This window comes from Brachyistius frenatus, unplaced genomic scaffold (genome assembly GCF_029030835.1).
Source record: "Brachyistius frenatus isolate BFR_SWC_R1_liver_20210118 unplaced genomic scaffold, ASM2903083v1 Contig_25, whole genome shotgun sequence".
Classification (NCBI taxonomy): Eukaryota; Metazoa; Chordata; class Actinopteri; family Embiotocidae; genus Brachyistius; species Brachyistius frenatus.
In genome coordinates, this window is record NW_027210624.1 from 3,575,343 (window position 1) to 3,719,521 (window position 144,179).

Consider the following 144,179-nt stretch of genomic DNA (forward strand, 5'->3'; position numbering starts at 1 on the left):
CTTTATGAAGTTTAATAAATTCTCACATTTTCAAAATCAGTGATTGATTTCCAAAGGCACAAATATTATAAACATGTAGGCATCACTCTATATGTTTTTGGAGCGCTTTTATTTTGGTATTCTCACTTGTAGCACGTTCTTGTAAGTCCCCCTTTTCATGTTTTATGATCAGAATATACACTTTGAATCAATGATTCATAAAATGCCATAATGAGGTTGTCAGCAGATAGAAAGACATTTTAAGTCACTTTTGTTTTACATGAAAAATGACAACTACATAGGAAAATGTTTATATCACTACAAATGGGTTTTACTATTGCCAACCATTATCTTAATTCATCTTTTAATAATGCATATAATAACACAATAAAATAGAAATGTCTGCTGCTGGGTAGGAAAATTAGTATCTGTCTGACATTGTTTTACTTCATGAATTTGAACAGAATTGTTGTAATAAATCGACGCACTCCTTCCTGCAGTCTTCCTCTCTGCCCTTGCTCCCTCTCTCTTTAACTTAAAGCTGGGCTGCAGAATTACAATGACTGATAGGTGCCGAGGCCTCTCAGCTACTCTTCTGTCAGCTGCTTCTCGCGCCACTGCATATTCCATGGTGGAAGACGCCACACACACTCACTCACACACACACACACAGCCGTGTTGATGTGATACTGACCAAACGACCCTCCACTGTAAAACACACTCCCTGGAACGCCCAGGATCCAACACACACTTACAGCCACACAGATCCCATGGCGCTCTTTTGGTTACATATGGAGTCCAAATACTCCAGGCTTTATTTACTAACTGAAGAGGTAATGAAGGAAAATCACACAAAACCAGAGGTGGTGATGACGGAGGCGAGGGGGGGGAGGCGCTGCTGAGGGATGGAGAGGGAGGTTTACTGATCCAGATGAGGGGAAATGGGACTGGGATTTGTTCTTGTGAAATGTGAAATAAAATAGTGGCTCCTTTTGCTCGGCCCCATTGAGGGTTTTTTGTTAGCGGATATGTGGGACTGAGCATTTGTTTGTTTGTGCGGGCGGGAGGGTGTGGCATGCGAGGAGGCCACGAGGACGCAGAGGTCCAGTGGAGTTTTGGGGAGGCGGTGAGCACTGAGGCGGTGGTTAGTAGCTGTGTTTGGTTTGAACGCCCGGAGCACAGCAGTGCGTCATCAGCATTTTACTGGACCCTCTCCACTCGCGCCGTTAAGAACAAAGGCAACAACCAAACTCAGTGATGAATCACAAATGTCCCGGCTGAGCTCCAAAAAGCCTTCCCGGCCGTGGAGCCAGAGAATCAGGAACACACACACACCACAGATTACCGCAGCCGAGGAGGAAAGAGAGACAGAGAGAGGAGAGAGTGTTCCTATGTGTAGGGAAATGAGGATTTGTGGGAGGCTGGAGTACTCATCCGCATGCCTGATGAGTGTGTGTGGGACGGACAGGGAGGAAGCACGGATGGATAGGAGGATGGGTAGAGCTCCAGAGAGCTGTAGTCTTTTCATGTCCATTGCTATCAATGTGCTGGCTCATTCATCTTCATAGAGCGAGGCCTCGCTGCTCACCACAGGAACCGCAGAAAACAAAGGCTGGCCTTTTAACGATGGAAATTGCAGTTTAATGTGGATAACACTTTTCTATTTCAACCATTATTCAGAGTAAAATGCAGGGTCATTTCAGCACTGCAGTCAGACATATTTGAAAGTATACACATATTTATATAAACTCGTACCGTGGCCACTTGGGTACACTTTCAGCACTTTGCGGGTTTTGGACACATGGAAACACACAGGAAACATCAAATTCCATCATGGAGTGTCACGGCTACTTCACTGCTTGCGCAAAAATTTGTCCATGAGAAGAAAATATAATGTTCGTAACCCTCTGTAGAGAAGGAGTCATATGTGAAAACCCACATGTGAATTCAAAGCACATGTGGTTTGCTGGTTTTCATGCATCATATGGAATTTCTTAGTTCCCTCATGGAAATGCTATTTTCTCTGTGAATTATCACCATGAAGGGATTTTCTTGTAAAATCTTTACATTCAGTCTTCTTTTTTTTTTTGTACCATAATGTCTGTGTGTATCCATGAGCTCTAATGGGCATAATAAGTACACTTGTTTCCCCACATAATATTTCTGAAAGCCAGTGTTTTATTGTTTTAAAAACCTGCAATGCTCACAACTATATGCTCCAAGCTGTCCTCTTGTTCTCTGCTTTTATTGCTGCATTGCTGCATTTCTTTGTATATTACTGCCTCCAGCTATCTATCAGTGGCATGGCATGAAATTGCATCACCAGCGCGCCCATACAGTATATGTATGTACATGTGTCCTTTTGTGTTCTACAGATCAATTGGTGTAAATTAGCCACCCTAAGTTTGGGGTTAAACTATATTAGTTTGCATTGTGTGGCTTTTTTTTTTTTGCTTTAGTAGCCAGTCTGAATTGCAGGCCACTGGACACCCTCTGGCCTAAAAAGGCATATTCTCAAAAACAAATGTTACCAAAGAAGCAATGTAAGACAATATTTAAAATCTTCCAATTATCACCAACACTCAGAACTGACTCTTTGTGGTGCATTTCTATCTATGAAAATGAAAAAAGTCACAAAGGTTCAGTCAACATATTTCCATGTAACTTGTGCAGGAACTCAGACAGCTGAGTCAGAGATAGACTCTCCATCTAAACTCGAAAGATGTTTTTGGTAACAACATGGAACCGTAAAAGAATGGGATGTCATATAAGCATGGTATCCAGTTTACTTTATACAGTAATACAGTTGTTGTCCCATTGTGTTCTTTAATAATCCAACTGGATCCAAGTGACTCACTGCCAGTTTTCATGTGCTACATCATAATGATCACAGAGTAAAAATGTCTTTTAAGACTAGATAAAGAACGTAAACAGAAAGTAAATGGTCATCTCACAATGTTTGCCTCCCATTCACACAGGGATTGAGATGAGGTATTGAACCATCAACTTGGTAATTAGCAGCAAACACTCTACCATGTGAGCCACAGCCACCTCACAAAAAAAAGTATATCTAGCTGATGGCGCTCTCTTAATTTGTATGGTGGGGTGTGTTAGAGTGCTAGCATTTGCTAATTAGCAACAAGTATTAAGTACAGCTGTGGTGGATGGGAATACGTTTGTCATATGTCACTTTTTAAGTATTGGACAAATTAAAATTGACCTGATGATGGTGCTACAAAAAAAAAGTTAAGGGGTCACTACATGATGGGACTAGCAAAACCGCATTTTTCATTTGGTGGAGTTTTTCCTTTGTCTTCCGGATTTTTGAATTTTGGGGAAACTTATGCCGGTCATTGTCGGGTACGTTGTACGTTGAGTCAGGCTCAAAATCTGGGACCTGTGAAGACCTCTGGTTTGCACGTTAGTGGACGACAAGATGAAAACAAAAAGTTGACTTATTAGTGCATCGCTCTTTAGCACCAGCAGTGGTCAAAAAGTCCACACAGCACCTTTAACTTTCACCTGAGAGAGACAGTTTTTAAATATAAAACAAATATTTTCACTTTTTTAGAAATGACATCAAGTTTTATAAAATGATGGCCTTTTCCAGCTCATGCAAGATATTATCCCACCCCTCTACCCTTATAAACACAGCTTCCACAGCAAAGGCGAGCTCAGGAATGACAAGACAGGCAATTTACTCATTTTACAAATTGGTTGGGGCTACTGTGATCTTGCAGCTACTGTGTCCAATTAATGCCGTGTTCTGCTGCTGGGGCCGACGAGGGCTGAACTAATGGCCCTGAGGTATGCCCTGGCTCTGCATCTTCATTCCCAACACACAGTTACACCCCCTTCCACACACACACAGGCAGAGGCACGCAGACATACACCACATGCGCCCTCGCCACCGCGACCCGGCAGTTTGGCACCACTGTCCGCTGGGGGGAGCGGGGAAGAAAGGGAGGAGGGAGGAGAGGGCAGAAATCAGCTCAACATAAGTGGAGTTGTTCTAACACGGTGCCCCCTCTCTCTCTCTCTCTCTCTCTCTATCTCTCGTTCTTTCTGTCTCTATCTCTTCTCTCCCTACCAGCTCTCCCCATTTGTCCCCGTGGAATTGAGGCGAACTGAAGCTGCCTCGTCTGCTCAGTTGCTACTTATAGAGTCAGTCCGATAGTGATGGGGAAGTTTGTGGTGGTAAACACTGGCCATTACCCGTCTCACTCCAGTCTCAGAGACGTCAGTATGGCTTGGAAAGCTTCTCCGAAATGCAGGGAATTATAGTCCTTTGTGTCATTCACTCGACCCGGCTGAAGACTCGCAGCATTGTCTCTAATTCAATTTTTTTTTACTGGTATCGGTTAGTCTGTGTGTGTCTGTGGTGAAGTGACTGAGTTCATCTCATATGAATTACTTGTATGTGTGTCTTTGCTGCTGCATGCATTTCATCCCATGAGTGTTTACTGTTTGTGGTGAACTGAGCACTTACAGCATCCATGTGTGTTTGTCTGTGTGTGTGTAACAGTGTGAGTGTGGAGCTGTACCAAAGAGCTTCTGTTTTATGTTTGAGTTTCCATTGCCTATTTCCCGATCTCGTAAATGAGGTTTATTCACAGAAAAAAAGGGCATCGTAAAAGCACATCCTATTTTCCCTCACAAACACTTGAAGGGGCGAGTTTGCCGTCAACACCGACAGCTCCTGTTGTATCGATAGATGTTCATCCAACCAGAAACGCTGAGCTGGCTGACATATGTGTGTCCTTTAATTGGCCGCCCTGCCAGGTGGGAGGGATAATAGATATCCTGAGATTTACCAAAGCAATTGTACCACTGAAAGACATGGCTCGCCATCTGTGTGTGTGTGTGTGTGTGTGTGTGTGTGTGTGTGTGTGTGTGTGTGTGTGTGTGTGTGTGTGTGTGTGTGTGTGTGTGTGTGTGTGTGTGTGTGTGTGTGTGTGTGTGTGTGTGTGTGTGTGTGCCTGCGTAGCAGCCAAAGCAAACAGTGTTCTGATAATGTCTTTGTGACTGCTCGGTAGAAAGAGTCCAGATCTTGTGGCTAACAAGACCATTCCCTGAACCAAAAACTTCCTGCGTTATGAAATGTGTACAAATGCACACTCACTATGTTTATCTTTGTTTCTCTTTAACTGAAATAAATGGGGAGAAAGAGTTGAAACAGACAACATACATCATTTTTGAAGTTGAACAAACAGAACATAAGTTCACAGTCTGTGAAAGTTCACTTCCACTAATTGTTTCAGGACAGTTTCACGCTCAGTTTGACCTGATCTGCCCAAATACGATAATGAAGAGCATGAGTTTTTTGAGGAAAAAAAAAAAGGGCACCGCTTGTACATCATTGAGGTCCATACATGGGCCCAGCCTTTCTGAAACAGGACTGTCTTATTGTCAGTCGCCAAACATGACGGCCGATGTGACGGTGCACAGACTGGCACATGAAGCATGCTGAAGCCTGAAAAACTGAAGAACTCTTTACTGGTACTTTCTACTTTTGCGAACAACTCCAGATGCTGTAAGTTTGCTCACAACAACTGTTTATAATAATTATAGTTATGCCTAAATCATTGATTAATTACAGCTGATGTTGAAGTGCATCATTTTTTTTTAAACTGTAGAATTAAGCAATATTACAGGGTGTTAGAGGTTGTGCTCTATCATCATTATGGGCATGACAGTGATGCTGTCAGGACCGAGGCGCCTGCAAAGAGGTCTGTAGGCATTACTTGATTATTTACAAGTACTCAATTATACAAGTTGCCAACTAAATAAACTATGTAATCAGTATGCATTTTTCTTGCAGAGCATTTTTTTTCTCAAAACATATATTTTTTTTGTGAGTTTGGTCTGAGTATGACTAACAACTAGAAAACAGACAGTCACATCAGTAAACTCTTATACTATGTGTGCAATGTTTAGTACTCCAGCAAGTAGGCCGACTCTTAGCAACAGAGATGAACTTTTTCTAGAGGTGGTGGGATTTCTCAAACTGAATAAATACAGCACAACACAAAACTCCTTAGCTTGATCAGTCTTGATATCTGCTGAAAAATGATATCGATGAACTCTTGTATTATTAAGATATTAGCACAGTGTCAATCCGCTAGGATTTTAAGTGCGTAACTACCTGTGGTGTTACGGTACAGGTGCTCGAAGCGATACAAAAGGACCAAAAAAGACCCGATTTAGCCAAATGGGTCACATTTAATAGACCTATAATAAGTAAAACCAACATTATATGGCATATTTTATGAAATTCAATGGGTTGGCACAGTGGCACAGTGGTTAGCACTGTCCCCTCACAGCAAGAAGGTTCTGGGTTCAAACCTCCACTGGATCCTTTCTGTGTGGAGTTTGTATGTTCTCCTGCGTGGGTTCTCTCCGGGTTCTCCGGCTCCCTCCCACTATCCAAAAACATGCATGTCAGGTTAATTGGTGATTCTGCCCTGAGGTGTGAATGGTCTTTGTTTCTGTCTGTCTCTTTGTGTTGGCCCTGTGATGGACTGGCGACGTGTCCAGGGTGTACCCCACCTTTGCCCAAAGTGAGCTGGGATAGGCTACAGCCCCCCTGCGACCCTGTTGAGGATACAGTGGGTATAGATAATGGATGAAATTCAATTCCAGTTATATATTGCCATTGAGATGGCGGAGTGACATTTCTAGTGATGAGCAGGGTGTGCTGTTGTGCTGATTTGAGCACGTTGCAAATGTTCTGTTGACCAATCAGATTTCTGGGTTGAAACAATTTGTGGTATAATGTTGTTTTTCCCCTTTTTTTATTCCAGTACAGTATCCATCCACACAATGGCAGGGCCTTTTTTCTTATGAATGAAGTGTGATACTGTCATTACAGAGAGGGAGAGGTACCCCAGAGGAGACAGGGCAGGGGGGCTGAAGGTGGACTTTATCATGAAGAACAGGGTGCTGTCTGATGATAAGACCATGTGCCTAATGCCATAACAAATGCTCTGGCTTACACAATATTTAATTTCATGCGGGTGGCTGTGTGGGACAGGAAGTGCACATCTCTTTTGGGTGATCCTGTGCACTATTAAAAGCCTGTGCTGTTGTCAGGCTGTGGATCGCTCTCCTGTTGATAGGCTGCTGTGTATTCCTCAGCCAGGACAGACTGGGGCTTGTGTTGGCTAATGTAAAACATTAGCAATATCCTGAGTCAACAGTCCCCTGCTTCGTTTGTTTGGATATCCCATTTCCCTGGCAACTGGATATATTGTCAAGGGTACACTGGATCCCAGTGGAAGCTAAAAAGCAGCGCACTTCCTTGCAAATTGGTTAACGAAAAGAGGCCACCAGTGTAGCCTGAAAGTTCATTTGACATGAATGTAAACGGAGTTACAGGGACGGGAAGAAGGCCAGGCTGTTATTGTTTGCACAGTGGGATGGAAGGTGGTGCCATGACAGAGAGAAGAAACGGACATCGTCCCACGCTGATGACTTTAAGTTGTTCCTGCAACGGCTATACATTGCCCTTTTATCTTTACAGGTTGCAGAAATAAAGAGCAACATTTGACTGTCGCATGCTTGAGGCTTAAACAAGACTTGAGCAGCTGTGCCCACTGACTCATTTGGAGCAATATTCTACCAACAGAAAACAGGAGCCAAGAACTTCACTAGACAGGAATGCAGAGTGTAATGCTGTCATTGAGTTCCCAGTGAGTGTGGTGATGGTTGGGGATATTTTCATTAGAGTGGGGCTGGAGGAAGTGAGAGAGAAGAAAATGGGTCTTGGTTTACAAGGCTGGGTTGTTTATCCAACCGTTTCTCTTGTATAATCATCCATCCACAGCATTAGCTCGTGATGTGATACATTTTGTGTGAAGTCTTTTGGAAAGTGTATCCCAAACTCATTACCGGTAATCAGAAGCACTTATTTAAGTTGTGCTGGGCAATCCAAGAAAAGCAACATGAGCCATTTACTTTTGGATTAAATACTCTGTAATTCTAAATTTGAAATCAGAGCCAATTATGTCCACATTTCTCCTCTAATGGAAGTTAAACATTGAAGTTACATTTTACTGCAGAGCCTCTCTGATGCCGTAACTCTGCCAGTGTTTGTCTCTTAATTTCATGCTATATGCAGCATAAAACTCACATATACAGTTTATGTTCATTTCCATCGCACACATTCCAATGCTTTTTTCAACACTTAAACTCTCATAACTTGCGTCAGTGTCCATTTGTGCAGCTCAAACATATTATGTGACAATGTTTTCTCTTGGAGTTGCCCTTTTATATTTGATTACCAGCCAAGTTGCACTAGCAACATCCTAATTTAACACAGGCCAAATGGCCACAATTTGTTGAAAATATTAGCCGGTGGTGCTTTAAAATCAAATATCTAAAGCTCTATGATGTTTAAACATTTCTTCCCATAAGCTTTATATTCCTATGGGATCTTTATCTGCTCCATACAAACTCATGTTTTCATGCACTGTTCAAATGCGTAGAACATTAAGTTGTGAATGGGAGCTTGCCAACATTACATTTAAGTAACATTTAAAAACATAATAACATATGTATGTGCTTGTTTCAATACTTCATTAAACTTCAAAGGTATGTATTGCTATAGTTAGTGCTTTTGGTGAATTAAAATATACAAAAAAACAATCATGTGATGAGGAATTCTTTCATCTTTAGTTAATTATTGAAGTCATTTATCACCAAAAACTACCAAACATTCACTGGTTCCACCTTCTCACATGAGTATTAATGTTTATATATTAACTTTATGTCAGGGGTTTGGCCCCTTTAGTTGCAGCCATTGGAATTGGTTAAATAATTTCCGAAAAGAAAAAAAAAAAAAAATCCAGGATGTTTTATGACTGCACTGTTTTATCAAAAGGAAATAGTTGAGATCACTTTTAATGAACTTTCTGAAAATTCAACCCTGGCTTTTTGCTATGTGAATATACTTTAAGATGTCGTTTCAAATGAGAAGAGTTTGAACTTTTTTCTGAATTCTGTAGCAGCTCATGTATTACTCAACCACAGAGAGAACGTCTTACAGCTGGAGAGGTGCTATGAACTGAACCAAATTTCTGAATTTCCAACACATTGATTACTCAGATGGATTTGAGGCATATGTATGGTTTTATGATGATCTTTGATTTTAATTGTGGGTAATCTTTAATTGTGTTGTTTTTGTTTTGTTTATTTTTTTTATCGTAGTATTTTAGTTTTTGTTGACAGCGGTAGTCTTGACTTACACTGTGCTGTTACAGAAATTGAATTGAATTTTGCTGCAAAGTAGACAGACCATGTTGCATGCACTCAGACTACTGCTCACAAAGTCTTGTGTATCTCAGGCGCTGATTGTGATTAAGCGATGAAATGCGGAGTACTTACTCATGAAGGGTGTAGCTTCCCTGTGCTCCATGCACGTCATGGTGCTGCTTACACACAACAAGAGAACTTTTTGATCCACCCATGTAGAAAAACTCAACAAAGACAGACTGCCATCCTCCTTTTTTTTTTACCTTCTTCTGTCCACATTTCTGGGATGTAAGTAAAAAATGTTGAGGCCTTTATGTGAGCACCCATGTTGTAGCCGGTCGATTGAACTGTACAGTGTGACCAGAAAAGTTGTTGTTTTGGCTGTGCAGAAAATGTAATGAAATCTAAGCAGAGTTTAAAATGCTCTAGTATGTATCAGAGTATGTCACTATCTATGGCATACAGGGTTTCCCCAATTTCCCCTTCTCTAAACTTTACCACATTTACCACTTTTCAATGAAATTCTGCTGTGAAAACAACACAGACCCTGTTTTTCTGAAATAGAGATAAAAATGTGTTGTGAACTGAAAGAGTTGAAATGTTTTAGTTTTGTGATGTGGTTAATGCAGTGAACATTTCCCTGCCTCCACTTTTGTAAAATGAGGTGGTCAAAGTCAACTTTATTGTCAATTCACCATATGCACAAGACATAAAGAGAGATTGAAATATTGTTTCTGAGCAGGTTTTAATGCAACTGCACTTTCTATGCCAAAACATTCACCAAAACTTCACCGCACTGCCTAATCTGCATAAACAATGTAGAAGTCCATGCTCCCATGTCAGCGCATACACACACATAAGGAGCCAGAAAATTACCATTTGCATTGATGCAAAAAATTTGCGCCATGGGAAAGTTGCATAAAGGCTGTGATCGGCTGTCTTTGCAGCAGCAGGAAAGTAGGGCTCCTTGTACGATAAGGAATCTTGTAATGTAAAACCTCATACAGTAAAATGTTATGAAATACAGGTCTCATGTCGATTCGTGCTGTTCTCCCCTCAGTCTTCAGAGACCAGAGATAATCTGTCTGATCTGCTGGCTGTCCAACTGACTTGGCTGTTAGTAATGCTGCTGGCTGCAGTCGTGACAAGTCTGATATCTCAATATCTTTCAGACCACCAAAAAAAACATCCCTCAATATTTGCATCAATAAGGAAAAACAGCTGCTCTGTACTTAACACATAACTTGAGGGAGTATCATAGTTTTTGTTTTTCTGTAATCTGTTTTTCCAGTGTTTTTCTTCCCATTTGCATGCATCAGAAACGTCTTGTCTTAATCATGGAAACAGTGTAATCAGTTTGTTCAAAGTCCAACCAGGAAATCGAAGGAGTTTTATTGGGAGCAGGACAAAATCCGTCAACAATGATGGTGTGTTTTACTCTCTTGTGCATCCGACTGTCCTCAGTGCAGTAATGCTGTCTCAGTTCGTGCAGAATGGATCTATAAATGCAGTCTTAACTGCCGTGAACACGCTGCGTGACTGAGTCCACTCAGCGCTGACGCAGCATCCGAGTGATGGAAAAGACAAGTGGACAGGCGCCATAAACAACGAGAAGCGGTGGCCTCAATCAGAAGCCATTCATTTTCAACCACTGCACTGCGTTTATTTCATTTCCTGTCTCACTTTGTCTTCACTGTGGGAATAATGGGCTGGGTAATAAGAAGGGACTCGGATAATGGGAAACTCTGGCCCCTGCCTCTGTAATGAGACTGTGGGATCTAAACTGGGGAGACGGAGAGAGGTATGCCAAACGCTGGAAAAAACAGAACTATGGAGATATTGAGAAGTGTTGAATGCTGGTGTTTGCTTGTTTTTGTTACACAGATGGAGAAAATGAGGATTAATCGTGTACTCAGATTACTGTGTTGTGTATACCAAAACAATGATGTAGATATATCCCTTTCATATTTGTGTGTGAAGTGTATGAGCAGGATTAAGAGGGAAAAACCAGAATGAAAAAAAATACTTATCTGATCTCATGTAAGTTTGACCTTTTGCAAGAATGTTTGTCATGTGTTTGAGCACATGAGCAACTCCCTTAATAGATGCAAAACACACACACACACACACACACACACACACACACACACACACACACACACACACACACACACACACACACACACACACACACACACACACACAGAAGTGAAACAGTTTCCAGGCAGGACTATTCATCTTCATGAATAAAATGAGTGAGCCTAGCACAGAATTATTTTTATGAATGGACCTCAGCAATTGGACAACTGTGAAATGGATTTTTCATTTAATTTAATTAAATAGCTGCCTGCTATGAGAGTTTTATTAGCTCTCCGAGCTTACAGCAAAAACACACCACATGGCACACTGACTCTTTGTTCAGCAAACAAGGCTGAGAAAAAGGATATTTTCTCCACCTTGAAGTCACTTTAATAAATCAGCTCTCTTCCTAGTGGGGACCGGTGGCCTGGCAGTGCTGTATCCAGTTTCACTGCTTGTTATTGTAAAGACCTACTTTTTTCTTTTTTCAGCAAAAGTGCACACACAAGCATTTATCCAGATCCAACCATTTTCATCAAAACCAGGGTGTTTGGATGTGTTGGTTATAAATGTATATGTTTGCAAAACTACCCCTGTGCAATTACAGTGGTATGGCCTGTTTCCTGACAGGGACAGAGTATATATGAGGTGACCTTGAGTTGCCTGACTGCAGTATGCGGATCCTTACGGTAGGTGTGTGTGTATAAATGAGAAGCTGTGGCCCAAAATTGTCTCCATGTGGTTCTGATTAATGACTGAGAGGGGAGAAGCAAAGACCCAGTGTCCCGTGGCAAGTGTCCCACAGCGGGTCCCCACCCAGACACCACAGGCCTCAGGGAGCAAGGAACACCCAAGATGGCACCTATAAGTGAGGGGGGGGCTTCTTCACTTTTTTTTATTAGTTGCATACATATAGTTTGTGAACGCCCTGATCAAGTCCTGAACAAGTCAGGTACAACAAATCCTACAGAAGGTCCCAGGTTACAACCATGAAGTCCTGAGTCAAGTCTAAAGTCAAGACCAAGAAATGCAACGTTAAGTTGAGAGTAAAGACCAACAGGAATAGGTCAGATCCTAAAGCAAGACCATTAAGTCCCGAGTAAGGTGTCAAATCAACACAAACAAGTCCTACATAAAGATAACAGCTCCCAAGACAACAGGTCTGAAAATCAACAGGTCCCAAGACCAACAGCTCCAAAGACAACTGGTCTCAAGACAACAGGTCTGAAAATCAACAGGTCCCAAGACCAACAGCTCCAAAGACAACTGGTCTCAAGACAACAGGTCTCAAGACAACTGGTCCCAAGACAACAGGTCTCAAGACAACAGGTCTCAAGACTAACAGTTCCAAAGACAACTGGTCTCAAGGCAACAGGTCTCAAGACCAAGAGGTCCCAAAACAACAGTCTCAAGACAACAAGTCCAAAGACAACAGGTCTCAAGACAACAGGTCTCAAGACTAACAGTTCCAAAGACAACTGGTCTCAAGACAACAGGTCTCAAGACAACAGGTCTCAAGACCAACAGTTCCAAAGACAACTGGTCCCAAAACAACTGGTCTCAAGACCAAGAGGTCCTAAAACAACAGTCTCAAGACAACAGGTCCAAAGACAACAAGTCTCAAGACAACAGGTCCCAAGAAAAGTCCAAATTCATTACTAACAGCTCCAAGTCAAGGCCAACAAGTCCCAAATCCTAAACATATCATTAATGCACCAATACATTTAGTTCACAAAGAAAAAAGGTAAGTAGGTTATTGCTCTGACTTGCAGCGAGGTTTGATAAAATCTAAAAACTCCTTTGAATCTAATTTTTAATCTTGATTTCATTTGATTTACATCAAGTAGCCTTTGTTACACTTCTCACAAACATTTAACTCTGAGACTCCAACAACTAAAATCAACATGAAGATTGTGGACTTGCTGCACCGTTTTTGAAATAATGTAAATATTATTATGTTAAAAACAAATCTATTTGGACTTCAGAAAATGATCAATTCAAAAGACTAAACTCAAATCACAAGTCTTTATTTCAAAGTCAATCTCCAGGTCAGATTTATGGCTCACGTCCACTTTCATTTCACTGAAGTCTGCACTGCGGTGTCCCACAGACACAATACTCACAAACAAATCTCCCATGTCCAACCCGGCCTCCCACTATGTTCACATCACCTAATCAGGAAGCTTAAATAGTCTGCCAAGTAGCCAGCACAACTGAAATACCAGCACATGTTATAATCCTTCAAGAATTCCAGCTACTCTGACTAATCCTTTTGTGTTTGTGGGGACAAACGAAGCCTGGCTGGCACGTCTGGAGACAGACTCATATCTGTCGATTTGTCCTCTGCCTTTTTTTTTCCCCAGAAAATGTCACTTCCAGTGAACATGCAGTCGTGTTCCACGGCAGGATTAGACACATTTGTTCTACTTTTATGTTCATCTTGGTTCACAGACATCAGGCTGTGGGATCTCGTTGATAAAAATGTTTCCGTCTGTCGCCGTGTGTTTTGTGTTGGTCGTGAGAGTCCTGTGATCTTTAGAGGATCCAGGGAAGAGGAAGGGACCGATGGACAGGAGGTGCTGAAGGTGGAGGGAAGGGGGGTGATGTGAGGAGGAAGCCAGGAAAGAATGAAAAAAATAACGTGTGAAGGCAAAATGTTTTGACAAATATTGTGTGCTGGTGTGTTTCGTGCCAGATATAATCAGGGGACTTGAGCGCCTGCCAAGTTGCTGTACCACAGAGATAGTAAATCAGCCACGTATGAGCCTCTCTAGATTAGAAGAGAGAAGATATCCCGTAAATTCCAGACCAGGATGACACCATGAGTGTGGAAGGAAAAAATATGGATGTTCCATTTCTGCATTAATCTGACAGCTCATTACACTGAGTCGTGTCTTCCTTTACTTGTAATCTACAAATCGGAAATCGGGAGGTCTCGGAAAGATGGAAACTGCAGACTAATAATTTGCATAAGTCAAGCAAGACCTTGGCTGAAAGAGAAGAAGGAGCAAGAAAAAAAAAGCAGCAGAAGGAAAAATGAATAATAAAAAAAAAAAAGTCCAGTGCTGTGTGAGGAGAGGGTGGCTGGAGGTGGTTTCCAGGGAAATGAGGCCATATCTGATTCTCTGTGCTGACAAACATGCTGCCAGGTTGAGGCCTGTTCTTATGCAAGACCCACAGAAGCCACATCTCTCTCGCTCTCTCTCCGTTGTTATTTGAGGGTTTTCTTGGCAGTGTTCAGGCACAGGATGCAGGCCATTTGCTGCAGGAAAGTATAACCGCATTGTCTGAGCTCGGACGGCCTAATTGCCCCACAACAAACAAAGTGTAAACTGAGGCTGATTATAATTTGAGCCCTGGGCCTCCGTCTGCTGATTGTAGAGGGGGGCCTCCAGCATCTATTTCATTAAGTCCCCGGGGCCAGCAGACTAAAGGGTAGGAGCTCTTACAGATATATATTTACCCACATTTCTTGTGGTGTGCGGTCAAGCGAGGTCAGATCCAAAATGAAGGTCTCTTTTCATTCCTCGCAGCACGGCAGTAAATAAGTATGTAACACAAGCACATGCTCGCAGACTGTAATAAGCTGCTGTGCAATGAGCCGCTGCGTGTCCAAATGCAGAGGTGACACAGTGGAAGAGAACAGTTCCAGCCTCAGCTGTTTGACTTCACTACTTCCTCGTGTCCTCTTTTATTAATGAACATCATCTCGAACGTTAAGAAATCACTTCACACAACTTTTCTTATTTTCAACAAAGCTGCTTTAATGCTTTAATGGTGTCCTGAAGTGTTTGTTTAAGGTCCCCAAAATGCAACCCCCCCCTCCCTTCGTAGTTTTCAGCTGATCGGGATCCGACTCTGAGCCTCAAACTGTAGCAGTTAACAGTGAAAATAAACAGGATGTCCCATACGTTTGTGCATCTAAGATTTGTTTGCGGAAGACTCTGTGAAGAATCTTTACCGAACTCTCATCACAAACTTACATTAGTTTTTGAAGTTAAATTCAAGTACAAGTTTCTCAAATTTCTGCCAAAAATATCTAATTGGTGAGTTGTACATTATATATTTATTATGTATATATATATATATATATATATGTTTGTTTGTTTTTTCTCTTTGATGGTCTTTTTCTCAAATTCGGAGAATAGTGAAACACAAATCAGGCTATTTTTTTCTTTAATTAAACACAAAGTACGGAGTGTTCTCAAAACTCCTAAATAAAACCGTAAAAATCACATGGAAACAGAAAATGCTGCAACAAAAACAGCTCCTCACTCAAGAGTTACAACAGTTAGCTGATGAATTAAATAGTTACTCGACAGGAAATCATCAGCAACTATTTTAATAATTATTTTTTAAAATATAGAAACGTTTACCGGCTTCAGGTTCTTAATTATTACAATTTCCCAATTTCCTTAGATTTTGGTGTGTTGGTTACCAGTCGATGATCTCAGGCTCTTCGAAGTCGTGATATCCATTTCTGCTCTTTTCTGATGATTTGTTGACAATTTACCAATGTTTTACTCTGTTCAATCAATGAATGAAGAAAATAATATATAAATTAATTGATAACTTGATAATTGATAGATGCAATAATTGTTACAGTATTTTCAGCCCTTCTCAAGACTTAAAAAACAACAAAGAGCATCAATTAAGAAGTTGACCCCAGAAGACATTTAGTACAAAGAACAATTTACCTACTATTGTTCAGACGCCGCTGACCTGCAGTAAAACAGCTGTGTAAGGCTGCAGCGATCTCATGCAGCCTAAGACAGACGAGTGTGACTTGAACCTGAGATTAATGTAAATGTTCTAATGCCACCCTCAAAACCATCTCACTTTGATTGAGGACAAGAGACCGTTTCATGTTTTTGGTGTCTTTGAAGTGACTCCTGCACTACAGAGCCTCATATTGTCCAACATGACACTACAACAATGTTAGTAGATTTCCCCGCCTTTCATTTACAGACTTCTACAAATTGAACGGCAGTAAAGTAACAGAAACAATATTCTCTTGATTAAAAACAAGAACGAGGGAACAGTGTGAAAAGAACCAGCATTCATTAAAAGTTTTAGAAAAGTGTTTTGGTCTCTGAATGTCGATCTCTTGTGTGAGTGTATCAAACCACTGCACAGTTTGAGGATTTCTGCTCTTAATGGCAACTCTGCAACTCGTCTATGGTAAATGATGTATTGTATGTATACGAGATATAATAATACATTGCGATGAAGTAGCAGAGTCTGCACTCCTGACCTGCGGAGGACACGTACCAGTCGGTGAGGTCCTCTTGTGCGAGGGAGGGATGATGTTTGCCAATTGTGTCACACAAACTGTCACATTTGGATGAAATGCAGAGAGAGAATTTTAAGTGGGATGACAGAGGGAGAAGAGAAGAGAAGAAAAGAAAAGAGGAGGCTGCAGAAGAGCAAACGCAGCATTTCAAAGTACCCTTCACTCAGAAGCTCGTCTCCGTCCACCCCCACCCTCCCATTCTCTCGGGGGGTTATTATTGTTAATCATCTTATTACTGAAGCCAGAGTGAATCCCAGGTTCTGGGCCAGATGAAAGGTCAGCCGCTGAGCAGCGCAGACACTGAGCCGTCAACAGATCAAAGCCGATGCTCTCTGATGATCCTACACCATGTCGCTTTGATACAGTAGCACACAAAGAAGCGTAGGCCTTGGCCGGATGACAAAGTTTGATCGTATTTTTCAACCGATACCTTTACCCTTTCCTTTCAAAGTCATGCAGCGGGCTGCCTTGATAATACATGCCTTTATGAGTGGATGTTTTGTGGTGTGTGGGCAGGTCCGTGCGTCTCACTCACCTTGTTGCCATGAGATCCTGAAAAACAATTCTGAAAGAGCTGGATTGTAACGCACTGTGTTTGTAGCTTTTGAAGTCTTTGTTGTAATGACATGTGGATTACTGCCACTAATACTTTTGCCTGTTTGTTTTTTTGTTTTTAAGTTTTGGGATGTGCACAGTTTCAGCTGATACCTGCATTCATTTGTCCTTTTTTGGCTTTTAGTTGCAGTATGACCTGTTGCGAGATAAATTCTTAGACAGCAAACCTGTCTTGTTCTTGAAATTCCATTGAAGTGCAACATAACAAACTCAGATACAATGTTTATTCAAAAGATTGAAGCGCCACATTTATGAACTGCACAAGAGTGTGGAAGAGGAGGTTTGGGTGCATGGTGGGTTTACAAAACATAGACTCTGATACCAGAAACTGGGAGTTCACACCCAGACAACTGTCAGTTGTTGGGTTTAGGTAACAAAGGCACTTTACTAGAGAAGTAAAAAGATTGTGCTGTGTTCTTTATTAAACCTAGCCACCATCTTTCTCTGACCGATAATTGATTGCTGTCAGTGCCTATAGTTAATTACCAAAAAAGTTGAATAAAGCTGTAGGCACTGCAAATAAACAATTAACTGTAAGATCTGATCATTTGGTTTGGAAAATACACTCACATTTCCTCACTGACAAAAAAAATTAAATGCAGTTACAATTATATGTATGTTTTCTATAAATTCTACAAAACTGTTCTTCTGCAAAACTGTTGCATTGCAATAGGCTTGAGGAATGATAATGTAGTGGCAATGTTCACCTGTCAGTCCACAGTTTGGGTCCAGATGAATTCGCGTACCTTTCATCAAGTGCCACCTTTCAGTCTTTCAATTTATTAAGCAACACTTGGCAGGTATTTTGTCATAACTTTCTACTGAAGTGTCGTAGTCTTGTTTTACTTCTAAAGAAATGTCCTTCCCACTCCAAATAAAAACGGGCACATATTTATACAGTAATTTATGAACCTTTTAGAATGGCTGTCTTTGTTTTATTAATTAGGTCCCAATTACAGATTATCAAACATAAAGAAAACAAACCCAACAATGATTATTAACATCAGTGACTTGTTACAGTCAATTTCAAAAAGGGAAAATACTCCCTGGACCCAGCTCCTTTGAAAGTAAAGACATGTTATGCTTCCACTCATCCATATGATCATGATCAGATTATCTTAAGGTGCCAGTATACTCAGAACTATTTTCCAAAATTGATGACCTGTCTGATTGTCTAAAAATGTGCACTTGTGGAAAAGTGGTGGGAGTAATAGTGTATAAGTTGTGAAATAAACACCAAGGGCAATTTCACCCTAAGGACTCAAAGTCTGAGTTGTCTCACTTAACAAAAGGGCACACAGGTTCGAAAATCACAGGACAGGAGATTCTAAAAACATATAACAATAGTTTGTTTTATGTTTTTAATATAGTTATTAACAATACATGGGAGAGAAAGACAACGGCTGCAACTGCTACAGCACCTTAAGTTATCAGAGGGGAACGTCACCATGTAACAGGACTGCTAGGAGCAGGGCTTGGGCTTACCATACAGAAATGTCCCTGTACTATACACCCGTTGGGAACCCACCACCATCCGGACAACATCCTAAGCGCTCTTAGGCCACATCAAGAGATGAAACCCCAGTTGGCAGCCCCACAGCACCTGTCCAGCAAGAGAAAATCACAATTAGTCACTGAGCAGGGTAGAGTACAATGGTCATATCTTACTTGCACATATACACTCATGCATGAACAAAAACAAATAAACCGAAACACAGCAAACCAACATATAAGTATAAACCAAAAGAAAATGACAATTCACAACAAAAAGAAGAAATGCACAAGTGCTATGGCCCTACCAATTCAGTGAGCAATAGGATGTCGGAGCCACACTGGTATCAGTTCAGCTGGGCCAGGAAGACATGGCCGCACAGCCCAATAGTGGCAATATACAGCGGTAATGCACAATAAAATAAAACCTAAAAAAAACAGGCTCCTCAGGGCCATGCAGCATTGAGAGAGAGCGGGGCCAAACACCTGGTACAACTGAGAGGTACACGAAGAGACAGGACACGAAGACCACGCAGAGACAGAACAACAGTGGCCGCCGCATGGAGGCTGGAAGCTCCGACACTGGCCACCACTGGGATGTAGCCTAGCCGGCGCCTAAATATAAAAACACTGGGGTTATTAAAAACAACTATCAATCAATGAGTGACGGCAGAAAGCCCGTATACATACCGAGATTTTTGTGCGCAACGTTCACACAGCGGGAGGAGGGAAGACTGCCGGACCGCGGCACGATCACTTCAGACAAGTACAGCCGCCAAACAAACAGCTCAAAGCGTGGCAGTGGCTTCGATCTGCAGCCAGCGACTAGCCAGCGACTAGCCAGTTGCGCTTTGGAGACCGAACACCGGGAAAGCACGACGCACAGCTCAGCCACGGCCACTGACACCGGCCAGGCACTGAATCCAGCCGCGACGCTTCCACACTCAGAAGGGGATGCACGGCCGACTTCAATACACACTCATCTCCATTTTTAAACAATATAACGTCTTCTCTCTACAGTGGCCAGTTTTTCACTCACACCTTTGAATGTGGCCGTTTGGACCGCTGAGGTATAAACAGTTTTGATTTCTGCATACAAACCATGTCTTTCCACCACCCGTGTCCTGGGCTGTCGGTCGTACTAAACAAGTCACATGAAAATGCCATATCAAGACATAAGTACAGCGGTAGGTGAGGTTTGTAACTTGTCACAATACGTTATGAAAGGCTGTCATTTTGCAGAAACAAGACTTAAATCGAATTTCATGAAAAGTTATTCCCGACCAACTGAGAGGAAGTGGGAGGCCAAAGAATTCCATAACGTGAAGCCTTTCAGTCTTCTTGTTTTAACGTGAACTTGAACAACTTTTGTTAAACAAGTTCTGAGAAAGCAGAGTTTCATTTTTTTGATGTACAGGATACAAACATGGTTGATGAGTTGTGGAACTGGCCGCATTACATACGATATTGAACCTTAGAGGACTTGAGAGGGTGCAGGAAGTCGATCATCCCCTCCATCCTTTCTACACTCTGGGGTCAAAGTCACATCGCTACTTTACAAAAATCCGTTCTTATGAGCTCAGTTGCCCAAATAGTCTTCACAATAAACATTAGCATTACTAGATAACACATCAAGGTAGATCGAGTTCTCCGAGGCACATACTTCACTGTCTAGACTCCCGACAAACTTGATATCTGCTATGATACCGCTGCCCGGACTCTGTCTGGTGTCTCAGCGGCTGTTTAGCTACCGGAGGCTCACAGACACCCGGCAGGAGCCCGCCTCCCCCCTGTGGTGCAGCGCTGTGAGGTGTGAATGAGTTTCTGTTACGACCCCCTGACCTTTTCCTGTCTCAGGACCTGCAGTCAGTACGGGGTCAGGAGGCATCTCTTCCCTGATAAACCCCCTGAGCGCTGGCTGTTTCACAGTGGACAAGGAGCGAGGATTAGCCTGCCTTTGATCGATTAGCCTCCCAACTCATGCAGGAAGTGGAGATGTAGGCCCGATGCTGATTGGATAAAATTCACTGTAACTTGCTTTTCATTTCTGTTGACATTCCCAGAATCTGCAAAGATAAAGCAGCAGTTTCAGTTTGTGCATGATTGACAGTTAAGCGAGGAATGGCTGTGAAAATGAAGTAATTACAAGCCAGTTAAATGAGCACAGAACAAGAATAGATTTTGATGCAAGCTCTCAGCCTCTCCAAATAAAATCTGAGCAGCAGTCGTCAGCCAAAGAGATGTCTGGCCTGTCAAATCAAACTGTAAAGCTGCTGGCGCTCTGTTTCGTACACGTTCTCCAGAACTGATATGGAGCCTGTGTGAAAGCCCCTTTCCTCTCACCCAGGCTCAGTGATGCAGGATCCACTCATGACTGCCACCGTCAGGACAGACAGCTGAACCGCAGGTTTGATGAGGAAAGATCTCCTCTGTGTGAAGGAAACGTTGAGCCTGGTTGTAATTATCCTTTCACCAGTAAGATAAGTTTGTATCCTTATGATTTTAGGGGTGAGCAGGTTTATTTGGCCAGCTCATGCACTGTCAAATGGTGACACGCATGCTAGAAGCTGTTTTAGTGAAAGGCAACAGAGCACGAATTAAACAGATTTTGTTGAACAAATACATATCAGAGTTTTGTCAACAAAATCTTCTATTGCTTCATTAAATAAATTAACTCCACACGTACATAAACTGTGAACTCAGCCTTTGGCTTGCTGACCTGTTATCTTTTTAACCACAGAGATGACCGAGGCTTTTAGGTCCATTATGACCAGACAGAACTGGCCGTCTCTGTCCACTTCCTAAACTGGAAGGAACAAAGCCAAAGCTTGACAACCATGACATCAGTGATGCTGACTGCAGGGGCCTGTGTTTATGAGTTTCCCAGACACATCGGCAGCTTGGAGGGAAGAGACAGGATTACTGACAAACAAACAGTGAGGGAGACTACGAGTATTTGACTTTGTAAAGTCAATAATAATTTCAAATAGAATTCATGCCTGAAAGCACATAAGAGGACACAGGCTGTGTAAACACAGATAACCAGACAGATTAATAGTTAGGTGGAAAAAATAATAAAGTATCAGAGCTCCTTCATAAGTTGTCCACTTGTTGCCTCTATGTGATAATTAGTTTGGTCCCTGCATAGAAACACTCCTATAAAACTGCATTTATCTATATGTTTATATTTATATTGGATTATGTGTGATGTGGACAGGATCAATTACAACCCGAAGAGAATTTTCTCCCAACTCTTTCAGCTAATGTTTTTGGTTTCACAGTCCACACAAATGTTTTGACTTCTCTCAACAACTTGGTTGTCCACAGTTCTGCCGACTGCTGGGCGGGTTGAGTTAACATGAGAAACTAAGAGTATGCTATGGCACCAAATCACAGAACAACAATGTCAGCAATTTACTAAGAGGGAAGAGATGTTTTATTAAGGCGTTAGTAGAGACCAAAACAGATAATAATATTTGATTTTGACTTGTTCCACTTCCCCAAGGCAGACAAGAAAAAAAAGACAAAAAACAACACCAACAACTAAACAATGTACACATCTTTTATAAGAGTTAAATCCTCAAAACTGCAGCGGATCTGCTTCATCAGGATTGTTTCCATGTGTTTTGATCAGATTTACCTGGGACCATAAGCAAACAACCCATCAGCTGATATCAGATTCAGAGGTTTTATATTGCTGGTTTCTGAGTGTGGGAGAAGAGCTTTGCGAGAGCACAAGTACCTGCTTTATATACACACAGCATGGGGGCTTGTACGATTCCGAGGAAATGCAGAAATCTCTCATTAAATAACCATCGTTAGAATAATCATTTTAATTCTGCTGCATCTATGACAGAAAGAACTCTGCCTCCATTTTTAGTATAAAATTAAATTTCAGGATGTCTGCTTTATTTTGCTAAGTCATTAAATACTACTCCCACTGAAAATGAATGGGAAGCCAAGGGGGGATTTAGAATTACTCAGCCAAACCAAAAAATTGGCTGTACATACTTTTCTCCCAGAGAAGCCTCTCTGGACTCCTAACTACTCTGTGAGAAGAGGAAAACCCTTGTCTGTTTACATGGAGGGAGAAGCAGGAAGCCCAAACACATGTAGGTGCATCACTTTTTATGGACTTTTAAAGATCTTTACCACCACAGCTGGATGTGAAAGTTCAGTGTCTGTCAGCAGCAGCAATTAAAAAAAAAATTCTGCTCATAATGTTTACAGCAAATGCTTTTACTTTAAACTGAATACTTTCTTCATTGTGATGTTTCTAATTTTGCTTTCGACCGTGATTTCAATGTATTTTCTGACACTAAAAACTATAAACCTTGTAAATATGGTGCCATTCGGTATTAGATCATCACACCCTGAGGTAGCAGGATGAGCAGGGCCCCCTCATCAGCTAACTTTAATCATCTGAAGCTCCCTCTCCCCTCACAGCCGGACCCCCCTGCCATCCTCAGCCTCCCCTGCAGCTCCCTGACCCAGACCAGAGAGGCTTTTAGCAGGCACACATTGGGAGTTTATCTGTGTCCTCGTGGCTGACGTCGACTCACGACCTCATCAAAGAGCACTAATGTCTTCAGTGGGGGACACTTGCTTTAATGAGCTGACCCTTGTGGCCTGAGGATGTGGAGACACTCTGTCCCTCTTCACATGAGGCACACATTAGCCCTTAACTGTAACATCTTATTAAACATTGCTATCTGGCCACAGACTGCAGGAGTGTTGAGATGGCCATCTCAGGCCTGCCGCTCAACCACTTGCTTTTTCTGTTGTCTGTAATGTGCTTTCAGTCCTACTTCTTTTTATGTATGGCTCTTTTGTTCCTTTACCACTCTTTCTTTTCATCTTTCTTCGTCCTTCTTACCACACAGCAGCTGCAGACGTGACGGTATCCCGCGCCGTGTCACCATGACGCCTGACCTCCTGCCACTGCTCTCCGCCCGCCGCCTCTAAGACATGACGTTACTATAGCAGCAGCAGCAGCACTCAGACGCATATCTCGTCTCCTGATGGTCAAGGACAACACATTCCACACACTCTCAGCTGATGTGACCTTTATGCTCCAGTTATGGCAGCTTCAGACCACTAGTTCGGAGGTCCGTCTTGTCTTCACTAGTGTGGTTTGATTTAAGACACCAGGGCCAGAATTATGCAGCTCTATCTTGGACAGCCTCCCTTAGATCAGTGTGCTACAGGCATCCATCTTCCACACAAACCTCAGCAGCAGCCCTGGACCTCCTCACCCCTTCTCAAGCCTTCCTGCTGACATGTTTACACCAAGTGGTCATGTGATTTATCTTCTCTACCTCAGAGGCACAACAGTCACAGAGTGTCACCATGAAGACTTTGTGACTTTGGGGCGTCACTGACTGGACAAGGTGGATTTATTTCTAATGGTAGATGAAGGGAATTAGAGCACGGAGCTAATGCACAGCATTCAAGATGGCAGTTTGTTGTGAACGGGACAGAGCCGCACAGCAGGCCGTGTGTGGCACAGCTGAAAAATGGGCCGGGATAAAGACAAACTCAGGTGGCCATGTGGCAATTTATACACGCAGACAGGCACAAATGCACATTCATACACATACGTATCGCACACACAAGGGAGTCGACGGTGTGGGTTGCATAGGTTGAGGCGCCCCAGCTGCCGAGGCCCCCGGTGGGGTGAGGAGGTCAGGAACATTACCCACCATTTGTAAAGGAGAGAGTAGGCATGTCCAACAAGTCCCACCTGCCACTATATTTATGAAATTACTCATTCCAGCATTTGGCTTCCATCAGGCTTGACAGTGGGAACCCCAGCCGCCTATTAGTTTGGGCACAAATCTATGGTGTTGTTGGCCATTTAGAAACCCCAGAAGTATTACCCCTCCCCCCATCAACTCTATACCCGTCCAGACATGCTGTGGTATCAACAAAATACCTCACTACTGAGGGGGGTAACTAAACTCACTGCCTAATCCTCAAAAAATATAATGAAATTTCTAGCGAAAAACCTTGTTTGTTTTATTAAAGTTGCATGTGTGTATTTAAACTGGCAGTAGAAGATTTTTTTTTTTTTTTGCCATGTGAGGGAAAGCAGAACTAACACTCAAAGTTTATTCACACTCTTTTAGCTCTGCTTCCGTTTCCAGTCTCAGTTTTTTAGCTGCTACAAGCAAGTTCCTAACTTTGTGTGCTGTTTGGTGCTAGAAGTGTAGATTTTTAGGCCATTTTGGCTGACGACAGCTACCTGTTGCTAGAGACAATGCAGATGAGACTGGCAGTGATGAGACTGTACCAACAGCTGCGTCCGTAAAACCAAAACAACAAGCTAAAAGATGCTAAAACTCTCCATAGAGCGCAGAAGATTTGTAGAGTCGAAACAATTCTCTGTGGGTTTGTTACTACGAGAGACACCTTTCACCTTACATGCAATCATCTGTCCGCATTCTATGTGGATAGTTTGGATATGTGGACTATGTGAATACAATTACAAATGTATTAAAAGATAAGGGAGGTTGACAGCGTAACAATAAATAAATACAATAAAGCAGAAAATTAAGCAAACAAGCACACTTTGTCAAATGCTCATTGCTCCTTAGAAATAACCATTGTTATTTTCACATACTTATCAAGATTGGCAAAATTAGCAAACATGAGATAAAAACGTATTTGTTCAACCATGTCATCATCAAATAGGTCCCAGCTGTGACCTCAGTGTTAAACTCTGATCATGTGAAAACACCTGAACAAGTTCCAAATTCAGAGGCTTGGTATCTTCATGATAACATGCTAAATTTCAGTATAGAAACGTATTGGTTACTTCCATAAAGGAGAACATGTCCCCTAGAGAGAAAAATCAAGATAAAAATGCAAACAAGACCGTTGCTGAACTGTTGGAGGATGTATATCTTTTGCTAAATACTTCCTGGACCACTGTGTCTGTGGAACTCACAGATGAACCTGATACAAATCTTCCCGTCTCCCTTTCAGCAAGATAGCAAACAAAGACAAAACGTTGGGAACATTCCCTTAAAAGAACTTTAAAAAACAAAAATAAAGAAAGAGAAACCTTTATCTTAGTGTATAACCTTGGTTTTCTGGAAACAATATGGCTGAAGTTATCACAGTAGGTGCACAGTAGGATCACTGGTAAATTCCCACTAATGCAAGAGCAGCCAGTGTGAGGTGGGCCCTTCAACGTCCTGATCCTCTTCAGCTCTGGTTAATTTAACAGAATCACTAAACGCCTCTCACACATGGTCAAACACACACACTGTCACACACACTCATGCAGCAGTGGCTCTTCTCACACCATATATTTAGATATGTAATCCTGTGGGAAGCTCACAGTGAATGGCTCGGCTCAAAGACCCCTGACTGTGTGTACAATAAGGGAGACTTATTGAAACAAGGCTGGCACTGAGAGCCCAGCGGTGGGGGGGGGGTTTGTTTGGAGAGCAGCAGGGCCCAGGCTAAACTTTGATCAGTACTCGTGCTCTGCCTCCCCTTTCTCTTTCTCCCAACCACAGACTGGCCAATGAACACTGTCACCAACAGGGGGTGACCCTGGTATCCAGGCAACAGGACCAAGCCTGACTCCAACTCCCAGTTGTGTGCTGGCAAGTGGGGCCCTCTCTCGCATTACTCTTTCATTATTTCATTAACCATGAAATACCTACACATGGACAGTGATTATTTTCCTACTCTACTAATGGAGGGCGTAGTATTTGGAAAATAAAAGGCAGGCAGCTGAACACTGGGTCCAGGTTTGTTAGCCTTTGGTAGTGATCAGAGAGAGTCTGCACTTTGTCGGGCTATCAACTCAACCAGTGGTCTTAACCAGAGATGTCTTGATTATTAACACTTTAAACCCAATTAGAGCTCCAGTTAGGTTGTTGTAAAGTTTTAAAAACATTATTTTCACACTTCATTAGGTTATTCAATTAAGTGAAACATCCAAACCAAAGTCAGTGTTTTTTTGTTATGTTTATGGAATGGACATCACTTCTCAGTCTGACAATTGTGTATCTTTGGGAACTTTTGGGGCTCAATTAGACATTTCAGCAGCCAGTTATTACAAACAATAGGAGTTTGTAATAACTAACCCCTCTGAGGGATCTGTACAGTTGAATTGGTAAGAGCCCATAGTTTGATTGGAGCAGAGCTGATCCGTTGATGCAGTAGAAGTCTCTAACGTTGGGACTCCAACAAAGATAAGTCTGGCAAAATAGTTAAATCCGATCCAACTTTTGCTGCAATACAAAGTCATCCACATTCTACCAATCATCTATGCACATTCCTGGTAGATTACCTCTTTAACATGAATGCTGTATTTCTACTGCCCACATCTTTGTGAGAAAAGATAGTAGTTGCGGCTGTGATAACTCTTTCATGTCTGTAAGCATAAAAGACTGTTGTACTGTGTTTGGGCATCTAATAAGCATGTGAATGCATCAATCTGTTACTAAATCTGTTACTCCTTGACTATATTACATTGTTTCACCAATGTTTTAACGGACTGTTTTCAGACTGAATCCTCAATAAGGCACCAGTAGCTACGTGTCAAAGAAGAATTCTTAACAGATGGTTTACATGCGTCTGAAACACTTGCCTTAATGAACGTTGCTTTTACACTGATGCAGCTAAACTTTTTTTCTCATTTGTTTATGTCACCTCACCAGTCAGTGAACCGAACATACACTTTTCAGGGAATACAGATGTAAAAAAAAAAATAAGATGGTGCGCAGTGCAATGACCACTACTACAAATAAAGCCCAAGAAAAGCCCTAACTATCTGTCACTATATTAATTATAAATTATCTGCAAACATGCTTTCATTATACTTTCCAAAAAATATAAAACATAAAAACATCAGAAATGGTTCCAGAAATGTGACTGAGACGCATCTTCACTGGAACACAGCCGCATTCAGTGGACATCCCAGCAGCATCCTATATGTACTTTAGAGCACTTCCATGACCCCTCCATTTCTGATCTTCAGCTTCGTACGAAGCCGAGACGAGGGCAGCCCTGACCTGACCACTCTGGCTCCTTTGGCCTTAGTGCCTCCCTTGGCTTGGACCCTCAGGAGCCTCCCACCAGCCATCATCTTCCCACACCAGCTCAATATCTGATACGCATGCTGAAAGGCCCAGTCAAAATACAATTACATTCCTTCATAAGGACGTAAGCGGTAGGAGACTTGGGTGAAAGGGCTGCATGCCGATCTCCAACATGAACCCAGGTCAGGAGGTGATTCTGCCTCGCCACGGGCATCAGGGAACATTTCATACCAAGTTGCACTTTAATGAACGGACACTTACAATGCATTTATTGCATTGAGTGTATTGGTTGTTTGGAGTTCATTGTATTATGTATGTTTTAGTTGTTCAGCCATGTTAACCCTGACTTGAATACATCCATATGTCAACAAGTTAAGGCAGCATTTACACTGTTTTTATGAAGTCCATCATTTTGCACATTCAAGTCCTGCAGAGGAAATTATCCGAAGAATTTATGAAGGAATTAATGACTAGCAATCATCAGCCATAATGCTCCATAGAGAGACACACCTCCAGCTCTGGAGGGGCTCCTCTTAACCTCGCTGAATCAGACCATTGTGCAAACTTGACCTTGCAGGTTCTTACTCCAGTAATGACACCCCGTCTTTTGGCTGCGGGGCAAAGCTGGATGTGAGCTTAGCCAGAATGATACTTATGAGACTGCAGTTAGTAGAGACACTTCACATGCTGGAATTTTCCTTTCAAAGAGAGAGAGAAACAGAGGCGGAGGTCAGGGGGTCAGAGCACTCTGCAAGCTCCTATAGCCCCAGCAACAGAGATGAAAGTTAGCTCAAATAATCCTGTAAAGTGCTCAGACGGAGCAGAAATTCCCCTGAGGGGGGTCTCCAGTCTGACCTTCACCCCTCTACTCTGTTTCTCCTTCCAGGCCCAGATAGATACAGACACTTGAGTTCACATCCATTAGGCAAATTAGCAATTAGAGGACTAGTGAACGTAACTGGCCAATGTTTGTAGAGATTGGAGCTGATGAGAGGGGTGGAGGGGGAGGGTGGGTGGGTGTGTCACAGCCAGAAGGCTTACTCTGACATTTCCAGACTGGATGGCTTGTCACTGATGAGGGTGCTGACTGACTAGTTTTGGCATGCAATGTTTCATCTGCCCTCTCTGCCTGCTCTTCCTACCGTCCCAGTCAACATAGTTAGATAAACACCCTCAGACTTATAAAGGGGCAACTTAAGAGACTAATGGAGCTAAAAGCCCCAATGAAAAGGAACACCGAGCTAATAAATGTCATGTTTTAACGAGTTGAACAAACAAAGACCCGAAGGCAGTTCTGTTATGTTTATGCACTAGTACTTAGAGGACATGAGGATCCACGACACAACATGGAGTCCCTTAAAAAACTCCTCATAAAATTTCCTCAAAGGTTCACTTTGAGGATACGTGTGTATTTTGTCTCTGCAATGTTTGGTTTCCCATCCAGAAAAGTCAGTGACATGAGTGCTGTTTAGCTGACTGTATCCTGTAACTTCCCATTCTGACATCACTGTTTTTGTTAGGCTTTTACTTTGAGTCATCACTTCAGATGTTTGAGTGTTACACTGTGGCCCAAAAAAGGTCCCTGGGATTTTAACAGCACCAGTTTCCCGGAATTTGATTAGAATGTATGCAACAAAAATGTGTTTTTGGTCCTGTAAGACTAAATCTTTTGACAAATATGAGATCAAATATGGACACTATAATTTATCAGTCTGTGCAAAGTATGAATTTAGCTTTCCTCCACACAACTTCCTTCCTCTCATCTTTCCATCCGACACTGAGCCCAGGCGCTGTTCATCTGTAGCAAGGCCCTCCCCACAAAAGGAAGTTCAAACCCGACATGGCCTTTGACCCCAGCAGCACGTCTGTAGCCCAAACAACTCACCTCTGTTGCAGCCTGTCTGGTTTTAATTATAAGCTCAGAAGTAGTTGAGGTTTGATGTGGATGGGTGGTTGAGAGGTACAGAAAAAGAGACAGGGGCCACGGGGGAAAGTTCCTGAAACGTCACCGTCAGAACTGGGTGACCTGTCTATTTGATGTCTGCCAGGCGGGCGGGCGCTGTCATTCAGGCCGAGGCGGGGCTCCTTTCAGAAGCGCTCAACTTCAAAGAGAGGAACTCATCTCGCTCCTGCAGTGGTCGTCTCCCAGCCCAGACCACCAGGAAGAAAACGCAGAGCGAGGAAAGAGGAAAAGATGGGATCCCAGATTGGATGATGTGGGACAAGGAAAGAACTCTACTCAGAAGTCATGAATAGAAAATAAAGCAGAGAGCACTACTTAAAAGAGGGACGGTGTTGGGATCATGGAAACCTGGCAAGTCGACACCCTGACAACATCAGCTGAGAACACATGGCTCAGTTGGACCCTGATGGGACCTGATCCATCCTGTTGTGGGCTAAGATGCTGCAGGCAGTGTTTCCTACAGTACAGTAAGCTCTTGGGCATTGGTGTGTTCACACACACTGTAAATATTATGCCAGCACCTCAGTGGCCATTATAATGACTTTCCATTCTGAATGTGTGACGTGGAGCGCCTCGGTATTCCACCCTCCCGCAGCTTCCTTCCCCCTTCCTTGTGAAGACAGGCTTTGTGTGTCCTGCTGAAGAGGATTTTCCAGAGGCAAAGGAAAAAGGGGAAAAATAAGTGAGGCTCTCGCTGTGAAGAATCAACTCTTGTAAAGAAGTGCTCTTGATAGTCTTGTAAAACGGTTTTATGAGTCGAATCCCTAGGTGTAAATAAATACAGACGTATGTGTTTTATCTAAGAATAGTGTCAGGAAGTTTGAGAGTTGTGCTGACTTTTATTCATGCAAGTCAGACCTCTAAATATATAAACCCTTTGAGTTTGTAGTACCATTTAGGCAACAGGAGATCAAGGCATTGAGTTAAATTGAAATAATTTATGCTTTTCTTTGCTTGAACACTTTGTTACTATTAAACTATTGAAATCATGACATTTTACTGACTGTGTTGATTCTCCTGGAATTATATTTACAGAAATATGTGTGTTGTTTTCTGTCTTTAGGACATGGGAGATGTATCAGGGTGCTTCACTTCTTTTTGCAATAAAGCACATTGTAATGCTCTCGTTTTGATCACTGGCTCACAGAAAACTTTATTAGTAACACCTGCATAACATCCTGCAGACACCGGTCAATATCTCAGGAATGAACAACACATCAAACAAAAGGACCATGTCAGCTTTCCCTCCTGTCAGCCAAGAACAGAAATCTGAGGCCGCACCAGAAGTGAGCAGTTTAAGATGGGAAAACTTCTTAATAAATCAGACTCCAGATGGTAGCTACCAATTTGGCATCAACAGCATGTGTCCATCGACCCAACCTTCCCTGTGTTAACAGTCCAGCCGACTTGTGGTGTCACTGTGCGGAAAATGTCGTCTTGGTACCAATCAGTACTTTTATTGCTGACCATGTGCATCCCTTTATGACCACAATTTACAGTCTACTATTGGCTCTTTCAAGTATAATGATGCAACATGTCACAAAGCAAAGATAGTCTCAGATGTTGCCATCATGTCAACATTGAGCAGAGTGTCAAAGGAAAGTTGCAACTTGTGGAAACAATGACACCAAGAACTGATGAAAGCAAAGAGAGGCCCGACCTAGTATGAATATGGTGCTCCTGAAGTGCTCGCTGAGTGTATGAAAGCCATGTTGGAGTGCAAGACTGCGGTTTTACACTACAAGCAGTTCTATTAGTGCAGACACAGCACTTACCAAACTTGGAAAAGACATGTTTGCTCATGTTCATACAAGCAATATCTTAAAAAGGCTTGTTGTCCACTCCACTCTACAGCCGAGGCCGCTCCGAGATTACTTCAATAACATCCTTGGAGTCCTGGACTAAAGTCAGTGATGTCTTCCCTTCCGAGACGGAAACTCAGCAGCCGCCAACGGGGCACAGCTACACCCCTCTTTTACAACAAACTACCCACACAATGGGCACTTTCTTCAGATGAAAGGACAGGCGGGGTTGGGTGGCGGTGCTGGGGGAGGGCGGGTCTTAAGGGTTGGGGGGTGAGAGCGGGACAAGGGGATGACAGTGTTGCTTCTGAGCGTGTGTCATTTTCTGGAGTCGGGTGGGAGGGCACCGCTGAGGGGACAGAGCCGAGGCCTGTGCGTCCGACACTTTGAATTCAGATTATGTTTCACTGTACACGGCTCCCCCAGAGTTCAGAGGGAGTGGGTCATTTATTTTGTGGATATTATGAATGTTGGGTTTGTTTTCGGGTCGAGCAGAACGCGGATGTTTTTGCTTATTTCCCCACACAGGGTTCGAGAGGTGGGCTTTTATTTTGCTCGTATGGAAACCGTGGGATTAATCACTGTGTAATGTAAATCCCTCCGCAGTAGGAGTATTTACTCTAACGGAAAGCGTTTACAAGAAAAGTTGCAGTGTCAAAAACTTGTCGGGTCCCTTGCTAGTAATGATCATAACTTAAACCCAGGATAAACTAGTATGTGTACACAGTTAAAGCTCGATGTACACAATCTGGAAATTTTAGAAGGGTTAAAAGCTTTGCCTCCGCTGGCTAAAGGACCCATAGGTCAGCAATAATAACCCAAAGCAGACTCCGCCTGATGAGGGAAGAAGATAAAGCCTCACATGGCAAAAGCGAGACCTGGGCCATCACAACACCAACATTATTGGCCCTCTTCTCCCTCTTTCACTCTCCCTCTGCTAAACAATGTCTGCATTCAGGTTGTTGTTTTTGTTTTTTTAAGTAATATCGGTCACATATGAGAGATGCAAACGCGGAGAGACATTCCATGAAGAGAAGGCATTTTTCCACGAGAGGCATCGCAGGAAAATCAAAAGCCGGGATTTATCGGGGAGATATGGTTGCATTCCTCAGCGTCTGTGTGTGTTGTTTTAAAGTGCAGGCAGTGAGGGAGGCTGAGAGGCGGCTTGTTGGTTTTGCGCTGATGGTGCATATTAAATATTTTTAGAGTGACTACTTAGATTTAGAGGGCGAACGGAGGGGTTTGATCACTTTAGTGCGGCGGCTATTTTAATAAACTGAGCAAACACGACTGGGACAAACCGGCCTTTGTGTGGCGACGTGGCGGTTGTGAAAAATGTTTAATAATAACTCCTACAACAGACTGAGAAAAGAAATGTGTGTGTGCATTTTGGGTGTGTGTTCATGCTCGTGTGGGAAAGTTATGTCCCCAAAATGCTCACTGTTTTTTTTGTTTTTTTGTTTTACCTTAATCCTTGACATTTGCCTACACTGACATTTTTTTAACCTTCTTTTTAGTATTATAATCCTTTTTCCATCTCAGTTTGACTTCCTCCCTCAACAGTATTCTTAATTAAAGTGGCCCTGAGTCTAAGGAATTAGCACATATCACTTTTAATACGCTGCTCTCAGAGAGCCAGCTAAACTAATGGCTGCCATTAACCACATCACGACGCCTCCCCGACATGTCCTGCCCCGCTTCAAAGAGACAGTTGTCATCTACTTTTTCTCTACATGTTAATAACTTGACCTTTGTGCTGAAACTGCTCACACCCTAAACGACTCTTTTTGCTATTTAATCACAGGTAGGAATTTGGAAAGGTCATTGCTCCCCAAATGTGACGGATGCCTCTCAACTAATAAAACAGTGCAAATTCAACAACCCCTCGGAGCTGGAGGCCTGAGAGAGCGGTGTGTGTGCATGTGTGTGAAGACGGACAGCAATGCATTTTCCCGTTTTAATATGTAACACTTTAAGGATCAAGTCAGCTTCAATTACACATGACTCATCATTGCTAAACTTTACACCACAAAAGACTTTAAAAGTGTCCAAATGTTCAGTGTACTTTCTTTTGTTTGTGACCCTGACCTCCCTTTAGGGGCCCCTCTCCCTTCTCCTTTTGACACCGAGAGAAAGGCCTTATTAAAAGACTGGGAGGGCTCAGAGTGAAATGGGGGGACCCCCACCAGCTCGCCTGGGAAGGCGCTTTTCCCCCTATGAGACAGCCCAGCTGACTCCATCACTCAGGAACATGACTTTCACAGGGAGGTGTGTGTGTGTGTGTGTGTGTGTGTGTGTGTGTGTGTGTGTGTGTGTGTGTGTGTGTGTGTGTGTGTGTGTGTGTGTGTGTGTGTGTGTGTGTGTGTGTGTGTGTGTGTGTGTGTGTGTGTGTGTGTGTGTGTGAGGTGGATAATAAGAGAGATGGAGTGTCAGCTGTACAAGCCCATATTGAAGCCGGGACGCCCCTCTAGAGGCAATGGACAGACACGCTCAGCAGCATGATCACCGAGGCCCCCAGAGTCCAACAGCAGACAGGAGGTGGTGGGAGCAGGGAGGGGAGGTGGAGAAAAGGTCAAAGGTCATGAGGACCCCCAAGTTTAAGGGGATAGAAGGCCACAGTATCAGTGGTGGAAGAAATACTCAGATCCAAGTAAGTAAAAATATCAATACAGAAATTAAAAAGTACTTAAGCAAAAGTCCTGTATAAAAAAAAATATTAAGTCGAAAAGAAGTCTAAGCAGCAAAATGTACTTAAAGTAATAAAGTAAAAGTACTTCTTTCTTTTTTTTTACCTCTGATTGATATTTTATTATAAATGATATGACATCATTAGAGTATTCTGATGCATCAATGTCTGAGCAGTATTTTACCTTTGTAGCTGCTCGAGGTGGAGCTATAGGATCAACAACTACTTTATAGACAGTTAGCTAGTTTAATCCAGTGGCTACCAACCTCGGGGTCGGGCCCCTCCAAAGGGTCACAAGATAAATCTGAGGGGTCGCCAGATGATTACTGAGAGAAAAGGTAGAACAAAAATCTGTTCATTAAATTATGCATGGATGTTTTTTCTGCTTTTTCTCTAAGTCCTTGTTTTTTTGCTGAGTTTTCAGATCATTTGAACATTAATTGAAATGAAACCATGTGAGAGGTTGAGAAGTGTATAGGTAAAAAAAAAAAAAAAAAAAAATCACTTTTGTGGAGCTAATAAATAATTAATAGACATCTGAAATGTGACCCTGGCTACACACTGCTGTTTGTAAGATGTCAGTGGTTTAATCTTTAATCTTCAACAATTCGCTGGAGTTTGCATTCTGTCAAATCTTCATGTGAAAAGTAACAAAAGCTGTCAGATAAATGTTATGGAGTAGGAAGTATTGTACTGTAATTGTGCTTCAGCACATTTTGTATGTGTTCGTTTAATGAGAGCTGTCAGTAGACAGTATAAACTTGTCTGGTTAAAGTAAATCCATGGAGTTCTTGATAAAAAGCATTTTTTTCACAAACCTTTTGAACAATATTATCATTTTAGGATCATACGTGCAGATTAGTATGTTCCCATAGTGAGTAATATCAAAACAGCTGTTATTTAAATTAGTCTACCTGGAACTCATTTTTTTTATGTCATTTAATCTAGAAAATAAATGAATTCGGGAATAAAGTTTGTGAAACTGAGTAAAATCATTTTAACTATTATTAATGATTATAGTTAAATTTTAATCAGCAATTTCTTTAATATTTACCAGGAACTTTTCTTTAACTACCCAAGCGCTATCAGATCTTAATCAGAACCATTAAATGTCAACTAATACGCAGATATTTTATTGCAAGAGCAGATATTCTAGAAAATGTTTGGTGCTTGAACTTGTATATTCTGTGTGACTATTGTGCAACTTTTCCAGTGCTTTCATTGAAACTTTTTCTCCTGTCATTATTTAAATTTAACTCAGTTTTCACATTGCATTCAATTGCAAATTAATAGTAAAAGTTCCTGGTTGTTTTTTCCAGATATTCTGCAAACCTTGGCACGACATCCTGTCTATAGCAGGCAGTTGCTCGCCCACATCAATATCCATCACACAAAGCCAGGATGTTATTTTCATTTTTTTTTTTTACATAACACCTTGTGGTCCTTTAACGATAATTCATCTTTCTTAGTTTTGCCATTTGGCATCTGATCCTCTTCCTCCCAAACGCTGCTGTATCCCCTGGTGCACCTTTTCCTGTCCAATATGTTCTTTCCTCTCTCATGTCTTACAATAACAGCCACTGTCTTCCCAAATATATCAGTGCGGAGGTCATCGTTCTGTGATTAACGCCTCAGTTTCTGTTGTGTCAGGCTAATGAAGCAAAATCCTGGAGCTCAAATTTAAAATAAGAGTTGAAAATGAAATAAATAAAATATTGTTTGATACCCAAGGACCCTTTTAAGACAAAGAAGCCACGGAGAAAAAGTTATTTGTAATGGTGAGCCAATTTAAACAGTTTGTGGACCCTCTAAGTACAGAATCTCCTTCAATTTCTTGCTGAATCCCTGACACTTGAACAGCTTTCTGTGCAGTGTAACGCAACTCCACTCTTTTGGTTTGATATTGTCAGAACAGGCCTTGAATATCAGCACATCTGCAGCAGCTGAGGACTGAGGGTGTATCAGCAAGCAGCCACACATGTGATTCTCCTCAACGAGCATAAAATCAACCCTGATCTGCACTTGCACTCCGACACAGATACACACTGTTTCTCACTGGAACCAAACAGCAGTCTCAGTGTCCCAACCAGCATAAATCTACTCTTTTCAACTGTTTTATGTGCAAACAGGTCAACCAATTATGAGAGCAGGAATTTATCAGCTGTCAGTGGACAGCAACTGGAGGTGTCAAACCAGGGAACTACCACTGTGTTTTATTCCTCGTCAACCGGAGAACCAACCTGGGAGCTGCAGATCCAAGGCTGCACAGATGATATCGTAGAGCCCATTTGTTGTTGGGGTTGCATTTGTTTTCCTGAGCTTTGCAGACATGCTTAATGTCTCTTAATTAAAGAGTAAAACAACAAAACAGCCACTATGACCAGTTACAACCTCAAACCACTATTGGAAACAATTCTGGCAATATTAGATATCATTAGATGTGAAGAGACTAAAGATCTAGACCTGAGGTCTATGACATTGCATGTCACTCCCCTACTCCCTTCCCCTGTCAATCAACACTGTCAAATAAAGGGATGAAATGCAAAAAAAATAACGTTGAAGAAAAAGGGCATCTTCATAAGTGCTTATTCTATAATATGTAATTTGTTTGGGGGAAATCAAAACCTCTCCCTTCAGTAAATTATTTACCAAGATGGAAATGTCAGAACATTGTACATAGACAACAGCAAATTCAAGATAAAGTCCCTTTACTTTATCTCAAACGTCTGTGTGTGCCCAGTTGTGTGAAAAATGCAGTGTCGTGTTCAAACTACACACACAGATAACTCAACCCGCAAGACATAGGGACTGAAAATAGGCATTGGCAACAACAGTTGATCTTTTTACTCCATGTAGTGTAGAATGCAGAGGGAAGTGCAGCCTCATGGACGCCTTGTGATTTCGAGACAAATACTTTATTTTATTTTTTTACCTTACCTCATCAAACGACAGCTTCCACAACGTGATGCATGATGTTGACCAACGAGAGCACAGAGCGTCCTGGCGCACAACACTGTGATGCCCTATCGTCCTCTTTGTGTGACCCAAGGACATTTTTTAAGGTTTCTATAAACATAAGACAGACTATTTTTATTTCCATTCTTGCCTCTAGAAGTCAGTTCAAAGCACCTCCTTGCTGATGACATCATGCAGGTTGTGGAAGAGGGCAACATTTGATTGGTCAGGGACAAACTTATAAACTGTCAAATCTCTTGGGCAAGTCATGGCAAGAATGTATGACTCTGTGATCACCTGATCTAAAATCTGACAAAAAGTATTGTGAAATCTAAACCTAGCATACGGAGACAAAAGGTTGTATGTTAGTAAAGACACACCTCCCAAGACTTTTACTGTAAAAGACTTACATTGTCTGTTCAGGGCCTGAGGGCTGAACCAGAGTCTCTCTAATATGCATGTGTGTTTTTTAAAGTAACAAGCCCACCATTACTATTTAGCTTCATCCTATACTTATCCCATCCTTTAAAAGGTCAGTTCTTGTGCAATAGTCTAACCTCAACACTTTAAATATCCTTGCCGCCACCTTGCTGAATCAGCACCGTCCATGATGCCTTACAAACAAAGAGTCTTTATCTTCAAATAGCAACCCACTCTTTGGGTTTAAACATGTTTCCCAAGAGCCCAAACTTGTTTCCTCCTTGGTGTTAATAAAATCCATTACCGGGCCAAACATCCTCCTCAAATCACACACACACCCAAATCACACACAGTCCTGAGCTTTAATGCCCCTTGGTTGAAAGGAAACAGGAAGCGAGGGGACTCTGGGATGGGATGGCTCTCTTGTCTCTGGCCGTGTTTTGGTTGGACCCCCGTTCAGTTTCTAAAATAAGCTCCACTTACTTTCATCAACACCCCGACTGAAGCCCTGATTCCACAGAAGATCACCGGACATTGAGATGTCCAAAGATACAACACAATGGTCCAGCCTTCGGGATGTGAGTGAGTTCCTGACTGCCATGTTTTTAGTAACCCCCCTCCCCCCATTTCCTCACAAGTTGCAGCTTGACTTGTTTCTGTGTATCCCCAAGACTCTGCTTCATGAATCTGACCCCTTTTTTTTGTCCCCTGCCACTCTTTCTGCTTCCTCTGTGAGGTGTATAAACCAGCCTTTATGAAAGAAACCTCTGCTGTGCTATTGGAACTCACAGTGGTTGAATAATGGTATACACACGGCAGTGATTTCCGCCTCTATTCATGCGGATCAAATGCAACATTAATCCTGTGTTTTCCTCTCGTCCCGGGCCTTCTCAGCTGATTTTTATCACCTCAATGAGGACCACTGTGTCTGTCTCTGACCTGACCCCCACATCCTGTCCAACTGTAAAGGTTGTGCAAAATATAGTGTACACTGTGTTGGCTCCGGTGCCCAGGATGTGTTGAACAAGTATACCAATGACGAAAACAAACCCCCCGAGATAGTTTGAACTGGGCAGGATAACATGTGCCAGCGGTGGTCAACGCAGCACAGAAAATACTGCAAAATATGTCAATTTTTAATACTCTCACTCAAAAACTCCATGATTCTTTCCATGACTATTTCACCTTTACTGAAGAAGGGTGAGTTTGCTGAGAATACATTTTGAAAATTACAGAAAAGATGGTCAAAGATAATTCAGTAAGATTTATTTGACAAGTGGGCGCTTCCACATCCATACCATGCCTGAGTACAATGGAGCTGCTGGCCAGCATTCATGTTCGATATATGCCGGAGTCATGTGACATTTTCATTTACATTTTACATTACATAGTAGGTGTGTCAAATCCAACTGATACAGTTTTCACAGCTACCTTTATGATGGAGTAGGACATCACTTTTGCAGCTCATTTTGTTTTCAATATCAATACTGAAGTCATTTACAAATCAAAAGACAGCTCTCTTCAAATCACCAGACTTCTTTGATAAAAAAAAAAAAAACAAAACTGAATTCGCTCGTCTACCGCACTCAATAGTTTTTTTTGTGTTTCTGTGTGAGTTTAGAGTGGATCCAAACTAATGTGTTAAAACCATAGACCGTACTTAAAAATGGACATAACTGGCGTGGCTGAAAAAACTAGGCCGATGCGAAATTGACTTGATGTGTAATACCACCGAGGACCGCTAGGGGTGGGCTCCAAAAGGCTCTGGCTCCATAGACTCACATTTTCTCTCATGAAATACAAATTATGCCTTTTTTTTTTTCACGAATTCATGTTGTCATTCGCTAAAGTCACTCCTTCTTATTTTTTTTATTTAACCTTTATTTAACCAGGAGAGTCCCATTGAGATTAAAAATCTCTTTTTCAAGGGAGACCTGGAAATACATTTTCTGGGGGTCCATCTGAAAATAATCCCATCATTAATTAGATATTAGGCCTATTAAATGGTATGGGGATAGTCAAAATGTTAACTGTTAAATGTTAAATGTAGGCTTCAGTACGTCAGTACACAAACCAGTGAGTGACATCACGGTTGGTTGCCGCTTGGTAAAAACACCACCAATTATGGCACTAAACTAAACTAACTAACTAAACTAAAACAGTGTAACAGTTGCACAATTAGAGAATAATCAAGAACTGGTTACACAGCATTAATGCAAATTAATATTTGTATTTGTATGATACATGTGAAATTTATTTTTTTCAAAACTTATACATATAGTTTTGCTTTAAACAAGCCTGGTACATTTAAAAATGTATCACCGCAACTTCTGATGTAATTTAGTAAACACATTCATGTTCCGCTCTGGATTTTAAATTACAATTTTGAAACATTACAGCTGCCATTTCCCCTGGGAAGGTTTGCATGCTGATGATAGCAGTTAGCTCAAAGCACCACAGTCACAAAGTGCTGCTAGAGTACCTGCAGTCTTATTGTTTTTAGTAAAGGAAAAAAAGTGAAATAATATGTTAAGGGAACAATTTCAAATACAAATCAAACTCACGCAGTCATTCAAAAAACAAGATTTAACACTCAAAATAAAATGAATAATGTTGAAATATTTCTGGATCTGATGGAGAGAATGTCTGACGTTTCTGTTTTTTCTTGGGAAGGCACACACTATAAATCTATCTCACTGGGATACAAGCAGCATGAACAGCCTCACATAGACCCCAGTTGTTTGCACGTATAAATGAGACAAACAGTTCTGTGTGTTTTCATGTGTGTGAGCATGTATGTCCCCATAGAGTGTGAATAGAAGACAGCCCTCGCTGTTAGAGCGTTATGACCCTCCTCGCGCCTTAAGAAAAGGCAGAGCGCAGCATTGTTAAGAGAGGTCATGACCCCGGGCACAGAAAAGACACAGTGGTGAATGTGGCGCACTGTTAGCTAAAGCCAATCTAAGACTGAGTGTGAGCCTGAAGGAGGAGGGATACGCTGGTGAGGAGAGAGCGAAGAGGAGATGGAGGACCAGGGAATATCTGTGGTCTCTCCCTGAGCTGCATGCCAAACCTTACTCCGGATACCAACCCGCCCAGGATGCCGTGTTTCTTCTCTCTCCCTTTTTTTTTCAGAACAAACAGACCTATGGAAAAAACGGAATGTATTAATTAAAAAGGTCCACATGCAGGTGGGCGAGAGGTCAGCCAAAGTTCCTTCCCATTTGAAAAACATGGATTCGAGGCCAGCTCTCTAACGAATTTATGCCTTCATTTTGTGTGTTTATGGCTGCAGCTAGTGAAAAAATACAAAATGGAGCTCCAAAACATGGGGATGAATACATCCAGAACATTGATGATATGACAGTATCCTATTGCTGTCCAGCTCACAACATTTACTTCAATTACTCACCCAGCTCCAAATTGAAAGTGACAGCACTGATCCTAAGTCATAAACTTGAAAGCTAGGATTCTGATTTGAGTTGCATTTCTCATATACTGTAATTGCTTCATATGTTTATCATTTCCTCTTGGAAAGTTATTATTCAGCAGGACCAAAAAAAAAGCCTGGAAAAACAATCCTTTTTTCCCCTCTCTTCTCTTAGCTATTATCGTTGCTGCAGAAGCAGAGGAGGAAGAGGATGATGCCATTTTCTGTTGTGATTGTTGAAAAGCTTCGGCGGTCTGCATGCTGTGTAGTTCTTCTGTGACGGAGGCTCAGACATGTAATTAAGAAAGATCTGAGGAGTTGTGGTTTGACTGGGGCAGAGACACAGGACAGGGACGGCACTACAAGGGATAGGTGTAAAGACAGAAACAAATGCAAAGGCTTAGGAAATATCAATATAGAGATTTTAATAATATTGTGTTACAATGTAAATCTGTACCCTCTGTTCAAAATATGCCGGTGTTGGGAGTTTAGTAGTAAAGGTTTGTACGAGGCTTGGAAAGTGCATCTTTCTTTGACTTTTTTTAATTACTTTACTACTTGTATTGTCTATCAAGCAAAGAGACACTTTAGAAAAGGGAGGTCAACAGAAAACATAAAATATGTTGTTGCTATAATATAATTATTACCAGAGATTGAGACATTTATTTATATCTCTAAGAGTGATTTTAACTTTGAAGCATTGATAAGTTAATACATGACACATTGCGGCATTCATTTATGTCTTCATATTTGATAAATATGAGAAATGGGATTTTACAGGTGCATAGAAAACATTAAATCAAAGCTTGGTTCAGTTATTGAATGATGTGAACAACCTCTCTTCCATATTGCACCACCCAGTGGCCGTTGACCTCGCCTGTCTGTTTGTTAATAGGGTGTTGAGTTCTGTTAAGTGAAAAAAGTGGGTGAAGCCAAAGCCAGCTCTGGTAGCAGCACGGTTGAGAGCTTGACCCGCTGTTCATTCCACCGCTTCGGGAACGAATTAGAACATATTTTTCCTACAAATAGTTTAGTAAATCACACATTTTCGGTGTGCTTAAAGTAAGCCGTGTGGCCCAAGCAGGCAGTAATAATTTATAACAGCGGGGTGGTGGAAAAGCGTTTGCCGTGTTTATACGTTTCAGCTAAAGGAATAACATAAATCCTTAAGTAAACCTAATCTGTCAGTGATTGTAAACAGTCTGTCACAGTAATGGCCCCAGGAACAAATGAGGACCTCATGGCGGGCTTCGACTAAACCTCCCATACACTGCACCCCTCACCCATCCGTCCCCGTCTTGTATCTTACCCCTTTCCATTTACAACCATCATCATCACGCAGTGGCTCCAGTGTCTCAGTGTGGTCTGAGAGGAAGGAGCTGGTAGGAACTTCCTGCCTTTGCTCTAAACTCACAGGGAGCTGAATATGAAAAAAAAAAAAAGGGGGGGGGGGGCACGACAGACCAACCCCCACTCTGTCTATCTCCACAGAGGGGGAGCAAGCAGACGCCTGACACCACAGCAGGCCAGGCCAGGATCTGTGCACAAGATAAGACAGGCAGCAGGAAGGAGACAACCCAGAACCCCGCACTCCCTGAAGTGACAGAGCCACTATTCATTTTTCAGGAAGAAAGAAAGAAAAACAACATCAACAATATCAGATGCAGCATAGGAGATGAGAAGGGGGGTAAAAGGAGTCGGGCAGTGGGCAACTTGACTTCATTAAGCGATGCCTGTCTCTTCTCACGTAATTTCTGGCTCTCTAGATGTAGAAAATAACTTATTTGATTAGTAAAATCTGTTTTCTCAAATATGGGGATCTAAGTGAGTAAAAAAAAAATTAAAAATTAAAAAAAAAATCACCTTATAAACAGCTTCCATTGATCTGAATTGTGTAAAAGTTTCCACAAACACACCGTTGTGGAGGCAGTGCCTCTGGGCTTCAGCCGATTCCACAGGATAAAGAAGCGCATTGGCGCCACTGCAGCCCAAACACTTGTTGTTGTCACTACACACATAAATCATTCCTTTCTCTTCATCTCCATACAGAAGCTGTGAACAATAGCAGGTAAACAGAGATGACGCTGGAAGAAGAGTCTGTTAGCTCAGCGCTGTCCTCTCCCACACACATTCCTAACAGCCTGTGTGTCTAGTAAAGGTGCAGATAAATGGCCACGGCACCATATGTCAGCGCAAAGCAAACACACCGGACAGACGAGAGCAGGAGAGGCGATTAGGATCACTCACATGCAAATACAAAAAAGACACAACATGCGTGTGTGTGTGTGTGTGTGTGTGTGTGTGTGTGTGTGTGTGTGTGTGTGTGTGTGTGTGTGTGTGTGTGTGTGTGTGTGTGTGTGTGTGTGTGTGTGTGTGTGTGTGTGTGCGCATAGAAAAAAAACTAAAGCAACACCTTCAAGCAAAGCCAGAACCGCACTGTACCGTCTGAACCACTGGTCAGCCTCACCTCTCACGGCCTCACGCATTTTTCTACTGAGCCAATAAATGATTGACTTTGCCCTTTAAACACAAGGAAGCAAAGGGAAGTGTGATTTAGCCTGCAGGACAACGTCAGGTGTGTTTAAGCTCCTGGGTGACATTTTAAAGGAGTACTCCACCAAAAATCGTTCCTGTTAAATACTGCCTGCCTGCCTCATGGCAGGTGTCAACTTGGTCCCAATGCAAGCTACAAACAGATGTCCAACCCGAGTCATGGGGGAAGAAGTCTGAAAATGTCCACAGCCACGCCTGCGACATATTCCACTTTACCGTCATTGATCAGTTGTAAAGCATTGTAAAGTATATATTTGTTATACATATATTACAATGTCATTTATTACTATTAAATGTGGCTTCAACTAATTGAGTAATTGCAGGTAAAGAAAAGCCACAGGTTTCAGACTTCTCTGAACACTTGGTTCACAACGAGCTGATGTCAGCTCATCACAGATATGGTCATCCAGGCAAAGAGCACCATTAAGTACCAGGACGCACCCACCAACTCAGTCTTTATAGAATATCAAAAGGAGTCATGCTCAAGCAAAGATATCCCAAGCCAAAGGGCTGTCATACTATATGGCCCAGTACATTCCACCTATTGAGAGGCACAGAGAGAAAAAAAAAAAAAGATTTACAGCTTGTGATTGATAGCCATAAATCACTAGTCACACAATAAGCAATTAATGAGTCCTATTTTTACCAAACGCCCTGCTGCAACCTTTGCTGCTGTGGATGTTCGTGCAGTCCACTCTCAGATCGGGTTTCGGGTTCGAACATGTTCGGATGGATTTGTGAAGTTGACATTTTCAATAAAGAATGAGAAATTATCTCGGTAGGTATATAGTTTTCTTTTCCACATTAGCAAGAGGGTGAGGCAGCGGCCACAAAGCGCTGGGTGTTGCTGCTTGGCAGGCTTCCTGGATGTTGGCCAATCAGAAGAACGTGGAGTTTTAGGGAAAGTGGGCCTTAAAGAGAAAGGAGCTGTAACAGTTCGTGTCTGACAGGATGAACTCAGTATAAGATATTTAAGGATATTATTTAACTGATTTTGAGCTGGATAAAATTGTGGAAGTTATTGTAATAGGTCTCCTTTAAAGCCAGAAAACCAAAAGAATGAGCTCAAAGATGCCAAAATGCTCTCGAGCTGGGGGAAACTGCATTGTCTGGTTATAGTTTAGTTTTGGTTTAGTTTTTTAGATCTTTTTTTTTTTTAATGTATCTTAGCATGCTGCTGTAGTGGGAAAATTTCCCCTTGTGGGATCAAGAAAGTCTGTCTGTCCATCCATCTAAAAATGAAATTAATTGTCCCAAAAACACACCCAGGGAAATGTCCACAAGCGCCAACCTTTGAAGTCATGCTTGGCTTGTGTGGACTGCCAGGGTGGTGGCCTTTCGAGTGGAGAACCAGTGGCTTGTCCAGCCCTCACACAGGGAACAGAGGATGGCAGGAGGGCAGACAGAGAGGCAGGATTGGAAGGAGGAGGAGGACTGGATTAGATTGACAGCAGCGGGTCGCCCGGAGAACAATGTGTGCTCCATAAGTGTTGGCTTCCCTGTTTCATGTGAATGCACTGTGTTTGAAAGGAATGAAAAGACACCACCTTTCTGTGAGGTCAAGGGTCAGTGTAGATCTAAATGATCATTCATCTCCAAACAAGAAGGTGGTGAGGATGAAAAAGATATTGCTTACGGCCAAGTAACGATTCATGTCAGAGATCGGCAGCTGGGTACGCCAGCTGTTCATGAGGTCAGACTAAGCCTAGTTATAGTTTTTACTAGTAGAGATTCATTAATTACTAAATGAATTGCACTATTTCTTGCGAGAGTTATTACAACCGCTTATGTATGTAACTGGACCAACTGACAAACCTTAGCTTTAAAGGTGAAATTGTTGGTATAATGTGTTTTACCCAACAGTTGATAATATTCTGTTAATAATGATGTAAGTGACTGTGAATAAAACCCCATTTCCGAAAGAGTCAAGGTTGTCAGGTGTAAATAAAAACAATGCAATTTGTAAATCCCACAAACCAATATTTCATTGCAGATAGACTAAAGACAACATATTGAATCTTGAAACTGAGAAATTGTTTGTATGTTTTATGAATAATAGATGCTTATTTTAAACTTGATGCCAGAAACACGTCTCAAAAAAGTTGCTAAATTATGCTACTAAATGTTCAATGACCATTGACCACTAACCTCAGCCAGCTTAGCATAGCCAGATAAACTGCTATCATACTAACTCTGAAACACACGTCTCTTTGGATGTATTATAAAAGTCTAACTTTTTTTTTTAAATTATCATTGGCCCCTTTTTTGAAGGTATCCAAAACTGGCATATAGCCAAAGTGACTTGCTTTTGATTGGATGGTAGATGTTCCCTAGAAACTCATTTAAACATTACTTAAGTCGTTTCGAGCTAAGACATTGTACGTCTTAATGGTGCAACTTCATTTAGTAAATTAAAAATATGAATAAAGAATATGCGCTCATTAAATTATATATTATGGTAAAAAATACAATGCATTTTTTTTTTTAAAGACAACTGTAAAATGTTTTCTTAATCAGATATTTCACATTGTGTAAATGCTGTCAACATGTCAATACTATTCAAATCTGATTTTATAGGCCATTTCATATCACTCCATTTCTTCATTCTGAACCGTGGTGGGTTTGATGGTGTACTGAGCTGCCCAGTCCTAAGGCAGTGAAACAATCCCAAACCAGAACACTTCCCCCACAGTTGGTATGAGGTACTTCTCCTGAAAAGTTGTTTTTTGTCTACTGTTACCGTGGTCTTACAACTCTGTCTTTGCGTCGTATGTCCAGAGCACATTATTACAAAAGGCCTTGTATTATATGTAACTATTTTGCGTTAATATTCTGTTTGGACCGCAAAGACTTTTCCGCTCATGCACGTCAAATTTGTGCAAACCCTTTCTGATTGATCTGATTCCTTTTAAATTATTATTATTATTTTTTTATTTCTGGCCATTCATTGGCATAGCTGATCTTTTTCCCAAAGGTCTCACAGAGTTATTTGCTTCTTAGCATGATGACATCACACACTTCAGTAGCAAAGAGAACGCCCGACCCTGGATGTCAGAGGTTTAAATAAGACAGGTTCCACTTCCTAAACAATTTATTTCACATCTAATCTGTAACCCTTGCTTCTAATTTTCTGGATTTGAAGGTATGATAAATGTTGGGGTGTTCTTTCTTTTTCCTTCTCACAGATCAGTTTCTTATTTAGGCTATTGAAATTATGAAAAATGACAATTCAATGTATCACTTTATTGGGTCTAAGAGGATACATGTTTTGCTTGTTCAAATATGTAAAAATATATATATATATATATTTTCACTGGATGAACTTTTTCACAAGACTACTTAGAATACTGAAATCCAGTTATACATGCATTGATCCTGATTAAAACTGTCAGATTTATTTTTTAATGCAGTTGTTAAATACCACTTGATCCTTCTGTAGAGACGATTTGCATTGCAGGCATACTTCTAGTGCACCATTTCCAATCCTGTTAAAGGGATTTGAGGGATTATTTTCTCTATAGACTTTGAAACTGAACTCATAAAGTCATTGGCAGAGCAACATAATGTGCAGTCCAAACAAGAACAGAGATATTTTTGGTTGTATTAAAAGTTCTTATCATCAGGAGTACACACTAATGAATCAGTTAAAAACACCCCAGGTATTATGCTTATGAGCTCCTCCCTGCTCCTCCAATCCCCAAACTTTTATAGAAGATAAATCTCCTCAAGGACAACATAAAATGTTTCTGTATTGTATATTACAATTTTGTGCTCATTTTAACATTTGTTGGACGGTGTTTGACAGAAGATGTGTGCCAATTTTGATTTAAGATTGGATTCAAACAGACAGTATTATAACTTAGGTATGATTGGTTAAATCGGACCTCTATCCCCCACTTCACCAGCAGATTTATCAGTTCACCTGTATTTACACAGACTTTAACTCTGGTTCATATAGTCAAGAATAAATAGCATAGTAAGTAGGCTTTGTGGTTCTGTCATGGTAAAGTTGCCTTTTGTCCCTTTTGTCCCAGGACATTTGTTTTTACTCTAGCAATCAATCATTTAATGTGATGTTTCTTTTGGGCCAGCAAATATCACATAGACACGCTAGCCTGTGTGCCCCCAGCCGCTTTTAACAGATCTCCTTTTTATCAGACCCTCCATGACACTATCGTTCAACTCTTCTCCGATCCTGGATGCTGAATGAAGCTCTAAACTCCACCGGTTATCTGCCTCATGTCAGGATTCAAGTCACCGGGCCTCTACAGCAGCCAGCCGTGATAGCAGTCCTGCTTTGTGTTAGCATTTATGTTTGATATCCATCTGAGAGGGGGTTCCTATGAGGGGTCTGAGGAGGGGTTGGTGATCTGGTTGCTTTTTGCTGAGGAGAGTTAACTGGCTTCTGTAATATTAAGAGTGAGAAACATACACGGAGCGGTGAGGGGTTAGTAATGTGATACAAATGGAATCCATACTAGCGACTTCATGAGAGGGGTCTGTGATTTCAAGAACCATACCTCCACCACAATAAAACAGCTCCAGCCTCTATTACTGTCAGACTCCATCAGATGGGGTCCTTGTGGTGAATGGAGAAAGGTATACCTGACAACACTGTGCAAATTCAAGTCTCTGCTAAACGCACCTGACGCTGTGTTTATGAAAGCTTTTTAGGTCATCGTGATAAAATGTCACAAATGATTGAATGTGATTTATCTGGAAAAGTGTAATATTCACAAAGAAAAGTGAAAAATGCCACGTATGAAGGACCACCCGTAATCACTTTGATGCATTCTTTAAGAGATTGCATGTAATTTGTGGAACTAATGTTTTCTGAAAATGGCACAGAATTAATTTTTCTGTTGTTTATTGGCTTTAAAAGGGTTCCAGATTTTCTGGTTTGCCAATATGACAGTCACCCTGCTGTCACTGGCTAGTCTCTATGTTAAAAAACATACTTCAGCTATTGCCAGGGACAACATAAAATCTACTGGAAAGTCACTAAAAACCACAAGCAAGGTATTTGTTTCTGCGCTGTGTCTGTGTCTTTCAAAGTGACACACACAAATATTTCAGTGACAAAGTTGGTTTTCTTCAATTTGTCTTGTTTCTTGATGTGAAAAAGCAGTGAAGTTCTGTTTGAAGGGGCCACTCCAGGGCAGCACCAGGGTTGCTTCATCTGAAAATAAGCAGCATTTCTGCGGTAGGACCATGAAATCTAGGTTGTTTTGGTTCACTGTGTTTTGCTTTCACGTCCCCCTAATAATCTGACTCATCAATCAGAGTGGGATCTTGGCGAGAGCATCAGTTTGTTCTCCTGAGCTATAAAACTAATCTGGAATTTGAATTAATTTTGATAAAGTGCAGTGGCAGAACTCACCTTGGATGGAGGCAAACATACACAGCTTTTTGGGAAGAACTGCTCGGCTGAATTTTACCAGTCTACCCACCAGGCTGCGTCCAGCTCCCCAACATCCCTGCTGGGCACTGATCCCTGCCCACAGCCAGAAGAGCTCGACAGCTCCAACAAGTGTGGAAAGACTCACCTCAGAGAATATGTGTCATGTCCTTCTTAGCCATTAAGCTCGGTGGAGGGTAACACAAACAAGCAAACAGCTGGAGGCGACGATAGCCAAGTCCACCAAAAGAGGAAAATGTATGCACGGTGATGCTGCACATGCACACAGTTACAGAATATAGCGGTGCAAACCCATGCATATGCTTTTATGACTGCACGCTCTTTCTTTTAAAAGCACACAAAATTAAGTGTACACAAGCAATTATCCCTCAAACACATTTTATAGTCACAGTCAACAGAGCAAACCAATTTGGGTAAGAGCAAATAAACAAAGTTGGTGAGGTTTGCAAAGAACCACAGATAATGTACACATGCCGGTCTTTTGATCGAGGCCACAAGCAGGAAAATGACCCACTTAAATGCACACACAGAATCGTCGTCAGCATCCTTGCCAGTGCGAGTGCAGCTGCTAGTTTCATTGAAGGAAAAGTGTCTTCATGGCCGAGTGTCATGTAAACGCCAGTTGAAATGTCAGCGGCTCAATGTCTTGCTCTCATGCGGCCAATCTGCCCCACTGGCCAGATTCAGGGTAGCACAGACGCAGCTTTGTCGGCTTGGCAGAGGAGGCCTGGCCTGGCTCAGAATCCATATTTGTATGTGATGATGGAGCAACTCAGGCTTGAATTGAAACTGCTACCAGACCTGCTTCATATGGCCTCTATTGCTGTGTATTTTTTGTCAAATGATAATTGAGAAATTTTATTTTAAAGGGAGTTGTTTAATGTAATGTTCTTCTTGAAAGATGAAAAATCATATTTCTTAAAGAGTTATCAAACTCAATAACTTATATAGATGTTTTTGCATTGCTACTACAGATTTATGGTCCATTTAAGGAGAAGAACAATTTAAATATCATTCAATCCTCAAAGGTTTAAACATAGATAAGCTTGGTTGGCGTGCACACACCAGTGCAAACAAGCTTCCGGTCAAATACACCGTCACTCAAGCATGTGTGTTACAGGTCGTCCTCATGGTACGTAAATGCATGCAGATAAAACAGGGTTTGCACACTCTACTACTACTTCTCCATCACATGCTTTCTCTGAGGTCTGAAGCAGAGTTTTCACCTGCTGCCTCGGTACTCAACACAAAGACCTCATTGTGACCAGCTGGATTCCAATGTTAGTACTGGGTGAGATTATAAATCGTTGGAACACACACACACACACACACACACACACACACACACACACACACACACACACACACACACACACACACACACACACACACACACACACACACACACACACACACACACACACACACACACACACACACACACACACAATCTAACACATATGTACATGGGCATTCTGCATTGGTTTTCCCTTTAACATGCTTCTCACACCAGAGTATAACATGTGGATGGAATTACATAAAATCACATCCACGATTTGCTACACAGGATGTAGCAGGTTGGATGAGTTGCTCCACCTGCTGCCACATGAGCATTTGATGTCAAATTTGTTTCGAGCATTATCAGTTTTATACTTGACAACTTACACACTGATGTTGTTTTCAACATATGCTTGAGTATTTAAAATATCAATAATTTAGTACCTTTGTGGTAATACATTGTAATCAGTAATTGTTAAAACAATAGATCAATATACCATTAAACTTTTTGGATAGAAAAGCCTGTGGCTGAGTTGTCATTGGCTCAGTAAAAATCATAGGCCAATGCCGCCATCTGTTGGAGGAAGTCAGCACAAATATTCAGTTTGAAAAACAACCATAGGGCCAATCCCAATGTCCACCCTCACAGACTTACAGGTGAGTTCTAAAGTTGGATTTATTCTAAGTCAAACGTCTGCATTGGATTACCTCATGTCAATGTCTTTACTTAGAGTTTTGGTAATTTGTTAAAATGTAGAAACATTAAACACACACACACATATACATACATAATATATATATATGTATATAGGGTTTGCACACTCTACTACTACGGCAGCTAAGTCAGTGAGGGTTTAGGGTTTAGGTGGACAGTGGGATTGGGCCATAGACTAAAGGGGTTGGCTTCACAGAGGCTCTTGCTCCATACACTCCCATTCCACTTCTCTCGCGAAATACAAAGTAAGTACATGTTTTTCAGAGTCATAATGGTGTCACTGGCTGAAGTCACTCCTTCATACTAGTTCCATTTGAAAATTACCCCATTATTATTTACATGAGATCGCAGCATTGATTGACAGGCTTGTGGTGCAATCAGGTTTCTGCTACAAGTGGGCGAGTAGAATGTCCTCGGATTCCCAATCAGATCGAGTCAGATCCCACGCTCACTCCTCTCCAGCTCATCCAGATGTGGTCACTTCTGGCTCCAAAATAGCAACGCGACCAAAGCCAAATTTTGATTTAGACACTTTAGAACAACAGCTCACAAATCAATGGCTGACATCACAGTTGGTTGCCGCTTGGACACAACATATAAGCTACCAGGCATTAAGTCAATTTAGGAAATAGAAATAAGAACTATTATATGATGTGTAGAATTATATGTATCCATATTTAGGGCCCGAGCACTGAATGGTGCGAAAGCCCTATTGTAATGCAAGGAATTATTAATCTTTTCACTCTGGCAAATCAAATGCCTATTTGGCAGCTTTAAAATAAACAAAATTTAGCCCAAGTAGAAATTTAAGTATTTCATAGGTTTTGGTCAAAGGCGTCTAAAAATGGTTTGCTAGCGCCCCTTATTGTGAAATCTCCAGACTGACATTTTGAATTTAGTTGACATTTTGGCGATTCACATGTTGTACTTTAACAAACTCCTCCTACAGTTTGAATCAGACCAACTTGAAATTTGATCTGTCTAGTCTTAAAACCTTTGGGATTTTTTTTTTTTTTTTTGATAATTTGTTTTCGTGGAATGGTGTGGAGATGGCATGGCGGTCATTTTGAGGGTTTAGCCATGTCATTAAAGTTGCTGTAATTTTGTTCTATATTCCTCAAACTCTACAGGTTTGATAAAAGTCCTGCTATGAAGACATCTATTCAATTCGATTCAACTTTATTTACATAGCGCCAAATCACAACAATCATTTCATGGCACTTAACACATTAAAGTCCTCACAGCAAGACTTTACAATATTATACAGAGAAACTCAGCAATTCAACAATTCAACAATTCCCACATAAGCTAGGAGGGGAAAAAAAAACCTCCTCTTTAAGGGAGAAAAACCTCCAACAGAGGGAAGAAAAAACTCCCTCTTAACAGGAAGAAACCTCACATCTGTATGGTAATATTCGGTCATAGTCATAGCGCCACCTTCTGGCAACAGGAAATTTAATTTTGTATACTTTCACATGCTTGTTCAAGCTGGTTATTCTCATCGACATCAAATATGGCTCAGAATAGTGTTAAGACGCCAGAAACGCATTTATTTTTTAAGAAGAATAAGGAACAAGAATAAAAACTGCAAGCAGTGATATGCGGGCCCTCGCATTATGCATGTGGGAGCCACCGGGTCGGGGTTGACGCGGCTGCAACGTTTGTGGTAAATTCCTCGCCCGCATATCACTGCTTGTTCCAGGTTGAACCTGCTAATCGTTAAACTAATGCTTACAGGTTTGTACAGTCACGAGTGATGAGACAAAATTGCTAAATAAAATCCAGATGTTCACATTTATTTGCTCAGGTTAGGGGTTAGGGGTCGGGGTTAGGTGTCAGGTGTCAGGGTTAGAGTGGGGTAGGGTAGGGTTAGTGGTCAGGATTGGGTTCAGCATTAAGGTTAGCGTAGGGTAGGGTAGGGTAGGGTAGGGTAGGGTAGGGTAGGGTAGGGTAGGGTAGGGTAGGGTAGGGTAGGGTAGGGTAGGTTGAAACTGATCTGCTGCCTTTCCTGAATTGTCAGAGGGGATCCAGCTCAGTGATGGAGGCATCCTTTGCACGTAAGAGGCCATGGGTTCAATCCACGGGATCTCCAGAGTTTCAGATTCTTGGTAGTAAGCTGAGAGCATTAGAGAGGTGAAAGTACTTTGCTGGTTCCTGGTCCCCTTTCCAGCCATCACCAGCTTCTCTACATCCTTCTCAGAGCTCGTCCACAAGGCCAGCTCCAGCACCGGGACCAGGGCCAGCTCCAGCGTCAGGGCCACACGGACCAGCTCCAGCACCAGGACCAGGGCCAGCTCCTCCTCCTTTTCAGGGCTGGTCCCCTTTCCAGCCAGCACCAGCTCAAGTATCAGGTCCCATTCTAGCACCATGGCCAGCTGTAGCACCAGGACCAGCTGTAGCACCAGGACCAGCTGTAGCACCAGGACCAGCTGTAGCACCATGGCCAGCTGTAGCACCAGGACCAGCTGTAGCACCATGGCCAGCTGTAGCACCAGGACCAGCTGTAGCACCGTGGCCAGCTGTAGCACCAGGACCAGCTGTAGCACCATGGCCAGCTGTAGCACCAGGACCAGCTGGAGCACCAGGACCAGCTGTAGCACTATGGCCAGCTGTAGCACTATGGCCAGCTGTAGTACCATGGCCAGCTGTAGCACCAGGACCAGCTGTAGCACCATGGCCAGCTGTAGCACCGTGGCCAGCTGTAGCACCAGGACCAGCTGTAGCACTATGGCCAGCTGTAGCACCGTGGCCAGCTGTAGCACCAGGACCAGCTGTAGCACCAGGACCAGCTGTAGCACCGTGGCCAGCTGTAGCACCAGGACCAGCTGTAGCACCAGGACTAGCTGTAGCACTATGGCCAGCTGTAGTACCATGGCCAGCTGTAGCACCAGGACCAGCTCCACACAATCGCCACCGCGAGTGGAGACAACGAAGGGCAGCTCTTGAAGATCAGGAGCGAGTAGCAAGAGGAGAGCCTCCAAGGAAGAGACACAGTCGAGAGACATACCACTATACCTGTAAAACATGTGGTCAGTCAAAGACCAAACTTACTGGCCATACACAGGTAAGGGGAAAATGGCACTGTCCAACCTCTGGCCAGACCATTGAGGAATGGAGGAGGACTCTTTGAGAGATGTGTATTTATTATTGTATGGTTTTAGTTTTTATTTGGTAGATGCTTTGTTTCTGCTGTATTTCTAAATATATGTATACATAGTTGTAAATAGTTTTTAATAGTGCTTGAACTTGCCAACCGTAATGTGTCACGCGATTATCCAGCTGCATATCCTCTGCATACAATCTCTGCCAAATCGGTGGTCAAAGCTCTGTCCGTACATCTGTTTTGGGGGTTCCTAAAATAATTCAGAATGATCAGGTGTTTGTGGTTTGCGTTGCTCACTACCCCTCACTTTGCACTCCGTCAGACACGTGAAACATGACTCATTTACATAATTGATATTGTCCTTGTTAAAAAAAAAAAAAAACCTGTTAAATAAATCTGTTTAAAAGTCATGTGTTGTCCTCTCCTATTTGTCTTTCCCTTGAGGCGGGCTGTGTCAATAAGCTTTTAACGTTTAATAATAGCTTTTATTTGACATTAAAAAGAGGCTATTTTTCACCCTCTATATATACAGCAAACAAGACTTTAGACATTTTATATTATCTTTCTTCAAAAACTAGCAAAATTCACAAAGTGAAACTGTCTTGGTCAAAAACTTCCATTATTGTCATGGTTTCGGATTTAATTTCTGTTTTATAGCCTTTTATTTCAGTCTGAGTTTTTACACTCCTGTGTTACTTTATCGTCATTCACTCACTTGCTCTGTTCCAAATAGTGTACTTGTGTACTAACAATCACTATTTTGAGTGCATATGTGCATTCACAGTCAAGTGCAGAAACTTGCAGTGAACTACAAGTACCAGGATGATGCACTCAAAACGGTCCAGAAAAGAAGAGTGAAACGCTGGACATTTTTCACCCTAAACAGTCATGGTGGCTTCGAGAAAGGGGGCGGGGTCACTGAAGTACAGAATTTTCCAATGAAAGCTCTGAAGAAGTTGCTGCTGTTCTTGAACACCACACAAAAGTGTTTATTTTTCACTGCTGCTGCTGGACAGAAGAATCAGTGTGTTTACTGAGTGTGTTAAACAGAGGGCAAAAAAAAACATGTTGATTTCTGGGTAAAATAATTAAAGCTGCAGATATTTCGGTGGGTGATGTGTTCACATGCTGAGGTCATTTCCGGTCAGTACAGAACGGCAGTGTGTGATTTGAAACAACACTTCCTTGTAGAAATGCCTGCATGTAAAAGCACTATTTGTTAGTGTTCTAAGGGAAAATGTGTCATTTGGAACACAGCGACTGCGTCGTCTTCATTTAGCATACACACTTATGTATGCTGGGCGAAACGGTAAAATATACATATCCACAATTACGAGGGTGGATCCAAATCATTCAGTGCAGCACCATGACGTACATGGAGCGCAGAGAATCTCTAACCCTCGTAACTACTCCATTTCCTCACTTCATTCAAATAAGCACCAGTATGCATTTCCTTTTTTGAGCAGTGGTTCAAGTGCATCTGTGATTCTTTACACATCTGATACTTGAGCAGACACCGCAGATCAAATTTGATGTCAAATTATCAGGGAAGAGAAGAAGACGCAAGTGGGCGAATCCACGGCACAACACCCGCTGACGTCGAGGAAAAGCCACTCAGTTGCCCGCCCGGACCATTCTGGGTTCGGACAGGGATTTTCTGCCCCTCAGGATTGTGAATGTCACTCAAAACACCTCTGCAGGCTCGTTGCTTCATCGCCATCGATCAAGTGACAAAACTGGGAGTACTTACAAAAGTTAGAGCTTCTCTGTGCTGCATGCTTTGTCGCACCATCCGCGCACACCAGGAGCAGTCTCTGAACGTTTTGATCATACGAAATGACCTTTGAAAATAATAAACACACCCAGAAACCGTTTTAAAATGAAATACAATAGTGCCTCACTTTAGTCTAATGCAAATTAATCTAAATTTTAAAAACCAGGAAAATACGTGTATTCTTAACACTTTGTTACACTATGCAGCATTAAACCAAATAACTTTCTCTTTACACACTTTTCACTTTGACTGTGAATCAATTGAATCACTTTGAATCAATTAAATATCACCACTTACCTCATGATATCCACATTTACAATCAATCCGTTTGCCAAAGATGTCAAAGTTTCTGACAGACTGATTGAACACAGGAGTCAAAGGACAGGAGTCAATGCGTTCAGCGACAGCCCTCCATCTCCTCGTCCCTGGTCTCTGGCCTGTGGAGAATCTAAACTTCCCCTGGGCGTACAGGAGCATGACACCTGCCCAGTAGGAGTCTGGTTGACCCGTCTTTGGCATTCTGCAGATATCAGGGCCAAATGTTACACAAAATATGGAATAAAGGTTTGAAATGACAAATTTGCAATTAGAAATTAGGTGGAATTATTTATTTAACAACTTTACAATTAGAAAACAAGTGAAACAAATCAGGCAACACAATGTTTTTTTTACTTCAGAGTTATGTTTTGGAAATGAACAGTCCTCTGTAACAGGACACAATACAGTAAGCTGCTGACATTGATCAGTAATTTCCCATATGTCACGTAATGCAAGGTGGTCCACGTCTTGACGTCACGTCACGCTGATGTACGCGCCTTAAACACTAAATCACCTCGGCCCAAAGCCCGTGCAACAATAAAACAAAACATAGTTTAGGTTGACCTACGCAAAATAGTTATTTAAAAAAAAAAATCACAGATATCAGAAAAAACTTTTAATTCAGCCAAACAAACAAACGGCTGACGTCACCTCACCCCACGACTGCAAAAACGTTTAAGTTTAATACTAAACTGATGCGGAGTAAACACCAAATGTCGGAGTAGCCGTGAATGTATTAATAAAACTAAAAGAAACCATTTTAGAGGCTTTTTCGTTCATTCAAATTTGCGCTTCTTCGACAACAACGGGCTCAAACAGCTAGCTCAAACTTCACACATTTAGCCTCGTTTCCCCGTCTACTGTAAATGAAGTGATCACAGAATCAATGTACCATATTTAAACATTAATGTCTTCCGATTATACTTTTCTTGGATAATTTTTACCGGCAACTGTTAACACAATAACTACTTAATTACGTTCATACACCACTAACGAGCATTATGAATGGACGGAAATATAAGTTAGCATTTTTTACATTCATTCTTTGATTGAAACTTACTTTTATCCCGAGTGATAATAATAATATAGTTAGCGACACAAACCTTTGTCCAGCGGCTGATATTTACATCCAGGTAAATCTACGACGATGATGGCGACAATACAATCTCGTCCCGAGGCGAAACTCTACCTGTCGCGGAGGGATTTGCATAACCTACGGTCAACAACCAATCAAACAACAGTGCGCCGAGGCGGTGATTCCTGATTGGCTCTTTTGCCTCCTGTTTGGAACTGGGGGTGGGACTTAATGTTCGGAATGGGTAGGAATGTGTCCGGACTTGTTTAGCGGCCACTCGGCACGCCATACTCTGCAGATCACCAGTGACCTGAAGGTGCTTCTTGATTTTTATTTTTTTATTTTTTTTATTTTATACACTTTATTAATCCCCGAGGGTAACCTGACCTGAGGTGCATGTTTTTGGATAATGGGAGGAAGCCGGAGAACCCGGAGAGAACCCACGCAAGCACAGGGAGAACATGCAAACTCCACACAGAAAGGCCCAGGACCGGATTCGAACCCGGAACCTTTTTGCTGTGAGGTGACAATGCTAACCACTGCACCACCGTGCCGCCCAATCAGAAGAAAGCAGCCTTCAGGTCTGGGGACAGGAAGGAGCTCAGGAGAGTGCAGCGCCACCTGAAGGAGAAGCTGAGAGAGTGCAAGGACTCCTACAGGAGGAAGCTGGAGGCCAAACTCCAGCAGAACAACGTGAGGGAGGTGTGGACCGGTATGAAGGAGATTACTGGGTTCGAGGGGAGAGAGAGACAACCAGGGGGAACCTGGAGAGGAACAACCAGGGGGAACCTGGAGAGGAACAATCAGGGGGAACCTGGAGAGGAACAATCAGGGGGCTCCATGGAGTGGAACAATTAGGAGGAACCTGGAGAGGAACAACCAGGGGGCTCCCTGGAGAGGAACAACCAGGGGGAACCTGGAGAGGAACAATCAGGGGGAACCTGGAGAGGAACAACCAGGGGGGGGCTCCCTGGAGTTGAACAATTAGGAGGAACCTGGAGAGGAACAACCAGGGGGAACCTGGAGAGGAACAATCAGCTAAACTGTTTCTTCAACAGGTTTAGTTCAACGCCCTCATCTGTCTCCTCCACACCTCCCAAACATCTCTGCTGCCTTCCCCCCTCCCCCATCTGTCCCCCCTGGTGAGCTGCATAGACACAGAGCCCTCAACTCCAAAGGGCTCCCCCTCCATCGACGCCATGGTCTTGGCTCACCTAAGACCGCTGGTGAAATCTTCTCTGTACCCTCTGCAATTTGCGTACCAGCCTCATGTGGGAGTGGACGACGCCATCATCTACCTGCTGCAATGAGCTCAGTCTCACCTGGATGGAACCGGTGACTCTGTGAGAATCACTTTCTTTGATTTCTCCAGTGCATTTAACACCATCCAACCACTGCTGCTGAGTGAGAAGCTGCGGGTGGTGGGGGGCAGCGTTGGAGCCGGTGACACCAACAGACTTAACAAACTGGTTAAGAAGACCGGCTCCATCATCGGCTGCAAACTGGACAGTCTGGAAAAGGAGGTGGAGAGGAGGACGCTGAACAAACTATTGTCCATATTGGATAATCCTGACCACCCTCACCACCTGCTGCAGGGACAGAGGAGGACGTTCTCCAAAAGACTCCTTCAGCTCCGCTGTCACAAGGACAGATACAGGAGATCATTCCAGATACAGGAGATCATTCCAGATACAGGAGATCGAGATCATTCCTGATACAGGAGATCGTTCCTGATACGGGAGATCATTCCTGATACAGGAGATCATTCCAGATACAGGAGATCATTCCTGATACAGGAGATCATTCCTGATACAGGAGATCATTCCTGATACAGGAGATCATTCCAGATACAGGAGATCATTCCAGATAAAGGAGATCATTCCTGATACAGGAGATCATTCCTGATACAGGAGATCGTTCCTGATACAGGAGATCATTCCTGATACAGGAGATCATTCCTGATACAGGAGATCATTCCTGATACAGGAGATCATTCCAGATACAGGAGATCATTCCTGATACAGGAGATCATTCCAGATACAGGAGATCATTCCTGATACAGGAGATCATTCCAGATACAGGAGATCATTCCTGATACAGGAGATCATTCCTGCCCACTGCAATAAGACTGTACAATAACTCACCTCTGGCAAAATCCATCACAGTACAAAAACACGGCTGTCTGTGTTTCTTGTTTGTTTAAATATTAAAAAATATATATATATACTGTACTATATATAGTGTATATACTGTGCATTTTTATATTTAATATTTTTTACTGTTATTGTATTGCTTTCCTGTATCTATAAATGCTGCTGTAGAGAAAAAAATGTCCCCTTGGGGATTAATAAAGTAACTAACTACCTAACCTAATGCTGTCACACTTTGTCCTGGTTTACATGATGTCCAAGTCTGTCGTGTATCACTGAAATATGTAAACCTTAGTTTTAAAAAAACAAAAAACAAACATCAAATGATAAAAAAAAAATACATATTTGTAATGATACTGTGACCGAGCGTCCTGGGTTCATGTAACGGAGCACTTATAATACTGTAATAAGTGGAGTCGGGAGCCCAGACATCTCATTCAGCCCACGGCTTCTCACTTTATTTTGTGTTCTCCTTCTTTCAACCAGAGGCGGGAGTCGCTTTACCTCTACGGCAACCCTGAAGGGACATATCATCTCCAATGCGAAACGATAAACATGAGACAGTCTGTTACAATACTGATGGAACATGTTCCACTACACCTGAGCATCTAAATATGATGTTGTTGGGCTTTGTCTCACCCTCCAAAACCACTGACTGAAACCAAAAATCTACTGCAACAAAGTTGAATGAAGGTGTCTAATGTCTACCAGGCCATCAGAGATGTGATCCTAGTGCACCTAAACATTATAACAGGCACGACTGAGATGTCTGCATGGCTTTGAAGTTCTAAAACTAAGATGGATAGTGAGGGGGAGGAGCTCAGGGCTTCTTACCCATGCTCCCCTCCTCTCCCTCCTCTCCCCTCCTCTCCCTCCTCCCCTCCCCTCCTCTCCTCCTCCTCCCCTCTTCCCCTCCTCTCCCTCCTCCCCTCCTCCCCTCCTCTCCCTCCTCTCCCTCCTCCCCCTCCTCTCCCTCCTCTCCCTCCTCCCCCTCCTCTCCTCCTCCCCTCCTCCTCTCCTCCTCTCCCTCCTTCCCCCTCCCCTCCTCCTCTCCTCCTCCCCCTCCTCTCCTCCTCTCCCTCCTTCCCCCTCCCCTCCTCCTCCCCCTCCTCTCCTCCTCCCCCTCCTCTTCCTCCTCTCCTCCTCTCCCTCCTCTCCTCCTCCTCCTCCTCCCTCCTCCCCTCCTCCTCCTCCTCCCCCTCCTCCTCCCCCTCCTCTCCTCCTCCCCCTCCTCCTCTCCTCCTCTCCCTCCCTCCCCCCCCTCCCCTCCTCCCCTCCTCCCCCTCCTCTCCTCCTCTCCCTCCTTCCCCCTCCCCTCCTCCTCCCCCTCCTCTCCTCTTCCCCCTCCTCTTCCTCCTCTCCTCCTCCCCTCCTCCCCTCCTCTCCCTCCTCTCCCTCCTCACCTCCTCTACCTCCTCTCCCTCCTCCCCCTGTTCTTTACTTTTCCTGTTCGTGAGACCACCTTCCGGTTCGGTGTACAGTTCTTCCGTAGCGATGGTGGTATAGTGGTGAGCATAGCTGCCTTCCAAGCAGTTGACCCGGGTTCGATTCCCGGCCATCGCAAAGTTAGTTTTCTTCCTGACTAAAATCACACTTTTGCGAGACATCTGGGCAGATCAGACCTTCTCACAACGGAAGTGTTTGTCATCGTTCTTGAAAGTGCAAACGCACTGAGTTTAAGAGCAAAACCTGTTTTCAAGACGGTAAACCCAAAAGAACCAACTGCTCTCAAGGTTAATATCTTGTGTCCATCAGTATACCGCCATCACGACGAATTCAAAGTTTTCTTCGTCGTCGAGATCGATGTTAAATGAGTTGCTTGAACTGGTTACTTGCTGGCAAATCAGGCAAAAAAGAAGGGAAGAGAAAAAGAAGAGAAGAAATGCTACTGGGTTAATGGAGCTGACATTACAGGGTTCTCTTTACTTTATGTCCAACTCATTGTGATGCATTTAGAAAAGATAAATAAAATACCAACTGTCTCCAGCAGATGGCGGCCTCACTCCTTCACGTGTCTGAGCGTGACTATATGACGTTGATTTCAGAAAACCCCAACACCCACTCCCACGTGCTGATAGAGGGAGGGCGGATAGAAAAGGGACATTTCACACACTTTGGTTTCACCGATGCTCTTTATCACGACTGAGTCAGAATGATGAGGATGAACTTAGTTGTCAGTTTCACTCTTATTTTAACTAATTCCTACTGTGTGCTGTATCTATAGCCAACTGTTGTATTTTATCTGCTGAGCCCTAAATATGAACCATCTGGATATATCTTTTTCTCATTAATAATTATCTTTTGTAATAATTTCACTTACTTACTTACTTACTTACTTCTTAAGTAAACGTAATTTGTATAAGTCAGTTTTAAAAGCACATTAAGTGCAAATACAAATAAACTTGACTTACTTACTGAAATGCATATCAAATCCCAGTAAGGGAAGTGAAACAGTGAAATGGTCCTTAAATATGCCCCTGAATTAACATGACGATTCAAATTCTTCAAAGGTTCAAGATTTGAGGTAAGAAAACAAACAGACCATAATTTAGGACAATATTATAGAATTTGACACTAAAATAACAGTTAAAATACAATTTACTTTATAACTAATTTTTATAACTAATAGAGTCAAAAGAGGAAAAGGCCACCATTATTTTTGAAACGTTTTGCAAAATTAAGCTTTGTCTGACTCCTCTGTCTGACTCCTCTGAGGGCTAACAATCCTTTAGTGAAGCATATCCAAGTTCTTGTTTGGATATATGCTTAGAAACACCACCTGCTGGGGCATCCCAATCTTCTCAACAAATGATTAGGTTGCATACCATTTCGGTCGTGTACTCTGAGCTGCATGTTGTAGGTTAGAGTCCCGGTCTGAAGGACTGTTCGCTGCATGTCATTCTTTTGCTCTCTTCACTGTCTCTGTCCAATAAATACATATCTTTAAACCACATCCTCCCTTCATGAAGGTTGTGTTGTTCAATGTTGAAATTGTCAGGACCCGGCTCAGAGGAAGGACAAAATGTGGAGACCACACATGATTACTTAAAGTAAAGTAAATTTGTTTTAAGAAAACGTCAGTGAGGATGAAATCAGTTCATCAGCAACGTGTGTATTGTTTGGATGTATGAAGGTGTACAGGTGTTAGAAAACAAAATGTAACCAAACCAAGTCAAACCAAACCAGAGACTCAGAGGAGAAGAGAGAGAACGACCGCTCTGGCACCAATACTGTATATATATATATATAGGTTGATATAAGCAATGCTTTTTAGTCTACCCAAAGTGTTATAAAAGGAGTGGACAAAATAATTGCAACAGCTGTTGCAAAAACATTGTATGCACATTATACACTGCATTGAGGGAGGATCTATTGCAGGACTGTCCTATTAGAGTGGATTAGTTTAACCTTTTAAAAACACACCTATTTTTAGGGGGCCTCTACAGCTTAAAAGGTTAAGTTGGAAGGACCTAATAAACTGCCAACTGAGTGTACCTTGCCGCAGGAGAAACCTGTCTCTTAATATTAACCGAAGCTGGGGAGCAGTCATTCAGACGTTTCCAATACTTTGATTTGTCCGCCTGCAGGACCGAAACCAAACTCAACTGAACCCTATCATGACTTTTCGATATCTGATCACAACATTTTGTTGTAACCCAGAATGTGTAGAATAATTTTGTGGGATTCATTTCTGAAATGTTTCAATTTAATTTTGAAGCTCCACTTTAAGAATTTAAGTTTTTATAGCACATTGAGCATTAAGATACCAACTATATCTGAAACAATTATGGCGAATAAATAACACCAGATAAAGTTGTTATTAAGTTATTTATATGTGCGTTACGTATTTCAAACTTTATCTATTTGTGTGCAGCTTTATGTAAACTGGCAAATTTATTAGCTGGGTTAAAAAAAAAAAAAAAAATCATTTGTAACACCTAGCTTGAGCCACCATGTTTTATTCTTCCCCAAACATCATTCACATCAAATTGTTTTTTCCCCTAAATTATATTAATGGTTGTTCCACATTGATAATTGTACTACACATCATTACTTGTATTAAGACACATGTTACAAACTGTGAGCTTTTTCCCATGTTGACAACAGTCATATCTGCCCAATAGATCATTTTCTGTGTCCACGCAAGTAAATTGTTTCCACCAGCATTTTGCCAGTTTCAATGTGTCATTTCAAGTGCTTTTTCTTTAGCCGGTGTAAAACATACTGTATAAGAGAGTTTTAATTTCAGATACCTAACATTTAGAACAATAAACACCTAAACTAGGTCCAGATAGACAACTTGTACCTTTTATACAATTCAAATATATTCATGTTTCAGAGCTGCTCAGAACTCATTACTACACCTCAAAAATAATGCGCCGGCAGAAAGACAGACTGTAAATTTAGACTGACAGATGGCAGAGTCCAACACAAACTGATTCTAATCCGATTCACAAAATCTTTATTAAATACATCCACACGGACTACTTTATAATATATAGTTGTGCAGACATAGCTGTGCTTTGATGTAAATTGAGTTGAATCGAAGCTCCACCTACTTGTAAAGTGTCAGAATCAAAGTATTTAAAGCCAGGATTCAGGTTGATGCTCTTAACGTGCTGCAATGCAGCCAGGAGAAGGAGAAAACGCTGTCATCTTTCTTTGAAGGTCTCATGACTCATAATTTCATCATGTATATGGATTCATTCATCCTGCTATTTAATTCAAACCACAAAAAAACTGTAGGCTTAATGACAGGCAGCATCAAACTTTTACACCTTTCAACTTCAATTATCTGTGATCACATAATAATTGATTTTAAAACATAATGTGGCCACTTTAAACTATTTATTGAGACGATGTTTAACGTTTGAGAAGGAATCATAGCACCAGTCTACTGTCAGGTTTTAGGTTCACTGCATGTCATGTCACACGCTTGTGCTGGAATTTGCACCACCGAAGTGTCATGCACTAAAACCTGTACTATTACCTGATCTTGTGGCATTGTTTCGTTGTGGGGCTCCGAGTCAAAACCTTTTAAGATGATGCAGTGAACTTTCACGCTCTTCCAACATATCCAGTAGTTACGGAGTAACATTATTAATCGTTTTGAGGTGTAATTCTATCCATCCGATGTATGTAGACCAATATTCACTGTCCTATTTTCTCTGTTTAGCTTCTAAATGCTCCCCTATATTCACCTCCAGGTGTCCGCCTGCTCTTCAGTGCTGACCAGGGTGTGCACAGTGTTTTTCTATGAGAGCTGTGAGAGTCAATCACAACAGTACAGTTGCAGCTGGACTGCTAAACAATGAGCTGAAACCCACTACAGAGCTCCGAAAAGCAAACTCTTTCACATGGTCAGATTATTTAGACATTATCACTTGATACATTGTTCTATAAATAATGAATACATCACTTTAAAGCCTAAAAAAAAAAATTGTGTTGCCAAGGTCAATAATAAACTTTCAGGCTAATATTGATTATTTCCGTTTATATTGTGCTCACATAGTGCATGTACACATAAAGTTGTGTTTAATCAGATCACCACAACAGAATCAAATTGAGGCCCGGTGTTATTCCAACACGAGTACTCAGGTCTGTGGACATACAGTATACAGTACAGCAGCAATGAAGTCCCCATGTGCGGTCTTCTGTGTACAGACTCAGTCTTTGCATAATGTATAATACAATTACATATAATAATGTATAATATTAACACATGGAGCCAAAGTCTTTCATGCAAAGACTTTTATTTATGAATAGACTGCAGTACTGTACAATAGCACAAACTTGTCTCTATTTCTGATCATTCTAAATGATCACACCAAATATAGACAAATACTGTGCTTCAAAACAGTTCCCTTTTCACAATAATCTAAAAATACCTTGTTCTGTTTTAAATATGTAGCTTAACTTTTGAAAATAAAATATACATTATATGAAATATAACAGTTGTTTATTGGATAGACTATATTGTACCAAATGCCATTATATGCAAATACACCTTCTCTGTGACTTCTTACGCATTCCATGCACAAAAAAAGAGGGGGAAAGAAAAGATGTCTCGCATACAAAAGAAGCTGTACATACTTCTGTATGAAAATAGAAAATATCAAAGCAAGATGTGCACCAATAGTCTAGATTATGTTACAAAGAACTTGCAGTACAAAAAGACCTACAAGAATGACCAGATAACACATTACCTGGAGCACAGAGGTACGGGTACTGGGTCGGTAACAGGACAAAGACAAAACCTCACGTTGAGGTTCCACTGATGAGCCACTTCCATGCAAGTCTACAACCAGATACAACAGGTTCGACACCAAATGCAGCTCGGATTGAAGAGTGAGAGGGTCAAACAAGCAAACCAGAAGTTGCAGTTTTAGCTTTGAATTTTTCCACTAAGCCCAGAGAATGTTGATGTCCAATGCATAGCATAAAGTTTGGTTTGGTATGTTTTTAAATTTCTCATATTGCTACCCCATAAGTGAAGTGAGTGTAAACTAATTGCCAGTTATGCCCACAACTTATAAAGCACTGATATGTCAGCATTAAATTATTGTACATGTTCAGATACTGTGATAAGTACTCCAACAGCAACGCTCTGTACAGCATCAATATTAAGCATCTTGAGCTTAATATGATTTTTATTGCCAAAACAACTTCATATGTTTTCTGATTTCAATGAAGTGAAATGGATTTGCTGATGTCCAGTTTAAATTAGGAGTCGTAAACCAACAACACTGGATGTGTTTCACACAAATGAATGTTTTCCACAGAAACAGTGTGTACAAGGCACACTGCGATCAGTAGAGCTACATCGTTTCCTGCAAAAAGCACTTCTGAAATCACACATAAACTACGATGTGAACAAAGGAAGAACTCCACAGTTAAATACAGACTTCTCTTAATGCCACAAAATACACGTTGATTTTCTTTTGGAACAGTATGAGGATTAACAAAAGACATTTCTGGAACACGTTGTGACTGCTGATGCTGAGACTGAGCAGGGAGGGTGTGAAAAGTGAATCCCTCCAAGTGTAATCTCTGAGTATTTGAAGAGATTATCAGGTGCTCGCTGGTGACATAAAGCCAATAATCTCAGCAGTGCAAATCTAACACTTGTACCAAAAGGTAGCGCTTTAAAGCAAATGAGATCAGCTCCTTGAAATAGAGACTTACCACTGAAACCATGTCACAAACACCCTGTATATGACAACTATATTGCTTGAGTGAAACTATTCAAGGACCACAGTGTTTCTCTTTGCAATCCAGGCTCTCTGAGTACATTCTCTATCATACAAGTATAAGAATAAAGAGCAGGGGGTTTCATTATTAGTAATACACCCAAAGAATACACTTCCAAAAATCTAGTCTTTTCTTGACATACATAAGAAAATATACATTTCTTCAGCAATTAAATGTCTTAAACTGACTTTTTATATTCTTAATAAAATCTTATAACTCTTTCTTATTTACATTTGGTGTAGGTTAATACTGATTGTAATGCAATACTGTTGCCTTATGTTTTTTCTGTTACATTTCTTTTGTTTGTTTGTTGAGCAGAAGCACTTTTACATTCATATTTCAACACAGAAGCTCGCCACGGAGCCCGAGTGCAGACGGGAATAATGACATGCATTTTTCCAAAAGCAAAGTAAGACAACTTCAAAAGGAGGAAGTCCGCTTGCTTGAGCAAATAAACTTGTTGAGAGGTGGAGAGAATGGAAGGGCGAGGATGGCGGGGTTGAAAAAGGCCTGGAGAACCGGCACCTGGCGGTGCCTTTATTTGGCTGTAAAAATGCTCTCGCAGCACCGGGACAGTCAGTTCTGTGAGAAGTCTTGTGTAACAATACTGGAGGGGTCACAGCTGACTGAGCCATGAGGTGAGATGAAAGCCTTTGTTGCTGGAAAAAGCTGTTAACTTGAGAAAGACAGATTTCCACAGTGGTGAAGGCGGTGGTCAGAGGTTATACCCTCTCCACTCGACTGGGGTCGTAAGAGTCTGATGAGAAAAGAGAGGAAAGAAAAGATGAGACAACTCAATTATAAAAAAAACTCGAACAGGATATTATTAGGTCTAGCCAAAGACAACCTTGAAGGAACAGTTCGACCTTTTGGGAAATGTACTTGTTTGCTTTATTCCTGAATGATGGAGCTGGAGTCAGGATGTAGTTAACCTCGCTCACCGTAAAGACTGGAATCTAAAACAGAAAGCTCTAAAATACAGTCCGCCGATAAACACACTAATTAATACACTGTATATTGTTCGTATTATACAGAAATGTAAACACAGCACGGTGTGGATTGAGGGGGAGCAACACGATGAAGTGAGTCCTTGCACAGAGACTAAACTCAAAACCTGTACTTAATGACTGCGAATGCATGGAACAGAAGCTTTTGTTCTCAAGACACTGGTCAACTATTTGTGTCCGTGTAACAAGTATATGGGACACAACATGTTACAGTCATTTCAAAACTGTAGAGGTGTTGGTAGGGTACCTGTATGCAGTATTCATGCTAAGCTAAATTAGCCAAATCCAGACTCAAACTCTTTACTTTAAAGTACAGTTAAACATTTTTGTAAATACATTCACTGTTTTTTTGCCTTGACTTTAACTTACCATGTGTAAAGCCAGGTAGTTAGCTTAGCTTAGGAGGGGACTGGAAACAGCTGCCTGACTGTCCGAAGACAAAAGTTTCTAGTTTAATCAAAACATCAAAATGTTAAAAAAAAAAAAAAAAGACACGCACTCCTTGCTGCCGTCTTGATGCTAAGCTAAGCTAACCATGTCAGAGGATGACACGGACACGAGGCTGATGTGGATCTTCTCCTCTCACTCTTAGAAAGAAAGCCAATAGGCCTAACTGACTAAACATTTTTATCAACAGCATGCCTAAATGTAAATAGTTAAAACACATATCTTGTATGATGATAGATCTCCAAATTTCTTTGCACCCACCTGAGACAGAGAGCATTTCCTCATCCTCTACATTTGAGGGACCACAGGTCCCGGAGCTGAAGCTGAGTGGCAGCGTTATTTCTCTCTTCGGGACACTGCGAGGTTTCGGGAGCAGAGGAGGCTTCTGGAGCCGGGTGCGCTGCTTTGGTTTGGGCAACTTTCCTCCCGCGGCATCTTGACTCGTCTCAGCTCTGCGGACCACTGTTGTCTTCTCGTCATCCAAGTGCTTTTCTGTGTCTTCCTCCACAATTTTCAACTCCACCTCTCCTTCTGGCTCTTCCGTCTTTAATTCAACATCTTTGTCTTGACTCGCTTCATTGTCTGCTTTTAGTGCAATCTCATAACGAACCTCTTCTACCTCCTCCTGTTCCGGTCTTTGCTCCTCCTTGCGTACATCTTCATTCTCCTCATTTGGTTTACAGTCATCTTCCAGATCTCCCAACATGTCATGTGTTTCATGTGCATTCTCATGTCCATCTGAGTTTTCCTCCGCTTTACTTACATCTTCATCCACTTCCTTCTCCTCTTTCTCTTGACACTGCTCGACAATGTCCTCCACTGTCTCTTCCTGGACTTCACATTCTTGTCTGTCTTCTTCTCTCTCTTGAGAATCAACTTCTTCAGGCTCGGGACCTTTGAGGCTGAGGCGTCTTATTCGAGACACAGAGTCCAGTTCTTTCAGACGGGCCATTCTGTCTGTCGTTGACCTGTCCAGAGATGTAGTGGACGACGATGTAGGAGAGTTTAGCTTATCTTGCAGGGATTCAATTAGTTTGCCCGCTCGGCCTCGCCCCTTCTTCTCCCCACTGCACATGCTCAGTGTGAACTTCTCGTCAGGGGTGACGGGCAGAGACAGGGGAAGCTTACATGGTGGGAACTCGGGTAGGTCTAATACCGACTGAGTGTCTGTATCCTGGTTGCTTTCGCCATCACTGTCGTCATTACTGTGCTTTTGTCTGTCATCTTCATCTTGTTCTTCTTGGTCTACAACTGATCCTGTCTCCTTCACCTCTTCTGTATCTGCTCCCTGGACACTCAGGGACTCCTCTTCGACTTGCTCACACTCTTCTATTACCTGCTGCATCTCCTCACTCAGACATTGCTGTTTCTCAGCTATAGTGGTCTCTGTATCGTCCTGGTTGTCCTCTGACTGGTTGTCAGCCACACCCAAGGCCTCCACTGGAACGGCTATACCCAGGATCCGTGCGGCCCTCTGCTCGATGGACTCATTTTCAGGGATTCCTTTTGCACATTTGACCTCGTACAGGTTGGTGAGGTCCTCAGAAGGTAAAGCGTTGGCTTTCTCCTGAATTAGTAAGTTCTCTAGGTGCTTGTCTGCCATTGTTGACTCATTCTTATAGCTCAGAGGTTCAGAGATGGCGTAGCTCTCGACGGCATAATCATCCTCAAACACAAAAGAAACCTCCTTAGTCTGCCTGGTGAAATGTGGCGAAATGTTTTTTTGGGGTGATCTGCTACTTTCACTCCGAGTCCTACAGATGCTTAAGTTCACCTCACCCCTGAATGGCGGAACAGCGTCGGATTTAGCCTTTCTCTCCATATTCTCCTCAGCTTCCAGCTCTTTATTTGAATTGTGCTCACTGTTTGTAACAATTGCTGTCCTGTTCTCCCAGCAGAGCTGCATTGACTGACTAAGATGGTCGAGCGGAGATGGGACTGAGAGTGAGCGCTGCATTGGCTCCCCGGGACCACCCGGTGTTTCCGTGTAGACAGTTAGCCCCACATCCCTTAGTAAGGACTCTTGAGGGACTGGGATGTCCTGTCTATAGAGCCGATTTGACTCATTGTGTGGTTGTACTGAGGACAGCAGACCTGGGTTGGGGAGTATGGAAAGCTCATTAGCTGGTGGTATGTTGTTGGCCTGTGGCCTGGAGAAAGCGCTACTTATGTCCATTGAATCTAGATCAGCAGTAGAAGCCAAAGACTTTGATCTCACTTTGATATTGTTGGGCGTCTGTATGTGCAATGGCGGAAGACTGATGGCTTCCCTCCCTGGTTCTGGACCAGCAGTGAAATGTGCTCCTGATTTAGACCGAGCGAGTCTCCTATTTGCCGCGTCAAGATCATCAATGCACTGACCCACATTGGGTCTCTTGCTGATCGTGTCTTCCATCTCCTTATTAATGCTCTCCAGTTCACCAATGGCATCACAGGGTCGTCGGTTCACGGGCTTTAAGAGGAACTGACCAAAGACCACTTGGTCGACGCTCTCTGGGGGACTGCAGTTGTTCTTCCTGGGAGAGGATGGCTGCTGGTCACCCTGATCGTGCGCCTTAGATGGAGAGGATGGATTATTTTGTGAAGACTGAAGGGACTGCGGTTGTGTTGGGCTGAGGCTGGGACGGGAGAAGGCGCTGTTGCTGGAGGGATGAAGGTTTTTCTGGCCTGCCATGGGGTAGCCATAAGAAGAGCTAGTGTCCGTAGCCAGACCACTATCTTGGTTATCCGAGGCAAACTGAACCGGCTTCGGTCCTCCAGGGGGGCTCTGGGGTTCTGGGCTTTTTACCACGGTCAAAGGTGAGCCCGTCTGAGTTTCCTGATTACGGTACTGGTTTCCAGGCCAGGATCCAGCATAGCACAGCTCTTTGTCTTCACTGGCTTGGAGCGCCCAGGCATCTATTATCTCCTTCCTTAAAGGAGCCCTCTTGTAATTCCTCATTGAGGATGTGCTGCTGGTGTGAAGGTGAGAATAGTGGGGTTTAATGGGCATTTCATTCACAGACCTGCTCCGAATGTTCGGGCTCTCTCTGAGTCCTACAGCGAAAGTGTCAGTGTTGGTGACGGTCAGGCTTGGTATTGTCTCGTTGTTGTTCTGATCAGCTGCTAAGTCTTTGTTAATGTTAGTTGGTGTGTGAACAGGGACAGACACAAGGCAGAAGATGGTCTCACTCACTCTTCTCTTGGTGTTCCTGTTGTTCTCTGGCCCTGAATCTGGGGCAATTTTCTTCACTTGGGTGATGGTTTCTGCAAAGACCTGGTCTGAGCTGGACCCCTGACGAGAGGACGTTCTTGTTAATGAGGCCTGGAAGGCTGAAGACGGCGATGGAGGAGGACGTGGATTTTTGGGATATCTGTTGTTGCAGTTTTGGTCAGGTGCTGGGAAGTTATCGACAGTCTCTTTGTGCAAATCGCTGTGCCACCTGTTATTGTCATTGTCGCTAGAAGACGTCTGGTTAGCATCATCTGCCAATTTAGCAGAGATGAAAGGCCCCAATGGCGGGGGCAAAAAGGCACTGTCGTCGGATGCAGGCTCCGACACGGTGACGCTGGGAAGCTCGTTACAGATGTGGCGGATCTTGTCAGCGTCCGTCAGAGAGTTGCCACCCAGAGCTGAGGATATATGGCGGATACGGGGATCATCAAAGGGGATGTATTGGACCCCTCCACCAGGGCGCTCCTGGGTGGTATACACAGGGTAAAGCTGCTTCTGGCTGGACATGCTCCTCTCTCTCTGTGAATCAGGCCAGGAACCTACTGGATGTCTGGTGAACCAATGAGATCCATCTGGAGCCACTTGTATCTGCTGGTACACATCCCCTCTGTACCTAAAACCACAAAAGTACACTTAAACATCACTGATTTAAACATAGAAAAGACTGTAAGCTTAAAAACATGTAAGCCAAACTAATTATATAGCTCAACTCGGAGACACTCATTGCACTGGATAGATGTATTTTTAAATATTAGCAAATATTACCAGAGAATAAAAACAGCAGATGGTCTTGAGAAAACTGGAGCCATTTCATTGTTACTGCATAACGTGTAACCCATTAGAAGAGCTCTATCACAGTCTGGCTTGGGCGTTACAATAATACCAAATTTAAAAAAAACTATAGTAGGTGGTTTCAAATATTTCAGAAGGTTCACATACTTTCTTAGAAATACTTTATGAGCAATTTCTTATATATGTTTTGCATGTATCAGAAACTTTTCCAACTTTCTGAGCGAAAAAGATAATTATAAAAAAAAACATTAGAAACTCAGTCATATATTTTAAAGATTGGCAAAAGAATCTGTTGGTGAAAAAAAATTCCTGAATTATTCAATTTGAGTAAAAAACAACTAATCTACCTGTAGTCAACAGCAATTTCACCGTATCCTCGGCGCATCCCTCCCATTATAGGAGCTCTTTTATATGATGGGGGAGGGATGTACCCTGGAGGTCCAGAGTCCTGTGCAAAATAGTCCAGTTGTGGGTCACCTGCTCTTGATATGGGCAGTGGTGTTCTGTCCCTGGCCTGGGGAATGACTGAGTCTCTGCCAGACAACACCTCACAGCTTCCCCTGATCTGCTGGTGCATCTCATAAGAGGGAGGTCTGGGGGGTCGGGTGAAGCGGGGCTTTGGTGTCATGGATAGTTGGTTGGCACTAGCCGGCCTGCCATTCTCTGGCCAGCGGGGCACCCTGTAAAGGTCGTGGTGTGACAGTGGGTGGCCATTAACCCGTCTGTACAGTTCCTGACCGGACGAAGCTATGTCCACATATGGCAGGCTCTCGGGCTGCAGCATCCTGGGCAGTGACTGGGATTTGGCTTTAGTCCTCGGGTGGACTACCATGCCTTCTGGTGTCCTGGCATGGAGCCGCTGCTGCTCCTGAGCCCAACGCTCACCCTCGCTCTGTGACATCTGGCGACCAAAGCTCACAGCTGGACGCCACTCATCTGTCCCCAGGCTCTGGCACTTCCTCTCGGTCACCATTCTCCACTGATGGAGAGCAGCCTCCCTCTCCCTAGAGCGAGCATGAGCCTGGACCTGGGCCTGAGCTTGGGCCTGAGCTTGGGCCTGAGCTGCCCAGCGCTGCCTCTCCTTAGCTGCCCTCTGACGCTCCTCTGCAGACAGCTCTTGTCCTCTTGCTTGTTGAGGCCCTTCTGGCCTGCAGTAACCCCCCGGTTCCCCTCCATGGGGCTCTCTGAAATCAGCATAGTCCAGTAGCACACTGAAATCCTGGCCTCTCCTCCTCCAGTAGGCAACATCCTTGGACTGAGACTGAGGACCTCTGGTGCCATCACAAAACCTGTGGGAAAACATACAAACGAAGGCGTCAGCATGCTTCTTCTGAAATGCTTGTTGAGCTATTGAATAGTGTCTGAAACCTCCTCTCCATACACCTTTACAACACCACCTTTCAAACGCTCTGCCATCTGAGCAACAAGCATAGAGCGGGTTGCCTACTAATTATAAGGATGGCAGTTCGACCCCCGGGTCCTCCTGTCCACATGTCACCGTGTCCTTGGGGAAGACACTAAACCCTAAGTTGGTCCCGATGGAAGGTGAGCACCTTGCATGGCGGCTCTGCCCTCATTGGTGTGTGAATGTGTGTGTGAGTGGGTGAAAGGGAGGCCATCTGTCAATCACTTTGAGACCGCCACGGTGATAAAATGCGATATAAGTGCAGACCATTTACCATTTGTTTAACTCTCTAACCCAGACAATCTGACAAAGAGGTAAGCGAGGTCTCACCCACTGTCTGAGGTCAGCAACTCTCTTAATGTTGTCTTTTTCATTTTTTCAGATACTTGTGTTTTTTTTATTTCCCCCAATGTGAATACCAATCAGGAAAGACTGCCCTACAGTGTCTCCCACTATCCCCATATTTGATCGAAGGTTAGAGTTGATTTAACGATGAGCCAATGCAATGGGGTAAAATACACACTGTGACTAAATCTGAACAGAGTTATGGACACTCTGAAATATTAAAGCAACCAAGAACCAGAACATTCAAATACTGTTATTCAGGGCCATTAAATGGGTACCATGAAAAGGATGAGAGGCCAACTGATCACGAACAGTCTGCAATATGGATAGATTAAATTAAAACAAGAAAGTGTCTTCCACTAGATGGAGACAGATGACCATAAGTAGCAGTGCAGTGTTCTGTAATTGTGATTTTCTATGGGGCATAATGAACACATTACACAATGACAGAGAGTGGCTGTTACTCGCGGATGTCCTCCAAAACAGATCAAAATTTAGGGGACGTTTCACTGACAATCTTTCTTTTTCTCTGTTCTTTGGCTCTTAATCTGAGAGAATGAGTCTCATGTCAGAGGAAGAAAAGCTTTGGCTACATCTCTGGGAAGATGTTTGACGGCCTGATGGACTACAACAAGACACAGTGGGCCTCTACACACAGTCTGATCATTTCAGGCTATTTGTGGAATGACAGACTGACTGACAACGTAAACAAGACGCAAGCACATGTGTACTCCCGCTCGAGGCCGAGGCCACTGAGCGTCCTTGACATTTCCATCCATGATCATCACTGGCCAGGGATGTTTGCTGGAGGAGGGGGGGATGGGGAAAGCCATGGCAGTCTGCTAAATTTGAGGGCATCTCATGTAAGATGAGTTACCATCATTAGTCTAATTGGGTCTAAGTAGCACTGCCTAGTGGGAGTGCCAAGATAGGCCTGTTCCTTATCTAAACTAAAGCTGCCAGGCAAAACGGATTTGGATGAGGGGAAAAAAGAGGGATGAACAAACAACAGACTGAAATCGCAGAACATATGTCTTAGCAATTCCCACATTCCCAATAGAATGCTCTGATAGCACTGGCGGAGCAGCGACATGAAAATGCGGATTACTCGTATCAAAGAATAAAAAAAAATAAAAAAAACCACTAACACATTCACTGACATTATTCAAGGTCATATGACTATTTTGAGATGCTCTGTCACTGGATGGTGGCTAAAAGGGATTGGTGAGGGTGGGGTGAGGGGGAAGTCATCAAAACAAAATGTAAGGAAAAAGAGGAAAAAATCTGACAAGCCTGCCTAATTGTGTGGACAAGGGAACAGCTGTATTGACTTTGTCTCAGTTACAGCACACTAACCCCCAGAACTGGTGCAAATAGGCAAACTAAACAATCCTGTTTTCAGGAAACAACAGACTGGCTGCAGCCAGGCGATATCTCTGGAAATATCACACGTTCTAACCGTCCTTACCCGAGAGGGTTTCAATTGCATAACTCGAGACGAAGCTAAATATAGCCTACCCTCATATACATATTTAAATAAACCCTATATGAATACTGTATTATTGATGGGGAATGCATTATGTAAGCAGATATAATTATTGTGACACGGTGGAAGCCAGTCAGGCGTATTGGTTATGAATGAGGGTGGAATGGGGAAAAGGGGTATCCTGACAAACCTGGCAACCTGTGTGTTTCAGACTGGGCATGCTCAAATGGGGCACACAGGTTCGCCCAAAAGCTGTTTTAATTACAACTTCAAGGTCCCGTGTGGCAGATTAAAACTCCAGTACACATTATCCCTCCTCCCCTGCCCCGGACTTGATTGGGAAGCAGAGGAGAGGGGGATAGAGAAGAAATGAGAGGAAGTTGCACACAAGGGGAATAACAGAGGCGAGAGACAGAGAGAGAGAGAGATGGCGGGAGGGACTCAGCGGCAGTGTAAGGCAGTTACATTTAAGATGTGATGCAAAATCCCCACGCAAAACTTCCTGATGAATCACTTTTTCATTTCATTAGCGTAGTCCATTCGAGCGCCACGACGTGGACTGCTGTCATGAATCAATAAAGGGCAAACATTATCAGGACAGAATAATGCAAAAGGGCCGGTCAGACAGGAGCCCATCACTGGTGTCGAGGTACATGTCTTACCCACTGTCTGAGGTCAGCGACTCTCCCAAGGAGTGGGTGTCGATTTGACTGCGGTTCTCGCCCTCTCGTCTCGGCTGGCTCCGGTCCCTGGGTTCGTTGTTGTTGTTGGGACAGCCGCCGCCATACGCTTGGGGCTGTCGGCTCCCACCGCCGTTCCCGTAGGCCATCACGGGCCCTCTTTCATAGCCATTCACTGCCCTGGGGCCCGGCCTGTTCTCCAGGATTTCATGGTGTTTGCTGTAGGACGGCGGTGAGGATGAGGGAGGCTGGCGGGACGAGGATGCGGGGGCTGGGGTAGGGGTGGAGGAGTTGGTATGCTTGGGAAGCTTGTATCCATGAGAGATGAGGAGGTCCTCAACGCTGTACATGGTCGCATTTGTTTATGCTGGTGTGTTTTCTTTTTTTCCTCTCCCTGCTTTTTTCTTTTACCAGAGAGAGAGAGAGGAAGGTAGGTCGGTTGTCAAGGCGTCTCTGCTTCGTCTCTACGTGCAGCGGCAGGATCACCGGCACAGCTGCGCAGCTGAGGCCATCACTGAGAAAGAAGAGAGAGACGGGGATGACATGAAGATACAAGAAGAGAGACGGAGAAAATAAGGTGACGGTAAAAACATTATCTCTGCTGCCCGTGTCCAGTTTTTGACAGGAGTCCCAACCTTTGTGGACATTTGAGAGCACAAAACAAACAAAAAAAGAACCCACATTCTGAGCCGCCACGACAAAACCGAGATCACCCGCTTTCCCAGCAGCCTTTCCCTCCCTCCTCTCTTCTCCAGTCCTCCTAGCAACAACCCTCTTTCCATTTCCCTCAGACATCACTGGCACCACACCAGTCCACGTTCCAGCACTGAGGGGGACTCGAAGGTAAACAAGCACCCTCAAAAACAACCCACAACAGCATTATCATCAGCGGCGACGGGAGTTTCAGAGAGCTGCTGGAGCTGCAGTGAAAACACAAAATGTCACTGTTTACAGTGGGCTCCCCGTAGACCTGTATACAGTGGCTGTAAGGTAGCTGTTAGCAGCCCTCCACCGCTCATGTTTTGCATCAGTGAGGCAGCGGGGGGATTGAATTCCTCTCTGCTCACCTCCACATCTCAGATGTATTTTCTGCTTATAGTCAGAGAAGATGAGGACATTTTCTCAGACGTGTGCCCTAAATACATTTCTGAGTTGGATTAGGGTTTGGATATTTCAAAACTCCTTGCAAAAGTCAGAGAATGTAAAGTCGATATAAGAAAATCATTCATTTATTTCAGTGTTTTCTTTTTTGGGGTCATTTTCTTGACCTTGCATCATAATATATTAGGATTTTAGACTGGGTCAAAAACAACAAGCAATACGAAGAGGTCATCTCCACAGAACAGTGATGTGTATTTGTTTTCAACATTTTATACAATAAACAATCAATGAAAATGGAAATTAATCCATATTAGTAGACTTAACATGTTGAAACACAAAAGTCGCAATCACTGTGGAGATGTATTTTTTTCTAAAATTCATGAAACCAGCGGGGTTTTTTTGCTTAATAATCTTAGTAATAGATCTGAAAATGACACCTCGCCTGCTTTAAGTCAACTTCCCTTAAAAGAGAAGATGATTGGCTCAATAAGTAATTGACTAATAACTAGTCAATAATAAAAATAATAGTTCTGGGCCTATCTGTCTTTATTATCTTATTTTGAATTGTTTAAAATAAGCTTGAATACCACAAACACACAAAAACATCCCCAAATGCAATCAGCAACAGCACCACAACTGTGAGGAACAAACTGAACTATGTGGGACTTGAATCAGAGACATTTGGTTGAAGTTTTTAATACAATGACTCTTGGCTGTATTTTTGTTAATCTAGCTGCAGCACAAACGCAGACCTAAATTCTATGCGTCCGGAGCACGTGTAGGTGAGGCCACCTTTTTTGGTAATTTGGTGAACACAAACGCATCTGCGGCGCAGTGATTAAGTAGTGGGAAGAGATAATTAGAAAATATGTCACGGCCAGCTCCAATCGTTGCGACAGGGAGTTTTGAGCAATGAGCTGGAATTCGTGTTCAATTTTAAAAATATCAACATGTTTGCTGTCGTTTGCGAGTCAAAAGAACATAAGAACCGCCGCTCTGGACAAAAGGAAACCAACCTATGGAATAAGAGAGTACACTCCAAAAATTATAACAAAAGATTTGAATCTGAACATTTCAAAGAGACAGCAGCAAATCAATCATGGCTATAGATTACATGGCTGAGATTGGCTTCTGTGTCATGATGCACGTCAACTGCCTGATTCACATTCAGTTCAATAGCTTTGGAGTCAGCTATATTTCTTATATTATTAACTGAATCCAAAGGTTGCATTCAAAAACGTGGGATTAAATATGTAGGACATCCACCACACCTGTCTGTTGGACTTTGGTCTGCTCACATGCGCTTTGCCCACTGAAGTCACGGAAATAGCCCACACTAACTGCGCAGCACTTCGACCTGGTTTGAGCTGGCGGAGGCGCAAGTTCACCGCAAATACAACATCAAAATTGCTCGAGCGCCTCTTTACCAACACGCTCCTTGTTGTGTCACCCATTTCAACGCAGCCAGGTTCTTTTTCAACCACAAAAAGAGCTAACTGATGCAAACCGAGAAAAGCCCCTTGCGTTGTACTAAATTTCAAATAGGCTTGGACCTGCACTTAAACCAGATTTTCACCGGAGCGCAAATAGCCGTCATACGGGCACTGTAGTCCAATTTGAAAAATGACAGCAAAACCTGACATTTTTACTGAATTAGTGAGTAAATAACAGCCTCTTATCACCATTGCTGTTGAACCAGATCTAACAACTTTACCAAATTTGATTCAACAGAATGAAACACAACAATGGAACGTTCATTATAGCCTGCATGATCTCTTCATTGAACATGCCACGCTCTGCAACCTTCAAAAAATGGCAGTGAGTTGTTTTAGTAACAGAATCATTACAGGGACCTCCAGGCTGGAGACAGTTATTACATCTTCATATATTACATATGTATGTATACATATTTGAAGAGTTGCTTTCTGCCCAAAAAGCATTTCGAGTATTAGTATGAAGGACTGATGAGGAATTGAATTGATGACACCCAGTGTGCATCGTGATGTAATGCCCTTGATGAAGTCATGCTTGCTGCCTTGTCAACAGGACAGATGCTGCTGCAGCCCACTCATTCAATACTCTCTACTGGAACAGACTGCCAACAACCTGGCTGTCCTTAATAAGAAATGGCATACAGGAACAGCACTGCGAGCCTCGGTGCCAGAATCGAACGCTGTTCAGACGGTTTAGAAGCCAATCACGCAATGATTGTTAAATGGCAGAGCCAAATTGCTTGTTTTCACTTCTGAAAAACAGAAGGCCGACGCAGCCTCGCCGAAATGTATTCAGCTGCGAACAGATTAGCATTTGTTTTGCTTCTTAGCATTTGTTTAGCCATGATAGTCCCATAGAGATGAAAAAACATTTCCATCTATAAAGGGAGCCCTGACTCAGAGGGCAGCATCACAAGCCGCCTCCCTCCTCCCTCCCCTCCTCCTTGTACCTGAACCCTAGGATAGCCTACTAGGTGATTAACAGGATCCAAGACCGTGAAATGCCGCTCTCTTTGTATGTCTGGCTCTCTAATACGATTATCTTTTTCATTTAAAACCTTAAACCTGTTAGTTTTGGAGGATCGACTCTTGGCACTTACCCAGTTAATACTTTTGTTGAGTTTAACTCTTTCCATTTGTGTGTTGAGCAATCTGCTGAAGAAGAAGCAGTTTGCTGGGGAACTTCTTGTGAGCAATGTCAGTGAAAAAAAAAGAAAAAAGAGTCGTTTCTTTGCTTCATTTGTTTCCAGATGAGCATGCAGACCTTGAACATGGACAATTTTTCATTGAGCGTTATTCCCTGAACTTCACTTGAACTTGTGCTGGGCAACAGGCCAGTGGCGACATTCAATAAGTCACAGAGTCTCTGAAATACTGTAAATGCCAGCAAAATGCAATGGAACATGGTAAAATTTGTGTCCCGTCTGTCACCAGAGATTATTCTCTCCTGATTAACGCAAAATCTTCTCCAAACCTTTTTCTTCTGTACTTTAAGTTAAGATCCACCACGAGGTCTGCCTGCAGCCTTAGAGCAGCTCATATCAGCCTCTGAAATCAGAGTCAGATTGGTATCACTACCACTTCCTTCCTGCACGATCCCTCCAACCAGGCAAAGGCTTAGTCAAGTGAGCCTTAAATCAAGGACTACGTTCATTAATATGATAATACATTTTTGTTGTGATATTTGAATATTAACCTGTCTTTTCTCAACATCCATATGCTCGCTAATCTTGCTAAATCTTTCATCTAAGGCAATTGCTCTTGGTGTCATCACTAAACAAGGATTATCTCCATCATCAGTAAAAGTGAGGATTTCCTCCTGTAAAGTGACCTGCCCTCATTCAGCCCCCTTAACCCTCACACCTCCCGCCCCCGCCCCCGCTCCTTCCTTCCCATGACGAGCTCTGTTTAAATACAGCTAATGCTGTTACGCAATGGAATTACCCATTTTATATCAAATAAAACCTTGGATTCGAGCAGCGGTATGCAACAATGGGCGGCTTTCATCCCCCAAAACACAACAACATTGTGTTTCGCTACAATGCCTTCTTGTGTGAAAACAGACATTGGCATTGCAGCCTCTTGGATTTGGCAAACCGAAGGAAAAAAAAAAAAAAAAAAAGGGCTGATCTGCTTTATTTTTAATGACACGGTTCACTCAGGGAGAAATTAATGATATAGTTTATGGATAGCATATGCTGCTAAGTAAGCTAAAAATAAACAGATCCACATGAGGTCTGCCACCCTCCTACCAGCCCCCACACTCTCTCCATCAGCCACTGTACACCACTACTGTAACATCCTCTGTGAAAGATGTAAGAATGGCGCTTTTGAGGTCAGGTGAACTTCTGCCAAAGCCACTGTTTGTTTATTAAAAACAGATTACAGCATTTGTTTTAGCTGTGGCCTCGCTGGTGGCTACACCAGCGGCAGGCTGCAGGGGCATGACGGCCTGCAGGTTGACAGTTTGGTGTCAGCTCCTTATTCATGGCCCAGCTGAGACGAGGGCATGGCGATGAGGTAGAGGAGCAGAGGGACAGCATGGGAGGCAGACAATACCGGGCAGAAACCAAAATCAGGCCTCGCAGAGGACAGAACTGCAGCCCAGTGCTTGGATTACAGGCCGGACATGGTAAAGGTTAGCTGAATAATTGAGTCCATATAAATAAACTTTATAGATGATGAGCTGTCAGGAGAGTCTGTGAAAATACTCTCTATAACAAGTATGAATTAGGAAAACAGAAAGACTTTCTGCTCTGTGTGATTAAAGTTGTCCCGAAGAAGACACAGATGTGTTAAAATAGTACAGCCCTCCTTAAAGTGAAGCACTACAGACAAAAACAAATCTGGATTTAACAGGCTCCAGCATAAAGGCACCACAACAAAAGAAATCTCAAACACCAGAGCCTGGAACCAAAAAGATGATAAGCCCGCTTCCTAAAATATTCCACAAGAGCCGCACCTCTCCAGCACATTGTTCCCCGTCTCCTTGGATCGGGAACAACTGACCCGAGTGGGTGTGTTCTTGGCAAGTCTCTGGCCTGCATCTGTTCGGACTGTGCACGCACACGGGTTTCTCCGGGATGACAGCCCATCACATTCAGCAAACAGCACTGCTCCGCAGATTGTTTATCTATGTGACATCACCGTGTCCAGCGGAGGGGCCGTCTCTCTTCCTGAGGAAGTGCATCGTCGTGGGGACGGAGGAGAGCCGACGGTGTCGCACATATTTCCAATCAGGCTCTCTGCGGGCTCCTGTTAGCCCCGGGGACAGACGCTGCTGGCCTGTTTTTAACTCACGCCGAGGAACAAACAGCCTGAACCACCCGGAGCCATATTTGACCCACAGTGACCCTCTATGTTCTCCACTTCAGGTAGCGCTGTAACTCAGCAACGTGAAGTGTGGGCATGTTATCTGGGGAGCTCTGTGCCCTCTGGACACTCGCCATCCATCAGGAGAATCCCACTGGGCTCAGCAGACACTACAGTTTAGGGCGATTATGACCTACGATGAAAGATTAAGGTTGTAAACAAACACCTGGTTTAAAAAAAAGGAAAAAGCAGATTTGACTGTCTGAAAACACAGAGCTCATCACCACGTTGCAACCCGCGTGCTCTCTGTAGCAGAGAGAGAATAGCAACAGGCAGGACCGGCGCATTGTCAGTCAATTAGCTCATGCAGAAAGGTTTAGCCAAAAAAACACCCACTTATATTATTTTGTTGAGCATATCCCATGGCAACAGTTGTTTTTGCTTTTGTGAATGGCAGCTCCCGGACAATAGCATGTGGGCTGCTCAGATATTCTTGCTGCATTGCTTCACTCCAGAACTTATTACAGTCAGACTCCACTGGCAGGAAAATCAAAGGCAGGATAGGATGGAGAGGGGGGTGGGGGGGTGGGGGGTGGTAGGTGGTGGTGGTGGGGGGGGGGGTGGGGGCGTTTATCCCACCATATTCCAACAAATCACAGTCTGGTTCTGATTCATTTCAGACTGTCAATAAGTAGTCCTGCCTATCATCTGTCCTCTGAGTTTGAAGCAGCAATCCAAAGACAATTTGAAATAACAGCTGGCATGTGCACAAAGACAGCAAAGCTAAAAGCTCATTAATGCACAAGGCAAACCAGTAAGACACTGACGCTGTGACGATAATTATGTCAATGGACTCATTCCCTATTGTGTAGCTAAGCTTAGCTCAGTTCAGCTGCAACGTAGCGATTGTGACGTCATGAGATTTTTCTTCGAGTGAATGCATCCAATAATGTGGAGGGAGATTCAGGCCGGGGCTCGTGCCAGCATGATCATTTCATGTGATAGGAGAAATAAAAACTACAAGGGGAAGTTATTAAACATGCTAATCCTACACAGTAGGCTTCACCTGCACTGAACTATTCCCAACGCATGCTGTTTCTGAGCCTGCCAAACTGGCTTCATGGTAATTAGTGTCTGTCAAGGTCCGGGGCTTGCTGGAGATGACAGTGGCATGGTTTATCAGCCAGGAACACAGTGATCAAAGGGTGAGCACGCTCTGGCTTTCTGCTAATCAGATGTGGACTCTGCATGCCTCTTGCTCAGTATTATACACTGTGTGCACAATTATTAGGCAAGTGAGTATTTTGACCATATCATAATTTGTATGCATATTTTCCAACTCCAAGCTGTATAAACTTGAATGCCTATTGGATTTAAGCATAGCAGGTGATGTGTATTTGTGTAAAGAGGGAGGGTGTGGCCTAAGAAGATCAACACCCTATATCAAGCTGTGCCGAATTATTAGGCAGCTTCTTTTCCTCAGGAAAAATGGGCCAAAAAAGAGATTTAACAGAATCTGAAAAGTCAAAAATTGTAAACAGTCTTTCAGAGGGATGCAGCACTCTTGAAATTGCGAAGATATTGGGGCGTGATCACAGAACCATCAAACATTTTGTTGCAAATAGTCAACAGGGTCGCAAGAAACATGTTGAGAAAAAAAAAGATGCAAATTAACTGCCAAAGATTTGAGAAGAATCAAACGTGAAGCTACCAGGAAGCCGTTATCCTCCAGTGCTGTCGTATTCCAGAACTGCAACCTACCTGGAAGTACGAGGTGTTCAGTGCCCAGAGACATGGCTGAGGTAAGGAAGGCTGAAACCCGACCAACCACTGAACAAGACACATAAGTTGAAACGTCAAGACTGGGCCAAGAAATATCTGAAGACAGATTTTTTTCAAAGGTTTTATGGACTGATGAGATGAGAGTGACTCTTGGACCAGATGGACGGGCCCGTGGCCGGATGGGCCCGTGGCCGGATCAGTAACGGGCACGGAGCTCCACTTCCACTCAGACGCCGGCAAGGTGGAAGTGGGGTACTGGTATGGGCTGGTAATTATTAAAGATGAGCTAGTTGGACCTTTTCGGGTTGAAGGTGGACTCAAAATCAACTCCCAAACCTGCTGCCAGTTTTTAGAAGACACTTTCTTCGAGCAGTGGTCCAGGAAAAAGTCTGCATCTTTCAAGAAGACCGTGATATTTATGCAGGACAACGCTCCATCGCATGCATCAAAGTACTCCACTGCGTGGCTAGCCAGTAAAGGCCTTAAAGATGACAGAATAATAACATGGCCCCTTCCTCACCTGACCTAAACCCTATTGAGAACTTGTGGGCCCTTCTTAAACGGGAGATTTACGCTGAAGGAAAACAATCCACCTCTCTGAACAGTGTCTGGGAGGCTGTGGTTGCTGCTGCACAAAAAGTTGATTGTCAACAGATCAAGAAACTGACACAGAATCCATGAATGGAAGGCTTATTACTGTTATTGAAAAGAAGGGTGGCTGTATTGGTCACTGATTTTTCTTATTTGAAATGTCAGAAATGTTTATTTGTAAATTTTGAGTTGTTTGCTTACTATTCTCACTTTAACAGATGAAAATAAACAAGTGAGATGGGAACATTTTCATTTTTCATTTAGTTGCATAATAATTCTGCACACTAATAGTTGCCCAATAATTGTGCACACGTAGATATCCTTCTAAGAAAGTCAAAACCTCACTTTTACTTTCTTAAATATTAATGGTTTGAGGTTTATTAACATTTTGGATTGACCGAGAGCGCTGTAGTTGTTAAACAATAAAATGAATCCTCAAAAATACAACTTGCCTAATAATTGTGCACACAGTGTAGAGGGGAATGTATAAACAATCCAGCATGAACATATTTTACCGACGCAGAACCCAACACGTGCCTCATCAGCAGCCGATTTAAAGACAGCCGATAGAATTATGTTGACAGATGACTGCGATGCACATTACAGGTGGGATGAAAAGGCTCTCCCACACAACGCAGCTCCAGTGTCGTGATGATGGACAGCCTGATGAGCGTGGGAATCTGCTATGTAAACAAATGGAAATGAATGGTCAGGGTTATCTCAAGGGCTTTAACGCCGCATTGGCATAGAAGTGACACGGAGAAATCACAGAGCATGCGGATCCAGCCAAACATGTGGACGTCCACCGGCCGCGGTTTAACAATATGTGCGCCGAGCGAGCAGTCCATTTCATTTCATGCTTCAGATTGTCGCTCTGAGAGGCACACTGGCAGATGTCAGTAGCTTTCACACGTTTCTGGCTGACTTCATCCACCAGCCTCCTTCCTCCTGCCTGCGTCACCTCTGCTCTGACATCACCATGTGACATCAAGCAAGACCTCAGAGGGGATCCCTGTAGCCAGGCAAACATCAGATGACTTTCAAAAGCTTCAGCTACCCAATAGGAGAAAACCTCCTTTTCTTGACGTGTTTGACCTAGAAATGATGCTGAAGACTGGCAGAGACGACGGAGCTGCAATAATCACTGCAAGCAGTCACCATTACTGGAAAGGAAGTTACCTTATCGCTACGGCTGCATGGACCACTCCTGAAAGTTGAACTGGTATGACTCATTTTGTAGCCGTTTGAGGGCCCCTTCAGTTTTGCTGACCAACCCTTTCCTCTCGCTGCTGGTAGGAATTAATGAGCTGCTTCCCATCTTAATACGCTCCCCGTCCCAGCACCCCCCACCCCTCACCCCCCTCCCACCTCAGGGCATCTAGCACGGCCTTGTGTTCCCACACCATCCCAGTCTCAAGGATGTGTGAAAGACCTACAACATAACACACATGCGCCCACGCACACACACTTACCCTTTTCTGTGAAAATGCACATTCGCTGGTGCTGATGTGGGCTACATTTTTGCGGTATTTTGGCTTTTAAACTGCTCGGCTCCTGCTGTCTACAAATCCTGCGCACGCCGGGGTCTAGAAAATGTCTCTTTGCTGACATTTACTAACAGCTTTTGATGTAAGCTCACTGAGCTATGAAAGGTCTTGGCAAGAAGGAACAGATCACTCCTGGGCAACAGTACTTCCATAAATACTGTCAACAAAACTCCCTAAAATAATCAGACCTGAGGGCAGAACAGACTAACCCAAATATGAGTGATCTGCAGGGATCAATGTGATCACTAGACAAACACACTCACCACTGACAGTTAAACAACAACAAAATCTTGAACTCAAACTAGTCAGGTACAATCTTGGCAATCTGTCCTCTAGAGGTCCCTAAGGCACAGTAACAATTTATGTGGAAGACCTTCTAAAATTGAAGCCACTGAGCCATTGCAAACACTGACATAATTTAAGGTATGAGAGAGGAGCAGAGGAGAGGCCACTGTTTTACACCGTCCAGCCCTGTAGGCTGTTAAATGTAACTACTCAGTAAAAAACATTTAAGTCCAACCTTCAGTACAGTAACATAAATCATAGTATTGACCAATTTCTGAAAACTGCCAGCAGGATGGCTGATTGGACAGCAGGCTGTATTGTGCAAGGTTATAAGGCAGTACGTGCAGGAGGCTGCATGCAGGAAGGAGAGGAGGTCAAGCAGCAGCCATCATCATGCAAACATGCTGCAGGTGTGACAAAGTGACAACGTGCACACATCAAAGCAACCTAAACTTGGCCAGACCGTTTGCCAGGGGGCTATTTGCGGCTCATTTCCATCGCCATTTGGTGCTCTTTAGCATCCGACCGGAGCCGAGAGCTGCACAAATACCGGACCGGAGTTTTGTCACCATGTCGTTCTGACAATGATTGACGGGCTTGGCATAATGTCAGCCCCGCTGGTTCCGTTGCAGGTTGCTGTCGTAGCATACTAGCCTAGCCCCGACGCGCACAGTTCACAGATGCGGGGAGAATCCACGCGAAATTCCGTTCAAACATCTGACTATTTAAGGTTTCGTCACGCAAGCAATACACGCGTACCTGTTTCAACAGGACCGGAGACCTTCCACGGATCAGTGGAAGTCCTCGCTGGAATTCGGCGTATGATAATCCACTATACACACTGTGTTTCAACGATAGCTGTGTTTTATAACTCCAACTGCTCACTGTCGCCCATCACAGCGCACAGTGGATGGAATACCAGTGAGGAGATTTAATGAAAAGCAATTCTACAAGTTAAAATTGGGTATTTGTAATAGTTGTTTGGAGTAACAACAAATGCCTCCAGAATACAAGTCATGGCTGCAGTGTTTCGATTCCGTCCTTAATTGGAGTTCCTCTTGATATAAATCTGTGCGCGTCAGCGAGGAGATATAAAACTGCGTAATTTGGACGGAGTTTGGCCTCTCTTCAGCAGCACAGAGAGCGGCACATAGCGGGGCTAACGTTAGCCTGGCTAGCTCCATCAGCAATCTTTAACCTTCAGCTGATAGGAGCGCGTCCGCAAGCAGTGGCAGCCGCCGCCGCACACGCTTCAAGTTAAAGAAATAAAGACCGCCATCCTCCCACTTATTCACCTTCTGATGCCGCGTCCTGGAAGTGCCAAGGTATTTACTCAAAAGCTCCAGTACTGACAGACGAGGCACAGACAGACGGGGCAGGAGGTAGCTGGCTCGGCTTTGCTGCAAGTTGAGGGACCGCTGGAAATGTTGAGCAGATGCGGCTCCCAGCTTGTCTACTCCCTCACAGCAGCAGCAGCGGCGGCGGCGGCGGCAGCGGCAGCTCGCCTCCACAGCTGCTGCATGTGTCGTGAATTTAAAAAAAAAAAAAACAACAACAACAACAACACACACATGCCCAACAAATGCCCGAATGAAAGGCAACAAAGACGCTTTGACCTGGAGCCACTTTTACCTGTGAAATGCGTCGTTGCGTTGCCGCCTTTCAGTCCCCAGCGCTCATCCCTGCCGCTGCTCCGGACGGACTGAGCTGGGATCTGCTGAGGGAACAGCCCCTCTACACCACAGCACAGCACTGAGGAAACATCCCCCTTCTCCAGCCGGGAGGCAGCTGGGTTCTGCTCAGCAATAAGGTCACTTCACACGCAGCATTTCAAAACAGCCATCCATCTATCCATGCACACTTCTGAAATCAGTCGTATAGGCTACCATGCGCGCACAGCGATTACTTTGTCATGTGAACATCACAGTGATTAATGTCAGTCCATGAAGGTTACTTGCAAAACAAAATGTAAGCTGATGATCACGACCACACATCCCAACGGAAGCCTAAATAGCATGCACAGCTTATATATATGAATATATTTGATAGATACGAATAATATTACCTTCCCAAACTTTATATCTATGCAGAGCTCTAATAATGAATCCATTAATCAGAAGATACATAATTATTGATTTGGCCGTTTTTACCCCCCCCCCCCCCCCAATAAATAAATAAAAATAAGTATTTTGTCAAAGTGAACTTTATCTAAATAAAATTGCTAGAGGATTCTTTTTTCCAGAATAACTTTATGTGTTTATGGACACCACAGTTGTTATAAAAACGTTATTTACAGCAGTTAATCTAACTTTTTTGTTTTTGGTTCTGAAAGTTTTGCCAAAGTCTACTTTACACCCATCTGGCTCCGAGCCTTCAGCTGAAACTCCTTCTAAACTTCTTAAAAGAACAGGGGACCCTAAAACCTGCATAATATTGACACAGATGTTGCATATAACTGAATTCCCCTGAAAATAAGGGAGGCTGGTTGTCTTCTGACAGCCTGGTTCAGCATTTGATCATTGAAATGGTTCCCGTGAATGTCCACGTTGCCTGATTACAGCTGTTAATACTGTATGTTCCCAACAATAACGTTCATTTTTACATGAGGTCAGCTTCATTTTCGATTACCTACTCGATGATTATCTCCTTTCCTGTAAAGCACAGCCATTGTTCCAGTTGTTGCCCCTGCATGTCCTGTAGCCTGCATATAAGGAAAAACATCCATAATGACTTGATAGAGTCAAAGAGACAACAGTATTCCAATTCCCTTGTGCATATTTGTCCAACACAATGAAGTATTTAGAAAGCAGAAGTCGTGGCTTCTGACTGCATGACATGTTAAAACAAGGAGAAACTGAGAAAAGTGAGTTTGAGCTGACAAGAACAACAGAAGTGATATAAGATGTTGTAACTGCCATGTTACAGTAGTTTGGAAAAGGCATATCATTTCATCTGGCCTGTGACTCACTGGCATCTGCTCAGTCTCGCTGAAGGTCAACACTTGTGCTGCTCCCTGTGTTCGTGGTGTGCACTCCGCCCGGGCCGCACTGCACCCGACACCCCACAATATGTGTCTGTTTTCCATTGTGCCGTACATATGCAGCTCATATGCAGAGCTCTGAAAATGTGGTGCAGAGACGCTGATGTCATCGCCCCCTTTGCCAGCTGTGGTTTTGAGGTTGAGCGTCTCTGAGCTCGGTGAGCAGCGTCGCCCGCTGTGGGCTGCTGCAGTTGCCGCTCCCCAGAACCCTGGTGTAACATCTTGACTCTGGAGGTGTGTGTGTGTGTGTGTGGGGGGGGGGGGGCTTATGTGGATATCTCACTGCTCTTCCAGTCATCCAGTGGCACCAGCTGGGGAGACAACGCAGAGAAACATGAATTCATGAATCTTCATAGTGGCACGAAGTACAAGGCGACGAAGAGATTTCTTACAGAGCAGTTTTGTGTGTAGCTGAAACGTTGAGTGTTGAACGTTGAGCATAAATGAAGTGAAATATTAAGGATATCTTCATAGCTTGTTTTCAGATTTTAAATAATAGTTCTGAGAAATACACCTATTTGTTTCTATTGAAGCATAAAAACTGCAAACGGGGGAAATGACTAGTCTGGCTTGGTCCAAAGGTCTCCAGCTCGTCGTGAACTAGTGTGGCATATACCTCTCCAAAAACAAGTGATAACATGTCAACTAATGACACTGAAAGGTTCTTGTAGGTAGATTTTATTACTGTCTCACAGAACTAGGCTAACAGATTTCCCTCTGTTTCAAGTCATTTCTGTGCCAGCTAAGCTAACCAGCTGCTAGCCTAGCTCCCGCTTGATATGAAAACACGAGAATATAATCATTCCTAAATCACTCACGATAAAAGAAAGCAAAAGGTTGGTTTATCTCTTTAATAAGTAAAATAAACATTTCATATTCTTATGGGGCTGATTATGTCAGTATTAGTACGAAGACTGACCTAATTGAGTTAATTTAGATGATTTTTCAGCCATAGACTATTTAAAAAGTGGACGTAGCTTCCGGGTCTGAGAAATGAAGCCAATGCGGAAGTGTCTTAAGCTGAAATACCATCGAGTGCCTCAAGAGGTTGGCTCTAAAAAGCCTCCGGCTCCATAGACTCACATTCAACTTCTCAAGTCAATACATTTTTTCCATCTCTGTTTTGCGATCTACAGTCGCTCCTTCTTATTTGTTTTCTGGTGATCCATCTAAAAATAATCCCGGCATTACTTAGAAAATAGGCCTGGAAAAGCTGTGTTTTTGGGGGCGTGTTCATTTGATTGACAGGATAGTGGTGCAGTCAGGTTACAGCTATTGGTGGGCGGGATGTAGTATGTTGGGTTTCCAATCAGATCGATTGATTGATTTACTTTGTGGTTGTTGTGGCTTAGGCAGGGAACAGCATGATACTGACCCACTATCCTCTAGTGGCCTGGTTACAAGGATTCTCGTGATACCACGTTGAACATTTCTCTTCTCAACAATCTCAGTAAATATTCTTCTTTTTACTGCCAGGAATGGAATAAAAACACATTTTACTTCAGTCTTTAGGACCAGTAATGAGCAGTCCAATTTAAAGATGGTGAGTTAATAAAATACTTAATAAGATCATTCTAGAATCTAAAGTGAGTGTCCTCAATTGTAAATACACCTCTGGCTTCGAAGTCTGTATGTCCCCGTCATTATGACCAATCAGTGTATATGGGGTACTGTTTAAGTTACCTCTGTGGGGTAAAGCTCACATCAAAGGCGGCTGTGGAAAGAGGCTCCCTACAGTGGCTTTAAATAGATCAGCAGGTAATGGGGCTTTGGGAGGCTGTAATTGTTGCAATCCCAATATAGCGAGTGCAGCCACCTTTTAAAGCTTGGCATGGGCCAGACAGATTACCATCGGGGGGCTTTGGTGCCACCTGGCAAACACCATTCTTTCTGTGATTGGTCTAATTTACGGCCACTGGTCATCCAGGCGCTGGCTCTTGCCTCTTGTCTCAGCATTTGTTCTGAATTCTCTTCTAACGAATAACGGATAATGATTTAGCCTTTCTTCTTGACAACAAAAAAGAAAACTTGCCAGCTGCGAGGGTTATGAAACCACTGCCAGACAGATTTGATTGAACATCAGCTTGATGGCTCACTCAAACAAAAGAATGCCAAAGGATGAACGTCTGCTACTTTGAGTCCGTGGAGTTGACTTTAAGGTGGATGATTTTTCATACAGAAAGAATGTGCTAAACTTGGCTCAGCTGTAATAACTGCGCATTTGTGGGCCTCCTGGACCAAAATTGACCATTTCCCATCAGAATCCATCTGCAGACCTATAATTAGGATTATTTTTAGGAACGCCAGAGTATCCAGTGGTCACTGCATCCTCTCAATGTATCTGGCAGAACCACAGGAGCTGCCCTGAACCCAAACAATTGCACCACAGTGTAACATAAACATCGACTTGATTCTGTGTTACATTCCTCTATCCGTCGCCGCCGCCGCCGCCTCCAATCAAATTGTGACTCAGCAGCAGGAAAACATTGTCAACATTTCGAGTATTGTTGCACAGTGATCATGAACATGTGTTCCATGTTTACTGCTCAATAACACTGTTGTCTTTTGTCCGTAGCAAAATGTCTCAAAACTCATTAGAAATCAAAACGTGTCACATGCTGAGACGTGATTCTATTTTGAATAACCTCCTGCGAGTGAGCTCATTACAGCATTTCCCAACTCTGCTTATCTAATCCACTCACTTTCTTCCTCCGGAAAGCCTTTATTTTTCTAGGCAGTCAACTCGGCAACTGGTCAGCGCGACGAGCTGAAATGGAGAGAAATTTAGGAGAAAGCGATGATGTTCCAGGAATTAAAGACACAGCAGCACAGAATCCTCTCAAATATGATCTGAAGTCTTCTTCCCACGTAACACAGCCGTGATCAAACCGCTTCTGCACCAACAAAGCAAATCCCTAAACAGATGGGTTTTAACGGAGTAAAGTGCTTACCGTAACTCAGGACAGATGTGGAGAGAGCCTGACTGTATGAGGTCCGAGCCCCTCCGGCGGTATCACACCACCCAGAGCTTTCTGCTCAGGAGATCTGAGGAACCGGCCGGGGATTTTTTTGGTGTTTTGGTCCAGCTGCGGATTGTGGATATTGTTGTAAGGTAAGCGATCTCTGGAGAAGAGGGCACGCAGGCCACTCTCTACACATGAGGATCATGTAAAGCCCCCTCACCTCTGAACCAGTGGTGTGAACAGCTGCCTCGTGTTGATGTAGGGATTCACTTTGATCCACCTTGATGCGCATTCAAGCACACAACTGGATCTATATCGTGTAGGAGAGTTGCTTTTGGAAACTCCATGCTTTTCATCTACCTGCTTTTATCACCCACCTGTCTAAATGAAGTACTCTCCCACCAGGGCCGGATCAACCTGCTGACAGGCCATGAGGCAACAAGTGAGCTGTGGGTCCCTACTGAGCAGCCTGTGCTCCTCAACTTGATTATAAGCAAATGAAATGTGATGGATAGAGCACTTTATAGTGCCCTTAAAGATTAACCATAGACTGTATATAAAATAGACCTTAGCCTTCATTAATGTCACCCATAGGTTTCCCTAATGAGAGGCTTTGAAGCTCAGTTCAGGGTGGCTCTGGCCATCACCACCATGACAGCACCTGACTCAGCCTCACTCTCGACTGATCCAAAACATGTAAACATGTTTATTTCTGCTGCGTTTTAACGTGCGGGTCAACGGGGATGGCAGCATCAAGTGGCTATTTGAGGAGCTGCAATTTCTAGCGTTGGCTTCATTTTTCAGCCCCGGAGGATGCCACTTTAGATTTACACAGTGAAACACAAAAGAAGTGTCCATGGCATGTACACGAAGTCATGCTGACAATACCACATCACAATTTACAGATGCAAAAGTCACCATTGTACAACTACTACTACTACTAATGACATCAAAAACATCTCAATCTCATACTAACTACCATATAAACCAGTTTTTCTTAAAGAAATTAGTTTCTGACAGAGTTATACATATGTTTCACGGCTACTAAAATACATTTTTGCATTGCGTTTCTGCAGAGCATCTCCGTGTCACTTGTCAGCCGGCATATTCAATACAAGTGAGTATCACCTCATAAGCAGTCGGTTCCAAATAGGATCTGAGACCACTAGTGAGGATACTTCTATTTAATAACTGTTCGTAATGTAATGCGAGTTTTCATTACAAATCAGTTTAACAATTTCAGAAAAATGGGTGTCAGAGTGGTGCGGTGGTGAGCACGGTGGCCTCACAGCAAGGAGGTTGTGGGTGTTCCGGTTTCCTCCCACAGTCCAAAGACATGCGTTTGATGCAGTTGATTTGTGATTCTGAATTGCCCGTAGGTATGACTGTGATGGTTGCAAGTCTTTCTGTGTTAGCCTCTGTTTGGTCAAAGTGGAGTCACTCGGGTGCAGGAGTCCAACTCCAGAGTAGCAAACTCCCCCAGACACGAATACTGCCGCTGCTTTCACTGCTTGGATCCACTGTGGTATCATTCTCTCTCCTAGTCGTCTCTTTACATCCACACGTCTCCGCTGACACCAATCTCTAACAGGGATTCATCAATAAATGGTGGGAATGCTGTTATATTTTAGCCACCGCAGGCATTTGGCCTTGTTTCCCTCTTGAGGAGTTGTTTAGAAACACTACCGGTCCTCGGAGACCACGGCTAGACAGACTTCTTTTGACAGAACTTTTGCAGATTGGAGTCTTGCATTCTTTATTTAGTAAACTCTGTATCTGCAATGAAGTTGCTTCTGTATCTCACAGTGAACAAAGCTTGATGTATTAATCTTTTTATGGAGTGCTCACTTTTGGTCGACGTGATTGTACTTTGGACACGACTGATCCAGTTTCCACAAGGAGGTTTAGAGCTCCATTCCCTTAGAAACTTTCCGTCCAGCCAGAAAGTTCCTCATTGTTCAGATTAACAACAATAACAGTGATGTCAGACACTTTCACTTAGTTTTGTTGTCATGTTTCCCATTGTAACAGTTCTACTTAATAAACAATGTCCGCTGGAAACTTGACACACGGCTATATTTATAACAAGCAAACCATTGCTGCAGGTTGATTTACTTGAACATGAATATGAGTCAATCCGATCCACTTGAACGTTGAACGCTGCTTCAATGGAAGGATTAAACTCAAGAAAATACAAACTTTTGAGCAAAGGAGTTAACATGGTCAAAATCACTAATTTGCTACAGTTTAATTGAGAAATAGTCCATAATTTTAAACATTTTATCTTCATTTTACAAGTCAGAATCCCTCAAACCAACAGATTATTTCCAGATTTACACAAAAAACATTTTTCAGTTGTAACTGTTGTCATAGTTATATAATAACCACAGGCTACAATAGATTGACTTCAGATGGCATAACTGAGTCAACACATTGCAGTGTGGAAACCACAGTTAAATGGATGAAATGTCCAGCTGATGTCACAAGTTTGACCTGAAAACAAGTCTAAACTCCTTTAACGTCAGGATTACAGTGTTTTGTATCACTGAAAAATGTCAATGATGTTCAACATTAATAATAATGAAAAATGGAATTAAGTAATATCTACATCACCAATATCTGTTGAACAGTTGTCTGGATTTACTGAAAGAACTTCCACCATCCAACTCTCTGTCAATGGAAGGACCTTCAAGCGTGGCTTTAGGGAACAAAAAGACTGCCGTGCACGGAGGAAACAGTTTGTATCCATTACAATCCTTGTAGTTAATTGCTTGTTTCAGCGGATCTCAGATATTTAGCCAAGGACTGTAAAATAGTGAGCCATCTGGCTGAAGACCTCATCAGCCTCTCCTCTTTGCTTTGCTAAGATTTCCTCTAATCTGGTTTAAACTGCTTGTTTGAAAGTGATGCAATAATTGGTGGGAGTGGAACCAATGAAGTACTGATGTAGTCATTCACTCTTTGTACTAATTGGTAAATTAAATGAATCAGCTCTTCATTGAGCCGTCGCCAGCCTGATATCTTCTGAAGGATCCAGTGACCTTGGAAAGGTCACTGGATCCCTCTCATTTTAAACATCGAGCAATTTGCTGAAGCCACAGTCCAAGGTGATCAACCATTTGATGTTTTTGCTCCAAAGCACAACAGGACTGACACATCAGATCAGACTCGTATCCCTGATAGAACTGAGAAAACACAGGTCACTCGCCCGCTGCCCCGTCTGACACGTCACATTGTTTGAATGCAAACGTATGCTTCCATTATCTGAATTAGATAAGATATAGATGCTTTGTGAAGGCGTGACGCGAGGTATTTGACCTCTGTGTGGTATGAGTCATGAAGATAAGTGCTTTCATGCAGACATCGTGGCTAATTTGATATGTCCACATAGAGGCTGCTCACGCCAGAAATGACATCAGTGCACTTCGCAGCGGGACGACATATGAGAAAGTCTGCGTGACTGATGGCTGTCATCTTCTGCGCTTTTACGGATGGAATATCAGGGGGGCAGTAGCAGAGTCCTGGTGATCCACTGCACATTAACTGCAGACCGGATACTGGATCTTATTGCACAAAACAGTCCTTAAATCATTATGTTTGATTCATTTCACCACACGTATCATTTAGATGACGGATCCACTCGGCGCATGTGCACTCATGCGGATCATCCTTTCAGAAAATACTTCCCAGACTTGGTAGACAACTCAGTGAATCACTCCGTGTGTGTAGTTTGCCATCCAAGTGTCTTGTTTGTGCTCCTCTAAGTATCGCTGGACTGTTAAATGGCAAAACACACAGTTCCAGTAACACACACAGACAGACACACACACACACACACACACACACATGGTCAGAGTAATATAGGCTGTCTCATGGGATCTGACTGGAGTGCAGCAGACACACAGACAGCCCCAGCAAACCAGACATGGAAAAGAGAGGGAAGGAGGATGGTAAAGTGCCAGAGGGAAAATACAGGCTTATCGTGTAGACAGCCCAGTGTTTCCAATCTGCAAAAAGTTTTATAAGTTTACAGTGATGTGTAATTACACCGCAGCTAGCCTAATTACCCGTCTGACAATGCAGAGAAAGTGCATTATTTCAGGGCAAAGTGGTGGATTTATGAAGGTGACAGGCTGAGAGTTTTTAAAAGATTACTTCTCTTATGGAAAATATATGTTTTCTCACTTAAACCCTTGTGCTAGCTGGCCAAGCAGATACATTTTCCAAAAAATGTGCCAGCCTAATTAACAAAGTTTTGGTAGTAGGCCTACTAATACCACCGAATTTTCCCAATTCTAAATACCAAATTCAGTTCCACAAAAAAGAGACAGAAATCTATCAAATTAATATATTGCAACATTATATGCTAAGACATACACACACACACACACACACACACACACACACACACACACACACACACACACACACACACACACACACACACACACACACACACACACACACACACACACACACACACACACACACACACACACTACTTTGACAGACTGAACAGTTAATGACGGTGGCCGCTGATGTGATGAGCGGCTTCAGGATCAGTTACATGCTATCACCACGATAGCTTAAACAAGCTCTTCCTTTTGTTTCAAATGCTTTTTGTTGTCTAGAACTCCTCTCTGAACCCAAATCAAACACAAAATATATGTATATATAAATAAATAAATAAATAAATTGATGTATTAATAAAATACATAAATTAAAATAATTTATAATAAATATATATTATTATATATAATAAAATAAATGTATACTTTTGCATGTGACAGCGGACTTTTTGTTGCACCATCACCATTCTCCATGTTGTTGTTATTTCCAGTATCTCCAGTATCAACAACCCGTATCTGCAGAACATTTGGTACTTAAGGTACAACAGAAGAATAAGATCGGTCTCTTTTCAGATTGTGGCATCAACTTGAAGTACCGGTTCTCTGGATAACTCACACGACCTAACAACCTGACAACAGTTTTCAGTGGCGCTATTATCTACCAGAAACACTTTCTATTGAAATTATCTGTAAGTCGATAAAAGTTGGCATTAAAGATTTAAATGTACATTTTAAGAGCTCTAAACAACAAGATGTATTTCCTTTGTTGCATGAAATCAAAGTGCCAAGTACCACTAGCTCCAGCAATGTCTCCAAGACAATGTCCGGAAGAGATTCATCTGCCCTAATGGAGTTTAAAAAAAACACCTTCCTGGGATTTAAAATCTGTATTTTAAAATAAATGAGTATTTAATTACCACAACACTGTGTTAGTGCTGGCTCCTATTAGGGGTTTCATTAAGCAGTGTTAAGATACTATCATCAATTCTAAGTCTTCCCTCTAATATCCACATCTGCTTCAAATGCTATCTTTGTACGTGCAATCGTGTGTGTTTAAAAACAGCTACATTCTTTTGTCCTGTGTTGTCACTGCGGCCTCCTCGGTCAACCTGGTGACATTTAACCTCCATGTGTCTCGGTCATGTGGGAAAGGGTGTTTGCTTAACATGTTTTTACTCTGTGTTGGCAAGTTTCAATTCAACATGTGGCACAAATTTGAACTAAATTTGCAGGAAATCAGTAGGAGATGAAAAATAGTTTACTCTGCTGCTGTTCTGTGAATATTAGTTGAGCATTTTGACATAAACAGTTGGATTCACTAATTCAAGCCAACGTGCAGAGGACGTAATCAAAAGACCAGCAGTCACCAATCACATGAACAAAAAGGAAAATATACTGAAAATATGGCATTTATGTTTGTTTCATGTATTATCTGGAGGAATCACGATTTGTTCTCTAAATCCATCTCATATCGCTGTTTGCTTTTATCTTTTATCGAACTTTACAAAACTTTTTATTTAAGTATTTTTTTCAAATTTGATGCACGCTTTAAAGGGCAGTAAAACTGAAATGTAAAAAATATATATTAATATCGTTATCTAACAATAAAGATTGAATGGCACTATGGAGTCGTACATATGTAGATCGATGTGCTGAAAGGATGATGCAAGTTCTGCCCCGACCGGTACCAGGCACCGTCTCTACTCATCCAGCCCCGGTCCCCCCTCCTTCCTTTACTAAGCCCCAACACCCCAGCAGGGAGGTGATGATGAGCATGCAGGGACACTGACGTGGGATTAGATAACACACATCTGGAGCCACAAGCAGAGTCTCCATTCAGGTTTCACTGGAGTCACGAAGGCGCTGGCAAGAGCATAGAAAAAACCTTCACTTAAATCAGCTGTGAAGCTTTTAGTCTTTCTGAGAGAAGCTTGCAGTTTAGTCTTCTACAGTGGGCGTCCTCTCCTTATTCATTGTTCATGGAGCAGAGCAGTGGTTTGGTTAACAAGAGGCAGAAAGGGAACATTGAAACTGACCAAAACCACAGGATTGCTGAACGTCTGTAAACTTTTTCCTATCAAAACTAAAATGGAATTCCAAAATAGCTGAGGGTGGTGATAACATGTTTACTGAACCAAAACCTGCTACCATTTTCATGCCGGTTGCATTTCACAGATGGTATATATGCAAAAGTTATGATTTACTCTCAAGTGCATGCCATACAGTCTCCATTATCACTCACACAGGCACACACATACACACACAAACACACACTCACACAACGACATCCATCCTTCCCAGAGGAGACATTAGCAGTATGATTCACTCTGTGGGGGCCAACAGGCGTGAGAGATGGATGAACGACAGGGCTTGATGGGGAGTAAAAACACACACACACACACACACACACACACACACACACACACACACACACACACACACACACACACACACACACACACACACGGTTGAGATTCCTCAGCAGGTTCCCTCCCTCTCTTGACATGTAGCTCAGGGATAAGGAACTCTCTTCCTCTCGCCTGAGGTCAGCGACCACTGTTAGCTTTTCATGGAACCCTTCCAGTGACTAATTATAGTGTCAGCCTATCTGCACCCGGACCTACACCCAGCTGCTCCACAAACTTCTTGGCCTTTGCCTAAAGCCAGGAAAACTTGACTGTTCCTCGATGCAGGAAGCACGGAAAACGCTCATACGTCTTACTTCCTTCTGACTTTGTTTTAATGGATGTGTCTGTAGGAGTCTAAGCCGACGGCAGGAGAAGCACTTCCCAGAATGTTGCACGAGGCCAGCTGCACTTAAAAAAGCAACTTACCTGTGTGTCCTGCTCCAAGGGGTCTTATCTGGACATCTTGACTGATGCAATGTAGGAATTTTAGAGAGAGTGCAGCGAAAGACAGAAAAACAGAATTAAAGACAGACATGGAGACGTACGGAGCTGGGAAGGAGTGAGCGGCAGAGGTGAGGTGTGAGTGTATCAAAACAAAACCACCCGGGTTTTTCAAGCACAATTGAACGTTAAATCACTTTTGGGGGGAGAGAAATATGACACGGTGTTGTTTTTGCCGAGCTCCAACGCAAGCGCTCGGAGAGGTGAAGACTGAACGTAGGAGCTGAGCCAAGAAGACTAAAAGTGTTTGTTGTTTTTCAGCGTGTTGATCCTGAGTGGAATCTCACCTCTCTGTGTATCCGCGCTACAGTGGAGGTCCGTGACAAGAAGTTCCTCAAAGACTTAAAGACTCGATCTGCAACTTTCTGGAACCCTGCCTTGTTATTTTGTCTCCGGGGCTGCAGGCTGTGTGACGGAGCCGGAGAGGGTGTCATCCGTGTCAGATTTATAATTCGTGCTGTCTGGCCGAATGCTTCTCTCCAGCAGTTTGTGTACGTGTAAACAACATGATAGCGGGGACAGCAGGAAGCTCTGTGCCGAAATCTAGATGCTCCGTTGTGCAATGAGCCCCACCCAATTAGGTCTGTTTCCAATCAACAACGCGTAGACCTCCCAGCTCCATGAGCACACAATGCTCAACACGTTTCAACGACTTCCAACCAACTGGTTTATAACATTATCAGCAATTGCCCAGTTCAGAGCGAGTCCATCGGCGCAGACTGGAGGCAGCACGCAGGGTCAAACTCAGTGCATCACTGCTGAATCATTCTTCTAGAGTTTACACGGAGCCAGAAGACCGAGCCTCTGAATACAGATGGAGCTGTAGTGAAATACTGCTTCCCAAACTGCTCCGACCTCAAGGTGAACTCCTCACTTATCAGCTCTTCAAGGTGTACAAACAGTGTAATCTATGCACACGTTAATTGGGAGACATGAAATTTGTATTAAAATATGTCTATTCAGCTCTCCAACATAATGTAGAGGCACTCGAGCAGCCCAGCGTCCTCACCTTAATCACTGTGATATATTAAACACAACCTGTTATGCCAGAGGTCATTCATTCAGCAAATTAATGCAATAATTAGCACATATGTCCAAGTCAACGTACTTAACATGACCACTATTCATATGAATGGATCTTAATGCACTAAAGGGACACGGGGAACTCATTAGTATGCAAACGTATTGTTCTTCGACATACAGAAACAGCCTCCTCCTGTCCACTGTTCCTCCATCACATTATCATAATATATAATAATTATATACAGTGGTGTATTTCTTATTAATTATGACCTAAAACAGCATCAGATTTCCACACAAAACCTAAAACTAAATAAAGAGAACCATCTGGCCATTTATTTATTGAGGATAATAATATTATAACACAATATTACATATCTGTGAGTGGCTAAAGTATGTGAACCTCCAGCATTAGCAGGTCATTTGAAGGTGAAGTTAGAGTTTTTAGTCAATAAGATGATAAAGACTGAGGGCCCTGTTTTAGTCAAAGAATGGGGATTTATCAAAAATCTGAGCTTCACAGCATATTTGTGATAACAAACAGAGATTTTTGAGGAGCTCAGAAAAATAGTTTTATGGTTATACAAATTTTACAAAACCTTCTATCCCTTAAAGTGGAGGAAATTCAAGACAACTGTTACCTTCCCCAGTAGTGGTCACCCAAGAAATCCAGAGTAACAGATGAGCAACTAAAGGCCTCTCTCACATTGGTTAATGTTAATATTCATCAGTCCACCCAACACTGAACAACAAAGGTGTGCACAACTAGCCTGGTTGTGCCGACTATAACTCACCACTTCAGTTTTCGTCACTGGGATAACAGTCTGGGAACTCAGCTCCTATTAGCCACTCTGAAGGGCTGAGCAATCAGTGACCAGTGTCGGTGGTTAACCACGTTTGTTCCACCCCTCCGAAAAAAACGCTGACTGTTCAGCGTTCAGCGCAGAATAAACACTCAGCACCTTGTCAAGTTGCTGGCGTTCAATAAAACAATTAAAAAAAATATGCTGTACTCAGGAAAAAAATGCTTTGATGGACACGGGCCGTAGGTATTGCAGCGGTGGCAGAGTGTCGACCGGTTTCGGCGCATGCTGATTTGGTTAAAATGAACCAGAGGTCTACGCCCAGTGGGATGAAAGGACTGCAAACGATTCCCTCCGGAGGGCGAGCAGACCCATAAGAAATCTGGTCTGGTTCGCTCCAGGCTAGTGCGCAGCAGGGTAACAAGGAGAAAGCCACTGTCTGCAGTTTGCCAAAAGCTCATGTGCACAAGCCAGAAAGTTGTTGGGAAAATTGTAAAAAAACAACAATTGAAAAGCATTTAATGTTCCGTGGATGGAAGAGAGCAAAATATAACTTTTTGGTTGAAATGAGAAGCGTTATGTTTGGGGAAATGAAAATGCAGTCCAGCGTTCGAACCTTCTGTGAAACATGGTGGTGGTAGTAGCACGGTTTGTGATTGCTTTTCTGCATCCGGGCCCTGACGATTCACTATCATTGAGTTCTGAACTACACCAGTGAATTCCAAAGAAAATGTTAGAACATCAGAAAGTGGGTCATGCAGTCAGACAACGACCGAAAGCACATACAAATATAAAGTTAGCTGTTCATGTGAGGAAAGGCAACACAACTCCAGGGTTGAAGCTGTTCTGTAAGAAGGAATGAAAAAAACATTCCCCAAAATTGATGTGCAGAATTGAATAACAGTCACTGGAAATGTGGAATTAAAGTTATTGCTGCACAAGTGTGTCACACCAGGTACGGATAGCAAAGGTTCACATACTTTTATACATGTAATATTGGGTAATTTCCCTCAAAAATCAGATGATGTTTTCAGTCATTTATGCAGAAATACAGAAACTTTCAAGCCCCCTTGTATGTTATGTACATACAATGCCTATAGAAAGTATTCACCCCCTTGGATATTTCACCCTTTTGTTGCTTTTATACATGAAATCATGATCAATATAATTTGGCTTTTTTGACAAGAATTTGCAAAAAAAACAAAACCTCTTTAATATCAAAATGAAAACAGATTTTTTTCAAACTAATGTCAATTAATTAAAAACATATAAGGTAAAGTAAATGATTGCATAAATATTCACCCCCTTCAGGTCGGTATTTAGTAGATGCACCTTTGGCTGCAGTCACAGCACTGAGTCTATGTGGATTTGTCTCAATCAGGCTCGCACATCTGGACACTGACATTTTTCTCCATTCTTCGTTGTAAAACAGCTCAAGCTCTGTCAGGATTGGGCATGAACAGTTCTTTTCAAGTCCAGCCACAAATTCTCGACTAGATTAAGATCTGGGCTTTGACTTGGCCACTCCAGAACATTCACCTCGTTGTCTTTGAACCATTTCTGTGTATCTTTTGCTGGATGCTTGGGGTCGTTGTCTTGCTGGAAAATAAATCTTCTCCCAAGTCGTCATTCTCTTGCAGACTGAGTCAGATTATCCTCCAGGATTTGGCGATATTTTTCTGCATTCCTGTTCCCCTCTACCTTTACAAGCCTTCCAGGGCCTACTGTGAGAAGCATCCACAGAGCATGATGTTGCCACCACCATGCTTCACAGTGGAGATGGTGTGTTTGTGGTGATGTGCAGTGTTTGGTGTTCGCCAAACATAGCTTCTAGTCTGATGGCCAAAAAGCTCAATTTTTGTCTCATCAGACCAAAGAATCAATTGACCTTGGAGTCTCCCACATGCCTTTGGGCGAATTCCAGGCGAGATTTCATGAGCTTTTTTCAACAGTGACTTTCTCTTTGCCACTCTAACCATACAGCTTCAACTGGTGAAGGACCCAGGCAACAGTTGTTGTATGTACAGTCTGTCCCATCTGAGCCACTGAAGCTTTTAACTCCTTCAGAGTGGTCGTAGGTGTCTTGGTGGCCTCCCTCACCAGTCTTCTTCTTTTCGCCCGGTCACTAAGTTTGTGAGGACGGTCAGCTCTACGCAGATTTGAACAAGTACCATACTCCTTCCATTTCTTAATGATGGATTTAACTGAAGTCTGTGGGATGTCCAGTGAGTTGGAAATATTTTTGTAGCCATCTCCTGACTTATACTTTTCAATAATCTTTTCTCTGAGTTGTTTGGAGTGTTCTTTTGTCTTCATGTTGCAGTTGTAGCATGAATACTGATGAACCAGAGACTGGACCTCCCAGACAGGTGTTTTTATACTACAATCACTTGACACACATCAACTGCACTCAGGTGATCTCCATTTCACTAACTGTGACACTGCTGGCATCAACTCGCTGGACCTCTGTTGAATTAGGTCAGTCACTTTAAAGGGGGTGAATATTTATGCAAACACTTATTTTACACTATATATTTTTGATTAATTGACATTAGTTTGTAAAAATCTGTTTTCATTTTGACATGAAAGAAGCTTTTTTTTGGCAAATTCTTGTCAAAAAAGCCAAATTATATTGACCATGATTTAATGTATAAAAGCAACAAAAGGGTGAAACATCCAAGGGGGGGGTGAATACTTTTTATAGGCATTGTATAATGTGGTGGAGGAACAGCGGACAGGAAGAAGCTGTTTGTAGTGTGTGACGGTCACAAACTCTTTGTTTAAAATGTTGATTGGCTGTTTTGGAAATATCTTGTTGCATAATGCTGCAGTCACTCCCAACTTATAACCACTGTTGAGCCGAATACGGTTTGGGCATGACAACTGATGGACGGATGAAGTTGGACTGCGTCTGTTCAAGTCTGCCTCAGCTGCTGTTGACAGTTGGCAGATACAGTCATTTAGTGTGTGATATCTGAAGACACTATCTGAAGTCTTAAGATTTTTTTTTTAAACCACCAATACCATTACACGTGCATCACCTGAAGGAGACGAAGCAGTGAACTAACTGTTTTACCTGAAGTTTGATTCCCTTCAAGTTCAATCAGCTCCAGTTCCCACTGAAGGCTGCGCAGTCCTAATGCACCTCTCCATCCAGCATATGAGCCAAACTCTATGTGTTTGCTCTGTTTTTTTTTTTTTTTTGCCTTGTCAGCACAAATTGCACTGCAGCAAAGCAGTGCAACCTGTTTTCTGACAGTCAAAGACAAATCTGTGCAAGTTACTGGAGATAGTGTGTCATTTATCCTGTATTTTCTGTTAGTCTTCAGGTGTGTATCGAGCTTAAGACACAAGGCGGGTCCCATTTGCTTTTAGTCACATACTGACCCTTCCTAGTCCATTTAATGCAGCGTTCAGTCTGATTATTGTAAATACACAAAATCCAGAGGCTCTCCACTGCTCAACCAATTTGGGAAAACGAAGGAAATATGTTGACGTATTTGCACAGCAAACCAATTTTTTCTAACTTTTTAAGTGTACACTCTAAAGAATATCATCCGGCCGTCCCCCCCTCCTGCAGTTGTTCCATACATGCCTGGGAAGGAGGGATGCTGCAGTGATGTCGTGTTCAGACTGACAGTTATGTGGAAAAACATGCAGCACCTTCATTCATTCAAATGCTTCAAGGTGGTGGGGACGCCAAAAAAGGCAAACTATTGGGCTACTTCACAATCCAACGTCATCTTTTGAGGTGTTAGTTCAGCCAGCCAAATACTTCACATGCACACGCTTGTTTTGGTTGACTACTTTGTAGTGCAAAGGCTATATTTTGTCTGTTTACCTCTCGATTCTTGTGTGTGTTGTGTTGCTGTGAGAGGTAAAACAGCTGCCGCCATCTTAACCTCTACTTTGGTTCATTTGGTCTGGACTAAGGGAAAACGATACATTGTTGGATTTTAGTTGTGTGTCCACTGAGAGAGAACAAGATGAGTTAACATGAAGTCATGGAGACAGACAAGTGACTCACTGACTGGACAGTTTTGGCGACCGTCATGCTTCATCGTCAGGACCCACGTGAAGAAATCGAGCTCGAGTGGCTGATTACATGTCATGCAGAACTGCAAATTGACCGCAGGACATGAATGATATATCAGGTGGAGATGTTAGATAAATGAAGCATTTTGTAGGCTCTGACATGACAAGCAGATTACTTTTAATTTAACTTAATGACTGCACACAGAAAGTACTTTTAACTGCTTTGAACTGTCTGCTTGCGTAACAAAACTATACACGGTTCGTACAGATCAAGTCTATAAGTTTAATTTAATTTTTATTCACTTTATTAATCCCCGAGGGGAAATTTCTTTGCTACAGCAGGGGGGCTCTCAGGGGAGAGCTGCTGCAGCAGGCTGCCACTAGCGCAGCGCCAGGTAACCTGACGTGCATGTTTTTGGATGATGGGAGGAAGCCGGAGAACCCGGAGAGAACCCACACAAGCACAGGGAGAACATGCAAACTCCCCACAGAAAGGCCCAGGACCGGATTTGAACCCCGAACCTTTTTGCTGTGAGGCGACAGTGCTAACCGCTGCACCACCGTGTCGCCCCAGGTTACTTCCTGACCAGTTCACAAAGACAGATGAATTGGTACTTGACAGTCTGGTTTCTGCTGTGAAAAACTCCTTGGGTTGGTTGGTTTGCAGTCCAGGACTCTCCGTTTTAAGGGTTTGATTGACAGCTTTCACATCAGCCCAAACGCCCTGCACTAACCAGGCAAACACACCAGGGTTCGTTTTAACCAAACTGAATCTGACACCGCCGCCTGCACTGTTCACAGTATGACTCCCCTCGAGTGTGAGGAAGTTAACAGGGTGGTTTTCAATTTCTCCTGGTGTTGCAGTGATATACAGGTGTACTCCATGACATCACTGCTGGGTGTGGTTATAAATGTTTAATGCTGCTTCACATCTTGTAACTTCATGACAAACATAGTACTCACATACTTTCAGTGCATGAATCGGTCATTTTATCCCTCCAACATATTTAAGATGCAGCAAAGATAGCATGGTTTATTAATAACTGCTTAATTTGCAAAAATCTAAATCAAACTCATCCTTTTTCAGATGCTTAAAACTGTAACTCCTGCCTTCAGGATGAAAAGATTCTTCTTCTTAAATTACAACAATGCTTGAACAGCATTTTTATAGCTTTTGGGTGCATAATTACATTTTTCCCATTTCCTCTTTTCTGTGGTTGGGAGATTACAGCTTCTAACCTGCTCACGGATGAAGTGATGTGTGTGCTCATGAATACAGTGATGAGTGTGCCGATGAAAGCATGAATGGAGCGGTGCAGTTTCGTGTTGCAGGGCAGATCTGGAGCTGCCTGGCACGGCCTGTTTTGCTTCGAGGCTCTGTATGCGCACAACCTGTGATCTGAAGCCAGCAAAGCAACTATCGCGTCCTTCCTCCTCTGTAAACAGCAGTTTATCGGCAGTCCAGCTGCAGCTCAGGGACAGCGGTGGGAGTCAGGGGCACGAGGTGGAGGCTCCACACCCTGCAAACGAGGTGAGATGAAGGAACATGTAACGTGGCTAATAATTCAATGGTTGTCTTTGTGTTTTTAATCTTTGAATATTGCTGTTAAACATCCTACTAATCTAGTCGCACCATCCAACATCTGGACCTGTATCAGCTGTGAGAGGCAGCGCTTGTCTTTACGGCGGGCTCCGGTGCCATCATTGTTTAACAGAAGAAGAATAGAGCTCAAAGCACGTCGGGGTGCTTCCCCAAATGTAACGCATTCTACTTTGAGTTGCCCCTTTCGCTGTCCAAGAAAGCACCAAAAGCTCCAACTAGACTGCGCCATAAAATCTGAGGCAGTGAGGACCACCAACGTAGCGAGGCCCTTAGGAGGGACGGCTGGTTTAATGGTCGCTTTCTACCCCACCCTCCCCCAGTCAGCGGGTATTACAGGGTTTTACCGGTCAGCCGCAGCAACCTCGCTGATGTCTGCGGAAATGAGACAAAGTAAAATACAACTATGAAAATATTGATCCAAGTGCTTTGCTGTGGAGGTCAGCAGAGAGGTATAGCACTGCTTCCCCGAGAGGAATTTGCCTTTTTTTAGATTTTTAAACCAGACCATGACGAATGCTTGTACACCTGCAGGTGAAATAATGGATTCAAGAAACATCCAACATTTATGACTTTGGTGCTGCCAGTTTTGTAGTGTTAGTCTCGTTCGCCAAAAGTAGATGAATCAAAAACAAAGATCTTTGGGAGGCTGTGGCTCAGTCAGTAGAGTGGGTTGCACACTAATCAGAAGGTTGGTGGTTCAATCCCCAGCTCCTCCTGTCCACATGCCCAAGTGTCCTTGAGCAAGACACTGAACCCTAAGTTCAGTAATGGTGTACCATCGGTATGTTGTAAGTCACTTTGGATAAAAGCATCCGCTAAATGTAATGTAATATCATCATTTAACACCAAACCTAAAGAGAGAAATATCTGCATTTTAACCCCAAACCCTAACTATTGATACATTTAAAAAAAAAAAAAAAAAAACAACATTGACATTGTTTTCTAATACAGCGAATAAATGTAATTCCTGCTGGACTTTAATAATGTGTCAACTGTCTCGACTGTGAAAAGTGCAACTCATAGTGATGAGGTACACTCTGCGGTTCCTCTTATCTCTAAAAAGCAGTTTTAGCCTCTTTCAGCTCATTGTTTTGGTCTCATGTCTTGTTGTTTCATTGTTTCGGTTGAGTCTCAACATCCTTTCCAGACGCAGCAGCCAGCAGCTCCTTCCAGTGAAAGGGCTCCGATAAACCAAATAGTACAGGGTTGAAGGAGTTTAGCAGGTGCTTTCCTCCAGCTGATTCAATTTCGCACCAACCGTGGCAGAGAAACGAAGCTAGCTGCTCGCTGGTGAACGTAGTGGAGTGTTTAGGAACCAAAATGCTAAATATTTACCGTATCAATATGAAAGAAGGATTTTTTTGCATTCATAGGTTGAAGGTGTCCACAAAAATAAATGAATCATAAAATTTCCAAGTAGGATCTACTCAGCGTGAACGTCTAAGGCTGATATTTACATTGGGAGGTATTGTACTAATTCTAATCTATGAATTATCTAAATAGTAATTCAGTGCATTCCTTGTCAGAAATGTGTTCCTGGCAGAGTTGAGAAAATCTGATGCACAGCTGCTTTCAAATCAACAACTTTCCAAAAATATAATTGAACATGGCAATTAAATGGCATCTAACAGAAAATGTTTCAAACTAATAAGTGGAGTCTGTAGCGGGAGGTGTTTGGGGTTGGGAAAAATTGTTTCAGAGGACATTAGTATTCCTACAATCCCGCCTCCCCCTACTTTATCTCACATCCAGCCGTCAATGCCACCTCTTGATTTCCAGGCAAACTGTGATTTCTGCAGTGTCCTTGTTGACTCTGGACAGCGTCTCTGGTGGGAGACACGTCCCATCCCGTCTCTGTGGGAAAACAGCAAATAGCAAGCCCCATTCCAGGAGATAAGAGCATGAGAAAACTGATAGTAAGTCTTTGTGATGGCACTCCAAAACAGGCCTGATAACACACTATAAATACAAGGCTTCAAGGCAGCTTGATCCCGTCAATATGCAGTTTTTACACTGACAGCAGCTCTGGAGAAACACAGAAACCAAAGGCATCCATCATAATTACAGCACGAGCTTTTAAGTTTACACCCACGTGCTTATTGTTTGCAGAGCAAAGATATTCCATTCGTCATGTCAGTTTAATAGGCTACCATGTAGGTCGGAGGAGGAGGGGGCGTGTTGTCTTTTTTGGGGATGCAGTAATCACTTTTCTTGGAATACACCTCTACACATTACTCACATGCAGGCTGACTTCAGGAGTTCATGATACGTGCCGAGTCCAAGTTGGTAACAGAACGCCTTCAAAAAAGCATTTCTGTAAACAAGGTGCCGTTTCCAACAGGCCCGTCTGTCCCTCAGCAAGCTGTCCACAACAAACAGCCAGCCGGTCCTCCTTATGCAGGGGGGAACTGGATCAGCTGTTCTCCGCAGCTCCGCTAAGTTATGAAATGGAGGGAGTTTGTTGTCCCATAGGTGCAGAGGAAATTATACTAATAAACTGCTCTGGGACAAACAGAGCACAGTCATGCCTCAAACGTTGCCTGCTGGAGTAAACAGCAGAGTGCATCTGAGGGTAGCAATCGGAAGTGAGATGTTTGGTCTAGCCCGAACGTGAGCCCACACTGCCCTGAGTGTCTGCCCTGTATAACAAGCAGCCGAGGAGTCATCTGAAAAAAGGCCTCTGTTGTGTGTCTGTGGGGGTTGGATGAAGGTCATATATTAGTGGAGGTAGAGGTCAGGGGTTAATCTCACAGGGCCGGGTGGTCACTTTTATGGGTCAACGCTCAGAGGCTCTCCAGGCCTCAGGGCTGGTGGCAGGGAAAGACCCAAAGGGATCAGGGTCAATGGTTTGCGTGCTTGTGCAGTGGTGCACTATACACTAATCTGGATATTAGAAAAACAAATAAATAGGAGCTCTGGAGAAAAATCCTCCTTTTATACATTTTGTGCTCGACACAGAAAATCAAGAGATTTCAGTGAGAATCTCTGCAGACAAGAGAGAAAAAAGATCAAACGGCAGCAGACTACACCTGGAACTGAAACCTCTCATCTCTTTACCAGAAGATTACATGTAGGGAAACTAAATGCGGAGAGTGACATGGAAGGATTGATTAAGACGTGATTACACAGAGCAGGTATGGCGACCCCCTCCCCACTCTCGCAAACACAGCAGCCCCTGCCTCCACACACACACACACACACACACACACACACACACACACACACACACACACACACACACACACACACACACACACACACACACACACACACACACACACACACACACACACACACACAAACTCCTTGACTGATCTGACTCTACAGATTGCTCACACATGCTCCTGGCTCCTGGCTGGCCGCCACCCGCCTCTCTCCTTTAACTCTCCTTCCCCAGCACAGGAAGCCCAGCAGGCAGGCGAGCGGAGCAGCGCGGCGATCGTCTGCTGCGGCAGCCAGAGAGCACGGATCAGCAGGCCCGGTCTGGACTGAACCAGGGAAGTTCACACTGGGTAACTCTGGCCTCCAAAAACAACAAGCACGGCCCGCTCCGCCACGAGCCGTGGTTCATTCGCATTTCAGTTCTGGCCCCTGAAACGGGTCATGGACCAGAATCTGGACGGCCGCCACACGGCAAGATGAATAGTCCGGTTCAGTGAGCCTGGGTGTCTGAGGACTACATTGCTGATTTGGGGTATGTTAGTTTTAGAAGTGCCCCGAGATATTTGAGAATTTAAGTCCCTCACTCCGCAAGCCACATGCTTCCACTAAATCCTGCCACTTCTCCTGGGTCGGTTCGACCCCTCATATCTATCATTCTGTCCAAGAGATTTTTTTTTTTTTTTAAGAAAACACGTTAACAATGTTTTTAATGGAGTAAGTTCGAGCTAATAGACTCCAAATCAGATTTACTTAAAGTATTTTTTTAAACATTGTTCAATGTTTAATTATTAAAACAAGCAGAGAATAAAACATAAGAATTCAGTCTTTTGACCCTGCCAGCATGAATAAGAGACAAAACCGTTAATTGAAAATGTGAGAATTGTAATTTGCAGTTCTGTTGGTAAATTGTAAGACTGGAGCATTTCAGAAAGAAAATACCAGAGATTTAAAGCTGCACCGATCAATATTTTGGATCAGTTGACTTTGTGTAGTTGAAAAGGTGTGGCTTGTGGAGAGATTTAACTCAAGCTCTATAGTGTAGAGTTTTGAGCCTGTTTTAGCTCCTTGTTTTGGTTTTCTGTATTGTTTTGGTTCAGTCTCATCAGTTCAGTTTCTAGCCACAGCAGGCTCTAAAAAGCCACGACACACCCGCCGCCCATCCTCAAACAGTAGAGAGACAGAGCTTTTACAGTTAGAGAGCCACTAGCCGGTGAACATAGTGAAGCATTTACTAGCTTCAAAGCCAGATGTTTCCACAGGGGTTGGCTGAGATCTAAACAGAGCCTAAGGACAGTGAATAGTAGATGTCCATTCATCAGATGACCTCGACTAAATGAATGATATCGGATGTGTAAATAGGCAACTGTTTGCTAATGTGTTCAATAAGTCAAATTTGATTTAATTAGGACATGTCAATATTGTGTTCAGAGTTTGTTGCACTGCCCCCAAGAAATCAGTTAATGTGGGTTTATGGTCGCCTGGCTCCTTCTGTCTGGTGCTCACAGCTTCAGTCTCTGTTGTGATTATAGTCTAGAAACCCTGTTCGCATCAAGGTCGGATCAGCCACCTTGAAGGGCGGACCAATCAGCATTCCGCTGCCTGCAACAGTGAACTGGATGATGTTGAGACTTCTCTCCAAACTATTACTTTAAACCAACCAGTTTAATAAATGACGCTATGCCGAACAGTTGCTGTGTTGTGAGTTGTGCCACAAATCATCTCCAATAAGTATTCCTCTGACATGTCCTAAAAAGGATCCTGATAGGAGGGCTTTATGGCGTCACTCTACGCAAAGGAAAACAATGAGATGCTGTGGGATATGATGTCTCTTGCTCAGTTGTCAGAGCACAGTGCTAATGTTAATCACAATACTATTTGCAGAGCTTGACTGAGAAGTAAAATATTTTAGTGGTAATTTGCTCACCTGGTGACCATATAAGGTCAAATTAGATGTCCACGGAGGACACCTCTCACCACTAAGTGGGCTTGATGCCGGCCGGAAGGGCATGAAGAGGGATCAAATTAAACTTTTCGAAGAAAAGTGGACACATGTTTACTTGACATGGGGTTTTTGGGTCATTTATGAACTAACTTACCACTGGTGGTTTGACTTTGTAACGCTATTTTACATTAAAGTCCATGTCGACTGTTTTCCCCCAAAAGGGGGTGGAGACGTGCTGCAAGCCAAAGTTCACGGATGTGCCGGTCTGATCTGTAATGTTAAAGTAGTTCCAACAATGGTGGCGGTGGTGGAGTTTCTGTGCACAGCATATTGGTATATGGTTGTCAATGCCGATTGGTTGAAAGGTGTTCCAATAGTTTTAATAGGGTGGCACGGTGGTGCAGTGGTTAACACTGTCGCCTCACAGCAAAAAGGTTCCGGGTTCAAATCCAGTCCTGGGCCTTTCTGTGCGGAGTTTGCATGTTCTCCCTGTGCTTGCGTGGGTTCTCTCCGGGTTCTCCGGCTTCCTCCCATCATCCAAAAACATGCACCTCAGGTCAGGTTACCTGGCTAGTGGCAGCCTGCTGCAGCAGCTCGACCCTGAGAGCCCCCCTGCTGTAGTGAAGACATTTCCCCTCGGGGATTAATAAAGTGTATAAGACCGCAGGCCTGTCAGTCAAACAGACACGCCCCTAAAAACACTGCTTTTTGAGGTATATTTTCTAATTAATGACGGGATTATTTTCAGAAGGACGGCCAGAAAATGAATAAGAAGGAACAAGTTTCGCAAACAACACTGAGATAACTCATGGAGAAATTTTATTCACTTCAAATTTCATAAGAGAAGTTGAATGGGAGTCTGTGGTATTGCAGTTGAACTCCACGCCCCTTTTATATACAGTCAATGGGCCAGAACCATGTATTCACACAATGAGTTTTGGACCGGTAATACGAGACGAGGTCAAGGAACAGTCAGGTTAAAATGTATTTTTACACAAAATTGATTCCAATATCCAATCACTTATTTGTTTTATTTTTGTATGTTGTCACACAGCAACAGGGTGTGTAATGGAAGTGCACAGAAAGTCACTCAAAAGGTAGAAACATGACTGACTGATAGGTGAACTGTCTTTAAAAGGTCTTTCACAGACCAGAGAAGCAAATGACCCACTCGTGACAGATGGGCGATTTTTGGTGTCACCATTAACCCTCCTCTTCATCACTTCAAAAGAGCAGGTTTCACACCCACTACCCACAAACAGCCCCCCGCCCAGTCCTCCTCCCGTGACGTCTAAATGCGGTTATTGATATTGACTGTTGGGAGGCAGAAGGCAGTGTCACCTCCGTGTCTCTGAGTTCAGGGAGAGGACACAAACTCTCGATGAGCCACTCGCTGACCGAGACAACCCGCCGCACCGCCGCTCACCTATCCTTCCGGGAAACACTCCATCTTCAGTCTATCTCTCGACTCATCTAACCCTGAGCTGTTTCCTTTCTCCTCATCTGTCTCCCACTCCGTCTCCATCATCTCACATGACAAAACTGGCCTGTCATCACATTGCTCTGAGGTTGTTGTTTTAAAAAAAAAAAAAAAAAATCTGGGGATATCTTTAATAGCCGGCAGAAAAAAAGAGCTATTTCTTCCTCCGGCACACACCCGTGTTTTCATTCGCAGCACAGGGCGGAGAGCAGGAGTTGGCCAGACAGCAGGGGTGGGTTTCATGTAACTGAAACTGGTGCAAAGGGCTCAGAGTCGCACTCTCTTCACTTCCTGCTAATAGCTCAATGCAGCACAGTCATACATATTTCTACATATAGAAGACTGCCAAAGTGTTGTTGCACCCTCAGGATTCTGTTCCTATTTGTAATATATATCCGCCAAGAAAGAATCCCTTTTGTGGATTTTAGAGCTTTTCTAAGATTATGACCTGGACAAATAGAAACTAGAGCAGGGCCTGAGCGTAGCCTATATTTCATACGTCGATTTGCAGAGCGAATTCTCGTTTTAGCCGCGCAGTTGGCTTAGTGCCATTAACTGAGAGAAAGAAGCTGGTCATTAAATTCAATATCAATTAGTGCTTGAAAAGGTTTTCTCTCAGATTTTGTGAGGGAAAAAAAGCAGTTCTGAAGTCACTCTGGAATAAAGCCTTTTCTGATCATCGGTGTGGTTATTATTCAGGAGAATGGGATTTTTTTTTTCCTCTATTACAGCACTGAGAATAGGAGGCTTGAATGTGTGCTCCCAGTATCCAAAATATCAAAGCGTTAGGATAATTACTATTTCAAGTAGAAGGGACCCAACTGTTTCCCCACTCCTCTCCGCAATTTCTCGCAGAAAACTTCAAAGGCCTTTCGTCAGCGTTCTTTTTATAACCCAGCTTTTCTTCAGCAGTTAGACAAAAGGAGCAGACACCAAACCGAGGACGCGAGTACAAAAACAGGCCAGGCGGTCAAACACAGAGCCATGGATCTGACATATCTGTAAGATCCATCACACAGCCAGTGATTGGGTTACTCATGGCTCGCGGAGTCCCCAGAGGCGGACAAATGAGACGGAAGAGGAGCTGTTTTGCGGGATGTAGAAAATGTTGTCTTTTCCATTTTTATGTAACTGCGGTCATTATTCTGTTGGAGGCTGAGGCTCTTATTAAAAGCCATGAGTCAGTAGAGATTCAGCCCCATCATGTGAAATGGTAATGGGCAAGATTTTCTGAACGAGTGAAGGGGTAAAGTGAGATAACAAGCGGGGCTCATCTCGGTTAAGATAAATAATCGTACTCCCATCTTCTCTCAATTCATCCTCCGAAGCACGTGGACTTTTAGTGCCGAGAACCCACCGAGGACTGCAGCGTTTATCCCCCTGTCACCTCTCCCCTTCTAATCGTTCTCTCTCCATCCTGCTCCCTCACTGCCACTACCCGGTAAACATCGGCCTGAGCAAACAGAAGCAGGAGCTGCATTCGATTTTATTCAGACAGCCATCGCCATCTTTCCCAATCCAATAATAAACCCCTCTCCTCCTTTTGCTTAATTGCTTCGGGGCTCACGTCAGAGGCAAGAGTGGAAAATTCCACAGCGGTAAGATAACTTCACTCCTGAGCTGCCTCATTCCAAATTAAAGGCATGTGTGGAATTTCATGCCGGAGCTCTGACATGGGAAAGAAGTGGATGAAGAAGAGGGCGAAGATGTCAGAGTGAATACTGGAGACGAGTCGCAGAGAGAAGCAGTCCTCCTCCACTTCATCCTCGCTGCTGCTTTCCCTCTCTGGATCCTCTCTCACCTCGTCTTCCTCCGCACCCCCTCCCCCCGCGAGTTACCGGAGAATAAAGGCATTATAGAGGCTCAGGCCCGGCTGCACATGCCCCAAATGCCTATTTAATCAAAAGAAAATAAACCTCGCCAAATTCACATATTGGTGTCTGCACAAGTTAACCTGCCTCGCCGGTGGAGAAATGAAAACCTGCTGTTGGAGCGCGGAGGCTTCTGGCCCGTGTCTTTGTACCCCCCCCTCCCCCCAGCCGCCCCGGCCGCCTGCTACCTAAACACAGCACGGCACGCCCAGCACTCAGCTCCAACATTATGTTTAAGAAAATGAACCCTAAATGAAAATATGGCAATCAGTTCACATTCTTTACATGGATAATTTAGACGAAAGAGCTTTACAGATTTGACCTTTATTCTACATTCGTGCACATGGAAGAATAATGAAATAAGATAAGAAAAATAATCTATTTTGGGCGCCCCGAAAAAGGCGAACCTATTTTCTGCTGGAGCAATTGAGCTTTCGGCACTATCCGGCATCAGGGACTAACCGCTTTCCAAGGACTCTTATCTGCGTCCACATCAGCTGAATTCGTACGAGCCCTCCATTCCTGACACAACAGCTTTTGGGGTTTTCTTTGAACCACAACGAGGCTCTTGTTACAGAGTATTTGGGGCTATATTTTTGCGGAGAACGGCCTCCATCCAGGAAAAAAGCATCAGCATCACGCTGCTCTCTGCCTTCGCCCGCATGGCCTCTTCCTTTCCTCTGCATTATCCCAGACAGGGCTATCGGGTTTCTATAATGAATCCCTTCAGAGGAAAGCCCTGTCTCTCCTGGGCCCCCAGTCGGGCTTCAATCCTTCTTGACTTCGTCCAAACTCTTCACTTTAAAAAAAAAAAAAAATTTCTAGCTCAGTCCAGCTCGTCGTTCATTGCTGCTTAAAGGAAAATCTATAATGAAGTCCATCCCGGCAGCAGCGGAAATGCTCCCGGGGAACTCCCAGACAATGCTGGTCTTTTCCAGAGGCCCCTTCAGACTGATGATGGGACGCTTCCTCGTGCAAAGGGCTACCGGGCCAGGAGGTATTAGACATGCAAAACCTAAACATAACTAAAGCAAGGACTGAAATAAACAATAATAAGCTGGGTAATAGGTCTGCTTCAGGTGAAAGCTCCAGGGAGTTTGACCCTCGTGACCTTTTTCAACGTTATTGACGTCGCCAGAGGGAAGCACGTAAAGGAGAATCATGCATGAGATTGATCACTACTATTAAACATAGCAGCACATGGAGTGAAAGTGTAATGATTTTACAACGATATTTAAAGGTTTACAGCAATAACACCGAGCACATAAAACACTGATTCATTGCTAAAGCATAATTTTTTTAAGAGCAATGTTCACACACTGCACATTTCTGAACTGGGCAGCTTCTCCCTGCTCAGGTAGTTAAATAAATAATTCATCCTCCAGAAAATCTGTTAAAATGTCTACCAGTCGATAGTCCATCAAAAAGGCAGATAGGAGTGTCTGCACCGACAGTATATCCAGTCACAAGATATGCTTGGAGTAATGGGGAAGTGTCTCACCTTACCTGCCTCAGAAATGCTTATCATTAGCTCCATCCGCCTCCATATGTACGGTCGCTCACAAATGGCTTTTCTGAAATGTGTTCAAAAATCAGAATTTTATAAATTCAACTAGTCGTTTGGTTGTCTAAAAGATTGGTCAATGAATATTTCCTAAAGTGCACGCCCGGTTGGTGCGTATTTTTAGTTAGCAGGCTACAGCTATCATTTGTTCACTTGGTGTAATAGCTCAGAGTTTTGTCTGAGCACATCTGCTGTAGGCCAAACACTCAAGTTAGATTCAATCATTTTGACTACCAGCATCTTTGTAGTCAGAATAATTGATAAGACTCTCTGATTAAAAATAAAAGGGGATATATTTTTGAAAGTTTATTTAATTAATTTTGGGCTGGTTTAACTTTGCCCTAGTTTGTCTCTCCCATTATTAATCACTACATTTGAGTCACGGAGCTTTTGGAACAACGCGTACAACTGCTCTGAACCTCTTTCCCGGAATCCTCAAAGACTTTTTCTAAACATCTGGATGAAAAAATCTTCCATCTGCTGAGAACTGTCCACCTATCTGAGCAGTTGTCAGTGTTTCGAATCAAAAGATGGCTGGTGTGAATTGGGTGGAACTTTATTTGGATTAAGAGTTACAAACATTACACTGCAAATAATTACCGACAAACTCTGCAGTTTCGGCTATCTTTACTGAACATTTTTGTGACTTTTAGCTCACTGTTTTGGTTTAATCGTCTGCTACCTTATCATTTTGAAAACCTGACACTCAAACCAAACTACCAAAGTTAGCATCTAGCTGGGGAACAAAGTTTGATATATTTAGAGGAGCGAATAGTGGACTTAAACTCAGGTAAATGCTAATGTTGCTTCTTGCATGCTGGAGTTGTAACAGTTTTCCAACTTGATCGCTCTATCACGTAACAAATAATATCTTGTGTTTATTGATTGTTGCACTGTACCCAAGTAGTAATGCAAGATATAGTTAAAAGGTCAAACAGACCTTTTTCATCACACTGAGACAAAGGGGATACATTAAAAAAGTACAGGTCAATCGGTTTGGTCGGCCAGTCGGCCAGCCAGCCTATCACCCAATCAGCCAGTCAGTCTCCCATGTCAGTGGGCCGCTAGATGCTTTCTAATGAGCTGGGAGCCTCTGATCCAGTGGGCCTCGCTACATTCCACTGGCTCTAATAAGACCATGTCCCGCTCTGTGAGATGATAGCGGCTTCATTAACCACACCATGAACCTGCACAGGAAGTCGATAGGGTTTTTTATTAGGATTTTATTACGTAATAGGAAGCGGGGCCAGTTTAATTGGAGCCAATGAGGAAGGTGGGAGATGGCGGGAGGATGGGGAGAGCAGAGGCGGCAAAATGCGTTTCATCTCCGTCTTTTCCACTATTCTCCCTGATCTTGAGGAAATCAGAGGTGGAGGCGAAGTGAGGGATGGATAGAAATGTGCCGCAAAAATAGGATAATACTCCTGAGAATGAGTATATGTTTGTTCCCTTCCTTTCATTCCTGCACAGCCAACCTCATTCCTGTTGTGCCGACGGCAGGCATCAGGAGCTGTTTGAAGATGTGATGTACGACAGAAGCAGGTTCCTGAGGTATTTTCAGATGTTTTAGGAATTGGGGTTAATTCTAAATATGGATACTTTCAGTTATTCAGGGCCTAAATTTATCCAACCTCTCGGTGTACACTTTTCATGTCAGAGTGCAAGAGGTGATGCAGAGTCCTCACTCCAAATTCTAGCAGCAGAGGTAAATATGAGGTGAAGGCCTCGTTCCCCGCTCTGCGGCGATGACAGATACAGTACTGTTGCTCTATTTTGTCATTTTCTTTCAGTAAAAAAACTGATTTCCCCTCTCGTGATGCACACCCAACACATCTGGACGGGTTCATGTGACATTGTGGGGGTGTGACTTAATGCTGGGTCCCATGGACGCTCCACAGACAATACTGGTCTATGTATGGCTGCCAGCAGCGCCACTCGGCGCTAAAGCTGAAACACAGAGCTGTCTTTGTGGCTTCCGCCTTCACGTCCATATTGTCCAGAACTGAGCCCACGGAGTTAAGTGCTTCGTTTCCGTCCTTCCCTTGTAGCATCTCCACTTTCAAGGGACTCTAAAAAAGCTTTAATTCATACTATGAAGTCACAGTGTATATAAAAAATCAGAATCTGGCGAGACATTTAAATGTCACAGAATGTATAATTTCAAAGCCTCAAAAGGCGTATGATTGATTGGTTTGATTGACAGGCCTGTGGTGCAGTCAGGTTTCCATAATAGATAAGGAGGCATAGTGTCCTCGAGACAGATTCATCGCTCGCTCCTCCCCAGCTCATCCAAATATGGTCACTTTCTGCACCGAAATAGTAAGATGGCGATGCGCCGAAATGCCAAACTTAAAGCTTCAGAACTGCAGCTCACAAACAAATGAGTGACGTCACAGTTGGTTGTCGCTTGGTTTAAGATAGATAGCATGGATGGATTTACTTACTAACTTATCCCTGCAATTGAAATATATGTTTTAATGAACTAATATGTTGTTAAGTTAGTTCGTCAACCGACCTAAAAAGGGTAGCAGCTAAATCCAATCCTAAAGAATAAAAGCTATAGCCAGTCCTGCTAATTAGTAGTCTGGTGTATCAGTTACTTAAATGACATTCAAATGTGTTTATTAGTAAATTCATGTATTCATTTCAAGGTAAGTATTGGTACGTGGAAAGCTGGAAGTAACATTTTGTTGGGTGAAATTGTGATTCCCGCTCATGGAGCCTAACCTGGGCCAATGATTTTTTTTTTTTGCTTTGTAAACTAAAACTTTCTTCAGCTTCAGCTTTTCTATTGGATATCTGACCTCTGACCGTGGATTGGGATGCGACCTCAATAAAGCCAAATCTCGTCATTCCTGCACTTTAATCAGTGAGTGTGGCATTACCCCTCCTTTCTTTGGTAATCCTTTTTGTGTTTTTAGCCCACGTTTGATTTTTTATTGGTTGTTTATTTTTCTGCCTTTTGATCCAGATTTCTGTGTGTGAGCTGCTGGACATTTAAATGTCCCTGTTGGGATGATTAAAGTAGTTATCTATCTCCTATCCCCTGCAGTCCCAGCTCCGAGCCTGATGGTGAGTCTGAACAAGTCCTTCTCTGTAGGGCGCTGGCAGCACACGTCTTGTTTTCAGTCTGTCTCACTTCATTTCCGTCGCCCTTTTTAATGCCCAGATCTCCAATTTGTACTTACTGGAATACAGTGAGGCGGAGGGGAAAAAAAACAACACTCCAGTATTTCAAGAATTCACCAGCCACCTACAAGGGACATCTGAAATTAATTGTGCGTGGAGGAGTAGAATTGTGAAATGTTTTCCATAGGAGGGAAACACGTGGAAGTCGTAGTCTGTATTGAAAGAGCATTACCGATGAAGGAAAACAATCTTTTACACTGAATGAAATACTGCGGCTTTGATTGGAAAAATAATAGAAAAAAGAGGAGCCTCTAGTTACTGATTATGAAAACAGCTGCTGAATTTTATCTTTATGATTTCCTGGAATGAATGCCATTGCGTCTGACTAGAAGGAACCCAAACACAGAAGAAAGTCAGACCTGAAAATATGTTTTAAGGGTATACCGCCAATTTGAACTCAGACTCGTGCATTATTGTCATGCTCAAGATGTGAAAGAGTACCCTACACCCTTATTAGAATGCAAAAGTACAAAATATTTCAAAGAATTATGTCCCACATTTATTGTTAAATAAATGTGAAATATAACCCTTTTGAAAACCAGTGGTTTCAAACCAGCGGGGCATGACCCCCCCAAGGGGTCCCAAGCTAAATCTGAAGGGTCATAAGATGATTATGAAAATAGAAAATAATAAAATAATAAGAGGGGTCTACAGCTAGCAGCTCTGTGGGACTGCATTTGGGCAAAGAAATGCTTTCGGCTAAATGTAAATGTCAGCATGCTTCTCTGCTTCGCCAACATTCAACTGTCCGGTCCACAGTTCGGTCTGAAATTTCAATATTTAATGCTACTGAAGGCTAATGTAGACTAGAGCCACTATACTCAGGCTAAGATGAGGAGCTGTCTGTTAAGCTTACTTTTTTTTCGAACTCATATTTATTCTTGTTATCTTTTCTGATTTCATGTGGCTCCCTCTGGAGACACAAGGCTTTATATAACTTTGTTCACATATGCAGCAGTGCTCCCTACACCTGTAAACACACTTTGATGTATGAAAGTGATGGAGTTCCCTTTTATTGTTCAACAGTGCTGTTTGGTTTAGCATGTTGGCATGCGACCATTTCCTAATTAGCACACAGCACAGATGACATCGATGCAGACAGGAATGTGTTTGTAGGTATTTGGTCATGAACCCTGAAGGCAAGCTGCTACAATCGCTAAAAACATTAGAAAATAATCATAATAAATTGTGGAATGCTTCAGGGGAAAAAAAACAAAACTATTAATAGACACAGATGCAACTGACAAGGCAATGTTTCACTGTAAAGAATGCCAAATGTCGGGAGCCGGCGCTGTAAACAGTCTAAAGCGGATACTGGTCTGTTTTATAAACTTTAAATCGACCTTCCACAAACTGCTCCTGTCCTCTCCGAACTGAGTGTGAACTTGAACTCGCCTTGTGCCTGTGCCCATACGGGTGTATATCTACTCAGCCAGGTCTGTCCAGTGAAGGGAGCCAAGGCCGGAGCTGACATGCAGGCTCTCCCAGCTGATAAGGGCCCGTCCGGCTGTGGTGCAGACTGTAGATTAAGCTCTTATAGAAAAGGGGGGAGAAATCTGGCTCCTGAGGATGAGGAGGGAGAGGAGGGATATTAGCAAACCACCCCCCCTCCCTTTCCCAGCCGAGGGCCAGCATTATTATCTCTACAACCCCAACACTGTACCCTCCACTCCCCCTATCCTTGGAAAAGCCTTGTCTATCCCTCCTTCAGGGGCCGCCCACAGATGGCCAAACTATCTGGAATGAGTCCTGATGCTCAGTTCAGGGTCCGTATCGTACACCGGGCACCGCTCATTTATTCAGCCAAGTTTGAAGGTCCCATATAATGTAGCTTTTTATTCCTCCTTCTGTTTTCAGTTTGTCTGTCGGTCCTATTCTCATGAATGCGATATTTCAGAACACATTAAGGAATTTGGAACAAACATTCACTTGGTCTCAGAGACCAAAGTCAATGTCATTGTTCCCTCACGTCTGTCTGATACTTGTAAATGCAAACTCTCAGGAACGCCTTGAGGGAATTTCTTTAAATGTGAAAACAAAAATGTACTTGGACTCAAGGATGAACTGATTACATGTTGGGGGTCAAAGGTCACTGTGACCCCACAAAACACATTTGTGGCCATAGCTCCAGAATCTAAACACAAATTATGACAATAGGGGGAGATTGTGACCATATTTTACATTTGGTTGGACACTAAATTGGTGATACTAATCTCAGGTGTTCACCTTGAAGCCTCGGTGACTGTACAGATCTTCTGTGCAGTCGGGTTGAAGATGTGAGTGAAGCATCCATGTTTTAAAATTTGTAGCTTCTTGGCAGCAACATCCATATTTGAGGCATCGTCTACTGTCAGTCTGCTTTATTGGCCAAACATGTGAACACTTAAAACTTCCTCCAAAGTGTTCACTACATATATTATATAAGTCTGGACAGACATGGATGGAGACTGCTACTTGACTGGTTGGTGGAGGCAGACAACTTCAAGGCTGTAATTCTAGTTGTATTTAAATTAAAAGTCATAAAAAAAAATTCAATTTATTTCAGATTTTTTGAATCCCTAACTACGACTATTCATATTTCTTCTTAGTAAACTGTAGCCTGGCTGCGCCAACTGTCACTCGCAGCTTCAGTTTTCTTCGCTGTGAATACAGTCTGGAAACTCGGCTTGTATTAGCATCTGCACATCCACGCTGAAGCGCGGACCAATCAGTGACCAGTGTTGGTGGTAAACTGTGTTTGTCCCGCCCCTCCTTTACTGTGATTGGACGGCTGGTGACACTGACGAGCGCCACTCTCGGTGAACTCTCGGTGACCGGAAAGACACGTTCAGCGCTCACCACAGAATAAACGCTCAGCACCTTGGCACACTACTGCCGTTCATTAAAAACAACTTTAAAAATACGCTGTGCTCAGGAAAAAAACGCTTTGGGAGCTGATTGGTTAAAATGAACCCGAGGTCTACCCCAGTAGGATGGAACGACTGCAAATGATTCTCTTCCAAGTGTAGCCAGACCCATATTCACGGGGAGAAAATTGTGTAGTGAAATCAGGTTGGGTTCGCAAGAGCCCAAGAAACCATCCTGACAAAGGATTTTAATCAAGTCGTGATGCTAATTGATGATTGGGACTTGGAAAGTTGGACATAATCATACAAAATATAAAAAGAGTTGCACTAGAGGTTAGAGTTAGAACTCCCCGTTGTCCTTATAATGTCAAAAATGTAACATAAAGCAGCTCTTGCACACCATCATCACTGATGGTAAATTGATCAAGTAGCTACAAGTCAGTCCAGCAATATCAAGCAAATGTCTGAAGAAGGTTACTGTACTGAAATGTTGCTCAAAATAAACTGTGTGGGTCTTATTTAAGAATGCAAGCTGAGAAAGTCTTTCAGTAACTGTGCAGTAGGTCAGCTGAACATGAAAGAAAACTCAAGCTGTCGACAGGCAAGTACAGCACACAGTGTAACAAGCAGTGAACAGTATACTGTATGTGATGTGAATGAATATGTACATGGAGTTAAAGGACCTTAAAGGACAGCAACAACCACTTGTAAATGTCAATTTGAATAAAAACAGTCCAAGTACCAAAATATTTATTTACAAAATACTTACCTCAGTGGTTATTAGCAAATTACAGACCCATCAAATAGAGTATTACTACAGTTTGAAGAAGAACTGAAGTCTATATATACACATACAGTGCATCAGTTTCAGCCTCTTCCTGACAGAACAGCAGCTTTGAACAAACAACAAAGAGCCTGTGATGGCATAAACGCAGCACCCTGAGCTCTGGGGACTCCATGTGTCACATGTATGTGTGGCATCACACACACATTCTCCATTCAGGGAGTAAAGGCACCCAGGGGAGAGATCCAGTCGCTGCTGAATGGATGTAGCCGCTCTACTGTCCACTGAGAGAAAGAATGTGCAAATCACCACGCTGGCCGACACTCGGAGCCTCCGGTTGCCAGCAGCTCTGTGCCAGGCTCCAATTAGGCAGCGCTGCGTCCTACACTCGAACAATGGTTCTGTTGGTGGGTACAGTAAGTACCAGGCTTTCCCATGCGCCGTAAAGACGGAGTACATTGCTGAGTCGCTCGCCAATCGTCTACGTCATGTTTCATTGTCAGGCGGACATGCGGACATGGAGACGCAGGCTGCTGTATTCTGGTTGGGGCCACTCGAACGTAGCTTTCACCGAGCACTGTCGTCAGCCAGCACACACCTCTGCAGAAACTCTGCAGCCAGAGATACATGCAGCGATAACCTCGGGGGCCTCGGCGTGTGGCGAGTGCATTTCAGCGATCCCCGCTCGTTCTAACCACGTCCCAAACAAAGCCAACCACGGGGCCGATGGTGCCGAGTAACAGGGGCCGCAAGGAACCACGGAAACCCGCGTAATGACCTCTCACAATGCTGCGGGGACAATTCATGGAACTGCAAGTGGAAATGCTTTGGAGATTACTTTCTCCACATGGCTCCCTGGTCTTTGTGGACTTCGTGGAGGTAAGTGGAAGGAGTGGCGCAGTGATCGGACAGCGTGATAAAATAACTTCTGAAAGTGCTGTGACTGATAAGGCCTCCACATCAAACACCACACAGTAACACCATGTTCCTCTGAAGCAGAAGCCTTTCCCTCAAATTCTCACAGCACTTTGTGAAAGAGGCTCCTCGAGACTTTGAGCCTCAAATACACGCCAAGACCCTTCTCGTTTCTTGTTTTTCCTACTTTACCTCCTCACGTATTTCCTCGAATACCTCCCATGTTTTTCAAACCCTCAAACCACCTTTTGACATTCCTACGGGCTCTGAAGGCGCATTAGGAGCCAAGAAAAAGGCAGCAACATAAACTCCGGCCGTCACCCTGCTGAACCTCTGGACTTCCTGTGAGAAGGCCAATTCATCTTGGACTTTTCACAGTTTTTTCTAATAAATCAGAGCCCGCCGTGTGCCGCCTGCAAACACCTCGGAGGAAGGTCACTGCTGGGCAGGTTACCCAAACAGTCTTGGTCCCTTCGCAGACTAAAGTGCTCTATCGCTGGGAGATGGTCTCATAAAACTTTGACTTTGCAATGATCAGACTAAGCTAGAAAAAAAAAATACTATTAACCTTGACAATGGCCTGTAGCAGCCTTTTGGCAAATGACCACTTTCTATCTATCCCTGTAATTACCCCATAAACTGTTCAATAAAGAGTGTCATCAAAGAGCGATCTATAAATTAAAAAAAAAACGCCACTGCACATTCTAAACCACCTACAAATCAGGTCCAGGGTGCTGACATGTCGCTCCTTTAAATGAACCCCGCAACACCCAGCACTCGCATTTCATCAAATTCCCCAGAGGTGTTGATTTCCCCACCCAGTGCTCCTCTAACCACTGCGTTTCATAACCGCTCTGTTGCTCCACCAGAGCAGATCCATCAGTCAGAAACTCACTCATGGAAATAAACAAACCTCCACAAACCTCAAAGAACGCTGCCACTCTGTAGAGAGGAAAACAGATGACTGAGATAGCGGGAGAGGGAGAGGCCCGCAGAATTTGAAGGAGAAATGCAGGCTGGAAGAGAGGAGGCCGGGACAGTGAGTGAAGTTCAAAGCCGCCTCACTCCTTTCCTCCCATCAGTGCCGTGGCCCCGTGGCAAAGGGTGGACCGGTGGCAGGAGGGCGGGGGAGGTAGTTAAAAGTCTATCCTCTCACCCCTCCGACCTCCCACGGCAATGAGCGGAAAAACAGCTGTGGGCTGCACACTCCCCGCTCCTCAAACCGTGTCCCATGGGCCTGAAACACACATATACAAACACACTCAGGCACTCTCATCGGACGTGAACCTGTGGATGCACTTTTAACACATGCCCCCGAAGGTTCCCCCCCCCCCCCTTCTCTATCTCCAACACATGTGTACACTCAGGTTATATAACTTTGAAAAAAAAAAAAAAAAAAAAACAGCACGTCGATGACCTTTCCTACTAACTACGGCTTGGACCACATTTCAAGGGATGCGATTAGTAGACAGGCATTACACGCTGGAAACCGAATTAAAAGGCTTCTCTCTGTCTGGAAGTTTAAGTAGCGCGTCTTTTTTCTCATTTAACATGAGACATCTGCCAGCGGGGTTTTCAGAGGTCAATCCATTCGACAGACTTCACCACAGAGCTGGCTCACTTTGGTTCCAATGAACTGGGTGACCAAGTTGATGCGCTGTCTGCTTCTATATAAATGTAAAGCACTCTAGCACCATTATGTCACTTGTTAGTGATCATTTGCTGCCAAAAACTTAAATCCAGATGCAACATTTTAAGAAAAAGCTGGTATTCTTAGTGAAGTTTTTATATTTTAATTTGTTGCTGAAGTGATTATTCAGAGAGTCGAAGTGAAACCGGAACTTTCAGCTTCTGTTCCAGGAGTAAGAAAACATCGTTCAAACACCCACTGACATTTACCACTTCGCTAATAACTCAGATCACAGCCTGGAACACGGTCTCTCTCTACAATGTGTTGTGTCAATCTAATAAATGTGTTCAGTTTTATTGAAAAATGATCTAATATTGTTCAGTCAATACTAATTGTAACATGACAGACTCTCAGGGTTGTGGTTACTTCAGACTTGTCTGTAATAACAGCAGGAGGAGAGCAAATATTGTTGAACTTTGTGGATGACAACAAATTATTATGAAGTAAGTATACCAATGTTGTTGCACGTGTATTTTTTTTAAGAAGGCTGTCGTTTTTCTGTGCTCAAGAAGTAATCAGTGGAACTTTGGTAAAAAAATGACACATTAAGCTAAGATAAGATAAGAATTCATTAATCCTGCAGTGGGGACATTTGGTCATTTCTGGCAAGTGCTGTAAGGGATGCCGATTTGTCTTAAAAATCAGAAAGTAACCCCCAGGAACACAGTTCGTTTTGTTACCCAAACAAATTTAACAAATGGGAGAATACATTAAGTTAGTGCTTAACATAGTGGAACCGAGGCTACCCGGGACCGGACATCTGAACTTTAGCTTTCTATAAAGCAGTGCTTGAAGTGCTGCTCTGAAGTTACATTTTCGTAAACAATCCCTTAATTAGATAAAGAGAACAAATGGCACGAATACATTATAATCGGTCATCTATTTACTGAGGAGAATAATTCAATACGACATATCTTTAAGTGGCAAAACTATGCAAACCTCCAGGATTAGAAGTTAATTTGAAGGTGAAATTAAGAGTCTGGTATCGAGATGATAATCAGGTGAGAGTCAGTGCCCTGTTTAATGTAAAGACAAGTGATCTTTTGTGGAAGTGTCTCATGCGATGACCAGAGATTTTTGAAGACCTCAGAAAAAGAGTCGTTGATGCTCATTAGGCTGGAAAAGGTTACAGAATGATCTTTAATGAGTTTGGACTCAACCAATTCACACACAGATTGTGTACAAATGGAAGAAATTCTAGATAACTGCAACCTTCCCCAGTCGAACCAACAAAGATCGCTCCAAGAGCAAAGCATGAAGAGCCAGGACAACTTTAGGCCTCTCTGGACAGATGAGCGACATGCTTGAAGAAAGGAAAAAAACTGCAGTCCAGCATAAGAACCTTATACAAACTGTGAAACATGGTGGTGGTGGTGTCATGGTTTGAGCCTATTTTTGCTGCATCTGGGTCCTGATGATTTGCTATCATTAATGGAACAATGAGTTCTGAATTACATAAGCAATTTCTAAAGGAAATGTTCAAACATCTGTCTCAAGAGAAAGTGGGTCGTGCAGCCAGACAACAACCCAAAGCACAGTTTAATTAAAAATAAAAATCCTGTTTTAGAATGGCCACGTCAAAGTCCTGACCTCCGTCCACTAGAAGTGTTGTGGAATAACTTGAAGCATTTAAATGAGGAACCTCCCACCATCCCAGAGTTGAAGCTTGTCAAGTATGGAGGAATGTGCCAAAATACTCTACGCCGATGTGCACGACGGATCTACAGTTACTGGAAACGCCAAGTTGCACTTATTGCCGCACGAGGGGGTCACGTCAGACACTGAAATCAAAGATGAATTTTCCTCAGTAAATAAATGACCAAGTATCATATTTCTGTCCCATTTGTTTAATTGGGTTCTCCTTATCTACTTTCTGGGCTTTTGTGAAAATCAGATGATTTATTAAGTCATATTTATGTAGAAATATAAAAAATTCTGAAGGGTCACAAACTTTCAAGCACCATCAGAGGAGATGAGATCAACATAAAGCTATATACCAACCCTTGAACTTCCACTCGGTTATTACAAAGAGGGAAATATTCATTTTTAGATTAAATAAATTAAAAAAATATCTTCTATTTAATTTCACTAACTTACACTATTGTACTTTTCAAATGTTCTCATTTTACCTCAACTTTAATTATTCATTTAAAAGAGCTTTACATTAGCTACAGTTGACCTTGTATAGTGACAACATGCTAAAACAATGGGTAATGTGACTGATTTGTTTTACTCGGTCTAGTGTTGATCAACTATAAGTTAAGGGCAGAATGGGAAGAAAAGCCCTGATTATTACAAGGTGGTTAGCTCCAATGATAACTTTGAAATCACACCAGAAAAATAGCTTAAATTTGCTACTTTTTTATTGTTCTTTTATTTGGCAGTAAATCACAGCGGTGCCGCCGTTCCACGACCAACGGCGTGGACCAATCAGCCAATCATGGTTTACATAACACGACGTGAGGCATTAGCTACTGTTTTCATTTTCCTCGTAAGATTTCATCCAACACAAACAACCAATCCCTCTTGCCCCGTGTAAACGTTAACGATAACGTTATCTCACGAGAATATAGGAAACGTATCTTTTAAACAGATTTTAACATTTATTTGAATAACATTATATTTTCTCGACACTTATTTTTAACTGTAAATGTTAAGCGCTGTATTCTGCTGCTCTTCAGCTGCCTCTTGTTGCTCTTGAAGTGTATACAGTTTTCAGTTCCACCCATATTTCAACATTAATATGATATAAATTTGATCCCGAATAATTTGCTGTAAGTGCAAACAGATGTCTTGAGTGTTGATGCTGATAACATCTCGAATCAAACAAACCTGTAAAAACACAGTCGCAGCTCCTAAACAAACATCTGGCAGGACGCACTTCTACACAATTGCCTTTAATTAAAACCGTGTGGAAGTCGACAGTAAAGTACAAAGTCATCATTCCCTTATTTCAGGTCCCAAACATCTGCACATACAGGCCTCAGTAGCACCCTCCAGTGTCCATGTTCAGAACTACAGTCCGGCCTCTGCAGCCGCTGCCTGGGCTCTTCTCACCTTCTGGGTCATCAGACAGGAACTCTGAAGAGTTGCCGTCGCTGCATGAGTCACTGATAAGAGAATGAGGAAGAGTCCTTAGCTCGTCTTTGGCTGATTTTTATTCTTCAAGGATTCTAGCAGACCTTTGATCCTCTCACTGGCTGGCTCCCGTCTCCTTTTCTTGCGACCTTTGACCCCCGCGACCTTCGACGGCAGGAGCAGGGTCGCGAGTCCCCAAGGTGTGGCGTCGTCGCCTCCGCCGCCTCCTCTGGGCGTGTTGGCTTCAGTCTGCTGGAGCAACCAGGAGCTCTCCTGACACAGAACCACGAAGCGGTCCAGCTGGGTGGCGTTGACGTTCTTGCTGACGTTCAGCGAGGTTTCGAACGGGTTCTGGATGTGCAGCGGCGCCACCTCCGGCTTGTTCTGCTCTTTGCCCTGGAGACGAGGAATGGGACAGTACTGGCAGTTGAAAACACATTTGTGAGCAGCAGCAGCAGAAGCAGCAGAAGCAGCAGCCGCCGCGAGCCTGCATGTTCTCTATTTTATGGTCCATCTATCTCGTTGGTCATGGTTTTAGCTCTGTGCTGCTGTATCTGGGGCACGCATGTCTGACTGGAACACCTCTCTGCAGGCGAGCAGATGGCAGAGCGAGAGACATGGACATGGCTCTGGAAGACATTTTCACGTGAGTCGTGAAAAAGGATAGGAATTTGCTCGCGGCGCCTAAAACAATGACAGAAATGAGCCGGGCCGAGTTCGCGACTGAAGCATCAATGGTGCATATTTGCGTCTTGTAGCCGTGGCCATCAAATGAACCATCGAAATGTGGGTCAGAGAGAAGTCAAGCACCTTCCTTGGCACTTTGCATGCTTTATCCTGCCGAAAACCTTACAGTAAAGGGGCGGGAAGGATAAAAGGATGGCGCGGTGGGAGGGGTGGGACAGAAGATGGCAACATAAAGCCATCAATCAGAGGAAGGGAGCGAACCGGAGAATTGTAGCACAGTAAAGCAGATTTATGTCTGTTGCTCTGCTGGTGAAAGCCTATCGGCTCGGGTCACGGCCGCAGTCTACCTGCAGGCTTCCTCTCCCGTCAAACTTCATATTAGTGTCATATATTAGGCTGCAGGGTCTCTCGTTCCAACAGGTATCAATTCATTAAACTCCCAAGCACGATCAAAGACCCTGCATCTCATTACATGCCACCAAAACCTACTTTATCAGCATCATTTCAACTGGGAAGAGAATGATGTGGTAAGTGGGATATTATTCACTGTTGCACATGTTAACTAGTGGGTTAATTAACCATCCAGTACAGGTAGAGAGGAAAAGTGTGACTTCCACTGTGGAAGATGTTTTACAAACAGACAACAACAGGATAAATCTGCATCTCGACTAAACAAATATTAATTTGTTTACACTTAACATAACAGAGCTCTTAATTGGGATCTCAGCTCGAGGGCGCCAGGCTCCTGTGGGGCTCGCATCAATCACACAAGACAAGGACGGCTGTCATCTGTGTGTGTGGGAAGACGCCATCCCGCCAACACTTATTACCAACAGATTTCCCTGCTGGAGCTCAGCTGGGAGGAAAAGTTGAAAGAAGGCTGAGCCGATTTTCCTCAAGTGCTGAAGCTCTTTCTGAAAGAGTTTTAATTCCTGTTCTGGATTCTCAGCGAAGGACAGGTTTGATTTTTAAGTTCAGTGAAAGAAATCCACTCAGCAGGGCGGCCGGAGGATGTGGACGGAACATCTGGAGAGTAGAGCCGAGCATGGGACGGAGAAAATCTGAGTTTGAGCGATGCAATAAACCAAAAACATCTCTATTCTTTATTTGTTGTATAAACTTTTCGCATAAACCAGGAGGATCCCCTATATTTTACTTAAATACATTTTTCCCCACATATGTTTCAAAATAAACCTTTCAGTGCTCTGCTGTACAACTGATGACCCTGGTTTGTACTCCCGTGTTTAAGGGGCTGCACTATAACAACTGCGGCTACTTTTGAAAGGGTCAGAGGTCACACTACATCAGGGCTACAGTGTCACCTGAGATACCATGAAGGGACTGTGATGAGCTGCTCGTATTGTCCCCCCTTAAATATTTCTTGTGTTGGTTCGTTGAGAACAAAGTGATCGTCTCCCATCCAAGAGAATACAGCCAATATCACTCTGTATAAATGAATGAACACTATAATTGCACATCTGCTGGCTCCTCCTCAGCAATGAGGTAGTGAAAACCTTTTAAAAACTACTTACAGGCAGCTCTGCTATTAATCTTTATATGTCGCTCACCATCACTCTGTATTACAAGTACGAAACAATGTGCACTTGTCCGGAGTTGCAGAGTTGATAACCAGAAAAATCTGATGCTCAAATAAAAGCGTGAACCTGTGCTGACCTCGGCAGAACTCCTGTTGATCCACTGCACTCAATCCACATCCAGTTTATCAGTAACGCTCTGTACTGACATTTCTTTTAACTTATCAGCCAACATACACCAACACTAACAGTATATCAGTTTGTAAAATATATCATAATGTGTATTTAACGTGAAGGTTCCTCACAGCTTTATTCAGATGCGACTGACAGAGAAGTTACGGTATGAGATAACCTCGCTGCTGAAGCATTAAATAAAGACCAGTGTCATCGTCAGCGCGCATTTTCTCCTCAGCCTATTTTATAAATGTCCTACAGTCTTTCATCAGGGTCATCTGTGGAGCCTAAATCTGTTGCTTTCACAATAAAGGTGCTCTTTGGACAACTGCTGCTGGATTTTTGGTCATTCGGACATTTGCAATAAAACGATACAAATTACATGTACAAAAATAAAAAAGTAACATCAGTTGATTATTTGTGGCCTTTTTTTTTTTTTTTTCTTTACATATTTTTTATATGCACTAATCGGACATGAGAAAAACCTTTTTAAAAAGTAAAAAATGCTTTGTTCAGTTTCCTGGATTATTAAACTGACTTTTCTCTGTGTACAGACGAGATGATAAATGAGCAACACTTTTTTTTTAATCAGGCAAAAACATGTAATTAATCTTTCTCTGTATGTTTGAGCTTGTGCCGCTGCAGTCTTTATTATTATAAAGACCATGTTATTACATGGTATCATTCAGGTCATAACTGATTTAGGAATGTTCTGATCCACCAGACCAACATGTCAACTGTCCTCCCATTTATGTAAAAGGAGGGTTTGAATGCGAGCATCTATTTCAACTTGCACTCAGCTTAATGTTCAGAAGATAACTGTGACTGGGAGACATTACAGGAACACTCCAGATAATCCTACCTACCTTTCTGATATCTATGGACATCCTGCTGAGTGGAAACGTGGCGTAGAACTCAAAGAATTCACCCAGCAGTTTCTCTGAAAGAGAGTAAGAGAAGTCAAGTCAGCACGAAAGCCCGCTGACACCAACGGTACCATCTATCAAAAGGAGCCGGCGCCCTGCGGCCCTGATTCTGTCCTCACCGAGTGTCTCTGTGTTGCTCTGCGGCTGGATCTTGCTGAAGTCGCTGACAAACGTGCAGTCGTTCCCCTCAATCACGCTCTTGTCTGCGGGACCTTGTGGGGATGAGAGCGGACACAAGGTAGAACGGCTGCCTTTACACGCCTATGATGGCCATAAACAAGACACAGATGGATGGTAGCGCTGGATTCATGGAGGAAACAGAGCGACACAGAGGGAAGGAGAGAGAGCACGTGTGTGTGTGTGTGTGTGTGTGTGTGTGTGTGTGTGTGTGTGTGTGTGTGTGTGTGTGTGTGTGTGTGTGTGTGTGTGTGTGTGTGTGTGTGTGTGTGACGGTGGTCAACAGAAAGAACAAAAATGGCGCGGATCGCGTCCTTGCACCGCTGGTTTACGTCTCCAGCGATGCCCTTGTTACCAGTCTCCTTCAACACTATCAGACTGGTGTGTGTGTGTGTGTGTGTGTGTGTGTGTGTGTGTGTGTTATACCGCTGTTTAAATAGCTGCCTCTATACTCACACGTGTGTCTGGAGGAGGCGGGGTCATCGACCTTCCCAGAGTGATGGGCCTTTTATTGTCCTGTAAGCACTCTGTGAGATAGTCTGAGCTAAACGGGGCCGAGGAGGAGGTGGGGTTGTTGGAAGTTTTTTTTTCTTTTTTTTTGGGGGGGGGGGCAAATTGCTTTTGGAAGGCAATTATCAGGCAGCCAAGGTGACAGAGGGAGGGAGAGAGTGGACTCGCGGGCAGACCGGTGTGTTGCATCAAAGCGACACACTGGGCTCCACCTTCAGTCCACACATATATATATATATATAGATGCTAATAAACAGGTGAGGGATGACCTTAAGGCTTCTCCAGAGCCAATATGAAGGTCACTAGGATTGCACATATTAAATAAAACAAGTGAAGACAGTCCAGGGCTGCGGATGAAGGAAGTGTGTTGTGTTTTTGAGCTGCTGGATTCACACCGGTCATTGAATGCTGCTGTTGGCTACAGCTCTGTTTCTAAAGTCATGGACACATCCAAGAGGCATTAAAACAAGTCCTGTGCGATCATCCTTGCACGTCAGAGCAGAGATACTCCGGGGGAGTGGTTCCCAACCTATGGTCGCGGGACTCCACGAGGGGTCGTGAGATGCAGGGAAAGAAAAAAGCATATTTTTACCTTTGAAAACTACATCAGTGTTTTGTTGAAGCGGTCTCCGCCGGCAGACACGTGTGTGACGAGGTGGAAAACAGATAACGCCTTGTTTACAAGGCAAACCCTCGACCACTTCCTGTCTTGTTACCCTGATCATAAACTAAAGTCCAAAGGATTGGTCTAAAGTTAAAATGCTTCCTTCATTAACTCAGCTATTTTCAGGGAAATACCACTACCTGCTTTGAAACTCTGATCCCGGTCATTACAGAGGTTCACCATTCATCTTAAATCAGATTTTTTTTTTCCATAACAGTCGATGTTATCCAGATCTTCAATCAGGTCATGTAATAATACTTGCACATTGTTTTATATTATTGTTTTTATGAAGGGGGAAAAAAAAAGTGAATTTGTGTTTCCATATATCTCACCATTAAAGACTGATATGTTTGAGAGATATGTTTTCATAATTGAGGAGAGGAGGTTGTCTATAATCTGGCAAGATTAGAACCATGATGGTGAGACACTGATTTATAATTTGAAGAAATTTGTGCTTACTGCCAAACAAAAACAAATGTTTTAGTCACATAAGTCCTGGAAATCTTTTAACCACTACTTTTGAATCACTGTAATGAAAAGCAAATATATTATTTATCTTTCTAAAAGATTAATGTGGCTTTATGGCAATAGAGGGTGACGATAAAGTGGGTGGCGGTGGTGCTGATAAGCATGTTTTTCTTCATTTTTCAAACGAAGTGGGATGTATAGTCCGCCATATGTTAACGACGATGCAGAAATTTGCTGTGATTTCACGAGAGGATGAGTCAACAACGCTTTGAGAAGCAACCTATCTCATCAGAAACTGTGACTTCTGCTGTTTCATTTGAAGAGTGGTCCATTGTAGTTTGAAAGTCGGTGAAGGCATTAGTAAAGATATTTCTTTGCAGATGGTTGAGCCGTCTTCATAACACGATTACTTTGTTGTACAAATACATGACTCTCATCATTACAAAGCTCCAGTTCGGCTCTCGTTTTATGTCGTCCGTATCGATGCAGCGAGGAGTTCGTGAGTCTTTCAAACAGGGGTAGAGGGTGTGGGGATGGTAACGATGATTAAATGTGATGCGACTTCAAAATGATATTTCTCACAAACACTCTGTTGCATAGACCGACAACTACTATCGTTGGAAAGGTCAAGTCGTGCTGTTCAGTTGATATGTGCTGCACGTCGCCGTGAGGAAAACTTCCTCGATTCAACCGAGAAGAAGGGATGTGGATTTAGAAGCACTGCATGTCTGTAGGGCTCTAAAGGAACTAAAAGGATTAACATCTAGTCATTTAAAACTATTCAAAATTCTCTGGAAACAAACTTAATGTTTTTCAGCTTCGGACTGTTGGTACCAGACCTCAGGCTGAAACAAACGATGACTGGCAGTTTTCACTATTTTCAAATATTTTACAGATTAATAAGTACAGATTGATTAGCTGAGAAAATAAGGATGAATTAATAATCAAAACATGTTTTACTTTTAGCCATAGATTTGTTAGCGTTTTGCTCTTAAACATGTGACAATCTGCAGCTTTGTCTTTCTCCTATTTGACAGTGAACATAACATTCTGGTGTCTGAGGCTGCTAGTCTGACTTTATAAACTCATCGTGAACTGAAACATTTGTCCACAGGCAGGGACACTGTCCTGGAGGCTGGTGTCTTACACTCCACGTCCAACTTCCTTAATACCAAAACATTCCGTTGATTCATTCATTACATTCCGATGGTTCTTATTTGTCATTATCACATCAATAATCATATATCTAATGTGTCAGTCTGACTGGAGCTGTGCACTCCGCTGGAAAACCCCTCACTGCCTCCACGGTACTGAGTGTTTGCATGTTTCTTCTGGGTAGACTTTCCATGGAAGCATTTGTCAGGCTGCGATTGAAAAAACACCATATCCATTTTGGAACTTCTATACTTCAGAAAGTCAAATGTTCAAACTGTTTTTCTTATAAATGTATCTTTTTTTTTAAGCACGGGAAACTGGATTGTCGCAAGCTGTTTTGATGTTGCCTTTGTTGTTTTTACACTTGTGAGGCAACAGAATGAGTAAATGTTGTGTATCATGAATGACGTAAGAAGATCCAGAAGATGTGGTGTGACATTTTAAGAAATAAGAAAAAACTAAGAGAACATCTCTAAGATCAAACACTAAACGCACATATTGACCTGAAAATCAAAAACAGATCCCAGACTGTGAGTGGGCGGCTGGTACCTGCGAGGTCCCGGAGGTGGTCCAGAGTGGGGATGATGGGAGGGCTCCTCTTCTGCAGGAAGAACAGCACCATGACTGTGAGGGAGAAGTTGGTGATCCAGGCTCCGGGGATGCTGCTGGTGACGCCGTGAGTCCGGGCCCAGCAGCGCACGGTGAACACCAGGCTGCGAACCCGCGGGTCCAGCCTGCCATACAGGTAGAGCAGCTCTGTGCTCTTCATCGCCACCCTGTGGAGAACAATGCAGGGAGACAACTGCTGCTGGTTACTACTGTGCTGCTTCTTTTAATAGGGATATGTTCACTTCAGTTTCTGAAACTTGCAACAGAAACAATATTTAATGCTTTTACCTTAAATAATTGAGAGTACACGGGTTTCCTATTTTAGTAAAATATCTTTATGTGTCCAGTTATGAAATGCTTACAGATCTATGATATAAAAACACCAGCACAATGTCAGTAGTCAGTTAAACTGAAACCACCACTGGAGAGCAACGTTTAGCCACTAACTCGGCCACAGTCACACACACACACACACACACACACACACACACACACACACACACACACACACACACACACACACACACACACACACACACACACACACACACACAAGGCAGGAAATTGTTGCGCTCTAAAGATCTCATAGCAGATTGTTGATGTGAGAAAAGTCCCCCTCACATCCACCCACGGTGTGCGGTTAAAGTCCTTTTCCTTCGAAGTTGCAGAAAGGTTTTCTGTACATTAGCAGGTGTGTACGTGTTTGTGTCACACACCAGCAGGTTGTAAGGGAAAAGTGAAACACAAACAAGCCCCCATTTTGGCCCTCTTGTTGAGTTTCACTGTGGCATACAACTGAACAGCCGCAGCACTTCCTGCCAGAGTCTGGTTTCTGTTTGGGGTTTTTGCAACGCCAGTGAGGCCAAAACGATATTCAGGACAATCAAAAAGTAGCAGTTTCTGTGAAGCAACACGACTGTGACCGAGTCAAAAATGACCTTTCAGGACGCGACATTTTGACGAGATGAAACTGACCTATTCGTTACTCAGGCACTGCAACACCAGATTCACATCACAGCACCTTTTCACTCTGTGATAATATGGAGGGTTGGCGTGTGCACAGGGTGGATACCTGTTGTTGGCTGTGAGGTCACACTGAAAGCCGGAGGGCTGGTGGGCGAAACGGACCAGAGGGCATCGCGCGTTGAGAATCTTCTGCACCCCCACACAGCCCGGCCCAAACTGGTCCACGCACTCCCCGATAACGGACAGGATGCTCTGGGTGACGGCCCGCTCCGAGTTGGCCCGCTTCACCTGGTACTCCAGGGACAGGCCTGACTTTGGCTGCAGACACGGAGTTTAGAGAGGTTTAATAATCCTGAAATCACGTCATAATTACTAGCTCATGCACTACATTCACATCACGCTGTCTGATTTGGCTTCCAAAGTTGTCACTGCAGCATTTATGAACTGTGCTTCAGAGTTTCATAGTTTCTACTAAAACAAGTTCAAACACAAGACACAAGGCTTTGAGTTTGAAGTGAAAGTTAGAGAAACCGCAGCTGACTGTAACATCTCACGAGGCTGATTCTGAAGTATCTGAAGTCTCCCTACAAAGTGAACTACAGCACTTTCATTATGTAAAGAAACGGGAAGGAAATCAGCACCTTCATAGACGAGCAGGGATTTAACTGGCATGCACTACATGAACTGCTGCACTTTGGTAAACCAGAATATTTACAACGCAGCGAGATTCATGACGATAATGATTTCCACATTCACTTAACAGGGTTCCTGCTCTAACTCTTGATTTCAAATTCCCTAACTAACAAACAAATGAAATAGAATTTCCAAGACCTGTAACGAAGGATAATCTTTCCCATCTTTGTGCTGATCAGACAAAATCCAGCCCCATTATTTTATTACCAGCAATTTTCTAGCTTTATTTACTAGTTGGTATTTTCACTACAAAACTTAAAAAATTTTTTTTTTTTAACTGCTTAAACAATAAATTGAGCAAAATAAATGGGACCAAATTTAATGAATTTTCTCGGGTTGTCCACAATTTAAGATTCTTGTTCACTGGGCTGCAGCTGAGCAGTAAAGGGGACAGCATGTTGCTGTGAATGTGAAGGGCTCCCTCTCCCACATTTTAGTAGATCAATAGTTTTACAAACATCACATCTGGCTTTTCTGTCATCTCCTCTTAACACCTAGTCTTTGAAGTCATTGTTATGTAACCAAAACTCGAGAAATTTGTATTTTCCTGGCATGTTTTGCCTTCGTTGGCAGCAACAGGAAAAAGCACAGCTTGACCGCGGTGATTGTTGACGAGAAGGAAGGATAAAACCATTCAATAAACACAGGAAGTCAAACAACAGTATATAGAAATATACCTAATGGAAAGTAGTACATTTTGATTAATGGTAACTACAATTTAAACATGTTACAAACAAAACTCCATGATGATGATGAAATGCCCAGACTTTCCACGTCTGGAAGACTTTTTAAAATTACACGATTTTACAGAGAACCCCGAGTTAATCTGCAGATCATTTTCTCAATTAACTGTTTAGCCAACTGGTTGTAAAACTACAGGCTGGGAATTGGAGTCACTGCAAGAGTGGTGTGGATGAGCAGGTGACATATATGCCATGGAGCAAAGCTGAATGATTATATTTAAAAAACAAACACGAAAGTGGCCTGAATTATTGTATTGTATTATCAGCCATAACATTAAAAACACTGACAGGTGACGTATTAAGTATAATACAAGAGTCCAGGACTAACTCTTCCCTTCATGAAGATAATAATGTTCAGTTGTTATAGAATCTGATTGGAAGATGTGTTGGTTATTTTTATTATTATTATTATTATGGAGACTGTAATGTTTGGTGCTGTTGAATTGCACTGGGTCATACTGACAGGTGTTTGTAATATTTTGTTTTATTAATTAAATTAATTTGGTTAACAGTCTCCAAAATGACCATTAAAACAAATCATAACCTTCCTGAATCTCATTGAACAACAACTGAACATTATAATCTTCTGGAACGGAGGATTTATTGCCGGGATGTTGGATTAAACTTTATGATTCACCAGTCAGTGGTTTTGATGTTGTGGCTGATTGTTGTAGATCCTTATACTGTTCAACCAAACTGTTCATGAATGATACAAATTAAGTCAGTTCATGAGTGGTGAAGGAGGCATCAACTGTATTTGGTTTCTGAAGGGAGACTGGACGAAAAAAAAAATTCCAGATCTCCTGGTTTAATCTAAAATAAGTGAAAAATCCAGTGAATTTCCTAAAGCTTTCACTAAAATGTTGTCTGTTTTTTTGTCTGACCAACAACCAAAAAAGAAAATGTAGATTAGACCGATATAAACTACAGTAAAGTAGAAACATCTCAAAACTGAGACGCAGGAACCACGATGACAATGTCACCGTTTCTGTTTGACTGAATGTTTGCCTGTACATTAGGCCAAACACATACCAGTGAGAATGTCTGGCAGTATTAATGAAACATTGCCTGTTGGCTTTGCTGTTCACAAATCAACTTCGGCTAGTCTAAAAACGCAGATTAAACCCTCCAATCCTTCATCATTACCATCTTTATATTTCGCCCACTAATGCCGTCCAGATCCAGAAACATGTCCAGGTCACAGCCAAGCTTTCCGAAGCCGTTCACTGACGAGCCAAATGGTTTGATGGTGCATTCTGGGAAATAAGTAGCAGCGATGTCCTTCAGCAGAGAGCAGACGAGGAAGCGCAGCCTGCTGTTCTCCTCTGTGAGCTGATAAGCTTTAGTCAGGGAGGCTATCTGCTGGTCTACCTGAGGGGAAGTGAGGAGACAGAAGATGCTGAGCACAAACATTTAAACGGATTCAATAACGTATACATAATCAGCATTAGACCTGCAATGTAAAGTGACATTTTTGGACGTGATAACCAAACTACTTACACTCTCCTCTCTGGACAGCCTCTGCATGAGCTCGTTGATGGTAATGGTGGTTTGGGGTTGGCACTGTTGGCGTGACAGCTGGTTCGGTGAGTCCGTTGAGTTGAAGTTTCTGAGTGACAGCAGTCTCGATTTAAAAGGCACCGTGGACTCATGGCTGACGCTGGGGATGGCGGCTCCTTCAAGTAAAGAGGCGACACTTTCCCGGTTGGAAAACTCCACTGCAGCGTAAATGCCCTGGAGAAGAAACACACACGATTACACCATCAAACTGAATTCTTAGAGTATGTTGGAGAACAATGCTGACTCATCAGAGGAGCTCCGTCTCTCACTCACATAGCTTTCATAAAAGAAGTATTTCTTGACGTCTCCATGTTTTGATAAAAACTTGAGGAACTTTTTCTCATTGGTTCGGGGTTGGCAGCTGATGAGAACAGATCGCTCGGCCTGTTCTTGTCTCTCCACTTGAAGACTGTGCAAAGACTTGCGCTCTTCCTTTTCATCTGACAACAGAGAAACCAAAATATCAGTAACAAGATTTTTTTACTTGAGGGAAACACTTTATTACTTCTCATAGTTGCGCTGTGTGGTGCCATACAGTTTTTGCATGTTAGACGTATTGGTATTAGCTGTTAAAACACCGTTTCTTAGAGGTTAGGGTTTAATAGTCCCAGATTGTAGAACCAAACTTCATCCAAGAACTGTCCATTTTAAAGTATTTGGCACTGTTAAACCACTATATGGATTCCCATATTACACTCACAAGTTCCAAATATTCCATAGCAGGTCTTATAAACTCCTTGATTTGGAAAACAAATATCATCCACGAAGCATCAAGAGTTGTGTGTTACCAAATCTAATCTTAAAACAGACAAGAGAACCCCTTTTGGAGAATATTTGACTGAACGAGGACTCATTGGTCGACACATTAATGCCGAATTGTACGTAGACTCTAAAGATTTACATCAGTGTTTTATATTCTACTAAATACGCGACACGTTTCGGATAACACCGAAGACGACACAGAACATGTCGCTTTCCCGACGGAGTTTGGATCGACAGTCACTCGACAGATAGCAGTAAGTAGGTTAAGGGCTAGCCTGAAGGCTAACTTGTTTATTAACAGCTTCACTAACCACTTTCTTCTTTCCGAGGTGCGTCAGCTCGGGCAGCAGCAACAACGTCTGTTGCAATACTTCTGTGAAGAAATGTGTCGACTTTCCGCAAGCACTTCACAAAGCTACCCCCTCCCCTCATATGTAGCCTGCACACGGCTAAGGAGGACGCCATTGCTGCTCCAGATGAAACCGACAGGCGCATGCGCATGGCGCTGTCTACGGCAATAGAGACGTACCAAAAAAACGAACACGACGTGGAGATTTATGAAGACTTAAAAAAAATGCATATTAATGTCTAGATCGTCTATACATTCCCGTGTATTTAAATATCCTCGTTTTCTTATTCAACGATAAATGACCTTAAATGTGTCTCTTTGTTGTTGTTGTTGTTGTTGTTTTTACTGAGCCTTATGTAGAAATAAATATACAATTCCCCACCGGAAAACACCTTTATTCCGCGGAACGTGATACGCTCCGATTCTGCACTCAAGCAACATGAAAAGTGTTTTTTTTTTTTTTTTTTTACTCTGAGAAAACAGAAGAAAAGGGAAAACGAAACCTACAACATTAAAGCCCACTCCACCTCCGCACATCGGCTACACTTCCCGTGTTTACCTTCTTCTCAACACCAGTCCGATCGCTCACATCAGACGACCAGTCTGTGTCGATGTTGGAGACTCGCCATGAAGAGAAGACAACGTTAAGCTGCTGAGAAATTACGGCAAGTACTGCGTGTCTTTTATTACTCTGTCTCACCTTACGTTATTCACTTAGTTGTGTATTCGGCTGAAATAAAAACGATTTTTATTTTATTTTTTTATTTTTTTACATAGGTTGTAATAGCTGTACATCATCCTGAATTCTAATTATGTTATGAAAAGATTATCATTATGTTTTGGGAGGCAGTTATTTTGTATTTGTATTGTTAGATTGCCACAAATAAATGTAAATCAATAGGTTTATTTAAAAGTTTTTACACAGGTTTCGGTGGGAAGGGAAATCCTTGTCTCTAGTTAAAAAAAAAAAAAAAAAAAAGAAACACTGCAGGTGTTTGATTTGCATGCAGTAATACATGTAAACGAGCTGGACTCCTTTTCACAGCAAAGAAATACTACTAATGACCTTTTTTCTGCAAACATATGATCAGCAGTTGGTGTTTATTTGCTCTAAAATATGGGCAAGCTGTCTCTTCTGGGGGCTTCCCAGCTTTACTGTGAAACTCCCTTCCTTTGCTTGGAAAACACTCCTCTGAAGCTCCTCCCAGCTGTGTGTTCAGCCAGCTGTATCACAGCTTCAGTGCTTCTGTGTTAGTGTCACTCTACGTCCTGGGCTCTGCATGAACTTTTTCAAAGCTCCTAATCTGACTTCACTGAACTCGGCAAAAAAAGCAAAAAAACTGTCCACAAACTGACCTCCTGATGCTTTTTATTTTAGATCGAGCAGGACAAGCCGAGCCTCAAGATGGATTACAAATATGACACCGGAATAGAACTGCTGTTGGCTCACATGCATGTAGAGGACATCATCAACGCTGCAGAGACTCTCTACCGGCTTGAAGAAGAGGAGGAGGAAGGGGGCTTGTCGTTTGAAGAAGAAGGTCTCTCCCAGGAGGAGATGGACGAGAACGAGGAGGCGGGGGAGCTGGTGGGGTTGGGGAGTGAGGAGAAGGACTACGCTGATGGGGTGGGCGGTGTTCGCTACGGGACGGTGACGGACCTTCTGTCGTTTGTCAACCTCCTGTCCAACATGCAGCCAGTGGCCCTGCAGCGCCTGCCTGAGGAGATGGGAGTCTTCCTGAACAAGGTGACCATTTATTTTATTTTTTTGTCCTCAGCACCTTCACAACAACAACAATAAATGTTGTTTGCAAAAAAACATTTGTCTTACATTTTGATACATTCAGCTCAGGAAGCCTCGCTGTATCTGTTTTCATTATTTCCCTAAACCTTTTCTTTGCAGAAGGACATGGCTGTTAAAAAAGGCCGCTACCAGATCAACATGGATGTGCTCCTGTTTCCATGGAAATTGACCTACAAGAATTATGGCCCTGGCCTCGTGCCCAAGGGCTCATTTGGGAAAGTCCACTTGGCTCAGGACACCAAAACCAGGAAGAGAATGGCCTGCAAACTGGTGAGTCTCGCTGAGCGGCGACTGGAATTCAGCTTGCGCTCGACTTCTCGTAACTCTTTGCCGTCGGTGCCAAACATTTCACCTGCCAAGAACTGTTTGTTCACAGTTCAACTGCTCCTCTGTTTGTACAAAGATCGCCAAGGCCAACGTTGACACTTTGTGTTTTCCCTTGATGTAAAAGAGGAACAGTGCTCTTGAAAGAATAACCATTTTCTGTCGTAACAAAGTCACAAAATGAGCCAAGATTAATGCAAGAATGGAAATTTAACAGCGACAAGAAAAACACACTTTACACATCACACTCTGTCCTCCAGTTATGCAGGACAGAGTACTATCTTTGAAAGGGAGGGAGGGCTGTGTGTTTACTCTTTCCTAAATAGAAAATATTGACCCGTGAGGAAGGAGTAGTTTCCCATCTCGTCTGGTGTTATCATCAGAATGCTTTGTTGACACGGTGTATTGTACACACTGTTATGAACACACCGTTTACCGTATGTGCTTTGTATCGGAGTCATGATGTCAATATCAGTCTAAAATAACAGTTGAACTTTCCTGGAAAAAAAATCGGTCCATCGTGACAAATACGTTTTGGGAACAAATAGTTTGGGAAATAAGCTGATTCACCTTCTTGTGCAAATGAGAATACTGTTTCCGTTTGTGGAAAACTGAGGTGCATGTCTCTGGTGGTGGGTGTAGGGGTCCTCCACTATGCAAACTTTACATTTTTCGGATAAAAA

The 144,179-nt window shown here is 43.0% G+C and overlaps 3 protein-coding genes and 1 non-coding gene across 7 annotated transcripts in view; 2 read left to right on the plus strand and 2 right to left on the minus strand.

Annotated features, from left to right (window-relative positions):
• The first annotated feature begins 60,900 nt into the window (after positions 1–60,900).
• trnag-ucc (transfer RNA glycine (anticodon UCC)) lies at positions 60,901–60,972 on the plus strand. The gene has a single exon. It is a non-coding gene; the product is annotated as a tRNA-Gly (tRNA).
• Positions 60,973–64,837: 3,865 nt separating this feature from the next.
• Positions 64,838–89,186, minus strand: jcada (junctional cadherin 5 associated a). 4 transcript variants are annotated; one of them, XM_069698058.1, is made up of 6 exons: positions 89,116–89,186; positions 88,780–88,848; positions 76,019–76,550; positions 72,468–73,409; positions 68,376–71,941; positions 64,838–67,417 (listed from the first exon to the last, which is right to left on the minus strand). In XM_069698058.1, exons 3-6 carry the CDS (start codon positions 76,384–76,386, stop codon positions 67,383–67,385), a joined length of 4,911 nt encoding a protein of 1,636 aa, XP_069554159.1. In that variant the 5' UTR covers positions 76,387–76,550; positions 88,780–88,848; positions 89,116–89,186; the 3' UTR covers positions 64,838–67,382. The 4 variants fall into 4 exon arrangements, with proteins under 4 accessions (XP_069554159.1, XP_069554157.1, XP_069554158.1 ...); XM_069698056.1 differs by lacking the exons at positions 88,780–88,848; positions 89,116–89,186 and adding an exon at positions 87,780–87,949; XM_069698057.1 differs by lacking the exons at positions 88,780–88,848; positions 89,116–89,186 and adding an exon at positions 87,443–87,549.
• Positions 89,187–128,768: 39,582 nt separating this feature from the next.
• Positions 128,769–141,493, minus strand: mtpap (mitochondrial poly(A) polymerase). Its single transcript, XM_069698090.1, has 9 exons — positions 141,331–141,493; positions 140,531–140,697; positions 140,198–140,431; positions 139,844–140,068; positions 137,368–137,579; positions 136,236–136,462; positions 132,832–132,924; positions 132,653–132,726; positions 128,769–129,786 (listed from the first exon to the last, which is right to left on the minus strand). Exons 1-9 carry the CDS (start codon positions 141,482–141,484, stop codon positions 129,448–129,450), a joined length of 1,725 nt encoding a protein of 574 aa, XP_069554191.1. The 5' UTR covers positions 141,485–141,493; the 3' UTR covers positions 128,769–129,447.
• Positions 141,494–142,600: 1,107 nt separating this feature from the next.
• Positions 142,601–144,179, plus strand: part of map3k8 (mitogen-activated protein kinase kinase kinase 8) — a 7,313-nt gene continuing 5,734 nt past the window's right edge. The window contains exons 1-2 of the mRNA XM_069698060.1: positions 142,601–143,115; positions 143,272–143,442. Coding sequence (XP_069554161.1) covers positions 142,774–143,115; positions 143,272–143,442 — 513 coding nt within the window. The 5' untranslated portion in view covers positions 142,601–142,773. The remainder of the gene's footprint in view (positions 143,116–143,271; positions 143,443–144,179) is intronic.

Coding starts and splice junctions, on each gene's coding strand:
- jcada (XM_069698058.1), bottom strand. CDS start 76,386: ATGTACAGCGTTGAGGACCTCCTCATCTCTCATGGATACAAGCTTCCC. Junction 73,410..76,018: donor TCGCTGACCTCAGACAGTGG/GTAAGACATGTA, acceptor GTTTTCCCACAG/GTTTTGTGATGGCACCAGAG. Junction 71,942..72,467: donor GAAATTGCTGTTGACTACAG/GTAGATTAGTTG, acceptor TTGTGGTTTTAG/GTACAGAGGGGATGTGTACC.
- mtpap (XM_069698090.1), bottom strand. CDS start 141,484: ATGGCGTCCTCCTTAGCCGTGTGCAGGCTACATATGAGGGGAGGGGGT. Junction 140,698..141,330: donor ACCTCGGAAAGAAGAAAGTG/GTTAGTGAAGCT, acceptor CTCTGTTGTCAG/ATGAAAAGGAAGAGCGCAAG. Junction 132,727..132,831: donor GAGCAACACAGAGACACTCG/GTGAGGACAGAA, acceptor ACTCTCTTTCAG/AGAAACTGCTGGGTGAATTC.